At 35.7% G+C, this 121,003-nt stretch overlaps 1 protein-coding gene across 1 annotated transcript; it reads left to right on the forward strand.

The window, feature by feature from the left end:
- Positions 1 to 10,638: 10,638 nt before the first annotated feature.
- LOC128984097 (huntingtin-like) lies at positions 10,639 to 118,679 on the forward strand. The gene is made up of 71 exons (XM_054403379.1): positions 10,639 to 11,023; positions 12,884 to 13,067; positions 16,697 to 16,821; positions 19,107 to 19,260; positions 24,180 to 24,321; positions 25,692 to 25,831; positions 27,312 to 27,507; positions 27,723 to 27,854; positions 28,892 to 29,061; positions 29,235 to 29,454; positions 35,873 to 36,069; positions 36,738 to 36,893; positions 37,493 to 37,653; positions 38,307 to 38,419; positions 39,533 to 39,627; positions 47,241 to 47,356; positions 50,141 to 50,250; positions 51,263 to 51,348; positions 52,443 to 52,605; positions 53,049 to 53,158; positions 55,202 to 55,381; positions 55,853 to 56,043; positions 57,998 to 58,127; positions 58,599 to 58,759; positions 61,411 to 61,559; positions 62,102 to 62,229; positions 63,349 to 63,579; positions 64,211 to 64,401; positions 65,085 to 65,227; positions 66,306 to 66,507; positions 66,888 to 66,975; positions 68,226 to 68,402; positions 69,015 to 69,154; positions 69,518 to 69,634; positions 70,649 to 70,798; positions 71,420 to 71,567; positions 72,397 to 72,513; positions 73,964 to 74,173; positions 74,475 to 74,597; positions 74,743 to 74,865; positions 75,011 to 75,209; positions 78,407 to 78,493; positions 79,081 to 79,222; positions 79,736 to 79,897; positions 80,272 to 80,395; positions 86,428 to 86,558; positions 87,318 to 87,455; positions 87,859 to 87,938; positions 88,590 to 88,699; positions 89,331 to 89,531; positions 94,972 to 95,120; positions 95,242 to 95,334; positions 95,376 to 95,468; positions 95,510 to 95,602; positions 95,644 to 95,736; positions 95,778 to 95,870; positions 95,912 to 96,004; positions 96,046 to 96,138; positions 96,180 to 96,272; positions 96,314 to 96,440; positions 96,584 to 96,664; positions 96,720 to 96,845; positions 100,509 to 100,621; positions 100,904 to 101,063; positions 106,602 to 106,740; positions 107,027 to 107,117; positions 107,466 to 107,628; positions 110,251 to 110,411; positions 113,217 to 113,304; positions 113,512 to 113,649; positions 116,546 to 118,679. Exons 1-70 carry the CDS (start codon positions 10,932 to 10,934, stop codon positions 113,608 to 113,610), a joined length of 9,576 nt encoding a protein of 3,191 aa, XP_054259354.1. The 5' UTR covers positions 10,639 to 10,931; the 3' UTR covers positions 113,611 to 113,649; positions 116,546 to 118,679.
- The last annotated feature ends 2,324 nt before the right edge of the window (positions 118,680 to 121,003 follow it).

A 121,003-nucleotide genomic window follows, 5' to 3' on the forward strand; every position in this document is an offset into this window, starting at 1 on the left:
TTTTTTACCATAAATTCGCAACAGAATAAAACTTTTCCCATTAAAACAACATGGGGTTTAATTTGTTTACATCTTTTGAAATTAAAACAGCTGTGCCACAGATTTGAAAACAGTGATCAATACACGCATTTGGTTTACTTTTAGCCAGTCAACTATAAAATGTATACTATAATAAAACTGAAATATTGAAGATTAGTCGGAAAAACGTCTGCATTCTTTGTTTATATTTAAATCATATACTCAAGTTTCATTTTTTCATGCTTTTACGTTATTGTCGTGTTAAAGGAATAAACGACATAGAATAAAGATTCTGTATAAATAATCAAAGAGTCGAAATTAAATCTAACTTCTGTTTTGTTTTTATTTTTAAATCATATGTTCAAGTTTATATTAAATGATGTTGTTTTCTTTATATTTCTATTTGTACACATTTTAAGGTTAAGGTTGTGTAAATATATACAACTAAAATAACCTATAAATGTTATTGGTTCTAAAATGGTGTATTTGCATTCCTTCGTTAGCTGAAATTCTATTAGAAAATCCATTTGCACAAATTTACAAAAGAGCTTCGGAAGAAATGGTTGTACAAGGTGACAGTGAATTAGAACTTAGGTTTGTAGACAGGATAAATATGGATCGTCGTAGGTATAATAAGCCTACTGCAGATGAAATTGCAGGCGTCTTCAATTCATCTGAAGGCGAACCTCCAATGAATTTTTAAAATTCCAAACAGGGAAGCTTTTATTTATCCTCATTAACCACAAGACCAAAGCTACCTTAGTAAACCAGTATTTATTCACAAGCAATGATATGTTTGCTGCCTTTTCATGTTAAACCACTGGAGTGATTCAAATTATTTATTGAAAATGACATCAACAAAAGCAAACAAAGAAGAACAACAAACTGGTTTTTACACAAAATATATGGTGTAGGGATGCCTATTCTGACACATAGATAATGTTATTCTGAGTTTGTTTAAATACCGGTATTGCAAAAGTTGTTTTACATTTGAGCTTTTTAGGGACTTATGTCCCTACAAGCCACTAGTAGAAACATTATTTCTATACCGTTTGACGGACGCGAACAACAGTTATCTCCCATATTGCAGCCATTTTAGGCGCATAGTAAGTTATTGTTAAAATTTTTATGATTGCAGCCATTCTAGGCGCAGAAAATATTATTATTATGATTGCAGCCATTATAGGCGCAGAACAAATTGTAAAACGATTTGTATAAATTATGATTGCTGCCATTGTAGGCGCATAACAAATTGAAACCAATTTGTATCATTATGGTTGCAGCCATTGTAGGCGCAGAACAAGTTGTAAAACAATTTGTATTAATTATGATTGCTGCCATTGTAGGCGCATAACAAATTGAAACCAATCTGTAATCATTATGGTTGCAGCCATTGTAGGCGCAGAACAAATTGAAAAACAATTTGTAATTATTATGATTGCAGCCATTATAGGCGCAGAACAAATTGAAAAACAATTTGTAATTATTATGATTGCAGCCATTGTAGGCGCAGAACCGATTGAAAAACAAATCGTAATTATAATAATTGCAGCCATAGGAGGCGCAGAAAAAATTGCAAAAACAATATGTTATTATTATGATTGCGGCCATTGTAGGCGCAGAACAAATTGGGTGCATAATTAAATTAAACACTTTTAAGAATACATTAAGTTTACAATATGAATTTGGGAATACTATTTTACCCACATAAACTATAGAGAACAATTAAGTTGCTTTATATAAAGTACAAAGTAAACATCGAAATGAAATGCTTCTTCTTTTAAGACATTCGTAGGATTGCTGTGTTTCCATGCAGAGGTAATGTAGCCATCTTTTGCATGTTTGACACTGGCACCACTGATGACGACGTTGATCAGACCCTTTTCCGCATACTAAGCAAATGTCTACCATACGCTCGGATAATCGTAGACACCGTAGTTGAAGTTTCTCTCTAAATTCCGTGCTGTCAAATATCATGTCTATATTGTCAATCATGTTCTTTTCGCTTAATACTGATATGTAATAAATTACGTAAACACCACAGCTGTTGCCATCAGTTTGCAGGGGATAGTTTATTTTAATGAAGTTTAATTCGTCAACATTTATTGATTCCTTTGTAGATAAACGGTTTCTAATTTTTAGGAATTCCTTGATTTTCTCACATTTTCTTTCATTTGTTGTTGGACTATCATTCATTGGGTCTAGATGGGCCAACAATTTATTCTTCAGATCTACAACATACAAACAAAAGTGACTGCATTCGTTGTATGGGACAAAGACTAAACTTAGTTTCTTGAATTCAGTTGAAATTGGTTTGAAAACCTGGGTGTAGCGAGGTCTTCCCTCTTTGAGAGCAAATGTAGCCTCCCCAATGGCGAAACAGAACTGTCCATCTTTTACATATGTAGCATTGCAGTAATCAACTATGATAGAAGTCAGCCAGTGTCCTTTTGTGAGTGATGCAAAATCATTTTGTGAAATATGTTCCAAGTATCTTCCCATGTTCTTGTTTTTCATCTGTGCTACGGTTAATCGCTGGACTATTTCCTTTTCTTTTGAGTTCATCTGTAATGTTTCTGGAGTGTAATACTTTGATAATGCAATCAAGCCGTTTGCCATCGATGGAAGAATCAAACTTTGTGTTGGATCTTCTAATATCCTTAAGCATATTATTCTAAACTCGTGTGTATCAAATTCTTCAAATGGCTTATTACTCTCTAATCCCATTTCAACAGTTTTCATCATGTAATATATGACAAAGATTCCACAGTTGTAATCGTCATTTTGTTTTGGGTATGTTATTGTATCAGATTTGTCAGTCCAGTCTATCAGATCGATTTTTGCACCCACTTCAGACATAAGATTCACACTGTCCAGAAACTTAAGTACTCTTCCAAGAATGTTATTATTATTTCGTCATTTTTAGTCCAACGAATCGAAATTATAAACAAACTTGTTTTTTAAGTCAACTACAACCAAGCACCAATGTGAGTCCATCATTGCTGTGGAGTACGGAAGCAGCACATACTGACTGTGATTGAAGTCGTCAATGTTAATGCAAGAGGCGTCGTATATTTTCTCTCCATGAAATATTCTTGTCGCTATATCAAAACTGACGTAAACGTATGTGCAATTCGCCTTGAAACGTAATAAAGTTTCTGCCACTGCGTCTATTGCTGCGCCTGTCACCCAGTTGCTTCCTCGGAGAGACTCGTAGTCATTGGGTTCAAGTTCAAGTTGCAGCGGACCATACTTGACAATTCTATTGGATTTTCTAACGTCTGAGTCGCAATCTCTCACATTTTCCCATCCTTGCTTAGTTTGATTCAGATTATCTTTTACATGTATTTGGCATTTCTCATATATTTCATTACAATACGTTTCCATGCGTTGTCCTTCCTGTATTTCATCCTTAACCAATAATCTTTGGGCCATCTGTTCAGTTTGATCTTCTATAAGCTCAATAGCTGTGCTTTCCATTATATTTCTCGCATAAATATTTTTCTTTTCCGTCTGTTTAACTGCAACTTCATTCCGCGCGGTTTCTGGGAATTTCATTGTGAAGTATGTGGCTGGTTTTTTTACAGGTCGTTTTACCCATTTTTCTTCAACTTCTTCATCATTCCCACTAATGATAGAACACATACCGGTATCAAAACTATTACTTTTCAGTTTAGTCATCTTTCTAGTTTTATTTCCCTTCTTCTTATTTTTTATTCGAAGCTTTTTTGATAGGGAGTCTGATTGTATCATTTTCAAGCGATTAAAAATAGGCATAAAATCGCTTGGCGCGGTGTTGGCGCTAGGAGCTCGGCCGGCTCCTAGCGCCGGCTATGTTGCAAAGTAATCACTGTAGGTGATCTTTAGCTCTTTCTACGTTAAAACTCTCAATTCTTGCGTATACTATAGGACTTTTGGGCGCGAAATACGTTGGCAGCACTGGCTGTAAATGAGCTGGTCAGCTGTTGTACTGTTGTATCATTAGATGTCATATTAAAAGTGCACTTCTGTGTAAAAATATGTCACGTTCCTTTACCAATTTATTTGTTTTATGGTACCTGTTGAAAAAATATAATGTGCAACTCGAGTTGTGAGCATTATTAGTTATCCTATATCTTGATCAATTTATTAATGAATTATTAATTGGTATCTAATGTTTTATCAAGATTATTCAGTCTTAAAAAATAACGTAGCAGTCGCCAATGACTACAAGACTACGGCAGTATTGTTGTATTGTATACGTAATTTGTTGCTGAACAATGTTTGTTTGTGTAAACGTTTCAGTTGGCTATTATTTTAAATTATACATTGTTTAAAGCGGTGTTTACACTGCCGTATTACCACGTCCGTAAACAGGCGTGGTGTCCACGCCAATGGACAACGCAAATGCCTTGGCGCCACGGTACCGTACCACGGCCACAAGTAGTCGTGTAGTGTAAACAGTTTTCTGGTAGAAGCGTATTCATTAAAGGCGTGTTCATTTTTATTTACGGGTACGTTATAGATTGTGCCTAAAAATTAATTATTGAGGGTTTTGCAGCAATGAGTGTTATTTTAGCTCAAGAAATAGCGCGATTAACAAAAAGGAACCAAGCTGTAGCTTTCAATATTTATATGAAATAAACAAGGTTAACTTTGATACAGTTTAAGCATTCGATTTGTTTGACCTTCCGTTAATTTTAAAGGATGCTTTGTTTTCACCGTTTCAATTGATTCAACTTGTGGCCACGCCTCCAACTGAAGCCACCAAACACGTTTTGGTTAATTTAAAAGGCGTGGGGAACAGGCGTATTGTGTTGCCACGTCTGTTGCTCCCACGTCTCTACTGTTTACACAAGCCGTGGCCACGCGTCTCAAGAAATTGACACAACTTTTCACCGCCACGCCTGACTTTAGCCGTGGACCCACGACAGTGTAAACACCGCTTTACTGAACCAAGGTTAATAGCAACTTATCATGATTGCGCAGGTGTATTTGTATAATGTGGAGTTTATATGTTTTTATAGGCCAAATCCGTTATTGATCAATTGATGGATAAAAATGTCTCATTGAAAATCATTAGTCAATAATATTCATGGTGTAATATGAAATCTATCACTGTATTTAAACAACATTCTTATTGTTCTGTATTTAAACAACATATTCTTTTTTCTCAATACCGAATTGACGACCCTGGCCAAGATGGCTGCCACCGAAATCCATATCCGCCGGAATTCAGGAATAAATAGTACCTGCATAAAACACATTATTCTATAAATAAAAATGTATAATTAAATATATGTGTCGTCCATCTAAATTGTTTTCCTGTAATGATCCTATAATAATATAATATATTGAATGTTATACATTCAATTCTATAGTTTTATTTTAGTTTAAATACTATTTATAAATAGTTAGCTAGACTTTAAGCTAAAATTAACCTAAATATATATGTCTAGAATTAAATGATTTTTTAATATGTTGTACATTCAAGTGTATATTTTAATTTAAAATGATAAAATCTTGGGGAATATCGTCACAACATAGGTAAATGTTTGTCCGAACATTCTTAGTACGCTGAGCGCTAATTCGTTAGCTGGACTTTAAGCTAAAATTAACCTAAATATATATGTTTAGATTTTAATGATTTTTTAATATGTTGTACATCCAAGTGTATACTTTAATTTTAAATGATAAAATTTTAGGGAATATCCTCACAGCATAGGTAAATGTTCGTCCGAACATTATTAGTCCGCTGAGAACAAGTTCGTAAGCTGGACTTTAAGCTAAAATTAACCTAAATATATATGTTTAGATTTTAATGATTTTTTAATATGTTGTACATTCAAGTGTATACTTCAAATTAAAATGATAAAATTTTGGGGAATATCGTCACAACATAGGTAAATGTTTGTCCGAACATTCTTAGTACGCTGAGCGCAAATTCGTTAGCTAGACTTTAGGGTAAAATTAACCTAAATATATATGTTTAGATTTTAATGATTTTTTAATATGTTGTACATTCAAGTGTAAACTTCAATTTAAAATGATAAAATTTCGGGGAATATCGTATCAACATAGGTAAATGTTCGTCCGAACATTCTTAGTACGCTGAGCGCTAATTCGTTAGCTGAACTTTAAGCTAAAATTAACCTAAATATATATGTCAAGATTTTAATGATTTTTTAATATGTTGTACATCCAAGTGTATACTTTAATTTAAAATGATAAAATTTTGGGGAATACCGTCACAACATAGGTAAATGTTCGTTCGAAAATTCTTAGTACGCTGAGCGCTAATTCGTTAGCTGGACTTTAAGCTAAAATTAACCTAAATATATATGTCTAGAATTGAATGATTTTTTAATATGTTGTACATTCAAGTGTATACTTCAAAGTAAAATGATAAAATTTTGGGGAATATCGTCACAACATAGGTAAATGTTCGTCCGAACATTCTTAGTACGCTGAGCGCTAATTCGTTAGCTGGACTTTAAGCTAAAATTAACCTAAATATATATGTCTAGACTTGAATGATTTTTTAATATGTTGTACATTCAAGTGTATACTTTAATTTAAAATGATAAAATTTTGGGGAATACTGTCACAACATAGGTAAATGTTCGTCCGAACATTCTTAGTACGCTGAGCGCTAATTCGTTAGCTGGACTTTAAGCTAAAATTAACCTAAATATATATGTCTAGAATTGAATGATTTTTTTATATGTTGTACATTCAAGTGTATACTTCAAATTAAAATGATAAAATTTTGGGGAATATCGTCACAACATAGGTAAATGTTCGTCCGAACATTATTAGTACGCTGAGCGCTAATTCGTTAGCTGGACTTTAAGCTAAAATTAACCTAAATATATATGTCTAGATTTTAATGATTTTTAAATATGTTGTACATTCAATTGTATACTTTAATTTAAAATGATAAAATTTTGGGGAATACAATCACAACATAGGTAAATGTTTGTCCGAACATTCTTAGTACGCTGAGCGCTAATTCGTTAGCTGGACTTTAAGCTTAAATTAACCTAAATATTTATGTCTAGAATTGAATGATTTTTTAATATGTTGTACATTCAAGTGTATACTTTAATTTAAAATGATAAAATTTTGGGGAATACCGTCACAACATAGGTAAATGTTTGTCCGAACATTCTTAGTACGCTGAGCGCCAATTCGTTAGCTGGATTTTAAGCTAAAATTAACCTAAATATATATGTTTAGATTTTAATGATTTTTTAATATGTTGTACATCCAAGTGTATACTTTAATTTTAAATGATAAAATTTTGGGGAATATCCTCACAACATAGGTAAATGTTCGTCCGAACATTATTAGTACGCTGAGAACAAGTTCGTTAGCTGGACTTTAAGCAAAAATTAACCTAAATATATATGTTTAGATTTTAATAATTTTGTAATATGTTGTACATTCAAGTGTATACTTCAAATTAAAATGATAAAAGTTTGGGGAATATCGTCACAACATAGGTAAATGTTTTTCCGAACATTCTTAGTACGCTGAGCGCAAATTCGTTAGCTAGACTTTAGGCTAAAATTAACCTACATATATATGTTTAGATTTTAATGATTTTTTAATATGTTGTACATACAAATATATACTTCAATTTAAAATGATAAAAGTTTGGGGAATATCGTCACAACATAGGTAAATGTTCGTCCGAACATTATAAGTACGCTGAGAACAAGTTCGTTAGCTGCAATTTAAGCTAAAATTAACCTAAATATATATGTTTAGATTATAATGATTTTTTAATATGTGGTACATTCAAGTGTATACTTTAATTTAAAATGATAAAATCTTGGGGAATATCGTCACAACATAGGTAAATGTTTGTCCGAACTTTTTTATTACGCTGAGTGCTAATTCGTTAGCTGGACTTCAGGCTGAAATTAACTTAAATATATTATATATGGTTTTTAATAATTCTTTAACATGTATTTAAAGCAATAATATTTGGTCGAATATTGTTTCAACATAGTTTCAAGTACGTCAAAACACTCCTTGTATGCTGAGAACATATATAGGCTCTATATATATATATGTGTGTTTAATATATATGTTAAAATTTATATGTTTCGATTTATGTATACTTTTTGGTGCGTATATGTGCTATATTACATATGCACAGTTATTAGTTTTAGTTCGGAAAACTATTAATTATTATCCATAGAAGGTAAATTCAAATGCGAGGTCTTTTTTTTGTGCATCGACTGTACTGCTCAAACCTAGGCGGTATCTGATTGGTCGAGAGGGCGAAGAGGGGAAATCGTTGTGGGAGGGGGGGAAATGTAGGGTCGACCAACGATATAAACAACTCATGGATCGCTGGCTCAGTGTTGGCCGCGCGGTCGAGCTTCCCCCACCATCTACTGGCAGAAGCCGACGCAGCCCATACATTCGCCATTATAAAACACACTTTTTATTTGCTGCTCTGTTGAAATTTATAGGGATAGAATATTGCTAACGCTTGTCAAACTCTTTTTACTAGTTAAACCTTTTATGTCTGTTTTGTTTCTTGCAGAAAATAGCCCATCTGAATTCTTTAAAACTATAAATTCACTAAACCCGTTTTGTAGATGTTTTTAGACAACTGATATTGCTTGTTCCAAATTGTACATGGTAAAATAATAAGTGATTACAAAGGAGAAATAGAAAGTACAATATTTGTAATTGTAATTCTATTTTATTAATCGAAATATAGTACATAAACATTTAGAATAATTTTGCCAAGTTTTTGCCGCAGTGGTAACGTTATGTTTGACGTAAACGCGATATTTTTTCATTCAATGGTTAATGACAATGTATCTTACAAAATAGGTCATAAAAAAGTATGCCTATCACGTTAATGTCAAGCATAGATTTGCGGTAAAAACTGGACAAATGTAGTAGGGTTTTTAAGAGTTCAAATGTGTTATTTTCTGCAAGAAAAGAAGAGGACATAAAGTTTAGAACAGTAAAAAGTGTTTGGCATGCATTAGCAATATTTTATATCTATATATTTAAACAGAGCAGCAACTTAAAAAGGTGCGTTTTACAATGGTGAGTGTATGGGCTGCGTCGGCTACTGCCAGTAGAAGGTGGGGGGAGCTAGACCGAAAACAGCGCCCGCAGTGCTACTGAGAGCGCAATCCAGTAGTTTTTACATCGTTGGGGTCGACAGCTGGCGATAGCTGTCTTCACGATCGTACCGAACAGAACTAACAATAGAATTGGCTTCAGATGTTCCATGAGTATGAGAAATCTACTAAGAGAGCGTGTTTTATCATAGAAAAAAATAATTATTTTTTTTCTACGGTTTTATCTTTGGCCATAGATGAACCAATATAATACTTCATCCATGCTATGGTCTTAATCTATGGTTTCACCGTACTATGTTTTATCTATGGTTTCACTGTACTGAACACCGCGAACAAAAAAGGTGGCCGTGAGTCAATTTGGTACTTCTCAGTAATTTTAGGGTTACATGATACTATGTCATTTTGTTTCTGTGCCTGTATTTAAGTCTTGTCGTCATGTCAGTCATCATAGTCATACGTTCATACTCGAGTTGTGCCAAGCAGTTACTTGGGCGAAACAGCTGCAGCTAGTTCCAAGGTCGCCGTGGAACTCGTTCCAAAAGCAGTTCCAGCTGCAGCTGGTTTTGCCCGCTGCAGCTGGTTTTCCCGCTGCAGCGGGCTATGGCTGTAGTAAACGAGGCAAAAGGGCGGATGAATAACTCAGTTTATTGCCATAATAATTTGAGACGGATTAGTTTAAGCTGTTCTTGAATTAGAATATTGATTGAAATAATGCAAAATAGCAGCTGAAAAGAAATCAATATCGTGTTTTGGAAATGTTATACTAGTAATTAATTATTTTAGTTTGTCTATCTAGGGTCTAAAAATAATACGTGACAAGGCCGGTGTAAATTATTTTAGAGGTTCTTCATATTATGCATTTATTCTTATTATACATTTTTTTATTGTTAAAATAATATTATTCAAACACCACTTACACTAATTCTTAATATAAAATTCTAAAGTTAATAGCGAAAAAATCCTGAATTAAGTTAAACACAAACAATTATTACGGTACTGATTACTGAGGAAGAGATAATTAAATTTGTATATATTATGAGCACGACTTAACTGGGACTGATGTACTTTTATTTAATCCTGCCTAAAAAAATAGAAAATGATTCATTTCTTTTAAGGCATGTCAACCATATCCGCTAATCAAACCTTTGTTTACAATAGACCAAATAAGTCAAAACGCATCAGCTGCACAGGCTAGAACTTAATGTTTAGTGAGAGTATTAATAAACCAGCTGCAGCTGTTTTGTTGTAACTGTATGTGTTTACAAATCCAGTTACTCCGGAACTTATCTTTAAAAATTTACAAAAAGGCTGCAGCTGTTTGTGCGGAACTACATTCAAATCGTTCCACCGAGCTGCAGCTGAAAAAGTAGTTCCAGTGGAACTGGAACTGGATTGTGGTTCCGCTTGGAACGGTGGAACGAGTTCCACTCTCGGAACGGTGGATAAATGTAGTTCCAGCTGCAGCGACACATCTCTAGTTCATACGTTTGTTGTATAGTTTGTATGGTTGGTTTTGGTTATGCCATTTTAGTATGAGATGAGCTGTCTGCACTGCAGAGCAGAAGCAGTGTTGTTAATACTTTTACTCCTAGGCTAGTGGAATTTCTGTGCTAAACTGATGTTCACTTATCTGTCTCGCGATTTATACACCTGATAGGATTTCATTTATGTTCACTAAAAAATTTTGGCTCATTACATTGTTAAGATTTATTCATTTGATGGATAATGTTTAGGCCTAGGTAGTTAAAAATTTAAACCTCAGTAGGCCCTAGTCCTATTGAGTCTCTAAGAGTGAGTGTAGGTCCTTTACCTTCAACAATGGGAACTCTTGACAAACTTGTCAAAGCTTTGGAAGCTCTTAAAATAAGTAAAGAACCTCCATCAACTATAGAAGATGAAACACTTGTAAGGTAAGTCTTAACAGCAAGGAAAACCCTACTGTAAGGCCTTTAACATTACCAGAGAACACATTTGAAAGATGTGGGTTTGTATTTTATTTTGTTGGGATGAGATAAAACTCAGGAATTGTTACTGTCAAACGTTGACCTTTTGTCAGATAGCATCATTCATCAGGAGCCATAGCCTCCACTAAAACAAGGCCGCAGTGATACGAAATAAGTTATAAACAAATAGATAGATGAATAGCTTATTACAGTAGAACCTTGATAACAAGACTCTCATAGTTATTTTTAAATGAGACTTGTTATCAAGCTAGACTCGTTATTGAGGTTTGCAATAACATGTGATTTGGGGTAAAATAAATTCAAGGGGATTTGAAAATGACAAGGATGACTTATATAGGCTTACCTCCGTCAGTAGTCCAAAATTGTGTCTTTTTCAACTAATGTTGTTCAAAGCTTACATGTTTCGTTGCACTGCAACATCGTCAGAGCTTTTTGTCAAAAACATCAAATGATTTATACATAAAACAAAACACGGAACACGAAACATTTAAACACGTAATAACACGATAGCGCTATCGACACGGCACGGCAGCGGTTGTAGGTAGACTGAACACGGGATAAGTAACTTCGTCCCGTCCTTCTATAATAATATGACAAGGATGACTTGTTAATAGAGGGCCTTCTTATCAAGGTTCCACTGTATAAACAATGATATCGTCATTCTGGATACAGTTGTTGCACTAATTTATATTGGAGCATATGAGCAATGTTTATGTTTACATGTTTGTTATTTCCATTTCTAAAAGCGTCTCATTTTTCTGGTCCGGACCCGATAAGAACCTTTTCTGCAAAGAAGTGGGGGATTATGGAAGAGCCCCTCACGTCGATTTAAGAAAAGTTTTTTGGTTAGGCTATAATCATATAAATAACAATTAAAAATAGTTGAGGGCAATAAATTAAACTTCTAGGTAATTTAGGCCTAACTTTCAATAAAATATTTATCTTAACACGTTCGCTACTGAGCGTCGCACCGCGGTCATTGCCATAGACCGAGGTATACATTTGAATCTTACACATAGACCAGCTGTCACTTGGTTAACAGTGCACTACACATAGACCACAGGCGAAAACCTGTAAAACAGTGATCATTTACATTGTAATACGCTGCAATCGTGTTTATAAATAATTTATTCTTTTTTTTTTTCATAACCTTTGGCAATGTCACATATTTGCGACGCCCGGTCTTCAGCGAAGACAATAGTGAAAATTATCATAGTTTTCTTGAAATAGCCTAAACGCCACATATATGCAACAGTTCATTTTTGTTTGTGTTTTGAAGTGAAAGTAAGTAAAAAAACAGATTATTCAAGAACAGATTAGCCTATAACTGAGCAAATATAAAAGCAACAGGATAATGTTGGTATAGGCCTAATGTTGGTACAGTAGGATTGGATACATACTGCATACCTACATACAGTGATACAGAAAAGTAAAGACCAGTTTTTCCAACTATCATATGACGTCACCAATCATAATATCCACAGACCAAGCGACACAGTTGTGCGTCAGACATCTCTGTAGACCACTGAAGGGAATTCAGTGCCTTCTAATAGACTGTTACAAAGATATAAGCATTTTAATAACATTAGAACCCCGACGCAAATATGCGACGGCAGTCCATTTTAATGTGACTAGCCCTTGCATATGCGACGTCGGTCTATGGGTAGAAACCAGCCGTCGTATATGTGTGTCGCTGGTCCATGTAAATGAAAAATGTTGTAGCCTACTATTGCAGTAGCGAACATGTTAAAATAATGTTTTCTAAGCATAAACAATCTCTAAACCCCGTGTGCAATTTTGTTACAGAAGGAAGAAGAAAGTAGAATTATGCAATTTTGTAGCAGATACCATGTGTTCTCCAAATGTCAAAGGGGCTGCAAACTTTCCGTCGTTACTGTCATTCTCCATGGAGACGCTGTTGCAACTCTGTGATGATTCAGATTCTAACATTCGTTTGGTGGCTGATGAAAGCCTCAATAGGATCATCAGGGTGAGTAAACTTTGCTGTTAAATCATCACCAATAATATCTGTACTAAAAGGTGATAGAAGTAGCATAATATTATAGATTTAACAAAGTTGAGCTTCCATTGTACCAATTGAATTTTTACATTGTATGAGATTGTATTTTGGACAACCTTGGATTTATCGGGGCAATGATTGATAACTTAGCCCATAGGCCTACAGTAAATTCACTTCTAATAGGTACAACATTTGTTGTGTCCTCAAATAGGCCTTGTTACTGGTGTTGTCACACAATATTAATTTATAGACCTCAAACTCATTTGTAAAATTGTCTTGATATTTGTCTCACTCAATGAACCTTACTCAAAATAAAAGTACCAGGGAACCGAGCATTGCTCGGTGGTCTTTAATTTTTGTAGGAGGTTAACAAAATAACGCATACATTTTTATGATTTCAAAATGATTTTGGTTTTCTTTCAAACAATAATATTATTATAAAATACTGTCTAAAATATGTAATAAAACAAATGTTATGAAACATTTGATCATACTGTGTTGGTGCTGTCTGGATTTAATAGTTCACAATTTTCTCATCTCCTAAGTCCCCAAAAAAAATATTTTCAATCAATTCGCATTAATAATTTCTGAGTCATTAAAAAAATACTAAAATAAACCATAAGAAATCAATGTGACGTTCGCCTGTGCTATGCAAAAGAAACATTTAAAAGTAATTAGTGTATCTAAGAAATGTGTTTTAGATGCACCAGAAAAAGCTTTTCACAAAAATAAGGGTTTAGGCTATATGTTGTTAAATAACGAGTAGTTCAAATTTCCTGGTGTAACAAGAGAGTAGATGTTACGGTTGAAGAAGTTCTCGCTTAGTTTAACTTGGGTAGTCATGTTTGTTTAGGTACTTAACTTTGGTAATTATACAGGTTGCGGAAAACCGATCTATTTTTTTTTTGCAGCGCACTGTTCAGCGACAATTCGTCTGAGAGTGGTGGAGTTAGGCTTGTTGGAAAGTCTACACGATGCCATTATCTTAGATCATAGAGCATTGGTCACCTGAGCAACGTTGGTTTGTTATCAAGTTGAATTAAAAAGTAATGATTCAGTCATTGCAACTCAGCGGCAGTTCCGTGCATTCTTTTAATCTGGACAACCAAATTCTGTCAAGTAGCACTATCATGTGGGTGGGTTAATAACTTTAGAACAATGGCTTCTGCGTTCAAAAAGAAGTTGACAGGCCGTCCAAAGTCAGATCGGACTCAAGACAACTAACTAGAGCTCGGGCTGCTGTGGAAAACAGTCCTCGTAGGCCCGCCTGAAAACAAACATCTGCTCTGAACATGGCTGACCACTCGGTTACACTAACTTTGAGGTCCGATCTTAATTCCTATCCATACAGATAATCGGGACGGAACCTCTCCAAGTCTCCATGTCAACTTAGTTTACAGAATGCATGGAAATGCCGCTGAGTTGCAATGACTGAATCATTACTATTTTAAAATGACTCGATAAAAATTGCACGTTGCTAGGTGACCAATGCTCTATGACTACAAATAATGGCATCGTGTAGAATCGCCAACGAGCCTACCCCCACCACCCTCAGACCTGTCTCTAAACAATGCGCTGCAGAAAATAGATCATTTTTTCATCCTGTATATAAATGGATTTAATTCTTATAACTCTTATTAGATAGAAAATTAATACAAAAGGTCATGTTAGCCTGTAGTGAAGTCAGGGCTTCAGTGGGTTCATTGTAGTTAATAAAACACGAAATTATGTTGAGCAATGCCGATGGAGAACGGCTAGTGAATAATTTAAATCAATTGTCAACTATCAACTATAAAATAAGTGATATAAAGATTTGTGACTTTTCTCTGGGTCTCCCCAAAGCAGAATGGTTCCTACGTGTCTGCAACGGCCTGTGAAAACCTCAAAATGTGTCCGCAAGCGCTAAAACTAAAAAGCTAAATAATGACTTATATACCGGTATAGGCCTATATATATATATATATATATATTCACTCTTTAGGGCTACTAGTAATATAGTTAAATAAAATAAGTAAATTTCAATAACTTGTATAGCCTACTTTTAAAACAAAAAACTAAAAAACTATTAAGGGGTAGGCATAATCAGGTTATTTAAATTTACTTTTTTTTAAATACGTATATATATATATACACATACCTTAACAAGTGTTAACAAGGTCTTCAGAAGTAAAACTTTAAATGTACTATAGTTTCTTTATATAAACACACTAGGGATGGACGGGATTGAAATTTTAGTTCGGGACGGGACGGGATTTTTATTTCCTTCCCGATTTTCGGGACGGGATGGGACAGGATTTTTTTCTGTGCATAAAAAAAGTACTGTATTGCAGTTACCAAAAAAGACATACGAAATCAATTTTTACCATTTGTGGCACTGATCTATAAAAACAAAAAAATGGGTAACAATTTACAAGTACCTATAGAAACTTGTGACTCGCGGGTCACGGGGTGATCGTCTGTAGAACTCACGGTCACGGCGCGATCGTCGTCATGACTCGCGGTCACGGTGCGATCGTCGGTATGACTCCGCGGTCAAGGGGTTATCGTCGGTATGACTCCACGGTCACGGCGCGATCGTCGGTATGACTCCGCGGTCACGGGGTTATCGTCGGTATGACTCCGCGGTCACGGGGTTATCGTCGGTATGACTCCGCGGTCACGGGGTTATCGTCGGTATGACTCCGCGGTCACGGGGTTATCGTCGGTATGACTCCACGGTCACGGTGCGATCGTCGTCATGACTCGCGGTCACGGCGCGATCGTCGGTATGACTCGCGGTCACGGCTCGATCGTTAGCATGACTCCGCCATCACGGCATGATCGCCAGTATGACTCCGCGGTCACGGCGCGATCGTCGGTAGGACTCTGCGGTCACGGCGCGATCGTCGGTATGACTCGCGGTCACGGCTCGATCGTCAGCATGACTCCGCCATCACGGCATGATCGTCAGTATGACTCCGCGGTCACGGCGCGATCGTCGGTAGGACTCTGCGGTCACGGCGCGATCGTCGGTAGGACTCCGCGGTCACGGCGCGATCGTCGGTATGACTCGCGGTCACGGCGCGATCGTCGGTAGGACTCCGTGGTCACGTTGTGATCGTCGGTATGACTCGCCATCATGGCATGATCGTCAGAATGACTCCGCGGTAACGGCGCGATCGTCGGTAGGACTCCGCGGTCGTCGGTATGACTCGTGGTCACGGCGTGATCGTCGGTATGACTCGTGGTCACAGCGTGATCGTCGGTAGGACTTCGCGGTCACGGCGCGATCGTCGTTATGACTCCGCGGTCAGGCGTGACTGTCGGTATGACTCCGCAGTCACAGCCCGATCGTCGTTATGACTCGCGGTCACGGTGCGATCGTCGGTCCAATAATCGCGGCCACGGCGCGATCGTCGTTATGACTCCGTAAATGTGTCCGCAGGCCCGCGTTTCTTGGCGTTTCGTGTCCGCGACAATGTCGCAGCGTCGCTCGTTGTTCTGCTTTGGGGCTGGGTCTAATTGGCAACCTTCTGATGAGAATCCGAGCACTATGGTTACTCAGCAGCCCCACAACAAACAACCAAACAAAAATACGTATGTTGTATGTTGTTTCACAGGCTATGATGGACAACAACATAGTCAAGGTGCATGTTGAGCTACACAAGGAGATTAAGAAGAATGGAAGTGTTCGCTCCTTGCGTGCTGCACTTTGGAGATTTGCTCAGCTGGCTCATATGATAAGGTGAATCATTGTGATTTTGTTTGCAATGGATTACAAATACCCGTCTAGTGGTGAATCTGGTAATGTGATTGCAGTAGTGGATGGTTTTATTGCAATTGCAGTAAAAATAGTTTTGTTTTTTTGTCATTACTAAGATAAAAAATTGTTTAACTTCTATCAAAACATTTCCTTTTATATTCACCAATAAATTATATTCCGATTAATTTTATTTTGGTCAAATGAAGATGCATTGATTTTTACAAAGCATAAGGGAACACATAACACACTAACATTTTACATGTAGGCCTTCACTAAATACTAGGCCTAAGAAGACTGAAACGGGTGGCGTCGTCCTGTAATCCAGCTACTTGGAGGTCACGAATTGTGGATATTTATAGGCATGCACTGTGGATGGGATACTCCCTGGTGTGGATTAACGTCCGCACGGGTGAGTACTACGACTATCCGCAGTACTATCCTGATAATTAGACCAATTCGTATATACCAAAGGCAAAAATGTGGTTCGGATTCCACTATAAACTGTAGGTCCCTTAGTTGTCATTAGCTGTATGGGCAATTAATTAACAGCTGTTTCTATGGAATATGTCGGCCTTAGTCACTAACAAGACTACAAGATCGCGCCACTCATCCTACACTCATCTCCATTCATACTTGGCTTTAAATACCTACTTTGTATGGTCGCCATTTCACTAAAAAGTATAAAAAAAGTATTTTTAGTCTGGGCCAGTTAATGCATTTTAACTTTTGCTCTGTTTTTTTTTTACTTAATTTTTATAATTTAAATCATTTTGTCCCACATAGATGGAAGTTAAGTTGTCATTCAATATACCTTTACTATTTTCTAAAACATTCTTGAATGAATCAGTGTAATATTTTCTCAAGACTTTCATTCTTGTTTACTTTTTTTACATTTCTTAATGAAAACTATGTCGATTATGAGACGGTTAACAAAATAATTATTTATTTTGAAACTGCACTAAAGCATTGTTTGACAATAGTTATATAAAAATCACATTACAATTGTACCATCCAAGAATTATATTTTAGGTTGTGAATTAATTAGTTACTAAGAGGTGTTTATTAAGGGTGTTCGTTGCATTCATAACTTGTAATAATATTCACCATTTAGAATAATACAGGGTGTCCACAAAGTAATGCATCCCTGTAACCACAAATTTGGACGCAGAACACTGATAATAATTTTTTTGTTAAGAACTCCAAGTTTTGTTTTAGAAAAATTTTTGTTTATTGTGAAGCAGTTGGTGGCACTGTTTGTTATTACGTATTGTTAACAAATTTACACGTGTTTTTACGCAGAAGCGATGGCGACGCTTCAGCAGAAAGCACAATGTATAGTTTGGCTGGTTGAAAGTCGTTCAATTATTACTGTTCAACGTTATTTTCGCCATTTGTTTGGTGGCAGTGCACCGCTACCATTTGTCGTTGGTTAAAGAGATTTAAAGAAACAAGAAATGTTCAAAAGAAAACGGAAGGCCTTGGGTTTCCGAAGACACTGTTGAAGAAATTCACATCTTGTGTTTACGTAATTTGTGAGTTTGTTTTCGGGATACGTTAAAAACATTGTTTACTTTGAGAAAATCAGGGATGTCGTCCACCTAAGGCAGAGAGTGATCCAGGCTGTTGGGTCTGTGACTCCGGACATTAATGTTGTCAAAAGTGTGGGAAGAGATCGAATTTCAATTTGATCTATGCCGAGCAAGGAACGGAGCTCTCATCAAACTTTTCTTATGTGCAGAAATCTTGAGAAAATTCTCTGTCTTGAGATGTATTTGTATATAATGTAAGTATAACCATGAATAAAAAAATATTTGACTTTAAAATGGGAGCATTACTTTGTGGACACCCGGTACTTGTAACATTTAACCTTTTACTGACTCTATCTTTTATACTATATAAATAAAGTTTTTGACAAATGTTAGCTAGTAAACAAATTTTTTTAGCATAGAGTTTTTGTTTAGTGAAGCAATGTCCAATAAAGTGGCCTGACTGCAAAACTCAGAAGAAAGTAATATATTTCAGCAGTTGTGATGGAACTTAGTTGTCCTGTTCCAGTTAACAGCGGCTTCACAATTCATCAGTGGAGGAGATTACGTTCTAGATCTTCATGTCTTATAGTTGTCATGTTTTCTACATCTTCTATAAGCGTTCAGAATTTCACCTTTTAAAAATATCTGTCTAATCATTTTTCCGATCTAATATCTAATAACTAGGTACCAGCACAGTATCCAAACACCCAAAATGAAATATTTGTTTATCACTTACAGGCCCCAAAAAGGCAAGGCCTATATCCAGAACCTAGTGCCTAGCCTGATAGAGATTGCCAAACGTAGAGAGGAACCTGTGCTAGAGACTCTAGCTGCATCCCTGCCTAGAATACTGTCTGCTCTGGGCAACTTCACAACGGATAACAACATCAGGGTTAGTACAACATTACAGCATAGACCAACCAACACAAGTAGACTACTCATCCCATTTTAAATTTTGAAGCTTGTTTGTTCTTGTTTTGTCTAGTTCATGTACGTCGACACTGATTAGTGATTGCTAGTGTAGACAACATTTTGTTTCTAGTATTTTAGGGTTATTTTTATGATTTGTGCTCTACTGTTTGGTTATATAACTAGAAGACCAGTTATTGTTTATGATTAAACGGTTTTATTTGATTTTATTTGTTTTTTTTTAGTCATACAAAAGAAGTTAGTTAGAATCATATCTTGTGAACCCCTACAGGAACACTGTAAACCCCGGTTCATTTAGCTACAAATTCCAACAGTAATTAACATTTATGTATTTGATTTTGTATCATACATTCTAAAAAAATCCCAACCTTATCAAACAAAATTCTCATGTTCATAATACAAGGAATAAAAACATTGCTACCATAGATTTTGTTAACTGTCTAAAACTCAAGCCATATTGTAATCTCACTAAAAATATACAACAAGCTAATACATTTGATATCAAAATATTCTGAAAATACTTTTAAATCTAAACGAGGTGTTAGCCCGTCCTACGTACGGAAATTCAGTAGTCAGTTAAAACCGTGTACAATTCAGATCAGCTAGTTTACACATATAAAGACAAAGTTTCTTGCAGTTTTAATGTGAAAAATCATCTTGTAAACAAATGTTGTGTGACCAAATATGATTTTATTCCATCATAGGCTTATACGATATGCATTTTAAATCCGATAATTTTACAATAAAACAGCAATTCTCCAATTTTTACGGTGTGAAAAGCGTTGAAGTGAGATTTGCAGCCGATTCGCACAGACGCAGACTGATTAAGTAGCCTACAGTAGAGAGAGTTAATAGTCAATTGGGAAGTGTATAGACCTAGTCAACGATACCACCTTCCATAGCATACCTGCCTCTTCCATAATTATTATAGCCACAATACAACTACTATACACAATTTCCAGTAGGTCTGAATAGAAACGACCTAAAATAAAACAATAATATCCAATAAAATTCATAGTACACATAATTTAACTTTGGTGTCCTAACATCAAAACTAATCGTCACACCTATCCTTTATATCAATTTCACTGCATTAATTGCTGAATAAATAAGCGTAAATAAAAAAAAGTAAAAACAATAACAGTTTGTTTTGAAACAGCTGTTTGGTTCAAATAACATTCATTTGAAAAAAAGAACTGGTCACATGTAGCAGGAATATAAAAAGTAAACATGCTAGTAAAGCTAATGACGTAATTGTCAATGTTTATTATCCATACTGTTATCAGTTCTATCCTTGATAATTACCCACCCTCATTGAATAAATGTACATCGTAATTTCCCATATCAGTTAATTTAAACTACAATATATTCATAGCTGAAATAAAAGTGATATTTTCACGTTTGATTACGTCACAACTGAACACGATTTCATAAAAGGGTGGTTTGTCCAATGGGGTTTGTCTGAGGTTGTCTAATTGCAGTATCCTAGGTCAATGTTGACGTTGTGTTCAATCTATGTCATCCATCTGTTTATCTTTGTATAAAACCCGGCTGAGGTTATGGTGGTAATTTAAAAATCGTGATTCCTGATTATTCTTGATCTTCTTTTTATGACATCAATATTTCCAGGCCTAATCCAAACAAAGTTAACATTAATTGTAAACAAAAAGCTACCATGAAGAATTAAAACAATATGTAAACATTGTTATTTTTCTATTCCTTCCTTGAAAAGTGGAGTAGTAAAATAATTTGCATTTATCCTTTTTTATTAAGACTCGTGTACAGAGCCTCGATTTGTACTGTGGTTTAATTAATTTTGGTCTAAACTATTTTAAACTGTGGTCTAATTATCTCTACTAATCTTACTTATTTCCTATAATCAATGACAAAATAAGAGTAAATAAAATAACCTCATTGTTCCATAGTTTATATTTAACCAGCTGTTAGTTAAAACAAATAATTATATTGCTCTAAAACAAATCGAAGATTACAAAGATTGCTTTAAAAAATAATTTGAACATCCTAGTATTTTACTATGTATAATTTAATTAATCTGTCATCCTCTTACAGAAGAATTGAACGTATCAATGATTAGCATTACACATAATATAAATAAGTCAACCCTAAGTATGTCTTTACATTTTTATCCAAATGCTGAATTTGTGACACAAAAGCTGAATGTTTACAGCTGTTATGTTAAGCAAATTATTTTATGCCAAAAGCTAGTTTAGAATCTTAGCGTCGGCTGCTAGACTTTTTAAAAATTTAAACTTAATTTCTAAAAAACTGGGACCCTTAACTAAAATTATGGCTTCGACATTCCCTAGTTCTCAAAATTATCTTTCTTTCAACACAAAAATCATGAAAATCCGTCGAGTGGTTGATTCAGAATCGTGAAATAAAAAAACACTGTTTCGTTTTAATATTATAGATTCTACAAATAGCTTTTGAACAACCCTTTTTATTCTTTAAAAGATTCTTTTGAAATGCCTTTTATTAATTTCTAAGTAGAGTTAGTAAATTTACCAAATTACTGTTGGATTTACTTGGTTATGGGGTTTAATAACTTCTATTATTCAAAATGCCTTGAATTTTTCTTAAAAATAAGATTATTTGGTTGTAATATTTAAAATATGTAATGCACCATGCCTCTTTGTGTGTAGTTAGCTATATTGTATTCATTAAATGACTATGCTAATTTTAGCAGTTTTATGACATTGTCAATTAACAAGACAATAAACACATTTCATTTAATTTCATAAACAAGGTTTTAATTACAATACAATACAATACAATATTCTTTATTGTTAATTCATTAAGAATTACAATAGTGTCAATACAATAGTGAATTGTACATGTTAATTTCCATAATTTTCATAAAATTCCTTTATTGAGTAGAAGGGTCTTGCGATTAGCCACTTCTTCAACTCCTGGTGTAGCTTGTTGCCAGTCAGGTCTCTCAGGTAGTCAGGTAGATGGTTCCTCAGCTTGCAGCCGGTGTAGGAAGGTTTTTTCTCCCAAAGAGTTGTTCGGTGAACTGGTAGTTCAAATTTGGAGCCATGACGGGTGTTGTAGTGGTGCAGGTCTTGGTTTCTTGGGGGGTTTATTTCATTCACATACTTTATGGTTTCAAGTATGTAGAGAGACACCACTGTGAGGATTCCTAGGTTTGCGAATGCTAATCTGCAAGTCTGTGGTGGGACAAGGTTGGCGAGGGCTCTTATGGCTTTCTTTTGAAGGACAAGAATTCAATTCATATTTTTTGTTGAAGTTCCTCCCCACACTGTCAAGCCATATCTAAGATGCGACTCTACCAGTGCGAAGTAAGCTGTTTTGGCCACAGAGAGTCCGCCTATGTAGTTTATTCTTCTGACGACATATATTCCAGTACTGATTTTTTTGCTTAGGTGGTTGATGTGCTCTTTCCATGTTAGTTTGTTATCAAGGATAACACCGAGAAATTTTGTGTGGTTTTCTATTGTTACATCCTCTAATTGAGGGACTATGTCTTTTTTCTTACTGAAATTCAGAGTTGTAGTTTTTGTGGGGTTTATTGCTAAGTGATTGTGTGGTTGTTCTTTGAGTATAGGATAGCTTTATTTAAGATCGATTTTGAATTAAGGTCAAGGCTTTGGGCTGTGTTGTCCTTGATCAAAATGGTTGTGTCATCTGCATACATGATTGCAACAGCATTTTCACTCTCAATTTGTTTGGGGAAGTCATTAGTCAATAAGATGAATAGAATCGGGCCTAATACAGAGCCTTGTGGAACTCCTCTCGTCAGCTTGCTTTTTGAAGATTTGAAACTTTCTGTGACTTCATTTGATGAGTTTTTCAGTTCCGCGTCTTGTAAACGTCCCGTTAGGTAGCTTTTGAACCTTTCTAGCGCAGAGTTTCTTATACCGAGTCTTTCGAGTTTCTTGCATATCATATAATTGACTGGAATAACAAGAAACAAATTGTAAACAAAACACAACCTTTACAGAACTAACAATCACATTGGCTTCAGCCTTCAGCTGTTCCATAAGGATGAAAAATCTACTAAGGGAGTGTGTTTTATAATGGTTTTATCTATGATTACAGTCTCTACACAAGTGTTAGATCTATTAACACCTGACTGAAAACAGGAAAAAATAATAGTAGGCTATGAACTGGTGACATACCAGATTTTTTTTCAAAGTAGAATAATACTGTATAAAGTACCTTAATTTAATTGTGGCCATTAAATTACTAGACTGGCTTTCTACTAGACAAAATATGTGTATCTGGAGGACAAACACTATATAACTGAGTTACCTGACATCAAACCTCCACATTTAAATTTTTTGGCCTTGAGACTTATTTGTCTTTTGGAAAAACGAGCCTTGCCATGGTGTATCCACACCTTTATATCTTTGAACTAATTTAAAATTCCATCTGAAACAGTGAAATATTGTAACTATTGTGTACATTGTAAAGATTTTGTATTTCTTGGGCCAGGAGAAATACAACAGAGTGTTTCCCTTTCAGGTTAGGTTGCTATCTCAACAACAATGCTTTTAGTTGGTACATTGGCAAATTCCTTCTTGGTTTTGGGATGTCATAAAAATAGATAATGGGTGATGTTACAGCACCCCTGCCAGAATTATTGGGAATGAGTGGCTTAATCTCAGGTGGTGAATTAATTATAGTGAAAACTTTAATTGACATTACTTAACATTAAAACCCATAAAAGGGTAATAGAAGATCAAACGAATTTTCTGTGTAGTAACTTCTGGTTTTCTGTGTCCACTGATTTAGATTATCTGAGTAATACCTTCTCTATTGAACTTACGTTATAATTATTTTAAACTAAACAATAAATTTGAATAACAACTAACCTATATTCATTGTGTTGTACAGGATCTTTTGAAGAGTTTGTTGGTCAACCTGAGTAGTGATATCACGGTAGTTCGCCGAACTGCAGCTACTAGTATTGTCAGTGTTTGCCTCCACAGCCGCAAACCAAGTGTCTTCTTCTCATACACTCTCAATTCCTTGTTGGGTAAGACAGTAGGAGAATTAATTTAGTTAATTAAGTTAAATGTTTGTGAGTAATTTTTAGCAACCGAAGGACCATTTAAAAATACCTGTACAATTAAATCATGAGTAGAGAGTTCCATGCTGAGACGTCGCTGCGAAGTGAGGGCCCTCAATCAGTCTGGTAGTCTTCATGGTGTAGTGGAAGAGGTGTTGAGATGATCACAATAATTACACTGAATTTAGTGGCATTAACTATACAAGAGTAAAAGAGTAAAAAAGAGAATATTTTCCCGACACGAGCGGTGAGAGAAAGACGTGGTCACTACCATGTCCAAGGCACATCTAACCCGACGCTGCTCACTATCTTGTCAGTCAGGGGAGGGGAACAACCCGATCAAAGTCCAAATTCTACAGGTGAGCGGATTGAAAATGAAAACTCAAAGGATTGGATTGCTCACAATAAAATAAAATCTTGACCTCGATTCTAATAACTCTAGTAATAACTAAAAATATATAATTTGTTTGGTTACAGAAATATAAAATAAAATACCTTGTAATGTGCAAATAAAAACCTTTTAAATCTTACATATTGTACTTAAATATCCAACACATGTCAATCCCAACTAGATTGCCTGAGTTTAGGTTTTTTAGCAAATTTTAGTAACTTTTATACTGTACATTTTTAAAATTCGTAAACCATCACTCTCCTACAGGCAAAAGCCACATTTTCTTTCTGAGATGGTAGGTTTTTGTTAAAATTAAGTGTAATTACTTTATTGTTTGTTGTATATTAATGTAAAAAGGTTGGCGTGAATTATAAAAAGGTAAAATATAGGTCTACCTGGTACTGCCTTGTTATTCCTACGTGTTTCAATGCCGACACATAATCTTCAATTCACATGAAGATGAGACTTTAAAATTAAACCATCATTAGGATGGTCACTTCATAGTAAACAAAATTTACATCATTAAAACATGGCTGACAAATTGTAAGCTAACACTAATGTAGTGGGCACATGCCAAGTCACAATTCATGTAGGTCTACACTTTTTTCTGTGTTTTAATTTTTTGTGTTGTGTATTTTTTATGTAACATGAGCATCCTAATGATAGTTTTTAAAGTTCATTTTTTGTGATACCTGAAAATGATGTGTGAGCATAAAAACGCATAGTTTGTTCACGGCGGAGAAGGATCACAAGACAAGGATGTAACACGTATTGATTGATTGATTGAATCATGCAAACCTAGTCCCAGTGTTCCATAGGTACAATTTAGCCACCATATTGGAAAATGGTGGCCATTAAAAAAGTGCAATTAATATTATAAACTTCTCCTTTTAATGTTTAATCTAAATCTGATAGTTTCTGAGTTACCAATGTTCTGTGTTTCTAGATGGTATTGTACCAGTCAAGGAGGGGGAGGAGTTGACTGTACAGGGAACACTAAACTGTGTGAGACTGCTACTACCACATCTGACCCAGGCCACAGCTGGTGATCATGACTGTCTCTTTAGTGTTGATAGGTTCATACAAGTAAGTACAGCCTATACTTTGTTTACATTGTCCATTATATCCAAATTATCAACCATTAGGTTGGCCACAGATCGACAAAGTAGGATTTATGCAGGAATGTTGAAATTGAATTTATAAGTTTTGCATATTTACTTATTTTATGCATAAGCTATTAACATCTATACTTATTTAATAAGCAAGCAGATTTTTTGTGACAATTACTCCTCCGAAACTACTGAACCGATTGTCATGTTTTTGGTGTCATTGGAAAGAGCGTAACGTGAAGTTGTGCAGGAAACTTTCTTTTTAGGGAAATAATGAGAGAGTGAGGCCCTGGAGCCCTTTAAAGTTTCGTATTTTTCCATAAGATTAACATTGGAAACAAAAATTGTTATGAAACTCCAGCTGTTGTCAGAAATCAAAAGTGAGAAGAATAACATATAATGTTAATTGTAAACAGTCAATAAGTTTGTTAATTTAACAGTTTGCTACAAATATTTGCTTACTTGCTTACTTGGTTAATATTCGTTTTAAAATAACTCCTGCAATACTTAGCAATTGCTCGAATTCGAGCAACAGGGACACTAGTATATTTTAAAACACTACTTAACACATCCCTTGTGCCTGCCAACAAAGCTACTCTCATTTAACCTAAAGTTATTTAAATATATAATGATTCTGACATGTATAAAAACAAAGATGTATTTAAGTGAAAATTCAACCAGGCAAATATTATTTAGTTAGTTATTTTAGTTATTTTTTAGTTGTTTCTGAGACATTACATCAGTTGTTGTGTATGATGTTACAGATATACGAGTTGTGTCTACACCTGAGTAGTCACCCGGACCACAACATGGTGACTACAGCATTAGAGACATTACATCAGTTGTTGTGTATGATGTTGCAGATATACGAGTTGTGTCTACACCTGAGTAGTCACCCGGACCACAACATGGTGACTATAGCATTAGAGACATTACATCAGTTGTTGTGTATGATGTTGCAGATATACGAGTTGTGTCTACACCTGAGTAGTCACCCGGACCACAACATGGTGACTATAGCATTAGAGACATTACATCAGTTGTTGTGTATGATGTTGCAGATATACGAGTTGTGTCTACACCTGAGTAGTCACCCGGACCACAACATGGTGACTACAGCATTAGAGACATTACATCAGTTGTTGTGTATGATGTTGCAGATATACGAGTTGTGTCTACACCTGAGTAGTCACCCGGACCACAACATGGTGACTATAGCATTAGAGACATTACATCAGTTGTTGTGTATGATGTTGCAGATATACGAGTTGTGTCTACACCTGAGTAGTCACCCGGACCACAACATGGTGACTACAGCATTAGAGACATTACATCAGTTGTTGTGTATGATGTTGCAGATATACGAGTTGTGTCTACACCTGAGTAGTCACCCGGACCACAACATGGTGACTACAGCATTAGAGACATTACATCAGTTGTTGTGTATGATGTTGCAGATATACGAGTTGTGTCTACACCTGAGTAGTCACCCGGACCACAACATGGTGACTACAGCATTAGAGACATTACATCAGTTGTTGACATCAGCTCCTAGACAACTGTTGGACACTCTCCTGTCTCCTCAAGGCATCAGCAGATCCCACATACACACCCAGGCTGCTGATACTGAAAAACTGTCTCGCAGATCACTCAGTAAGATCCTAAACATTTCTCATATCATAGAAATTTAGCTAACATTAGTTTAGTTTTGTTTCATACTTTTTTTTGCAAATGCTCAGAGTGTAATTAATATTTGAGTGTAAGATTATTAATTTCTGCTGAATGTAATGTTAAGGATGTAATGTAGCATGCAATGCAAATATAATTGATGAAAAGAAACAAAATAAACTAAGCTATTGTGTGTCTAGGTGAGATGAGTGTGGCCTCAGTGACAGCAGATTCTCCTCTGCTGGATACACAAGAGGAGATAATACAAGATGGCAGACTGGTGCAATGGATACACTCCTCCTCCACCTCCTCCCAGATAGACTCAGCCTCAGGTGTGTTACAAACCTCTATAAAGTATAATCAATAATCATATCCATCCAAGGCCTTATGTCTTCAAACAAATTGTCTTACAAAAACATGATCTATAAGTATAAAAGAGGATGTTTGTATATTTGTTTGGCAGTGATAAACTCAGACACTGCTGAACCGATTACCACGAAACTTGGTACATACGTGTAGAATTTCATGGAATAGGTTTATACACCATCAATTTCGTGATCCGTCCAATCGGCTCCGCCCCAGTGGCTCTGGAGTATCCCATGTTAACCTTATGAGAAATGGAATTAATGAATCTTAACAGCTGTTTCAATTAAACAAGTTGGTTCTGTTCTATGATGTTCAATAGCATTAAAGTTACAAGGATTACCAACAGGGTGCAGCACTATTATTTCTTTTACATTTATGACAACAGCTAATTTGCAACCAAAAGGTGAGTGAGCGTAGCGAACGAACTTCAAACTGGAGGCGAGTTAGCGTAGCGAACGAGCTAACCTGAAGGCAAGTGAGCGTAGCGAACGAGCTAACCTGAAGGCAAGTGAGCGCAGCGAACGAGCTCCAACCTAAAGGTGAGTGAGCGTAGCAAACGAGCTCCAACCTAAAGGTGAGTGAGCGTAGTGAACGAACTTCAACCAGGACGTGATTGAGCCATGCGAACGAGATCATCTTGAAAATTAAGAAGTTAAACGGGGCAAAGCCCGCGGGTTACAGCTAGTACTATAACAAAACAACTAGCTTGAACTATTCATGTGCAGAATATTTAAAATTGGCTTTTTGTCCAATATACACATGAAGAACACAAAACAATTGCACTGTTACCAATCGTCGTGGATCATTCATGTTTGATTAATATTTTCTATAGTAAATCTTGGCCTATTTTTTGTATTATAACTTGCTGTTATGTGTTTTTGTATTAACTGTGATGAACAATTCAGGCTGTAAACAAACAACTCTTAACTCTTTGTTATTCCCGCTCTTCTTGGCCTTAGACTATTATGTTTAGTTACAATGATCATATCTGTTGTCATTGCAGAAGAAAGTGATACAGAGAATATAGGAAGTAGGAGAGAAGTTTTACCAATTCTAGTTGGACCTTCTATAGAGCGAGCTCCTAGTCTAGAAGCAGATATGTTGTTGGCTCGAGACACACCTTCGCCAGAAGCTACAGATAATCAACAAAGTCAATCAGTCGCTAATGTTCAGGTAACTGACATATTAAATACATCAACTTTAGGTATTCTTGGTAAAGGGCTCTAGGCCTAACCTAAATACATACAAAACTTTGTTACTTTGCTAATGATGATATCCAAATTAAACTAAATTATGTATACAATCTGGGCCAAATCAAAAAACTACCTATTGTTTGTTCATTACAGGTGTGGGAGGTAGGGTCTACACTAGATGCTGGCCAGCCAGCTCTATTACACTGTTGTCGTCGTCTAGTCACAGGGTTCCTGCTACCAGAGGGCAATTCAGGGCCCAGAATGCGTGTCAGTGTTAGAGCCTTGGCGTTACAATGTCTAACTCAGTTAGTCCGTGTACAACCGTCTTTCTTCTTCTGCACTATTGATGTCAACAGCCAAGCTACCGCTGATGGTAAGGTGTCTTATTTACTACAGCTAACTAAAACCACCAATAAATGTTTTTTTTTTGGGGGGGGGCTGTTATTTCGATTTGGGTTTTTTTCCAGTGGAGATTTGTTCCATTTGCCAGCGATTTTATTTAGGATTGCAGGAGAGGATGGTTTTGTCCCTGTAATCGTAGGAGAATAGTACAGAGCGACTGTGAGATTTTTTGCCCTTAGGTGTAAAAATTTGAGAAATATAGAGGTCTGGGTGGGGCCTTGGCTGGGTTTAATGGTTTTATTCAAGTGAACAAAATTCCAGGGGTCAATGTAGAAACAATCTCATTTAAAATTTAAGTTTAATTTGAGAGTAATTTTGAGTCGAGTAAGACGTGTTCTCATCTCATGAGAGCCAGTGTGAGAGCTATTCAAAGCTACGCTTACTAAACAGTATTACATACAGAACTAAGCAGACTTAGACTCAAGCTTACCATCATCATGGCAGACTGAGAGCGAGGGTTGAGCAGTGGCCGCTGACATCACACAAAATTAAGAATCCATAATTATCCTATTGAGTTAGTTCTCATGACAATCAATCAATCAATCAAATCACTTTATTTGTCCTTGTACATGTCATTACAAGAAATGGAATGGCGTCAAATATAAAACTAAAAAACAATACAATTATAAACTAAAAAAAAAAAAAAAAAAAAAAAAAAAAAAAAACTACCACTACTGCTTCATAATTTTGTTGTATACATAAAATTCCTCTATTGAGTAAATGTTTGTTGATCAAATATTTTTTCAATTTACATTTTAGTTTGTTATTATTTTTTTCTGATCTTAGTTCATTCGGAAGTGCTTTAAAGAATTTATTGCCAATGTATGTCGTCTTTTTTTTAAAAAAAATCCCAATCTATGTTTTTCAAAATGTTTTTCGGTCTGTCTTCTTGTATTATATTTATGACCTATTGGTTGTACATAAGTTTTTGTTATAAAAAATAAGATACATTCAAAAATATACAGACCATACACAGTTAAAATTTTAAGATTTTTGAAGTGTTCTCTTGCGGAGTCATCATCTTCAAGTTTGAGCATACATCTAATTGCTTTTTTCTGTAGGTTTAGAATTGTATTCAGATTATTTATTGTTGTTGCACCATACAAGCCAATTCCATAAGAAATATTAGAGTGAATCAGAGCAAAATATATTTGTTTTAGTACAGGCAATGAGCATAGGCTGGCCATACGCCTTAAGGCGAATAAACCGGAGTTAATTTTTCTCGATATATGTTCGACATGTTTGTCCCAGCATAAGTTTTCATCAATATATAGACCTAAAAATTTAGCCTCATCCACTTGTTCAATAATTTCCTCTTCGATCATTATATTTGGAGATATTTTTTTACGATTTTGCTTTGTGGAAAATGTAATAAATTTAGTTTTATTTGGATTTAACAAAAGACTATTATTATTGAAGTATTGCTTTAAATTAGCTAGTTCTATAAAACTTAAATATTCAATTTCATTTTGGTTCTTTGCTGAGATTTTTAAATTTGCGTCGTCTGCATATAAACATAAATTACTATGGGGAACAGTCTGTAGCACTTCAGGAAGTCCGGTTATGTAACATAAGAACAGCAAAGGACCCAGAATCGATCCCTGTGGGACGCCACTTGAGACCAAACATAAGTCCAATGCTGCGCCCGTGATCCTATTTGAAATGGTTTGGTTAATTTCAACATACTGATATTGGTCGGAAAGGTATGACTTAAACCAATTGTATGCAACTCCCTTGACACCAAAGTTCAATAATTTATCAAGTAATAGATGATGATTTACGCTTTCAAAAGCTTTTGTTAAATCCATAAATATGCCCACTACGTTCTCCCCTTTATCTATGGACTCTATGATGGATTCATAAAAGAAACGGCTGCAGTGAAAACCTATTTTCCGGGCCGAAAACCCTGCTGGGACATATCTAGAATGTTTGAATTTTCTAAGAATTGGGATAATCAACATGACTTAACACATACACATGACTTTTTCATAAATTTTTGAAAAGGATGGCAGAATCGAAATTGGACGATAATTGGACATGTCTTTTGTAGAATCTTTTTTATGTATAGGTACAACTTTGGATATTTTTAATTTTTTTTTGGAAAAATGCCAGATATTAAAGAAGAGTTAACCAGATGAACTAAGATTTTACATAGGTGTATTTTTGCAGATTTTATTATAGTTACAGGAATTTCATCAAACCCATATGATTGCTTATTTTTTAAAGAATCTAATATTTTAATAATTTCGTTTTCACCTGTGGGCTCACATCGAAAAGTCTGATTATGAGGAGTGAGACTACTTGAAAGACTATTTTTCTGTACACTAGGTTCTATATCTGATTTTGTTTGAAGATCTTTTATACAGTTTATAAAATAATTGTTTAACAAATTACTTATAACTAAAACATCAGATACAGTCAATTCTAGATTTTGTTTGTTTTCAAGTCACCAATATGAACTAGACACAAAAACTTTATAATTATTTGAGTTGAGATGCATTTATTTGAGTAGTTTACTTATCATACCTAGTTTATTATTTTCTGTACTTAGCAGGTTTCTTCGGTGATTGAATTACTTATCCGTATTACACAACTAGGAAATATTAGAGAAGAGAATATTAATTTATGGAAGTTTTCCCTTAAATTTGAATAATGGAATAAAAGCTTACCTTTTTCTAATTACTTTGAAATTATTAGGGAATTTAAAGTGGATAGAATAGTTTTATGTTTGATGTAATGGAACTGAATAGAGATTACCATGAATAATTAATTATATCTTACCAATCTTGAATTGAGTCTTGAGGTTAAGAATGAGAAAGTCCTTTATATAACTTTAAAATACAATTACATAATCTATAGAGAAAATCACCAACAAATAAATGCAAAATGAATTAGGTAAAAACTGTGATGTATTCCTTGACTATGTCACCAACAAATAAATGCAAAATGAATTAGGTAAAAACTGTGATGTATTCCTTGACTATGTCTAAACATTGATATTATCAAAACAATAATCACATGTAGTAAAATTGAAAACCTCCAAAACATGTGTTGAAGCCAGACTGAAATAATATAAACCATAGAATACTAAACATGCCGGGCCCCTTGAACCGCAGGTTCAATTAATTAATTTAACAAGTGAGTACAGAAACAGTAGGCCTAATTAAAACAGAGAAAGTTAAAGCAACAAAAGGGGCGGAACTGTAATAAAATTTAGTCTTCAAGTACAGGCAGTGGGAAAACCTTGATTGCCGGTCTAGTGAGAAGTCCATTCTTCGTACGCACAGTCACAACTCTTGTAATGTTATCTGAACCAGGGTGTGTTTCAACAATTCTAGCCAGTGGCCAACACATTGGAGGTGTAAGGATGTCTTGAATCACAACGAGATCTCCAACTTTCAAGTTTGGTGTTTGTTTGTTCCACTTGTTGCGCTCTTGTAAAGTGTGAAGGTAGTCTCCATCGATGCCATCTTTGGAGTTTATTCATCGTATGAGGTGTACTATGCAGGTCTGATGGATCTGTTGAATGAGGAGGTACACGACGAGGTTTTTGGCTTGCTTCTTTGAAATAAGGTTGAGTTTTAAATTTCTCTTCTGGTATAAATAATCTTGTTTTGGTGTTGTTACTAGAGTTGCCGAGATGATGGTGATTAGGTTTGAATGGCAGCCTAACGCAGTATTTGCCAGAGGGTTCTCTAGATTGTGTTTTCACTAAATGTTTTTTATTTGAAAGTTTGTATTCGATCTGTCTGGGAGGTTCTTCATGCTGCCAATACCGTTGTAAAGAGGAATGAAGATCAAAATCAGAGACATTTAACATAGTTGTGAGATGAGAAGAATCTTTGTTATATTTAGAATTACTCTCACATGGAGCATGTCCCATGAGAGTGTAACCAAACACTGTGTTCATGACAAATGGTAGGTTCGGTCCAAGTTGTTGTTTCTCTCCGGTGAAAATGAATGGGAATAAACCCCCACCTAGTAAAACGTCAACAGGCCCAGGGCGGTGGAAAGTAGGGTCAGCTAGGGTATACGGTTTCACTAGTTCCAATAGATTTGGATCAAGAGGAGATCTTGGCATGTCCGAGGTAATCTTATCCAAAATCAACATTGGATGATTTTCTGAAACTTTGTTCCCACTTAGTGTTTCGATGTCCACATAGCCCATTCCCTTTGGGGATGTAAGAGACTGATTGATTCCATTAATACGAAGAGTTGACTTTTGACGTTTAATTCCCAACAGTTGGGCTGCTCTTTCTGTTATGAAATCACATTGACTGCACGAGTCGATTAGAGCTCTGAAGACATGAGCAACACCTTGCCTAGACACCAACTTTACCAATACAGTTGCTAATAAAACAGTGGTGTTCTTTTGAGGTCGAGAAAAATTTGTTGATACTCCAGCAAATTCATTTTGACTTTGAGATGAAGATGAACATGATACAGCATTTCTTGATGTGAGGTCTTTCGATGGTTCTAAATGTAACAGGGTGTGGTGATTTTTATGACATTTAAAACAAGAGTTTTTCGATTTGCAGATACTGACTTTGTGATTTCCAAGACAAGAGAAACAACGTTGCTTGGATTTGATTAGTTCATGCCGTTCTTGAGGAGATTTTTCTTTGAATAAAGTACAGGAATATACTTTGTGTCCAGGTTTAGAGCAAACGAAGCAAGGGAAATCAGTGGAGCTTTGTGTTGATGCTAGGGTAAATGGTCTGGGATGAGTCATTTCATTTTTGCGGTTGAAGTTGGACAAAGGTGGGATATTTGAGTGAGGTTTGACCCATTTACTACTATTGGGTGAGTGCATGGACACATCTTCAGCATGTGCACAATGATTTGACAGAAAAGTTATTACCTCATTGACTGAGGGTAGAGATTCAGAGTCATTTCTTGAAGATTCATATTTATTTAACAATTTTGAGTCTAGTTTTCGTAAAAGCATTGATGCTAAGAGAGGATTGTTTTCCACTACATCACAGCCTAATGCTGTTAGAGCTTGGGAATTTTCATTAAAAGAGTTTAGCAAGTTTCTGAGATCCTTAGTAGAGGAAAAACTAACACTGGGCAAATCAATGATTTTATTGATGTGAAGAGATGAAAGCCTTCGCACTGAGTGGTAACGATCTCGCAACATGTTGTACGCGATGGTGTAGTTTGCTTCAGAGATGGGTAGGGATTTGACCAGATTGAGTGCTTCACCAGATAAAGTACTAAGTAGATATTGAAATTTAGCTACATTCGAGAGAGATGAATTTGAATGAATTGTGGTATCAAAGAGGTTGATGAAGGCTAACCAAGTTTGAGAGTCACCATTAAAGTTTTTTAATTCTATTTTCGGTAAGCGCACCACAGACATGTTAGAGTGTTCCCGTTCATTGAGATGAGAGGTAATAGATTGATTGTCATCATTGCCTTTACTTTCCAAAAGATAAGAATTTATTTTACTTTCTATGCTGATACAAAGTTCATTTATTTCCTCCTGTCGATCAATTAGATCTTGTTCATCATAGTCACCAGGCAGATTCGGCACGTCCAGTAATTTTCTAATGTGTTCATTAAATTCACAACGTTTTTCATTGACTTCACTTTTATAGGAATTAACTTTTTGTTGATCAACTAATTCAACATGATCATTTTCTGATATAGTGTCAATAAATGAAAGAATATTATTGAGACGAACTTTGATTAGGTTAGAAAATCTGACAAAGGTTTGATACTTCATTTTGTATATTAAAGGAATGTACTAATGAGCTGATTGGAAAAATGTGGTTGTAAAGGCAAAGATAGAAAGGGGTAGTAATATTGTTACTAAGGCAACAGAATCAAACATTCCAATTTTTCAGAGTACATTAGTAGATTTTTAAGATTGAATTTTAAATATCTTGATGAAATAACAAATAATAATGTACACTATTAGTAGTTTTGAATATCCATATTCTTGATTCTTTCATCCGATGTTCGAAGGACCAATGAAATTATTAGGGAATTTAAAGTGGATAGAATAGTTTTATGTTTGATGTAATGGAACTGAATAGAGATTACCATGAATAATTAATTATATCTTACCAATCTTGAATTGAGTCTTGAGGTTAAGAATGAGAAAGTCCTTTATATAACTTTAAAATACAATTACATAATCTATAGAGAAAATCACCAACAAATAAATGCAAAATGAATTAGGTAAAAACTGTGATGTATTCCTTGACTATGTCTAAACATTGATATTATCAAAACAATAATCACATGTAGTAAAATTGAAAACCTCCAAAACATGTGTTGAAGCCAGACTGAAATAATATAAACCATAGAATACTAAACATACTTAAAATGTTATTCAAACATTTTTTTTTCTTTTGTTGCTTTAATACATTTATTGATTGTAGGTTTTTCTCATGTGAGTGATGTGTTGTGCTTTGCGACCCACTCTGACCAGCAGTTGAGGGGTTTGTGTTGTGTTCTGGTTGGAACATTTATCTGCTCTTCAATCACCACTGCTGCTACAACGTTTGATCAGTGGGTCAACACTTGTCAACCGACCAAACCAGTCACCCTCCCCTCCCTAGTGTCACTTCTAACCACGGTCAGTCAAACAGTCAAATTCTCTAATAAATGCAATTATTTTACTATTTTTTGTTCGTCTTTATAAACAACATGAGAGGTTTTTAGAAGTCAAGTCAAATAGTTCATATAATCCAAGCAGCCTGTTTGCTATTGGGAAAAAATTTAGGCTCGCATGTTTTAGAAAGGGAAATTTTGATTTTTGGAAAGATAAGTTTTAAATATCCTCCTACGAACCATTGTAAATATAATGCAAACCAATTTTTCTTATGGAGGTTGATGAAGAATTAGCATCTAATGAAGTGATAGATTTTTATTGTTTGTGATGATTTAGTAAAATTAGATTAATTTAAATCTCGTGGCCCCAAACTTTACTTGATATAGATTATTAATATAGGCAATTAATGTTGCATAATAGAGTGAATGCATGAACATATAAAGCCACTAGGGCGGTGACGTTGTTCTGTAATCCAGCTACTAGGAGGTCACAAATTGTGGATATTTATAGGCATGCACTGTGGATGCGATACTCCCTGGTGTGGATTAACGTCGGCACTAGTGAGTACTACGACTATCCGCAGTGCTGTCCTGATAATTAGACCAATTCGTTAATTACAAGGCAAAAATGTGGTTCTAATTTTCAAGCTGTAACACGAATATAGTAATTTAACGTTTGATGTTACTGTGCAGGGTCTACAGGACGAGTCCTCCACATGTGTGAGGCATGCTCTGACCAGCCTCTGTGTCTGTCTAGGACCTCTGTTGTGTAGTCATGACCACCAGACTGCTCTACCTATACTGCCTGCACTACTGAGAGTGGCAGACAACTCTTACTGGCTGGTCAAGGTAAACCAAGCCTTTTGATTACAGGTGACTGGCTGCATACCAAACTCTCCTAATAACTCAACCCCTATCATGTGTCATTGTCTTTAACAGGAAGGTAGACAACTTAACCGAGCCTACCTGTTAAACTAACAACCTCAAGTTGAAAATTTAATTATTATAAATAACGATTTCCTAAACATTTGGTAATCAAACTTGATTTGTTGTGAGAGCCAACAATCACATTTATCACGGAAGTCATGCTGAATTGTGAATAAACTGAAAATATTTTAAATGGCCCATGGCTACCCGCTTGGTACTGTTCTGGTGCTCACTCGACCGTTCAGGTAGGGAAAAATTAAAAATTACAGGTCCATATAAAATTTGTTTAATGTTTGATCTCTTCCCGACCCATAAAAATTGCTCTCTCATCCATAGTTTGGGAAGCAATGTGTTAAGGTATTCATACTTTAAAATATAACTTCTATTTCCATACGTAAATATAACACATGTTAACATGCTCACATTTAAAACGTCAAACTGTAAATTGTCTTTGATTTTACATTCCAATCATAATCAGACACTATTGTTCAATGACATGCAAAATTGAATTGTGTTCTCAGGTGAAACTACTGGAACTGCTGGGATATTTGTCGTACCTGCATATCCACCATGTGACAGGCAACAGTGAGTTCCAGTCCCAGGTGCTGCACTCTGTCATGTTGGCACTGCTTGGGGACGAGGATGCTCGAGTCAGGAAAGCTGCCTCTGAAGCAATCACTAGGTGAGCAGTTACTGGCAGAAAGCAATATTACATCGTAGACTTGTAAGTTTAAAAAAAATTTGGTGATCTGATGAGGCATTTTATTGAGTAGTAAACCCACCGACTGACCCCTAGAACCAACTACAGTAGTGTTGTTCATAGGTCCTCATCAGCTTAGAATAGGACAGGAACATGACAGTGTATATTACAAATTAGAGATCTGTTGCAGCTACTGGAGTGTTGCAGGTGACTGGTCAGTATCTGTTCATTGTAGTTGGTGGAGCTTTTGGTGTGGCAAGTTGGTGAGGTGTTGTAGGGGAAATTCACACGGTTTTTGCAATAGGGATATAAAGAAGGTTTAAGCATTTAAACTATTTGGAGAAAAAGAGGTAAAACATCAACTTGACTGACAGAAACAAACCAATTGATACCTTCATCATACTGGTCAATGTGTCCATTAAATATTGCGCAAGAAGTGGATTGTGTGTCGAGTCAAATAAACACCAACAATTCAAGTATGAAAGTAATTAATAGAAAGTACAATTAATTATAATATATATAAAAAAAAAAACTATTTGTTTAACTTCTTCTCTTAGTAAAATGTAGATTATTTATTTATTTATTATCTAGTGACTACAATTTGTTTCACTTGCTCCTGTTGTGTTTGTACCCAGAGCATGTGAAAACATGTTTCACCCGGTGGACTGGAACAGACTGGACATTGTTAACTGTGCTGCGGCCTGTCTCAGAGACATCTACCTCACTGGGCTGTTTGATAGAGACTGTGGTGAGTTGACTAAACAGGGGCCTAAAAACTAACAAATTCCATGGATGAATCTACTCTTAGAAATATGTTTAAGTGTAAACATAAAATTAAAAACTGCAAAATAGTTAGTAAAAACTTCAAATAAACATTCTGAATACTCTAAGATGTGTTTTTTCTAAGCTGTATAATTTAGTTTCAAAGGCTGAATTTAAGGGTTTGCGAGTCAAAAATGTCATAGCCTTTACTTTATGAGTCTAGAGCATATTTATACGAGTGTGAAGAGGTAGATATGGTCTAAATTCTATATCAGTAATTGGCATAATGATTGGTGCAAGAGGGACTATAATTTTTTTTTTTGTTGAATTAACATAAAAATCTTTTATCAAAACTAAAAAATGAAATAGTCATTAAAGGGTTAAAAGAATCATGTAAAATCATTCAAAATCATTAGGAATAAAACTTCGGAAACAGGGGAATAATCGGACAAAATTGGGTTTTTGAACGTCCCGTCATTTTATTTACAAAGTAGTGAGGCCATATTTTAATTGAAAAGACACTCTCGCCAATCCCGTGAATACATTAAAATGATTTGAATCTTGATAGGTATTCTCGTTTTTCAGGAGAAGGCCGCATAAAATGCCTTCTGGGTCGTGACAGACGGACAGAAATTGAGATAAGCCTTGTTTCCGCTTCTTTAATGTATAAAACGTAAAAATAACCAAAAAATATATTATTCTACGCAAAGGACAGACAAAACTCTAATTTTATTTATATAGATAAAGTTAAAAAAAAACAAACTCATGATAATATTTAACATATTAACTGTTGATCAGCATTGTTGCGTATTGCAAAAATCATGCGCTCTCTGGTTGCGACATGTTATTATTGGATCGCAGAACATCGCAAAAATGGGATCGTCCACAGATATTAGAACAGAAACGGTATGGATCAAAAACATAAAAGAATGTCATTGGATGGAATCTTATACTAATAATGTCCACATGTGTTTCAGATATGTTTTGACAGTTGCATTGTGTTAAAAGCATTTAATTTTATCCCTTGGTCTGTAATTTTTTTTTGTCGTGTCTTTTTATAGTATTTTATTTCCTACTGAAAAGTTGTGTGTATTTTCAGAAAAGGCTGTGAGTTCTTCTGTAGAAGGTTCTTTATCACGTGTTATTTATCTTCTTTCAAGACAACTACTACAATCTTCCTCGAAACACCTAACGGTAACTATTATATTCAAAACATTAAAAACTACGCATAGATAAGTATATATAAAGTAAATATTTATACATCTTAAAAGATTCCAAACCAAATACAACTGCTAAAGAAATAATTTTCTACGTCTATTTTTGAGTTACCTTTTTTTGTGTTACCCTCTGCTTTTAAGTGTTCATCACATTTTGCCAAGGAGGGTGGGATGTTATTTTTTTACACTTTGTCCACTGGTTTTTTATTTTATTTTTTTATTATATATTTTAGTTATATTACATACTTGATACTAACACTTTTGATAGTACACTTGATACTAAGTTTGTGGCAAAGCAGTCTAAAGCTTTGCAAAGCAGCTTTTTAGCAAAGCTGAGCATAGTCGCCGATGCACCCAATGTTCTGGTCAATCACTGAGGTTTATAAATAATTATAATAAACAGTAGAGATGTGCAAGCAGCTCGATTTTTGAGCCAAGTTTAGCCTCGATTATTAGCTAGAGGGATCGAGCACCAAGTCAGAAAATCAAGCTCAAGTTGCGCAATGTTTACGCAATTGCAGAACGCGTCAGTGACTAAACTCATGATAGTTTAAACTAGTGGTTTGGTTGTTAAATAATCAGATCAGTTGCTTCAATTTGTAAACGTTAAACTTTCTATCCAAACTTTTTAGGCATTAATTAAGGTATTAAGAGGTACTGGCCTTTACATTTTTATAATAATAAAACTACTGTTCCTTTTCAAACAAATCTTTAAATATAAAATGTGTAACTCTCTTATTTTAACACTCCTAATAAGTTTAGGGCTTAAAGTTTGTGTGGTATGACTGTTCTCCATAGCATCTCCTAGATAAATAGAATCTCGTTTTTTTCATTGAGCGAAGCTCTTATACATCGACTCTTATGCATTTTGTAATACGCAAACTCCTCCTAGATGGCTGAATCAATCGTTTTCAAATTTTGCATGGTGATAAAGACCATGTCGAGTGCCAACATCTATATGGCGTTAAAAAAATCTCTCAGGAATCCGCCCCACTGGGTCTCAAAGTTTCAATGTAATCCTTATAGAAGCAGTATTTGACACATAAACAAAGACATACGATCAGCTGTTGACTTTTGAATGCAGTAGATAAAGAAATAGCTGATAGCATTATTCCACAGATATTAGAACAGAAACGGTATGGATCATAAATATAATCAAATGACGACACTAGCTTCAGGTCCGTGACGTAGGAAAGGGTGAAGGAAGTAGTAAAGGTGAGCAGTTTGGAGTGTGAAAACTGTTTATGACGATTAGATTTAGGTATCTGCAATCCTAAAATGTTATGGGAAGGGAAGGAAACAGGTCCGCGACGTAGGAAGTGGTGAAGGAAGTAGTAAAGGCGAGCTGTTCGGGGTATAGGATCTGTTTATGACCATTAGATTAAGGTATCTACAATCCTAAAATGATATGGAAAGGGATGGAAACAGGTCCGTGACGTAAGAAGTGGTGAAGGAAGTAGTAAAGGTGAGTTGTTCGGAGTGTGGGATCTGTTTATGACCAATAGATGAAGCTATATGCAATCCAACAATGCTAAGGGAAGGGAGGTAAACAAGTCCGTGACGTAGGAAGTGGTGAAGGAAATAGTAAAGGCGAGCAGTCCGGAGTGTGGGAACTTTTTGTGGTGATTATATTAAGGTAATTGCAATCCTAAAATGCTATGGGATGGGAAGGAAACAGGTCTGTGACGTAGGAAGTGGTGAACGAAGTAGTAAATGCGAGCAGTCCTTAGTGTGGGAACCGTTTATGACGATTAGATTAAGGTTTCTGCAATCCTAAAATGCTATGGGAAGGGAGGGAAACAGTTCCGTGACGTAGGAAGTGGTGAAGGAAGTAGTAAATGCGAGCAGTCCGGAGTGTGAGAACTGTTTATGACGATTATATTAACGTATGTGCAATCCTAAAATGCTATGGAAAGGGAGGGAAACAGGTCCGTGACGTAGGAAGTGGTGAAGGAAGTAGTAAAGGCAAGTTGTACGGAGTGTGGGAACTGTTAATGACCAATAGATGAAGGCATTTGTAATCCAATAATGCTAAGGGAAGGGAGGTAAAAAGGTCTCTGACATAGGAAGTGGTGAAGGAAGTAGTAAAAGTGACCAGTCCGGAGTAAGGGAACTTTTTGTGACGATTAGATTAAGGTATTTGTAATCCTAAAATGCTATGGGATGGGAAGGAAACAGGTCCGTGACGTAGGAAGTGGTGAACGAAGTAGTAAATGCGAGCAGTCCTTAGTGTGGGAACCGTTTATGACGATTAGATTAAGGTTTCTGCAATCCTAAATGCTATGGGAAGGGAGGGGAACAGGTTTGAGACGTAGGACATAGGTGGTAAAGGAAGTAGACAAGGCGAGCTGTTCAGAGTGTGGGAACTGTTTATGAAGATTATATTAAAGAATCTGCAATCCTAAATTGCTATGGGAAGGGAGGGAAGAGAGGGAGGGGAGAGAGGGAGGGGAGAGCGTTTATGACGGAAGAGAGGGAAACATGTCCGCGACGTAAGAAGAGGTGAAGGAAGTAGTAAGGTGAGCAGTGTGGAGTGTGGGAACTGGAAACCGTTTGTAGCAGTTAGATTAATGTATCTGCAATGCTGAAATGCTATGAGAAGGGATGGAAGCATGCCTACGACATAGAAAATGGTGAAAGAAGTAGTAGAGGCTAGCAGTGCAGAGTGTGGGGAATGTTTGTGGAAATTAGATTAACGTGTATCTAAAATACAAAAATTCTATGGAAAGTGATGAAAACAGGTCCACGATGTAGGAAGTGGCTTAGGAAGTAGTAAATTATGAGCATAGTGTGAGAACCGTCAGTGGCAGCTAGATTAATGTATCTTCAACCGTAAAATACTATGAAAAGGGAACGAAACAGGCCCCACAAAGTAGGAAGTGGTGAAGGAAGTAGCAAAGGCTGGCAGTATTGAGTGGGGGAACCGTTTGGGCAGTTAGATAAATGTAATCTAATACTTAAATGCTATGAGAAGGGAAGGAAACAGGTCTATGACGTAGGAAATGGTGAAGGAAGTAGTAAGGCTTACAGTGCAGATTGTGGGAACTGTCTTTGGCAATTACATTAATGTATCTGCAATCATAAAATGCTATGGGAAGAGAGGAAAACAGGTCCACAACGTAGGAGGTGGTGAAGGGAATAGTAAAGGTGAGCAATGTTGATTGTGGGAATGGATTAATGTATCTGCAATGCTAAAATGCTATGGGAAGAGACTGTAGACTGTAGGTTAAAATGATTACGAAGCACGAATCGATACATACTTTCGATACAATAGAAATTTACAACTGAGTTGACAACAGCTGATTTTTACTCCATAGAGGCTAAATACCCCCGCCGCATCAAACCTGCAGACTAAGCGAATTTCCATTTGCCTGATTGGATTTACACTAAAATGTCTACTTAAAAATATAACATTTATTTCCTATTTAAATGGAATTAGTGTGGGAAAATAAAACTCTTCAGAACTTTCTACAACTTAGTTATATTTTACACTTTAAAAAACAGGACAACAAAACGAACCTTCTCTAAACCCATGATAACCGAAATATCCAAAATCGTAAACATAAAGGACACTAGTCAGCTGATGCTAGTTCACAGCTACAATTAGTTTAACAAGTACTTATGTTTGCTAAATCAGGGAGGGTAAAACAGTTTTTTTTTTGTAAAATGTTAATAGTTTGTAAGAAATAAAAATATTTTCCAAATTTGATCAAAATATGTTCATAAACAAGCAAAATACAACAGTTTACTTGTTCTCCATAAGAATAACATGGGATTTTCCATTTTCACCTCAGGATTATTGCATTTTATTAAATTTATTTCAAAGCATATTTTAGCTATATAGTCCTGCATTAAGCCATGGTTGTCATTAGACTCAATTATTATTTCCTGTAGATTTGCCATCTCTAGATTCAACCGTTTGGCTTGCAAAAATCCCTCTAGCATTTAAAACAGTAGAAAATCTTAATCATTAAACACATTCGAGATCACAATCAATAATCAGACCACTGCATAATTAATTATCTTTAAGAATTTCACAAAGTGTGATGACAATTGGAGAAAAATTCTTATCAGGGATATCTAAGCATTAGTGGCAGATAAGTAAAGTCTGTTATCATATATAGTGGTCGAGCTGCAGTACAAGGTACCACTAATGCTCAACGGTCAGTGCATTTTCCTTAGTCTATGCTTCAGGATGGAGCTTGTTGACAAGTTTGATCAGTTATCTTGTAGGGTTATGTTTGTTTTTAATAACTTAGGCAATAAAATAGTTTGATTTTCAATTTTTAAATAAAATAATAAAATAAGTCTTTTGATTTTTGATATAATACACTAGTGCCCAATGATATTTGTAGGATATAATAAGTAAGTTTTTAAATGAACATTTTTGATAACCAACTTTAGGTAAGTTTAGAATGTAGCCATATGCTTTGTAGGAAGCAATGAGTTTATGTGTTTATAGCTATTTTAATTAACTTACACTGAAAACTTATAACTTCTTCACATAAAAAAAATGTTCTAAAACATTTAAACACTCTTTTACTGTATTTTTAACTGCACATATAAGAAAAATCCAAGATAAACTGGGAACTTAAAAACAGTGGTTTTATTTTAAGCGTAGTGATACACAGAATCACTGCTGACAAAACTCATATGCTGACAAAACTATTTTAAACATATAAACTTTCGCAAATACAGTATCTGACAGTTTCAAGCCAAAACCGCCAAAACTAATGCTTCGCAATTAAATGTCACCCGGATCTTGTTGGTCCATATGTTAAATCCAATTATTAAACTAAAAAATGCTTTATAGATCTATGAGGCATAGCCCTGAGGTAGGCCTATAATCAAAGAAAATAGAACCTAGGTGCTATATTCTGTGCTATAATTGAAAGTTACTTTCCACAATGGTTAAAAGTATTTAAAATACTACCTCAACCTCACAATTTAACACTTTATTCGGGTTGACATTTTCATTATCAAGGTGCTCTTGTCCTTTCCGTGAAACACTGAGAAATAAGGACATTTAATGCATATTTAACAGACATACACACAAAAATACATAAATTAATTAGGGAATTTGCTACACTTTAAGCATAACAAAGTAGGCCTACATATACAATTAGTATTTGATATCTTTATTAATGTTATAAAATTTTATCATAACAATTTATATTTGCTTGGACCGAAGATGACCCGAAATGCTGTTGAAATGCTATATGAATCGACTTGTTATATGAAATGAAGTAGGTACTATAGACGATTTAGATTGGTAATTTATAATAAAAATTACCAAAATAGGCCACGAACTATTGATACATAAACAACGTTTAAAGCGTTTGAACAATTCATAAATTTTTTACTAAAATGTGTTATCCTATTCTTAGCATAAACTAATATTTTGGAATCCAGACAGAAAAAGCAAAACCTATACAGTTAAGACATCAATTAAGTTGATTACGCCTGTAATAAATAAGGTGCAACACCAACGATAACTAATTTGTAAATTACAGTGATGTGTTGGTACGTAAAAATGATTCTTGCTGCTACCAGCGGTTCAAAGGAAAAGAACCAGTACCAAAAACCAACGTTTACAGTTAAGAACTATAGTACATCCTATACTATAGTAGTAGAACTATAGTAGTAGTAGTTAAGAATTATATGCGTTAATCAAGGTTATTGATCTCTTGGTTTTGGATTTTATAGTATAAAAAGTTATTGGCAATTAAAGTTATTTCCCATCAATTGCTTTATTTTGTAAACAACTTTTAATGTAAACTAACCGGTGTCAGTTTGAAATAAAACAACCTTATACGACAACTTTCTGTTATTTAATAGTTAACGTATTCCCTAAACAATGATTAGTATATCTATTAACATAAGAAGGAAATGTGACAAAAATCACACAACGTTGGGTTTTTGGACGTTTGTAATTTTATTTCTTAAGTAGGTAGGCCGTGTATTCTAGGGAAAAGTACCGGTATCAAGGATCGTAGTCGAAAAGGTTGTTATAATTGAGTAGGCGTACGTGCCAAGAGATGGGCTATGGGCCTATTGGCTGTATGGTCCAGCGATTGCATCACACGGTGAGTAGGAACTATGGACTATATATAGTCAATGGTAGGAACAGAAAGTGACACATTGGAAAATCGAGTTTAGCATCATCCGTAAACCTCTGTTACAATTACCCACTGCAGTTGTGTTTTTTTACTTTACACTTTACACAACCGCCATTGAAGCGCCGTCAATGAGTGGAACCTTGTTTCTAAGCTATTCTATTGGCGACGATTATTAATAAATTTAAGATTCCCAGCCGTATACAACACTGATTCAAGGTCGTCTTTCTGGTTATCAAAACTCAAAAACAATTTTATGCACAAAGAATCTCTGGTTCCTGACCTGGATGAAGCCTAGTTATTTAATTTAATTTACGGTTACACTATACTATATTATTCCACTTGCGATTAATTAAATCCTTCATGTAAGAAACACGTTTTTAATCTCACTTGGATGGGATTTGCCTTCAAAACGTGATCAAAAATGGTTGCGGTATTTGTAAACAACATTTGTAAACATATCGGTGACAGCTAGAAAAAATAATCTTGATCCGAACAGCTGTTCGTTATTTCATAGATGATTATGTGATAAAAATTGGACGAAAACTTGACAAAAATCGCACAAAACTGCATTTTTGAACGTCCGTAATTTTATTAACAAATTAGTGAGGCCATATTTTAATGGCTAAAGACACTCTCGCTAATCCAGTGAATACATTAAAATGACTTGGATCTTGATAGGTACTCTCGTTTTCCTGGAGAAGATTGCGTAAAATGCCATCTTGAGTGTTACAGACAGACAGAAAGACAGACAGACAGACAGAAATTTAGATGAGACGTGTTTCGGCTTTTTTAATGTATAAAACCTAAAAATAACCTAAAAATTTATTATTCTGAGCAATGTACAGACAAAACTCTAATTTTATTTATATAGATTTGTTTTTTTTTAGCTCTACAAAATGGTTTGGAAAGAAATGCTGAATGTTATGTTTTTTGGGTCAAAAATGGGAAAAACCTATTTTTACCCCATAAAACCCCCGTAAACCCCCGTTCCCATAGTCCGATCATGCTGGTTCGTTCAAGTTTATCCCGCCTTACACCTTCATACCAAGTTTTATCAAAATCGGACAAATATTACTCAAGTTATCGTGCGGATGGATACATATATATACTTATACTTATAAGTATATAAGTGAACGAATGGTGTTTTCGGCCTCTAGGAACATCAAAATGAGAAAGTAAATTGGTCCCGGGCCTAGGTCTTACCATGAGACCAACGGTAATAGCTACTTCCCTATAGGGAAATTCGCTAAAACGATTTTTACTCCCTTAAGAGTAAAAATGCCACTTAAGATCCACAACGCATGCATTAAAAACGCCTTTTTTTACTGCAGTATGACAAAAACAATTTAATATATACCCTTGATGACTCCGCTCAATTTTGTGGATGCCTCTGCGAACGCCACCTAGTTTAACATATTTGTGAAGGTGTTATAATAATATTTATAGCTGGTGTTTATGTCCTGGTTGCTAGGCGGGGTGTTGTGAAGCTCTTAGCTCATTGGCTGACAAGTTCCCCCCCTCCACCTACCCCAAGGCGTGGCACTGCTATCTGAAGCATCTCGCCTCTGATACCAAGTCCTCTGTAAGGTTAGTACTGTAGTACTACATTTAACTATAATCGCTGTTTCAAAATATTAGGTAAGTAGCCTACTGTGCGGTGTAGTTAAATGTACAAGAGAAGAATCTAGGGTTTTGATACAAATGAGGTTTATTTTACGAGAGAAAATGAGAACATGTTTTTATGAGAGGTGATTCGAAAGAATTAACGCAACAATGGAGATTTCCATATGGTCGTGTGATGGGAATTACAGATAGACTGTTAGGAACAAAGATATTTAAATTAATACAAAAACACAAAGACAACTTGCCTAAACATATAGCCTGCTTTGAAAGAGAATTTACCAGTGAGGGGATGTAAAATTGTTTAAATTTCTCACATGTTAAGGGAATAAAAACACTTTGACAGGCTTGTTTGAGCAAAATAAGGTCTTAACATTGAGGTTCCCTTCCTTGGACTTAACATTTGAGCAGTGTTGTTAAGAGATGTTTAAATTTTCATGACACCAACAGAATTTGTTCGCAGCATAAGTTTTGGGTAACAGCTTGAAGTAAATTATCAATAATGGGTGAGGTATTTATTGGTTCATGAGTAGATGTCAGAGAGGTGTTTTTGATCAGAAAATGGCCAGGAGTGATTGCTTCTTTTTGTACCGGGTTAACTAAAAACTTATTAGTTAACTGTAATATGAATGAATAAATGAATTTATTTCCCAACTGACAAAAAATAAATGAATCAAATATTATATTAACCCACTGTTCCACAAATGTATTAATTTCCAATCCAGCATGTCAAGCTTTTTTTCCTTATTTTTGTGTGTGTTTCTTTCAAGTTGCAGAGGCTTTAGGTATCACATTTCTAACTGTTGGGGTTGACTTTGACTTTTAAAGGAAACCTTTTGTATTACAGCATCAAAATGATTTAAATGTACAATCTGTTTAGTAACTTCACACAGGGGCGATGTCTACTTGTACCGGCGTCTAGTTGTACCTGCTGCATTTTGGTGACAGGCGTCTAGTTGTACCTCGTCCAAAGGTGTAGGTACAACTTGACGATGGTGCGGACGTCTAGTTGTACCTACGTCTAGTTGTCTCTACGTCTAGTTGTACCTCTTAAAAATCTACAGGTACAACTAGTCACGTACGCCACCGTCTACTTGTACCTCATACGTCTGCGTCTACTTGTACCTACGACTACTTGTACCTACGACTACTTGTACCTACGACTAGTTGTATCTACGGCTAGTTGTATCTCCCCTTCAACTTGTCACCAGTTTAAGGGATTTATTTTATTTCTTTAAAAATCATACAATCTTACAACAATTTTTTATAAACAACTTGCTACAAAAGCCAGGAAAATTTGGCTTGTCTGCAGCTCATTGAGAAACCCCTGTTCTTGATAACAATGTAGGCCTACTTGTATCCCTTGGTCAGTGCTTATCCATATTACACTTTAGTTTTCCTTATTTCTTGTCAAGATCTGCTATCATTGTTTTTTCCACTTAAACTCTACCTTTCTATCGTCCCCTACGAGCTGTTGGCCCGTCCTACGTACGGGAATCGAGCAGTCCATTAAAACTATATATAGTTATGTCTATTTCTAATTCAAGCTTAGTGTAAGCAGTTCAAAATTTATTGTAAAGAAAAAGCTGCCAATATTAATTAAAACTTGTGATCGTTGTTACTTTCCCAACCTTTCCTCAAAAAGTCGAGTAGTAAAAGATTTTACTACAGATCGGACGCCAGACAACTAACATTCGATAGAGTTTTCAACCGCTCGACCTCAACTTCATTGTACACTTCATTGTTCATTGTTCACTGGGAAATCCATTGTAAACTATAAGAAATGCACACTAATCAATGCAAATACTTTAAGGTTATGTGAAAAAAAATATTTAAAGGAAGCAGCAAAAATAGTAATACATAATTGCTAGGCAGCGGTCTATTGCAATTCATTAAGGATAATAAACTGCTTGTATATTTAATGATATTTATAAATGTTAAAGCGTTTTTCGGTACTAGGGCTGGACAATTTTAATTACAACTATAGCTGCCATTTCGACCCTGGACAGCAATGCGTAGCTTTCAGCCTCCAATTTACGTCTGTAAAACTACTAAAACATCATAGTGCGGTGAACAATATTTGCCAATCATAATCAATTGACTCGGAACACTGCAGTTCCTGATTTCATTAAGGGTATTATTAAAAAGTACTCGTGCAGTAATCAATTAACTACTAAAACATCGTAGTGCGGTGAAAAATATTTGCCAATCATACTCAGTTGACTCGGAACACTGCAGTTCCTGATTTCATTAAGGGTATTATTAAAAAGTACTCGTGCAGTAATCAATTAAACAGGGTAACGAATTGAAGGATAGATACAACTAGACTATAAGGACGCAAAATACGCGTAGGTACAACTAGTCGTAGGTACAACTAGATGTAGGGACTACTAGACGGAGGGACCACTAGTCGTAGGGACTACTAGTCGTAGGGACAAACTGGTCGCATCCGTACAAGCTAGGTGATACTACTTGTCGGTAGGATACACGTCTAGTTGTACCTACGTCTACTTGTACCTACGTCTAGTTGTACCTCCTAAAAATCTGCAGGTACAACTAGTTGGGTGTGCCACCGTCTACTTGTACCTACGTCTAGTTGTACCTACGACTAGTTGTCCCTAGGCCTCGAGGTACAAGTAGACGTAGGTACAACTAGACGGCGGGACAACGAGACGTGGTCCCCTCACACATGATTTTTAACTCAAAACTTGTACTCAATACTAATATCTAATATTTGGTTGTCTGTTTCAGTGCCTCAGGTCTTTTAGGTGTTCTAGTGGCAATGTTAACTGCCTCACCTCTCTCTCTTGACCTGGACGTCCACAACTGGCTGCTACTGCTGGCTGCCAGTATCTATACTGGTATGCAACTAAATACAAATTTAAACATAATTATTTGTACGATTTATTTATAATGATAAAGCATAATAATATTTTATTATGATCAGAGAATCTACTAATGCATTTGTGTGGTTCATGTCTTTCAAATAGTAACCAAATTATATGATTGACTGGTCGAATGGTTGTGAGATTTGTTTAGTGATACATCATTTTTCATTAACAATTTTCAAGTTGTTTTGAAATAATTTTAAAGATACATTTCTATTTTGTTGGAAAGTCTTCTTCTTCTTTGTGTTTTGCATTTAATATCTGCCTTACACAATGAGTTTAGTGATTAGATGTGAAAAAGGTCCTTCATATTTGAATTAATAATGACAACAAGAATAAAAAACAAACAACTAACACTATACAGCTGAACATCATATTTATAAGCGGTGTAATTGTTGGTTTAATTTATTTATAATTAGCTGGCCCGACAGACGTCGTCCTGTCCTAATATGGTTTTATGTCAAATTATCGTTCATTTTCAAGATGAGCTCGTTCGCATGGCTCAATCACGTCCTGGTTGAAGTTTGTTCGCTACGCTCACTCACCTTTTTGTTGCAAATTAGCCGTTGTCATAAATTTAGGAAAAAATAGTGCTGCACCCTGTTGGTAAACCTGTTAACTTTTTAATGCTATTGAACTTACATCACCTCATAAGGTTAACATGGGAAACTCCAGAGCCACTGGGGCAGAGCCCTTTTGACGAATCTGCACCAAAGTTCACACAAACCATCCTTGAATAATGCTTAATAATGCCTGAAAGTTTCATTACAATCTGTCGAGCGGTTTCCGAGTCCATAAAGGACAAACAAACATAGGCTACACACAATAATTATACATTGGATTTTATATATATAGACAAGTTACTTAGTTATTCATGTGGTTTTTTCCTGTTGATATTGACAAAATGCTGTCTGATGCTAATTTGAGCTACGAATCTATTGCTTTGTTTATCCAAAATGTATCTATTGTTTTGTTTATTCCACAGGATTAGCAACCATGGGATTAAAAGAAAAAGAATTAAATGAGAAAATGGAAAACAAACAGTTGTGGAGTCACTTTCAAGACCCAAAGGTAAACAAGACAGTTCTGAAAAATACAGCTTACAGCACTGTATAAATTTGGTTCTTCTTTTGATGATAGTTTCAAGTTGGTAAATAGTGAGCATTTTGATTTTCAGCCACACCATTAAAATTGTTCTGTTTATTTAGGTATAAGTCTAAATCCTGGTTGTTACCATCCTAAGGTGACATGCTGTTAGAAAGCAAAAAAATCCAATGACAAAATAATTGCAACGAGGTCCACAATTGTTTCTCCTTATGATCAAACCAGCAATCTTTGGATTTTATGATAAGCATCAGCCCTACCCACTCTAACTAGGCTGCCCAATCAGTTATTATAATACACATGTTGTGGTTATAAATACAAATACGGTGTTTGGCTAGCTTTTGTAAGCTGAAAAAGATTGTTAATCAGTCACTTGAACATTGCCTTTTATGATTGATTACAACCAATCTTTGATAAAAGTTTACCTGGATTTGATATGTCCAAAGTAAATATTATTCTGGTTAAACTTATTAGGTATTTTCGTCATGCAATATTATAGGAGATCATCCATAAACCAAAACACTTATGAACTGAAATGCTTATCAATACCAATAGAAATAAGAATATAAAACCACCTCAATGTGTCTTAGACAAAGAAAGAGAAAATAATTGACTGACAGACGAAGGGTGGATAATTGGGGTTGGGGATTTTTTGTTGACTGCTACACAATTCAAACTAACTACAAAGTGATTTACAACGTCTGACATGTTACCAATGAAGCGATGGCAAGATTTTGCTCCTAGAAAACATACTGTATTTCAAAATGAATAATTGCTCTTCATATAGGCCTACATATATAATAGGTAACAATAAGTGTATGTTGTTAGACTTTGGTTTGGATTGAAAGTGTAAACCGGTAACCTTAACATGTGCTTTAGAGTTATATTATTGTTATTATCTTATTCTTACCATTTTAAATCCTGAATAAACAGCCTTCATTTTTACCAAAATCTTGGTCATCAGAAACAAACCCCCCCCCTTTATTTTAAAGGTTCTTTTGTGTAAATAACCAAAATGTTGAAATGCTTCAATGTTTGGGAACGCAATTTGTTTGTTGTAGATGGCTGGCTTAAGTGAGTCACTTCTGCAACACCTTGTGCGTATGTTGTGTGTGTTTGTGAGAGTTCTGGAGGAAGCTCCTGGACCTAAGAACACCAACCCATCACCAGTCAAGCGGCGACCTACACGCTCCTCCTCCCCAGCCAAGCTCACCCCCTCTACAGGTACCTCAAGAACAAGCTACTATACCCATAGCGTTTGTTCAATGCATTAAATGTAGCAGGATCTGAATTTGGTTGTTTAGGTCCTGAATATGTTGTCTTTTTGTTAACATTTTTTTTTTGTTCCAGGTAGAGTTTAATATTAATATAAAGTATTTAGTTTCTGCACCCTTGTCTGCAATAAGTTTTAGTAAGACAAGACCAACATGGTATTAGACTTATTCACCTTGGATAGTTTTATCAAGTTTATTTAAAATCTTTAACAAAATTTAAAAAGTTTAAATTATTAAATCAACAAGTGTAACTTTTTTGAATATATCAGGAGTCTGTATTAATTAACTTATTATAACTCTATTTGTACATGACTGATAATGTAGTTTTTAAAGTGATATCACTGTATGACTGTTGTGGTATTTTTTACATGATTGTTCTCTTCACATTTGTAGGTGAGAAAGACGCTGGGAAGGAAGAGAAAGGAAAGTTTGGTAATTTCACCCATCTTCCTCACTACAGCAAACTTTTTGATAACCTACGATCTGCTTATACCAATCACAAGGTACCAATTACAAGTATCTTAATCATTGTATTCTTTAAATAGAATGGTAAAAATCATATAATGCTACAGCCACACAATGTGTGTCATCTCATAAAAACCTTAAAAAATACTGATGTGTCTTATGGCAATTGTACAATTTAGACCAATTTCTAAGAAAGGGTAAATTTGAGATTCAACCAACAAAATTGGTTAAGCAAATAAAACATTTCTTGTTAAGTTATGTCTACCATATTATGGAAATTGAGCCAACATCAAGTATTTCATAAGTTATGAAAAATAAGAATAAGAGTCAAGATAAGTTAATATTGTACTCAGGTACAATCCTGATAATGAGCGAGTTGGTCAAGTGGTAGAGTGTAGGACTTTCTGAGGTCCGGGTTCAAATCTTGCCAAATCACCAATGCATTTTATCTAAGTGGTTTATGTATCTATTAATTTCAACAGTCAAAAATCAATACCGTACATAGATATGATAATGCCGCAACGCCTAGGTAATGAAAAACTAATGATGTGAACGAGTAATGTAAAAAACGATTCTGGGATCGTGCCTAGCTTCCTAAGGGAAAAAATCCTGATAATGAACTTGTCCTCGATGTGCAAAGTAATAAGAGATTGCGAGGTGTGCAAACTTAAGCTTTTCTGAGTCTGGCCTCCAGCTTTTTTTGAGCCAAGCTATTGTATAAATAATGTATAAATAACAAACTTTTTTATAGCAAAACGTTTTTAAACGCACTAAAAAGTAGAAAATAATTTATAAATATGTAGAGAGTATAAATACCTGTAATATTTAAAACGAAAAACGTGGGGTGCATGCAATAGATAATTTACAATTACCTTCACCTATTGAACTAATGTATTATTATCAATTGCATGCATCCCACGTTTTTCGTTTTAAATCTTACAGGTATTTATACTCTCTACATATTTATAAATTACTTTCTACTTTTTAGTGTGTTTAAAAACGTTTTGCTATAAAAAAGTTTTTTATTTATACATTATTTTCTACTTTTTAATTTTTAATGTGTGTGGATGTTAAATATATGTCAAGCATCTATACCAGATTAAGACAGAGGCATGTGGGAAATCTAAGGTTTATTTGAGGTTCTCTTCATATAATTATGTATTAGATTGAATGTATGGCCTACCTACTAACTATAAATATATCAATCTATTTAATTTATTGTTTACTTAATAAAATAAATACATTGGTATCATACACCTTTAAATCTGCAATCAGATTTTTCATCTTTATTTTGAAATGTTTGTATGGGAGCATAACCTGTACCTCTTAACCTCTGCTCTTCGAACTGTCAAATTTAAGTATTTACATCTGACTTAAATTAATTGATATATTTACATTCTTTCAAAATGTAAACATGGAAAATTTGGAAGCCCATGGGGCGTAGCCCAAGGGAAATATGAAAATTAAATGCTATAATATTGCATTGTCATCCATTTGTGAGCTATGTTTCAAATTTCAAGTCTCTAGCTCATCGGGAACTTCGTTTAAAATTGATATCAAGATTTGTAGGAAAGCGAGCTAATAAAAACAAGCCCATGGGGCGTAGCCCAAGGGAAATATGAAAATTACATGATATAATATTGCGTTGTCATCTATTTGTGAGCTATGTTTCAAGTTTCAAGTCTCTAGCTCATCGGGAAGTATCAAAATTTGCAAGAAAGCGAGTTAATAAAAACACGCCCATGGGGCGTAGCCCAAGGGAAATATGAAAATTAAATGATATAATATTGCATTGTCTTCCATTTGTGAGCTACGTTTCAAGTTTCAAGTCTCTAGCTCATCGGAAAGTTAGTATAAAATTGATTGCAAAGTTTGTACCGGACAAGAAAGCGAGCTAATAAAAATGTTTTAATAAGCTATATGATAATCATCAACTCACACTATGTGGCTTATTTGTACATGTCTCTTGCGGTCGCGGGGACATCATCATCATCTCCCTTAATTGCTATAACATCGTGAGTTTTTTATCGTGCAATCTTCATTGCGACACTTTCAATTGTTGTTGTTGTTGTTGTGTGCAGACGCAGCTGGAATGTGGTGACAAGATGGCAGGACTGCTAGGCTCAGTACTACTTTGTATCAGTCAAGTCTTGGAATTCTCAACCCTGGCTGAGACAGGCAGGTGTGCTGAGGAACTCTTGCTATATTTACGAGTTGTTGTTTCATTGGAACCAACCGCAAGTGTTGCTACGGTGCAACAGGTAAATATTGCCCTTCTTGTATGCAAGGCCGGGAATGATAAAGTTATTTATTTTAAATGTAAATCTTTTTCAATTGTTATGTTCAAGATGCCAAGAAAAGCTTTATTGGATTTTCTGGTTTTAAAAACTCTTTTTAAATAATTTATAAACGGTATACTTTATTATGTATTTTAAGGCACACACTTATTTCCACCTTATAAATCACAACTTTCTGATTCGATCTAGTTGAGATTTGATGTACAGTATAGTCTACACTTTACAATGTCAGATTTTAGTCCCAATATCAGGATAGAGAGAAAAGTAAGATTAAGTAAAGAGAGTATCACAGGTTTGAAATTAATTGTGAGTCTGTTGTGATGACAGTGTAATCACGAATAGTCATGCTTGAGAAAACCCAATGTGAATATCCTCATTTTGATAATGTTTCCAGTTCCTATAGGTGATAAATATTTTATTTGTTGTATTTTGCAGCTGTTGAAGAGTCTGTTTGGGTCCAACCGTGTAGCAGCTTGGGAGGAGGAAGGGAAGATGTCCCTGCCTGAGCAACACTCTCCCTCCCATTGCAACACCACCACCAACACACTGGGCTTCTATGATCTCATACTTCACAGGTTTCTTCAACAAAACACATCACCTACAGAGTCTGACATCCTGCCTAACAAGTAAAGCAAGTCACCTTTTCCCTTGATTCTATTGATCTTCATGATCATAAATGTATCTACAAACTAATACTTAAAGTTTTCTTAGTTTTAGCGAATTTCCCTATAGGGAAGTAGCTATTACCGTAGGTCTCATGGTAAGACTTAGGCCCGGGACCGATTTACTTTTTCATTTTAATGTCCCCAGAGGCCAAAAACACCATTCGTTAAAATTTTTATATATGTATATATATATATATATATATATATATATATATATATAGATTTATATATATATATATGTGTCCGTGAACACGATAACTTGAGTAATTTTTATCCGATTTTGATGAAATTTGGTTTGAAGGTGTAAGGCGGGATAAACTTGAATGAGTTCGCGATCCAGCATGATCGGACCATGGGAACAGGGTTTTATGGGGTAAAAATTGGTTTTTCTCACTTTTTACCCTCAAAACACAAAATTTCCCAATTTTTCTCCAAACCTTCTTAAAGAGCTTAAAAAAACAAACAATTCAGTATATCAAAGTGTTTTTGTACGGTTATTGGTTACGGAGAAAACTAAAAAAATTGTAAATTTAAAATTCCCATGTTATTCTTATGGAGAATATTGTAAAATGTTGTAGTTTGCTTGTTTATGGATATATTTTGATCAAACTTGGCAAATTTATTTATTTTATAGTAAGCTATCAATATTTTACTAAAAACACACTACTTTATTAGTTTCCTTGTAGCAGCAAACCTAGGTACTCGTTAAACCTAATGTTATTTAAATAGATCAATTGAAAATCAATTCGGCCAAATGGAAATTCGCTTAGATGGCAGGTTTGCTGCGACGGGGGTATATTTATAATTACTTTCTTAATCAAACAAGTACATTAAAATAACCACTATATTTTCTAAGTTTGAAAATATACTGGTTCTGAGTTTTATTTTCTTCTACAGTATTTAGTTTCAGCAAATTCCCCATGTAAAAACAATAATAAGCTATTACCGTAGTACTCATAGTAAGACCTGGACCCAGGATCGATTTACTTTTTTGTTTTGAGATCCCTAGAGGACAAAAGCACCATCGGTGCAAATTCATATATATTTATATTTCATTTATATAATATATGTAAATATATGTGTTTGTCCGTTAGCAAGATAACTCAAGCAAAAATGATCCGATTTTGATTAAATTTTGTATAAACATGTAAACCTACATTTATTCTAATGAGTTCGCGAACGAGCATGATCGGACTATGGGAACGGGGGTTTTTATGGGGTAAAAATAGGTTTTTACCATTTTTGACCCTACAAACACAAAATTTCACAATTTCTTTCCAAACCATTTTGTAGAGCTTAAAAAAAACAAATAATTTAGTTTATTGAAGCGTTATTATGCGCCAAATGATAACTGAGAAAATTCAAAAAATTTAAAATGTCTATGTTATTTTTAAAGGGGAACAAGTCAACTGTTGTAGTTTTGCTTGTTTATGAACATATTTTGATCAAACTTGGAAAATACATTCATTTCTTACTAAACTATTAACATTTAAAACAAATGTTTGTTGTAATCTTTACCCTCCCTGTTGCAGCAAACCTAAGTACACACTCAATAACTAATTCTATTTAAATAGGTAATAAATTTGATATTTCTAAGGAGACATTTTAGTTTACATCCATGAAAATTCTGTTAGTCTGCAGGTTTGCTGCAGCGGGGGTATTATTTAACTTCAACAGTTTTTTGTGTGCCTTAGCTATATTTGATTTATCTGAGTGCATCCTGAAAGATTAAAGAAGATTTTGAAACTGTTATTAGTCCTCTTACAACGTCCCACGAGTAAAAACATGATTTTGATCTGTTTACCATGTTCCCATTTGTATTGTTGGTAATACCCTTTTTAAGCTAGCCCTAATGATCAATATTGACAGTATATAGATTTACTAATTGTTGATCACAACAACTTTTTAAACACAGCAACGAGAAAGAAGCTTGGAACCAAAGAAAGACAGTTTCCATCATCAAGGGTCTGATGAAGAGTTCTGATCGCCATGCACTAGCCTCTTACATCCGCCTGTTTGAGCCCATGGTCATACAAGCACTGAAGGTGAGACCAAACACAACACACCTTATTTATAGGATTGTGTCTGTTTTCTATTCTGTAGAGGTGATCGAAGACAATTTAGAACTTTTAAACTATACACACACATTTTTTTAGGAAATTGACTACCTTAACGAGTATAACAAAACATATAATAAAGTAAATCACAAGTATTTTTTTGCTAATTTTAAAGTGGTTGGTGGGTAATAGTTAAGTTAAGGAAAATTAAGTTTTTCACCAAATTAATTGTTGGCCTATATTTGTTTTCATTCAAACATTGATTATATTTGTAGGCCATGTTATCAAGTGATGTTCTTTGTTCTTCTCTTATGATACTTTGCCACCATCAAAGAAAATCCCATCCTAAAAAATTACATAAAAAAATCACACTTTTTAGACTGAATTTTCAGGTCTTGGATCAATTCTACAATAATAATTCAAAATGGTTAAACATGTAACTATATCTGTTTGTTTAAGCAATACACAGTAACCAACAATGTGAGGCTCCAGGTGGCTGTTCTATCTCTTCTGACTCAACTAGTCCAGCTGAGAGTCAACTATTGTCTTCTGGACTCTGACCAAATATTCATCGAGTTTGTGTTGAAACAGTTTGAGTTTTTGGAAGCTGGTCAAATCAAGTAAGTTTCTGACTAAATTATCTTGCATTTATTTTTGTAGTACCAGGAGACCGAGCTTTGGTCATTTTGAATTAAACATTAAATTTATTAGATAAGCTATTTAGCTAAATTAAAGATATTTATTATGTACGTTAATCAATTTGAACAAATGTTATATGATACAAAGAAAACATTATAATACACCTTTATAAATACATATATTGCTATAAAAATAACCTGTTTCAGCTGTTTTATTAACTGCAGCTACAAAAAGGTATTGACGATAACATGGGTACTTTAAGGGGCTTTAAAGTAGGGCAGAAACTGGATTTTTCCCAGCCTTGTGACGACAGGGTATTAAAAAATATTTATTTTGAAAATCTTGAATTTAAATTTCTTGCGGACATTTTTAAAGTTGGTCAAAACAACTTGCATGTTTTTTTGGCACTGTTCTATAAAAAAAGAAACAAAAAAGGGATGGGAATTTCATATTAAGTAATTTTGGACCGTGAAACATCAATCTAATCATAAAACACCACTAGCTAACTACAGAGGTATCTAAACTGAACATCACTGCATTTAAAAAAATGTGTATTGTTTTAAGGTTTATTACAGCTTACATTACATTAAAGCTTACATAATTTCAATTTGAATTCCATAGCAAAATTAGGAGAACAATTTAAATTTTCACCATGTTAAGTAATGCTTTTGGTTAATATGCATTTTAGGGTTTGCACGCGATTTTTGAAATTTTTTTCATTCTACTCAAAATTCAACGCTGATTCCGAAAATGAAGTTCTTTTTCCGCGGAAAACGACCATAACACGGAAAAACAACCAAAACTACCAAACATCTTTTTTTTATCAAAACACGTCATGTGGGTACTCAAATTAACCGGAATATTAAGCAGATCACGAATATGCAATTGTTTTTTTTTTGTCAAATAAGCGAGATTTTTACGAAAATGTGATACTACCAGCAATAACCCCAACTCACTAGGGGACAGGTGGGAATTCGGGGTTTTGGGTGGGGGAGACATCTAACGTGGTTTATCATTGGAAAATTAGGCGGGGGAAAGGGTAATTTAATGTGTAAAAAGGGTAATTTAACGGGAAATAATGGGTAATTAGTCGGGTGAATTATGGGAAATTTGCTTGGAATTAAGAAACTTTTCCGTACCAACCTATTCATTGGTTGTTGTAGAACTGCCATGTTGCTTGAAGTTCAATCACGCATTAACTACTGGTTGGATTGTGTTGAAATTTGGTATGATGATAGCTCACATTCCCGATTAACATATAGACATATTCTTACCTCAAAAATCCCTTCGGGCTCCGCCCCAACGGCTCTAGAGTTTCCCATGTTAACCTTATGAGTATTCATATTTAAAAAGAATTAAATAATTTTGCCAGCTGTTTCAACTAGACACAATTTGTTTCTATGATATTCAATAGCATTAAAAGGTTATACGGTTTACCAACAGGGTGCAGCACCATTAGTTCTTTATACATTTATGACAACAGCTAATTTGAACCAAGCAGCAACAAAAACCTGAGTGTGAGAACTTTACTTCTTTCTATTGTTTAGGTGAAGAGGTAGAACATTATGGCTATGGTAGATGTTCTATATACTATATACCGTAGATTATAGTAAACCAAATGTTCTCAAAACGTGTCCTCTCTCATTGCAAATGCAAAGCACGAGTATTTAACCACAATAAGTATTGTATACCAACCCGGTACGAAGGACGGGTACTCAGCTAGTAGTTCTATATATATGTATTTATAGGATTATTTGACTCTATTCAATACATGCTATTTGTGTATAGCAAATAAAAACTTAGAGGGATGGTCAAGTCTCAAAATTTCGGGAAATTTTACATCTCATTACACGAGACAAGATTTCTTTTTGGCCGAGATTTTTATCGAGACAAGAATAAAAAATAAAAAAATTAAAAAAAAATTAAAAACGCCTGCCGAAAGTAAATGCAATACCCGCAATACAGGAGCGTGTTGTAGTTGCGTTTCCTTTGCGAAGGCGTTCTTATTTAATTAATTCTTTAAATGTAAATATTACTTTAATTATTTTAATAATATTACTTTAATAACATTTGAGAAGTTTTGTTAAGTGTAAGCAGTGTGAGGAATGTTTTATTACTATAAAAAGTCAAAACAAGTAACTATTTTATAAAAATGAATAGGTATTGCTTTTATTTTATGATTTATTTTATTTTAGGATAAGTTGAACTCTATCCTAACTGATATCACTATGTTTCCTAATCGTAGGCATTTTTAATAAGTTAGGCGTGATCAATAAAAAAATGTTATGCTGATGTTTTTTAATAAAAGATTGTAAATATTCTTGCCTATTATCATTATTTATCATTTATTTAAACAGTCATCTAACAATGTTACAAAATCAGGTAAAAATTTTGAACGTGCATTTCCCGTTGTGTATGAGAAGGGAAATCCCGTCTCGACCTCGTCTCGAAATTTTATGAGAGATAAAAAATCTCGTCTCGTCTCGTCTCGAACTAAAAATCCAATCTCGTCCATCCCTACTTATTTGATTGGATTTGAATTGATTATGATAATGTTTCAGCCATTGTTGTGTGTATACTGATTTGTATGTAGGCTAAGTGATTGGTAGTACCAAAACATTTATTTTTGTAGCCAAGCTGAGGTTTTAACCCCCAAGATGTTTGAGTTTCTGGTGCATCTGTCTTATGAGAAGAATCACTCTAAGCCAGTGATTGGAGTGGCCAAGGTGATACAACTCTGTGATGGCCTCATGGCCAGTGGGCAGGACCCTCTCACCCACTGTAAGTAACCACCAAGCACTCTCTAAACAAATCTGCTGTCTAATGAACAAACACTAATGTAATGCAACATTAACATGTTAAGCGCGTGGGGCAGGAAATCTTGACCTACAGTAGACTGGGCAGGATATGTCGTTCTCCTAACTAGCAGTTTTGTTTACTGCTGCTTTCTGTTGGGCTTTTGTAAAACTATGTCCACAAATACTGGGATACAGTACATACTATAATATGCGTCTCATTTTGATGAAACTGAATTTAAACGTTTTTGCACAATCATCCGCAACCGCATTGAATGTGTTAAAGCTATTTTTTCAGCTATTTATTTTTTAAAGTTATTCGTGGAGCATTTATCTTAGCCAATAAACCATTGTTCATTATATCTTGGCCAAACAATGCAACCAACCTGATTGATGGCTCATGGGGGATTTTGTTGCACAATTGATTGCACATTTTGTAGTTAGGTGCCAAGAAATCTGTTAATGTTGACTATAGATGTATGAACTAGGATTATTTAAAAGGACATAATTAACTGTGTTGTGGTACAGGTATCCCAGCCCTGGCGCCCATAGTAGAGCATGTATTTACAGCTACAAGCTCCACTAGTGTCTGGCAAGTCAAAACTCAGAGGGACGTAGTAATTGCCATGCTGCTCAGACTAGCTGAATATCCTCAGGTATCTTAAATTATAATTCATATTTTTATATAGTATGTATTTTATTATTTTTTATATAAAATACATATCTATATTTTTAGATTTTTAATCCCTGAACCTTTCATCTCTTCTTGTGTTCATGGTGTGCCCAAAAGCTGGTAGGTTGCGTAAAATTTTCTCCGGGGTGATAAAATATGGTTTGGGTCCTGTAAAGTTGCAAATGACTCCTGGTTAGCCACCTGATATACCTTTTCATTATCTTCAAGCCCAGAATTTCCAGGAACCCAGCAGAATGTGATTTTTGAGCTCCCCAACCTGTAGGTGGCTTCAAACCATTCCCAAACTAACCTTGCCCTAAACTCGTAGAAAAAAGTTCTTTGAGGGAAGCTTGGATCTCTAAAAAAATGCAACACATTCCAAAATATGTAAATTATTTGCGACTGTAACATAGAGAGATTCTCAACTAAGATGTTGATCTCCCTTCTGGCTCTCAATTCCTGTATTCCTATCTCAGTTTCAGTGGTTGCTTTAGAGCCATCTGTTAACCAATTCAGCTTACCTTTTGGAAGTATTACTTTACCACTATTCATCTAGTTACGGAATCCTTACAGTAAAGAAAATGAGTTTCAAACCTTTATCTGATTGTAGTTCATCCTCAGAAGAGCTTCACCTCTCACTTCAAGGTAATGCTGGGTGGGTGAGCACACCCAGAGTCCCTCACATCTGACTCTCTCTCACCCTTGAAATGACAAAATACATAAAGTAGCAAAAGATCCAAAAGAACAGTCACTGATCAGCATACAAGCTTATGTACGCCCAGCAGTATTTCAGCAGCGCTTTTGACATTGACTGTGGGTCACCAGACCAGCGAACTATAGGTCATTGATACAAACAGATGATGATGCCAGGATGTCCCAGCAGTTCCCCACCATTCCCCTGCAGGTCATAGGACGCTGAAAGGTCATACAACCACCATGAACCTTACCTGTATCCGAATACACTCAGTATACAAAACTCTAACCTCACTGAGTTTGCTGAGTCAGATGTTGATAGCTAGCCAAAGTAAGGAGAGCAAGCGTTGGTCTCACCAGATTGCTGATGTGGTAATGTTGGTTATTTACAATGTAATGTTGTGTATAGGTGCTGAGTTTGCTGAGTCAGATCTTGATAGCTGAGCGAGGTGGGGAGGAGAGCAAGCGTTGGTCTCACCAGACTGCCGATGTGCTGATGCCACTTCTGGCGCAGGGAAGAGTCAGACTAGACTCAGCTGAAGCTATTGTTGCCTTGCTGAATCTTCTCAATAGTTTGCTACCTCGCACACTCAGTCCGCCTGATCCTGTATTGCGGGTTCTGTTTACCTCACAACTTTTTGTAAGTCCTCGAATATATGTCCTTTATTTATCAGTTAAAAAGATTTATTTTATTTTCTGTGTTGTCTACACTAATGGAATTCTTTACGTTTTTAAATAAAAGGCAACGGTCTGAATCCTAGACTTATTACTATCTAACGTCAACCTTTGTTAGATAGTATCCTTAACTCATAGCATAGTGACAAATGGCATCTGGGTCTGGAAACAATCTCTCTTCGAATTGAAAGAGCGACCTTAAGATTTGAAGGTAAGCATTGTTGCAGTAATTAACAATATTATTGTTTAGAATAGGCATTGTTCCATTAGAACATTGGTACAGTTAACCACATTAGTATGATAAATCAGTTGGGATGGATGCAGGGTGTCCAGCCAACCTTGGAACCGAGGAAACCGGGAATTGTACGTAAATTTTGATGACCGGGAAAAATCTGTGAATTTAACGTGAATTTTGTAAGGACTGGAAACTTAACATTTTTTTAATAATTGCCAAAAACAGCCTGAAATCACAGTATGATGACTGACCACAATCAATAATTTTACCTTCCGAAAAAATAATTTTATCTGTTGCTCTAGCTTTTTGAGAATAGATAGTCAAGAGCTCTCAAACTATTCCATGCTTTTTGTTATTCCAGGAGATAGAGTACAGCAGCCGCAGCCTAAGCACAATGTTGGCGATGCTGTTGTACATCATAGGTAGAGATGAGGAGGACAGTTTTTTGGCTAGACTGGAGGATCTGAAGCTGTGTGTGCGTGAACAGAGTGATGATCCTCTCAATGCTACAGCCGCTAACCTCAACGACCCACCTCAGACTGTCTTTGCCAGGTGTGTGTTATGTCAGACCTCATGAATTTAACATATAATCTAACAAAACCTAAGCAAGATTAACTGAACAAACACACAAACTGCGACAAGCCTTATCCACACTATGCTGGTTGTTTTACCAGTTCTATCAGTAAAATAAATCATTCTTTTTTAATGTTAATCCTCCATCTGGAAAAACACTAGTGACTATTAAAAGTAGTTCCTCTACTGGAAAATTACTAGATATAATCGGTATGGATCGATGATCGTCAAAGTCGCGGCAACACCCGTACGTATATGTTACTGTCTCGGTAGAGATGCGATCGTCATTTGGGATCGTGTCAACATTCCTAAAAAAAACAAAAAACACCTCAATATCTTCCCTGTAGCAGCAATCCTAAGTACTTCTTAAAATTAAAGTTATTTAAATAGGAAATAAATCTAACCATTTTAGGGTTTATTTTAGTATAAATCGAGCCAGGTCAATGGAAACTCGCTTACAGCAGGTTTGCTGTGGCGGGGGTATTAGTTATATTGTAAATGACTGTATTACTTGTGGAGGAACAAAGATTTATTAAATTATTTTAATACCTGATTTACCGCCCCATTAAACCTTTGTAAAGAATTGGTGTAGTTTAGTTATTCAGGATTTTTTACCCATTTGTAAATACTTAATATTTTAGTGAATCTTGCCTGTTGTATAGATTGCTGCTCAGAACATTGCTGTGCCTTACCACTCAGTTACACTCAGCCACCTTCTGTTCCTATGGAGACCCATCTTCAGCCTCCTACCTACAATACTTGCTGGCCCACTTCTTGCTCTGTTGCTGTCATTTGCTTAAATCAAGTTAGTATATTTTTAGCAATACAGTATATAAACTATTCAAATAATTGTGTGGAGAGCTTTAAATATTTAGGAGTTACTGTCAATAGTTTAAATTCTGAAGATCATGAGATACAAAGTAAACTAGCAAATGCCAATAAGAGCCTTGGGGCCTGTACAAAACTTTTGTCATCGAAACTTTTATCAAGATGCTCAAAATTAAGATTATACAAGACCATTATACAGCCAGTGTTATTGTATGGAAGTGAAACATGGGTCCTCTCCAAAAGAAATGAAGAATGTTTGATGGTGTTTGAAAATAAGGTACTTCGTAAAATATTCAGCCCAATTTATGAATAAGGAGTTTGGTGCATTAGGAAAAATAGAGAGCTGCGTGCCCTATATAAAGAGCCTGATATAATAGTGCTTATAAAAGCCAAAAGAATTAGTTGGCTAGGCCATGTACTTCGGAGACAGGATGGCACAAGACTGAAGGAGGTTTGTGTGGCCGTACCTACAGGTAGACGACCGTTGGGTAGGCCTAAATTAAGATGGTATGACCAAGTCAAAAAAGATGTGATCCATCCTTCCCCAACAACGGAAAGCTCTCTTTGAGAAAACTCCTTCATACATCGGATGCAAACTGAATAATCTGTTACCAAATAATCTCCAAACTCTGACTGGAAAAATCCTCAAGAAAGAACTTCAAAAGTATCTACAGGACCATCCAGTGTACACCTTAGATGAGTTCCTGGGCCTACTACAATGAAAAAATGCAGTTTCAACATGAACCCATTTCTTGATATTATCGGATTTGTAATGTACAAATAAACTCCATCCTCGCTGATATCGCTGCCTTCTGGTAGGCAGAACTCAAAGGCCGCTAATCGTAATCATGTCAAATTTGGATAGTAAGTCAATTAAAATATGTTCTTTATAATTATGTAGTTATTTTTGATCTCCGGTAAAAAAATCCATCTAAAATAAGTGGCTTTCGGATAATACCAAAGTACCTTATATTTCTTGTTCTCAAATAAGCTATGTTGACATTTCTTTTGGTAATCATAACCCTTCTAACTTTGTTGCTATAAATTTGTTGTAGGTAGTCATCAGGTTATTGCAGCAGGGTTAGTAGCACTAATGGCACAAACAGAGGCCGCCAACATAACTCAGCTGAGTAAGATGTTTGTCAGTCTGGCACCACGATGTCCTCTAGTAGTGGTACTTTGGTGTCGTCTACTAGCCTTCGCTGGTATTGGACATTGTGATAAAGCTTTCTGGTCTACGCTTGTTGGAATAAACAGGTATTTACGTTTCCTTTTTCAATATCAAAAAGAATCTGGTAAAAATAGTGCATTTAGTACAGAATATCATAATAAAAAAACCTTACCAGTTCATGACAGACTGTCAATGTTTTTGTAACAACACCTCCAAACATTCAATCTCTCACTACTGTAGTAAAAGTCCATACGGCCATTGTATTTCAATAGGTTTAAATGAGGTTCACAAGGCAGCCAGATAGCATTAAATATTCAATTGAAGGTTCTAATAATACTTACTCTCAGCAGGATTATAGATCAGTGATTTGTAAAACATCCAAAATTAAATCCGATTGTGGATGCTCATTACTATAATTTTCAACATTGTACACCATTTCTTAACTAATTTTCAATGGGTTTTTCAGTGTGGACATCAATAACTTCAAACATTCATGTTTGAATTTGGACGTGGTTCACAGAGGCAGCCTTATCGTGTTTTGCGATTTTATTGCAGTAAGTATAACCATCACTATAGAAAACATTTCTTAGAGACCTATAAAAATTACTTAAACTGAAAACCCCCCACCAGAAAAAACTTGCAAACTGAGAAAGTTGCAGTTTATTTATTTAATTTTTTTGCTGTAATCAAAGGAAATTTACTCTTTATATTACACCCACAAAAGTGATATTGGCTCAGTGAGTGCTTAAGAGGTGTGGTAAAAGCAGGTTTTGGTGTATAAAAAAAATAAAAATAAATTTAAATTGATCTTATATAGCCTAAACAATAAACAGAATTTTTCTAAAATATCTTTAATTGTCAATTATCATCTGATAATTGATTAATTGATCAATTAATCTTAATCACATAAATCACTTCACTGAAAAGGGCACTTCTGTGTTTCAGTGGACACTTAATAATCGAGCACGATTGTGACTTTGGCGGTGTCGAATTATTGAAAATGACGGATTACTGAACATCTTGTAAAATATCTGTGGAATTTTATAGTCTGCATCTTATAATGATGTATCTTATAGAATTTCATAGTGCTATAACACTATTCATTTGTGAGACTAGGATGAATACCTAAGTCTAGCGATTGCTCCAGACGTCTATGAATCACTACCGACGTCTACCAAATGCTCCTGACATCTACCAACTGCTCCTGATTTCTACCGATCACTACCAATGTCCACCGATTGCTCCTGATATCTCTCGATCAAGAGCCATTGCTCCTAACATCTACCAATCACTCTTGCCTCTCCTAATCGTACCAACTCTACCAAATGCTCCTGACATCTACCAACTGCTCCTGATGTCTACCGATCACTACCAATGTCTACCGATTGCTCCTGATATCTCTCGATCAAGAGCCATTGCTCCTAACATCTACCAATCACTCTTGCCTCTCCTAATCGTACCAACTCTACCAAATGCTCCTGACATCTACCAACTGCTCCTGATGTCTACCGATTGCTCCTGATATCTCTCGATCAAGAGCCATTGCTCCTAACATCTACCAATCACTCTTGCCTCTCCAACTCTACCAAAAGCTCCTGACATCTATCGATCGCTCCCAACGTCTGCCGATCGTTCCTGATGTCTATGATCACTTCCTACTCTGCCAATTTTTCCCACACTTATCTGTTTAAAAACAGCATGAAATATGTATTTAGACCTGTAGACCAATGATTGATTATCAAAAGTGCCGGACTATCAGATGCCAAACTAGCAGGCTTTTACTGTTATCTCCTGTTTGTTACAGAGCTCAGCTAGGCTTGTAGAGGACAGCGCCTGGCTGCTTGGACGTCATTTCCCTTCGTTGTTGTCTCTGTATACAGAGCCCCCCGTGTATGAGTTGCTTGAAGCCTGTAAGAACAATCCTGCCACTGCTGGACTACTGCTACCCCCACTGGCAACTGTCGCTGCCAACAACCCTACTGTAAGTAACCAACCTTTACCCATATAACACTAACAATAAGGACTGAAAATCCATTGTTTTGTTTTAGGTACCTGTTTTAAAATAGTATGATCTTTATCTGTTGTTTAGTTTTTTATTTTTTCCAATCTTGCCTCTTCCCTGTCATAAAAGCTGGTGATTCTCTAAAAGCCTATGCTTCTATGTAATTTAACTTTGAGTTAAAATATCTATTTATTTAGCTGTACTGAGGTTTGGAATACAAAATATTTTAACATTTAAAGAAAGAGATACATGACAGACCCTATTAAAAAAATATGCTCGAAATGATTTTTTTTACCTTCAGAGGATTTCTGATTATAAAAAGTAAGCAAGTTCTTAGATTGATGTGCATAAGATAGGGTACTGCAAAACATCACTACAACCACTGGTATTATGAAATAAACAACAAACTAAATAAAGTTTTTCCACCTTTTTTAAGCTTTCAAACTATTATTTATTTCTGCAGACACGCAGGTATAAAAAAATGCCTATTTTAAAAGAACTCAGTTTTACAAAAATAAAATAGTTTTATGGTAATTTCTTATAACTCTGGCTTGAATGGTGACATTTGACTGATTGATTGGTGGTGTTTAGCCATGGCTAGTCAGCAAGATCCTGGACCTACTGTTCTCTGTCAGTCTGGATGACTCAGGCTCCGTGCTGACTATACTCACCATGCTGCTGCAACATCCTCACCTAGTGCTGGCCCGGCGTGCTTCAGCACTCGCCTGCTCGTTAGTATAGTGTACAGCATGAGTGTAAAAATACTTTCAAAGCTTTTGAAGAACCTTTGTTAACATTTGCCAATAATTTATTTTTTATGTATTCCTCCCTATGCGTGGTATGTACACCACCATTTTGGCGAGGTGTAGTCTTAAGCTAGGACAACACAGTAAATTTATGGACTTCTACTGCCAACCAAACCTAATTACTTTACCTAATATGGTTATCAATAGTAATTAAAAATGAATCTTCTTAAATTTAATTTTATCATAATAATAAAACATAGTGGTTTAACTTTATATTCAATACTAACCTATGTTTGAGGTCTAGCATGAGCATGACCTAGCATGTGGTCTAATCTTGCCTGTTTTCAGGAGAGTAGAATATCTTCTGATCTTGGAGAGAGAAGAGGTTGTGAAAATGTTGGATCATGATGATCTGCTTAACTTATTGAGACTGATAACTACCAAAAACTCACGATTGGCTACCAAGTAAGTAGATGGCATCCCTTTAGGTACATAATAAAGTTTTAAAATCTATGAACTTAAGAAAGTTGTTAAAGAATAAGTTTGTACCTATTTTCAAAATGAGGACACAGACAAACATGATTTTAGTAAGTTCTTGTTAGGTCATCTGCACTGTTAGTGTTGAGCAAACCTGAAAAAACTATTATGCAATTCATTCTACTCAACTTTGAAAACCCCATTATTTAAACCACTATTGATTCAACCCTACATGAAACGCTATGCAAAGGTTTCCTCTGTGTATTTTATATTTTTTAGTACATAAATTAATATCTTCTTGGTCATGCCTCTGTTGCTGTACCTCATGTGCCTATTCCTATGAACTGGATTTAGTTTTCTGTCCATTCCTCTTGCTCCCCAGTGTGAGCCGTGGTTTGCTTCAGTACCGGTAGTGTATTGTTTTCCCAGAGGAATAACAATAACATATTTGCACTTAATTGCATTGCATTTCAGTGATGTACAAAGATAAGGATCATGATAAAAAGCAAATTGGTTTTGTTACATCAAAATGGAATACGAATATAAAAAAAAAAACTTATATAAATGCCAAAAGCACAATATTAAACCGTTACCAAACCAAGTGGGGTATTTGTTCTAGAGTTGTTTGCAAAAGAAGTGAGAAAAGGGAATGCAATGAAGAGGAACAAATATGGGGGGGGGGCTTAAAGGAGAGAGACGATGAGAAAGAAACAAACTTTTTTGTAGTAAAATAATAATAAAATAAATTATGATGGTATTAATGGCATTACAACTTTTTATTTGTGACAGAGGTCAGTACCTCTGTCACAAATTAACCAGGCCACAAAATCAGTATTTGTGCCCAAAATTACAAAAAAAAGTGTTCCGTTTGATGTAAATAGATCCCCCCCCCCCTGGAACCCTACTTGAGTGCCTTATGGTTTTTTTAAGTTCAAACGTCCAATGTAGGGTTAATAACGTTTGCCATCGAGCCTGGTGCTAATGTGTCCATGAATGCTGCAGACACAGTGGACTGGTCAGTTTGCTCAACAAGTTAGCGACCACTCACTACGACATGACTCTTCCATGTGAACAGGGCCGCAATGTCAACACTACCAACATCCAGTCCATCTGCCTGGACAAGGCTTGGTTCCTTACTCAAGTGCGACTGAGGTAGGCCATTCATACAAATAGTGTTGTTTCAAATATTGTGTCATTATATCTTTCAATATATAATTTGAAACTTTTATTTAGAAATGCATTTATAAAATGAAATGTATGCTGATCCAACTTTAAGGGTGTTTTAATTAATTGGGGGAGCGAGCTGGCGTAGTGGTTAGAGCGTGGGACTTCAGTCCGTGAGGTCCCGGGTTCGATCCCCGCCATGTCACCAATGGATTTTATCTAAGTGATAATGCCGCAACCCCTAGGTCTAGCCTGAAGTTAATGTGAAAAACAATCCCAGGCTCGTGCCTAGCGTCCTAGGACAAAAAAAAAGGTGTTTTAATACACTGACCTGACATGTAGCATCTCAAAATGTTCCTTGTGATCCTAAATTTATTAAAAAACACAAAAATTATCAAAAGTTATTTTCATAAGGCCCAATTTTGAGGTATAAATCAATAGGGAATAAGCTATTACCGTAGAGCGGATTTAGAAACTGCCAAGCATACAGTTGTGTCACCTGTTTTGGCTTACATTGTTGTACGCTGTTAATTTCTTATGTTTTACGATATGTATGGTTGTAATCTCGCGAGTGTAGCTGTGGGTACAAGCTAGTAACGCATGGTGCAGGTGTTGTCAGGTGGAGAGTGCTCAGCAATGCAGCCAACTGCTGAGTCAGCTGGACTATGACGACATTGTGTCTGTAATGAGATGCCAGCAATTTAACAACTGCATTTTGCAACACTGTTTCATCCTTGGAACTCAACTTACAATGCAGGTTTGTTAACATTTCTCATGTTGTAGGACTACATTATGTATGTAGACTATAAGGTATAAAGACATATATTTTTTTACAAGGTATAAAAGTCCTTATCATCTCCAGTTTTAGCAAATTTCCCATATAGGAAATAAGCTATTACCGTAGGTCTCATAGTAAGATCCAGACCTGGGACCGATTTATTTTTCTCTCTCGATATACCCAGAGGCCAAATGCACCATCTGTTCAAATTCATATGTAAATGTGTCTGTTAGCGCGATAACTCAAGTAAGAAAGATAGCATTTTATAAAAGATAATTTATGAAATTTGGTACAAACGAGTAAACTTACATGGGTTTTTCCCATTTTTGACCCTCAAAACATAAAATTTTCCAATTTCTTTACTAACAATTTTCTAGAGCTTAAAATAACAGAAGAAGAATTTAGAAGAATTTAGTAAGCTGAAGCATTGTTGTGTGCCTAACGGTTAAGGCATTCTTAAGACATGGGGGAGAATAAATTATCTGTTGTGGTTTTCTTATTTATGGACATATTTATTTCATACTAAGCTATCAACATTTTAATAAAAACAGACCTTGCCTGTAACAGCAAACCTAAGTACTCATTAAAACTTATAAGTAATGTTATTGAGATTTGAGCCGGGTATGTGGAAATGCAGGTGGCTTAGTCTGCAGGTTTTGTGCGCCCGGGTATTTTATTTTAGGAGATAAAACACAAGGTTGGACCCCATATAAATAATTGCTCCAGGTGCTGGGAACAAAAGTAAGAAATAAAAATGTTTGATAAACTACACTTGTCCTTTGATTGGTTCTTATATCTGTTGTGTTAGGAGCGCAAGACACCCAAGACATTGAGTGAGCATCTGTCTCCTCTACACCTTGCTGCCAGGACCACTCTACTGCAGCATCTACACCATCTACACACTCTCCTACCCAGGGTGCACCAGGTGTGTGGCAACAATCCTTCATCAACATTTCAACTTCAAACTAAGATAAATTGTACTCTTTCTTACAAACCAACCAGCCAATTATACAGGGTGGTAAAAAAGTCCCAGGACAGTTAAATATTTTAAAAAATAATGTAGATAGAGCTACAATACTTGGTACAAAGTTACAGGGCATTAAACTCTATTTTAACACATATTCAGTGATCCAATAACTCTTCAGGGGGACGGCCCACAAGGAGTCGGAAGAAAATCTTAAATGGAAGCATAGGTCAATATGCACATCAAATTAAAGGTATTTTTTAGTAGAATACAATGCCGCAAACCGCAGTTCAAAAGGTTGATCCTGCGCAAAATGGCAGATGTTCAAAGATTTCATGAATCCGCCATTTTGAATCTTTGAACGACTGCCATTTTTTACTCAGGCATTCTTTTGACCTTGAATTTACGGCATTGTAATCTACTAGTGAAGACCTTTAATTTGATGTGCATATCGACCTATGCTTACGTTAACAATTTTCTTCCGATTCCTAGGGATGTGCCCCCTGAGGAGTAAGCGTATAATAGCAATGTAAATTGAATGAATCTTTGAACAACTGTCATTTTGGCCAGGATCAACCTTTTGAAGTGTGGTTTGCAGCATTGAATTCTACTAAAAAAGACCTTTAATTTGATGTGCTGTGCATAATGACATATGCTTCCATTTAAGATTTTCTTCCGACTCTTTGTGGGCCGTCCCCCTGAAGAGTTGTTGGATCACTGAATATGTGTTAAAATAGAGTTTTATGCCCTGTAACTTTGTACCAAGTATTGTAGCTCTATCTGCATTATTTTTTAAAATATTTAACTGTCCTGGGACTTTTTTACCACCCTGTATAGAAAGCTAAGCAAAGTAAAGATATTAATTTTAATTTTATTTTGTGTGTTTTTCACACCAATGGCACTTTTTACGTTTTGAAAGGGATATTGATGTTATTATACGGTTTTCCTGTTCTATTATAGTTTTTCAATTCAAAAACAACTTGTATTGAATCCCAACTAGAGACTTACTATCCTAAGTTTTAAAAAGTATTCTGTTGCTAAAATGTTTATAGTGGTGGTACCAAATCAAGAGAATGTGAAAAATGACTTGCTGTGTAATCCAACCCTAAATAGTTGAACTATGAAAATTTATGTAAATTAGATGGTTTGGTTATCTATCATAAAATATGTTTGTAGGACTTTCCACATTTCGTTATGAAGCAAACGATACCAGATGATCCAACCTAACCTAATCGCCGCAGCGCGCTGTATAAGGGTGGCCTCTGTATAATACGAAAGTACCAATTAGATGAAACCTCAATAATCTGAGTGCATTATTCATTATTATCTGTTTGAAGTAATTATCTAACTTATATTAAATGTTATTAAAATACAAGTCTACATAGCGTTCTTTAAGCTTTGTTCATTGTAGGTGTACAGTCCAGTGGGAAGGCTGGCATTCCCCAAGGAGACCAAGTACACGGAGAGGCTGAATGAGCTGTTTGGTGACGCAAAGTTTGTGGACACTCTAGTGAAGTTGGTGCCAGCGGTAGTGGCATATCTGGCGTCCACCAGAACCACAGGCTGTGATCCCTCACCTGCAGCTCAAGACCTGGTTACCTTCGGTGTCCTCTGTACTGAGGTGGGTTCATTGGACCCAAGCTGCCTTTATTTGGCTTTTTAAAATATTATTTTAGTCAAAGAAACAGCTGATCGTAGTCAGTAACAAATCTGTTTTATGATCCTTCACCTTAATATTTTTTGGAAAGTAACTGAAAGAAACATCTTGTAACACTTCAAACAAATATTTACGCTTATACTGTTACTCACAAGACAGTAAATATACATAAAAGATGGTAAGTGGTGATTGATTTTGATTAGACACTCCAATCATCATCAGACCCAATAGGCAAATGACCATTTGAATCACATGTTTGCTACAGGTAGTACATTGGATGTTGAGAAAGTCATCTCAGTGCCCTAGCCTCATCAACAACTGCCTGGAATGTGCTGTAGATGTGCTGCAACTGGAGGAGGTGTCTGGATTGTTGTTTAAGTATTCACATGTTTGCTACAGGTAGTACATTGGATGTTGAGAAAGTCATCTCAGTGCCCTAGCCTCATCAACAACTGCCTGGAATGTGCTGTAGATGTGCTGCAACTGGAGGAGGTGTCTGGATTGTTGTTTAAGTATTCACATGTTTGCTACAGGTAGTACATTGGATGTTGAGAAAGTCATCTCAGTGCCCTAGCCTCATCAACAACTGCCTGGAATGTGCTGTAGATGTGCTGCAACTGGAGGAGGTGTCTGGATTGTTGTTTAAGTATTCACATGTTTGCTACAGGTAGTACATTGGATGTTGAGAAAGTCATCTCAGTGCCCTAGCCTCATCCATAACTGCCTGGAATGTGCTGTAGATGTGCTGCAACTGGATGAGGTGTTTGGATTGTTGTTTAAATATTCACATGTTTGCTACAGGTAGTACATTGGATGTTGAGAAAGTCATCTCAGTGCCCTAGCCTCATCCATAACTGCCTGGAATGTGCTGTAGATGTGCTGCAACTGGAAAAGGTTCCTGGATTGTTGTCTGTTACCCACTTGGGTTCTCTGACCTCTGCTTTGGCTCGCCTTGTCTATTTTTCTACTCGGAACAACCTTATCATGCCTAGGCAACAAGGTACAGCATTATTGTCTGTCTCTTAAAGATTATACCTCAGCATGCATTTATTATAGATCATACTCTGATATTATTTTGTACATAATGTTATGCTTATTCTTCTATTAAACTTTTGCAGCTGTTTTCTTTCTCCTGGTTTCAACTAGAATTGGTGGTGGATATTTAGCTGTGAATATTATAGTTTGCATTTCAGTTATTTTTATAAACTGTTTATATAGTTTTTTTCATTATTTGCAGCGAACAATCCTGTAGTTAGTTGAATAATTGTGCTATTAATAAATTTGGTTTGTAACGTTAAATTAATGTTGAATTAACCACTAGTAGGTCCAGTTGTGTAGTTTTTGTTAATGCATTGGATTTGTTGTACAGTAGAACCCTTCGTATCCGAACTCCTCGGGATATCCGACCTGGTGTCCGACATTCTACCTGTTTCCTGTCTGGGGTGATAACGCCTAGCACGATCGGTTGACCGAAAGACCAATTGTGGCAGACAATCACCACAGTCGCCGATAACGGGTGTTGTTGCAGTCATGGGAGACCATTACCGAAGTCACGGAGACAGCAAGTTAAGCCTAATCCACACTTGGAGCCGACTATCGGCCAACTGTTGGTGGACAGTCTGCCGACAGATTGTCTGCCGACAGTCTGTCAACATAGTTTTGGATACAAGTTTCCGATGTGTTTTGCGTCCACACTAGCCAGCCAGTGTTTGTTGGTATGGCGACTGAGGAGGACGTGTTTATATCCTTGTGGGCTTCATATTTTATCAGCTTTATGAGACAAATTTTATCAGCTTTATGAGACAAATTTTATCAGCTTTATGAGACAAATTTTATCAGCTTTATGAGACAAATTTTATCAGCTTTCAAACTCGAGAATCAGGGGACCAAAATAAATCAACCATCAAACTCAAAAACACAGAAATTCCAAGTAAGGACAACATTAAATTCTTAGGATTAGAAATAGATAAATCTCTGAAATGGGACTCTCACGTTGAAAAGTTACTTGTCAAAATCACATCAGGATTATATGCTTTATCTAGATTGAAACCTTAATGTGAAAAACAAACTCTACAAGTTATTTATTTTTCATACATCCATGCAAGTATATCTTTCAGGATTTCACTTTATGGTGCAACTAGTGATTACAATTTGAATTCTATTCTATATCTAAAATACCCCCGCCACAGCAAACCTGCAGACTAAGCGAATTTCCATTTGCCTGATTTGATTTATACTAAAATGTCTCCTTATAAATATCACATTTATTCCCTATTTAAATAGAATTAGTTTAATGACTACTTAGGTTTGCTGCAACAGGAAGGGTAAAAAAGGGATTTTATTTGTAAAATGTTAATAGTTTTGTAAAATAAAATCTTCCAGAATTGATCAGAATGTATTCATAAACAAGCAAACTACAACTGTTTACTTATTCTCCATAAAAATAACATGGGGATTTTTAATTTACATTTTTTTTTTAATTTTCTCGGTAACCATTAGACACATAATATACTAAATTATTTGTTTTTTAAGCTTTACAAAATGAAAGAAGGAAAGAAATTTCTACATTTGATGGTTTTTGTACCAAAAATTGGAAACCAATTTTTACCCCATAAAACCCCCGTTCTCATAGTTCGATCGTGCTGGTTTGCGACTCGTTCTAGTAAATGTAGATTTACACGTTTATACCAAATTTCATCGCAATCAGATCATTTTTGCTCGAGTTATCGTGCTAACGGACACACACATATATATATGAATTTGAACGGATGGTGTTTTTTTGGCCTCTAGGGACCTCAAAACGAAAAAGTAAATGGGTCCTTGGTCCAGGTCTTAGAGGTGTAAAAGCAAAAGAAAGCTGTTAGAATTATGTGCAATTTAGATTCTGAAACTTATGTTAAAAAAAACATTTTAATCAGAAAATATAATGAAAATTTATGGTTATCAGTAAAGGAAAAGACCACCATAGTCTGAAATTTTTTGAGAAAACCCCATGTATGCGGTATCAAAATTTTTTAATAACCACCCAAAAAAAATTAAGTCAGAGACTTTCAAAACAATATTTAAAAATAAATTTAAAAAAATTTTCATCAGCAAGGCTATTTATTCTTTTGAAGAGTTCAATAGTTGAGTGTTAAACATAAATAAACATACTATTTTTTTGTTTTATTGTGTTCAGTTTTAGTAATTTTGTTTGGCTTTACCTTTGTTTTGTTGTACAAAATATTTAGTATGTGAATTTTTTTATGTAATGTATAAAATAACTATTACATGCAACTGTTGACACTATTCAATGTATTTCTATGTACAAGAGATGATTAAAGTCGTACTATGGTCACAATCTTCTATCTGACACTTCGAGATGGTGCAGGATTTGGGAACTTCGCTAGGCTGACTCCTACCGGTTTTTGAAGTTTTGCTAGGCTTTGTTGGGCCTAAGATTTTCAAGCTTGAAGAGATGAACAATTCAATAAAATGTCATATAATAATATAAATTAACAAAAAATAATTCCAAAACTTTAAAGATACTAAATTCAGCTCTTTTAACACCACTCATAAATAGTAATATTACCGCGTTGCAGTCCAACTAAATGGGCTAAATGTTGAACACCTTCAGGTTGTATGCATTCTCCAGACACGTCCACACATGCAGACTTGAGACAAAAGTTGTGTCTCTTGTCTTGGTGTTTCCCATTTGTATGAGAAACAGAAAACACTATTTTTTGTCTCCATAAACACAAAAATCTGTCTGCCGACAGTTGGCAGACAGTTGGCTGACTATCTGGAGACATTGCTGGATACAAATGGCAACACTACAGGGACAGTTGGCCGACAATGTTTCCAGAGACAAATTGCCATGTGAGGACTAGACTTTACGCCCAAGGGTGTTGCCGCCGTCACGGGAGACGATTACCGAAGTCCTCTGGGACTGCAAATTAAACTCCTCCCGATATCCGACCTTTTGGCCGTCCCGACCATGGCCCGGTCCCATTATGGTCGAATATGAGGGTTCTACTGTAATTTTATTTTGTAGACTAAAACAGTTTGACACAAAAACTTCATAAACATTTCCAATAACGAAACACAGAAATAATATTAAAACTTCATAACTGGTCCAATAGGGGTTAGGAATTAAAATTAGCCTTTATCAACCTTAATCTGTATGATTTTTTTATTAGTTGTATAACCTTGTTTAAGGAAATTCACAACTTGATTTCATGGTAAGGATTGAAGATGGCAATAACTTTACTTTACCAAAGCCTAACCAAGGAAATTATTTAAACGGTGAGTTATGTTTGACTTTTATCATGTAATGTAACATTTTAAATATGAAATTCATCCGACGTTGACATTATGTTAAATTAAGTTAAACAGTTGTATCTATTTTAGTTTATTTATTTTTTAAATTTTAGTTTTGGTATTCATTACCTTGTAAAAGAGTCCTTATATGCACATGTTTTCTGTACTGCAAATGATCTGTCAGGCATGCTTATTCCCTTTTGCATGTATGTAATCTGTACAAACCTATGTAGTTCTAAATAAAGTTACAAATCAGGTTGAATGAAGCTAATGCAGATAAGCATTTATTAGTGTTGTTAAAAGCTATGCTGTAATGACGAAATACTATTTGGTTAAATACTTTTAATCTGTTCAATAAGGTGATATGTTAAATTGTAAATATGACGCTGTACTATTCTCAACAAATATGTTATTGTTAATAAAGAATATTGTCTATTATTGATAAGTAACAAGATCTCACAAGTTATTATTTAATAATTTAGGCCTACAGTTAATGGAACAATTATTCAGAATTTTGAGCATTTTAAGTAAGTGGAAATGACCTGCAATTATTTATCAGCTTGTGTTTGCAGGTGAAGATGAAGATAATTCCCCTGAAGTAGAGACTGTAGTCGTGTCTCACACGTGTCTCCAGGTAGCAGCTCTAGTCTCATGGCTGGAGAATGTTCCACAGCCACTGTCTCACATACCACCCTTCATCATCAACTCCATCAGGTACATAATAGGCTAATGGTGATGCAGTGCTTGCAGGAGATAATGACCAAGTTATTTTAGTTTGTTTTAAACATTAGTACAAAACCTAATATGTCACCACAAACGTTGTCAAATCTAGTTAGTAATGTTACAAATTTTGCAAATTTTGTTGCAAAATTTTGTGACAGTTTGTTTTTGTTGTTAATGTTGCAAATGTTGAAAAAGCTTGCAATGTTGCCACAAATTTAAAAAAAAAATTAATGTTACTGAACAATTTAAAAAAAGGGTAAAGTATTACCGCAAACACTGAAGGAGCTTTAGCTGAAGCTCGCAATACTGCTATTGCTAAAGTTAGCAATAACTATGTGCTATTTGCGATGTTAGCAAAATCCGTCTATTCCAAATTCTTGCTAATCCGAACAGGGTTTGGTCCCAGTTAGTTTGGAATAGCGGGAAAATTGTTAACCTGGGATTGTCATAGAATTTTATTTTCATGGCTTGTTAGATATTCTATATTTTGACTGTTTGTTACAGAGGCATGGTACAAAGTGTCAGTAGATGTCCCCCAGTGTTGTGGCACAGTGTGACCCCACCTGATGCTTGGCCTCCTACATCCACAGCTGCTACACCACCTGCTCCTCCACCTCCACCTCCACCTCTTCATGACATTGATTTGCTAAGACAGCAAGTGTTCAGGTTGGTGAAGAAACAGTACATTTGTTTAGATACAGTCTCATAACGTATTTAGTTATTTTGTGCTAAATATCAAGGTTTTCACCAACAACCAACTTATTCAGCAGACATAGGTGTGCCAACATTTAGAGGAGAGCTGGAAGTCTCTACTAACAGTGCCTGTCCTAACCGGATGAGATCCAAGCCATCATGTAGGTGTATTATTTAGCAATAGCATATGACATGTTGTTGTAGGATATCGATGGTAGGAGAATGAACCAGTTGTACACAGTTTAAGGAGACTTGGATATCTCTACTGACAGTGCCAGTACAAGCAGGGTGAGATCCTTTAAGCCATAAATTAGGTGTATGGTTTGACATGTGACATGTTGTTGTAGGATATCATTGGTAGGATGGACCAGTCGTACACAGTTTGAGGAAACTTGGATGTCTCTACTGACTGTGCTTAGTGCCAGTCCTAGCCCTGACTCTGACCAGGATGAGATACAAGCCATCATGCAGGTGTCTTATTTATTTTACTGTTCTTACTTATTACTCAGAGGTGTGTAAGCGGTTAGATTTTCGTTCTTAGCCTAGCCCAACAGTTTGATTGATCAAGCAATAGATCAGAAATTTAAGTTTCCGTTGACCTCTCACTTTGCAATATTATTTTGATGACAGACTGCGTTTGCAAAGGTTGCACATTAGAAAAATTCTTGCCCTTTCCGATTGCAGACAACATTAATAACGCTTCCACGATCAAAGGGGACGACAAAGATGTCTTCATGACTGCAAGAGTTGTTTACTATACTGTCATTATCACGGAAGACGAAGATGATGTCTACTCTAAAGCGGTAAGTGTCCAGGACTTTTTAAGTGATCGCAGAAGATGATGATGATGTCCACCCCAAGAGATGTCAAGGATTTTTCTATGATGGTGGGAGACGATGATTTTTTTTGCGATCACAGTGGACAATCATAATTTTGCTTTGATTACCAAAAACGATGACAATGTTCCCGTGACCGCAGGATATATTCAGGATTTAGCCATGTTCGCGGGTGACGATGATTATGTTTTTGCGATCTATGATCGCAGATGACGATGATGAAAAGTGTTTACAAAGAAATGTAAGCTATGACTTATGAAAAGTTCCTATTCAACATACTAGATATTTAAATTGTATATAAATATGTATAAAAGGCCAAATATATATTTCCTAGAGCCAAATAAATAAGGTGACAAAAAAGTCTGGAAACGGTTTAATATATTTTTAACTAAATACATTAGAAAATTCAAACCTTTCACATCAACATACATGTATAAAAACTACTTTTTCAAGAATTATAATTTTTTTACCTCTACAAGGGGACGACCCACAAGGAGTAGGTAGGCACATAATCTTTAATGTAAGCATAGGTTGATATGCACATCATTTTAAAGGTCTGGTCAAGTGGAGTTCATTGCCGGAAACCGCGTCAAAAAAGGTTCATCCGTTACAAGATGGGGGCTGTCCAAAGTTCTTGTTGAATATACCTGCACAGGCCCTTACTATTGGTAAATACTCTTATTAAACATTAGCTTGAGAGCTGAAACTGTATTTTAACCCTAGGAGTGGCGAGACCGATTTTCAGTATGTGCTTTGTGGAGTGGCACACTCATTTTGGTGAATTTGTAAGGGAGTTCTTCAAAAATCTGTATAAAATTAGTATGTAGAGATAAACTATTGAACCGTATATTCATTTTGTTCGTAATAGTCAGTAGAATTCATAAATGGTAATACAAACCAATTTTAGAAAGGTAGATTTTTAGAAAAAAGTAAAAAAAATAAAATTTATAAATTTATCAAGTTTTATTTCAAAAGCAAACACGTGTCACATGTAACGTAATTTTTTATTGCACAATTCAAAATATGCATTTTGTTCAGAATTTATTCCTCTACATAGACATATCATAATTTACACAAAATAATTATTTTTATAGATTTACTAGCAATAATACGGAAAAATTGGAAAACGTCAAATTCTTCAACTACACGTTGATAGATCCACAAATGCCCTCTACTAATATATCAATATGATAAAACCATAATTTTTTTGTAGCCAATAATATCATTCTATATAAGAATAACTAAATAAGATAAGTAATAGAATATTTGGTTTTCACAAAAGCAAAAATGTAAACAAAACAACTGATCAGCTGTTATAGCCCACAAAACTTCACTGACCTTTTATCCTATTTTGGATCACACTTGTATAAATATTTATGAAAAATAATGCATAAATATTTCGCCTAATACAAAATAATAAACTAAAACGAACATTACAATGTAAAATTAGGGATAAACCCACACTTCGTCTTTGTTATCGGACAAAAACTCACGACGACGCCGCCATTTTAGGTTAGACGATGACAAGTGTTCTGTTCCTTTAGCTTTGAAAAATCAAAAGCTTCTATTTGTGTGACCAGCCTAACAACATTGAATTCTACTGTCCTTCGTCTACAAGAGAGTATATAAAACAACGTTTTTGTACTTTTCACATTGTATATATATGCGATTTAGAAATCGACATTTTATGTCGATCCGCCACATGAACAATACGTAAAAATAGGCTATTTACAAAAATTGTTTATCAGCTGTTGGAATGTATAATGACGTTATACTTTATACAGAATAAAATATTTCTTTATGCTTGTTGCAGTGGTACCACTTGCTTTTGTCAGAGACAAAAATTACGTCTGCTATTTGTTTTTGAAATGACTCATCATTTACGATTGCGCAACAAAACATGGCGTTCGCGAGTTCGCGCGTATTTTTCGTTTAAATGTAACTCATTATAAGAACGATATATTTATGTTATAAGGTTCATTCTTATAATAAAATGAAACTACGGAATCTTATCTTTCCATTGGTATAAGAGTTATGTCATTTCACCGACTTTAAATGTGCTTAACATGCAACTGAAAAAAACGTTACATAAATCGACATATTCTGTCGCCCGCCACTCCAGCGGCACATTTTGAAATCGACATTTTCTGTCGATCTGCCACTCCTAGGGTTAAAGTCAACTAGCTCATAGACTAATATTATCCAATCTTCAAAACAAATTTAAACGGGTTTCAGATTTCCTGGCTAATGTTGAATTTGAGTATTTACCAATACTAATCCTCTGCAGGTATATTCCGCAAGAACTTTGGACTGCCGCCACTTTGTAACGGATGAACCTTTTTTGACGCGGTTTCCGGCAATGAACTCCACTTGACCAGGCCTTTAAAATGACATGCATATCAACTTATGCTTACATTAAAGATTATGTACCTACTCCTCATGGGCCGTCCCCTGGTGAAGGTAAAAAAATGGTAATGCTTGCAAAAAGTAGTTTTCATACATATAAGTTGATGTGAAAAGTTTGAATTTTCTAACGAATTTAGTTAAAAAGATATCAAGCCATTTCCAGACTTTTTTGTCACCCTGTATATCCAACTCTTCAAATAGTATTAAATAGCATTTTGAAAAGAAAATTCGTCAAATAAACTTATACTATGTCACTACGCCGAATTCGTTATGTAAAAAGTTCTATACAAAAAAAAGTTGAGGCTCAAGCAATTTTCCAAAAGCTGTATTCAAGTTCGGCTCGATCGAAAACCTCAGGTTTGCACACCTCTAATTGTTATTACATAATTATTTATGAACCAATACTATGGTCTAAGAGCTCTCATTGTACACATTTCTGTGTTAATTTTGATTGTTTGATCCTTGTATTCTATTGATATTTTAATTCTTGCGATTTCTATACTTTGTTAACCAGAATGTAATGCTATTTCTAAATTAAAAGTTGGACTGTCATATGTCCTTTAGGATTAAAGATAAAATGCTAGAGATATATGGCTTGTAAGTCATCATAGAATTGGAAATGTACAGAATGGCATTTATATTTTTTTACTCTCTGGGCTGAATGAAAAGCCTGCTCTTTGCTGAATTGTAAAGGGGGTTTTATCAGCAAAACTACTAAACAAGCTAATTCCATGAAAGTGCAATAGTGGCATCTTTTGATTGCCTTCTTCCCTGGGGTCTAGGTTCTTTGCAATACACTATAAATATGAAACACAAAGAGGCTCCATTTAAAGAGTATGCCAAGATGTTGTCCATTATACAGCTTCCTGTACTCAACATTCTCTCTTGACTCTCTCGTGAAATGCCTCTGGCATAGAAAAAAAAAAAAAAAACTACCCAGAAGCAGTTACATAGTTTAACCCTTTCAGTGCTATGCAACGATATATCGTTGTTTTTTAAATCTCTTAAGAAAAACCCCGTTTCCATTGTCGAATCATGCTGGTTCGTGAACTTATTCAAGTTTATTCCGCCTTAGGCCGGGGCCACACTCATCTTATCTCGCTAAATTTTTCCCACGGGTGTTACCGGTGGGTTTGAAAGATACATTAGGGTGTATGGGGCAGGCCAGACTAGAGTAAAAACGTCCGTTAACACGTTTGTCAGTGTATTCTCTACTAACATTCCACGGGCGTTGCACGTAAAACTAGTTGCAGCTTATGGGAGTGAACACACTCATCTTATCTCGCTGAATTTTTTCCAAGGACGTTTCTAGTTTTAACCTGACTGATTTACTGTACAGTGAGCGTGGAGGGGGGGAGTGCGGATCACGGACACAGACAATTTTTATTGCCAGTGTAGCATGCTCTATCAGTCTCTCTGGTTAGCCCGAAAAACCTATCTCCGAACCCAGTACTGGCCCAGTATAACCCAGTCTACTGGCCCAGGATAACCCAGTACCGCCCCAGTACTGGCCCAGTATAACCCAGTACCGGCCCAGTATAAACCAGTACTGGCCCAGGATAACCCAGTACTGGCCCAGTATAACTCAGTACCGGCCCAGTATAGCCCAGTACTGGCCCGGGATAACCCAGTACCGGCCCAGTTTAAGGCCCGGCGCATATTGAGACGCAGTCGAAGCAGCGCAGCACAGGGCAGTGTTTTGTAAGCCATGTGTTAGCTAGGCGCATATTATGGCGCAGCGCAAGGCAGGGCAGTGCAGTCCCGCACGTGGACTGCGCGCACTTGTGGTTGAGTCACGAGTGTCTGTGCCGCATTGCTCACCTGCGCCGGGTTGACTAGTGTTTTGCAACGGATCTAGAGGATAATTAATAGAAAATGTGCGTTTTTATCCAGTTTTTACATTACCAGTCATAGTAAGTATATAAAGAGTAATTACAAGAATAAAATCTGGGAGAAAATACGAAAATCACTAAACATTGCAAATTTTTTGGCCTTCCTTTCTTCTTCTCTGGTGAAGAAGTAATAATAAATCTAGATCAACACCTGAATCTGACTCGGAACTCAAATCCTATTTAACAACATGTCCACACAAGAAATTGTATCACTCCTATACAAGAACTGTACGACACTGCTTCCCAATATGCGATGTCAACTGTGCAACACAGACTTTTTACCCAATTCTGCCCTGTGCTGTGCTGCACTGTCCGGACCGTGCCGCACAGGTCAATATGTGCCTGGGCTAACCCAGTACCGGCCCAGTATAACCCAGTACCGGCCCAGTATAGCCCAGTACCCGCCCAGTATAACCCAGTACTAGCCCAGGATAACCCAGTACCGGCCCAGTATAACCTAGTACTGGCCCAGTATAACCCAGTACTGGCCCAGGATAACCCAGTACTGGCCCAGGAAAACCCAGTACTGGCCTAGTATAATCCAGTACTGGCCCAGTTACAGTTTGGATTGGGTGAATCTTTTATCTAAGTGGTTGTTAGTGTATCCTATGAACATGCAGGTCACCAAAGGCCGTTGTGCTACCCTTCGTTAAAATATCCTTCCTCTCTATATCCCTTAGAGATTTTTAAAAACAACGATATATCGTTGCATAGCACTGAAAGGGTTAAGGTTGCCTACTCTATAGTTGAACCTCTTAGTAATCCAGTTAAGTGGGGAAATCTTTCTTAGAAACTGGTAGTGTTGTGAAAAGTTGTCAAGTGGGGAAATCTTTCTTAGAAACTGGTAGTGTTGTGAAAAGTTGTCAAACTGTTAATGTAACGGTACCAAAAGCAATATCCTGTGCCCACCACTTCACTTTTTATATAACATTTAAAGTCATTCCTCAAAATTGAGTTTAACTTTGACTACACTTAAGAAGGTTAGGTTCGAGTTTTTATGGTTCAAGCAATTTTCATCAATCAAACAGCTGTTCAAAAATAAGTGTCAAAACTGCAACCCAGGAAACAAATGGGTAACAACTTTAAAAATAATATTTATAGGAAGCAAATTTGTAAAATGTTCAATATGCAGCCACTTTGTTTCTGTATATGTTAGGACGCTGAACTTTTCACAAAATATTTTTAAAGAAAGACTACATCATAAATCATTGTAAGCTTCAAAGCTATTGGTGAATAAATGGCCTAGTAATTTTATGTCAAATATCTTTACAATTCCGAGCATTGCTTACAAACCTCATTGTGGAGCATCCAAGATAAGATTTGATATTCAGTAGTGGCCAGACCACTGAATGGATTGTCTATGTGGTAGGGAAGCAGTGTAGCTGTACAGGCCATCACCTCACTCCTAGTACAGACTCTACTGCAGCCATCTGCAGGCAACCCCAACACTGGTAGATTGATGCACTCTTCCAGAGATCTGCCTCTAAATCTACCAGAACAGTAAGTTTCTACCTGAATCTATTGACAATGGACACGTCCCAAATACAGGATGGAGCCTGGTCAATTCCTTTTGATGAAATTGTCGCTGTTGAGATTGTGACCGTGGTTTATTGGAAACAGCAGTGAGATTTTACTAATTGTTTGTTCAGTTGCCATATTACAGTTGGATATGTGAGAGATGCTCGTGATGAGGTGAATTTTTCTATCTCTCACTCAATTATTTCTTATAAATTGGGTAAATTTATTCCTAACAACAGGGAATATGTTAACGAAGAAGATATAAAACAAATGTTAGAGGTTACAGCTTAGTACTGCATTCTGTGAAAAGTAGATTTTATTAATGTTCAATACTCCTGTGCTAAAAATTAATTGCTGAATGCTGACCCATGCAGATTTTGTTTGGGTAAATTTGAACCATTCTTAAGAGAGAATACAGCAAAGACAGCGTCTTGATATAGGCTACTTAAGGGCTGCTTAAGATTGTTTGTTTCCAATATGGTGGCTTTTGTAAAAGTTATTGCTGCTGCTTTAACTAATTTAAAATGATTTAATATAACAGTTTTACCTATTCCTCATCATACAAATGAAGATATTTAATTATTATTGGTAAGGGTTAAATATCATTGTACAGTCTTAGTGGTGTTCAAATTTTGTGTTTCTTACTTATCTCTGAAATAAGTACTAACCATATTGGAAGGAGCAAGTTTAGAAAACATGTATCAATTTTCTGAGATCAATCATTGATATACTGTGTTTTAGATGGGGAGGCAAGTTGGAGATAGTAACAGATGCTCTCTATTGGAAACTTAGAGAATGTCGGACACTTGTACCAACCAGTGTTAAAATAAGCTGCTTACATGATCGATGCAACATTGAGAGGCTTCACAATGTGCACAGGTATGTCTACAAAATATCAATAAATCCAGAACAATTTAGTTAATTACAAAAAGTTATGAAACATAAAAAAATTCACAAAAAGGTTTCTGATTTTTTAAAGTAAAGCCCATTGTTGTACAAAGTGTTTTCATGTGTTCTATCTATTATTGTGTGAAAATGTCGGTATTTTGGGCCCTAACTTAAAACACCTTTTTTAAACTATATGATTTATCTGTAAGGTATAATATAACAATTTTTATTTTTAGTTTAAATGAAAGTTACTGTTTATTACTAACAATCCTTTTAGCATTTCAAACTCAAGTATTCAAACAACCACTCAATTGTAATGAGCTTCAATGCTATATTGTTAGGTGCATCTGTGTGATAATTGCATTTTGTAGTCATGAATGGTCTATACTTTCAGGTATGGCTACAGTCAAGTCTCTGTTAATTTTTTGAAAACAGCAGTCATGTCAGCAGAAGAAAGAGCTGCCTATCCCTCAGGTAATGAAACGAATACTTTATTTTCAGTTAAAATCTTTCTTTTGAAACATTGAATTTATTTTCAGTCTTAGGGATTAGATAAGGTTTATAAGACCAAATTATTCTTAGATAGTCCTATTATTTTTGGAGCTTCAAAACGTAAATGTTTTTATGAACTCTTGTTGCTACAGTAGTCTGTATTGTCTAGTAATAAATTGGTTGGTTGGAGGTTGTTTGAGAATTGCAAGTAAATACTTTTGTTTTATATATTCAAGAGACATATTTAAATTACAGTCATGATGGTCCTTAATTTGGTGAGTCGGTGGCTCAGTTGGTAGCGTCGCGGACTTCGGGTCCAAGGCAGTAGTGTCATGGGTTCGGATACTGTTCACTGCCACAAACTTTTATCAGTACAGTTCACCTTTGTACTGTACCGGCTCACCCCTTGCTTTGCTGGGTATGTTCCACGCACAGATCTGTAGTCTATGTGAACGGGCAAATGCAAGGATAAAAGAGGCCGCCAACCTCTTTAAAAAAACTTAGCTAAAACCCCCAAAATGTTATAAAATATAATCAGAGAAATACACTAAAAAATAAAATTAGTGCTTACAAAATGAGACCATTAGGTGTCTTCAGTCCAGTACTAATGTACAAAAAATACTTTTTTTGTAGTAAACTCTGACTATGAAGAACATTTGAGGAGGATATCAGAGAGTGGGCTGGACTTACACTCTTGTCTCCAGTTCCTCTTAGATCTCTACTCACAGTGGACACAGCCCGAGGTATATTCATTGCCCATCCTCTTTAATATATATATATTATTTTATAGTAGATGTTAAAATCCTTGTAAGACATTGGTATTTTGCAATCATTATATTTTCCAGTTTTAACCTAATAATTTTATTTTCCTACAGTCACCCGACAAAGTTGGCTTCCCTGTACTGTGTACAGGAAACTGCTAATATCTGCATATTTATACTTTGTCGTACGGTTTATTTATTGTTTCACCTCATTCCCAGCAATGTATTAATGCCTAATAAGACTGATTAGTATATTAAGAACTTGTGAGGTTATGCAGTAGAACCTCCCTAACTGAAATAAAGGGGTAGGAGGTTGTTTCAGATAGCAAAGATGGTGGTTAAATTGGTATTTTCTATTTGTTAAGGTTAATAAGACTTTTATTACGGTATAATATATTATACATGTAGATTATGCTTTTTTTTTATATAATTCAAGATTTACCATATTTTTTAAATACCCATTTCTTTCTTGTAATATTCCACACACCACAGGCACTGACAGACTTCTATCTACTTACATCTTCTTCTAATTACATATTATTATTCTTCTAATTATATAAACGCGTGGATCACGATGGGAGTATCGGTTGTTAAGTGTGTGAATGTGTGTTAGGTGAGTGTTCCACTGAACCTGCTGGTGGAGGTGGTGAGGTCTACGGTGATCTTGTCAGATCTGTTCTCTGAGAGATCTCACTGGGCTTGGCTGCTGGACCTCAGTCTGGAGCTGTCTCGCTCACATACACCAGAAGACGAGATCCTACATCAGTACCTGCTTCTGGCTGCCTGCAAGTCTGCTGCTATCCTGCCTGCTCTGGTAAATATCCTTGTCAGTCACAAATAGTTACAAATTTTAAAGATGTTTGTGTTTTAAATCAAATCAATTGGTGAGTGATTGGAAATAGATTAGATTTGGATGCAGGTCCAGACAACTGTCTCTTGAAATGTTAGCTTGGGAACACTGAGATGTTCACAAATTCGCTGCGATCTCAGGAGATGTTGGCAATTTTGCTGATATGGTTGGTGAGGATGATGTCCTGTCCCAAACCAAAAGTGCAATGCTGTCCATCCCTAATATACCTATTAGGAAACCTAAAAAATAATTATTACACAGGGTGGGGCTGAACAGATTAAGCAATTTGACTTGTGTAGTACTACAGCTGTGTAGGTGTAAGGCGAAAACTTTTGGCTTTGTTTTCTGCAGTTCATACCATTTCAATAGCCAACGTTGGTTTGGACGAGAAACATCAAAATTACACAATGCAGGGTGGCGATCGACCGGGAAAACCGGGAAAAGTCAGGGATATTAAAAATTCTGGAAAAGTCAGGGAAAAGTCAGGGAAATTTGCAAACGGTCAGGGAAAAATATGCATTTTATGAATTGTGTTAAACAAGTAGATTGGCGATATATATTGATGATTACAATAGAAAAGTATAACCATAGAATATTTACATTACTTAAAGTAGAATGAATGTTGTTGCGTAGATACGTTTCCACCGTGAGTCCGCATTATCGTGTTGACAAGAGGTTTCGTCTGCTAGTAGCAGCGCGGGGAATAGTGGCCCACTCGCATGGCAACAGCTACGTCGCTACGTATGCCTCAAGGTCACTTTCGTTGCTATATCTTCTCTTTCCCTCCCTCCTGCCTCTCACTCTATTTTTTTTAAGTGAATTTCAATTAATAAATCTTTGTTACAGTGTTAGCTTTCATTATTGCAATCTGTCTTTGTTCTACCAATGATTTGTCTATCTAAATACAACTCAGTTTCATTCTAACGGCCTCTTAACAACAACTCAAACTCAACCCGTTCCACTTCAACTTGTGCCATTGAATATAAATTCCTATGTGCGTGTTATATTCGTGTCCGATGAAAAACTGAACTCGCATCTATTACATATCGATCCAATTCAAACTGAAGTCGTACCCTGCCTGCTCGATTTCAATTCAATTCATTTCAGAACGTTCCATTGCCTATATTTCCAAGGAGATTTTTAATCAATGGCCAATCTGAAAAAAAGCCTAGTCACTCCACTCCAGTCTTCGGTATTGGACATTGGCATTGGAGTGGAGTGGAATATCGGAATCGGAGTCGGACACAATTAATTTCTTCATCACTCATCATCAAACATTCTCCTCTTTTATTTTCAGTGGTGATAAAATTTACTATTTTTTCCTTGCGATGTGTTCTGAAATAGTCATCAATGTCTCCTAAAAGTGTTAAAACATCTTTTCAACTCAATTGGCTTAATGAGCCTCAATTTTCTCCCTGGTTAGAGAGAGTTGAAAATAATAATTCGGTAGCGAAGTGCAATGTCTGCAATAAAACGTTTAACCTTAGTAATATGGGTAAACGTGCGGTGTCTAGCCATATGAATGGCGAAAAACACAAAAAGTTTATGTCAGCATGTGCTAAATCTGCTTCATTGAGATGTTTTATTAGGTCTATTAATGATCAACCCACAGCGTCGTCGTCTGGTGAAATTTTACAGCAAGTCGCCACTAGGCCTACACCTGTTGAAGATAATATAGTGCAAGTTCAATGCAATAGGCCTCAACCTTACGTAGAAAACTCTACTTTCAAACCTCGAGGGATGGAAAAATTTGTGTTAATGGATAAGGTCATTACAAGTGAAATTTTGTGGTGTATTGAATCAGTAATGACTCATGCCTCCTTACGTTCTGCAGCACACAATGTGTCATTGTTCAAGCTCATGTTTACTGACAGCGATATTGCCTCGAAAATGCAGCTTCAAAGAGATAAAATAGGTTACACCATAGTCTATGGAATAGCTCCATATTTTCAAACCGAACTCCTGAAAAAAATTGATGAAAGTAACTACATGGTAATTGGCTTTGATGAAGCTCTCAATAAAGTTGCCCAAAAGAAACAAATGGACATTAATGTTCGTTTTTGGGACCCGGACAAAAATGAAGTGACCACAAGGTATTTGACATCAGTGTTCCTGGGTCGATCAAAAGCAGAAGACATCCTAGTGGCCTTCAATGATGGAACCAAAAACCTAAACATGAAGAAACTTGTACAAATTTCAATGGATGGTCCTTATGTGAACCTTAAGTTTTTGAAAGATTTGCAAGCTGAACTAAATGATCAAGGTTCTGATGAAGTTAACTCAAAGACACTCCTAGACATCGGGAGCTGTGGACTACATACCTTGTAAGTAGGCCTAAGCCCTTTTTAACTACAGGCTAAGATAGCCTTTACTCCTATAACTTAGCCTATTTTTAAAACAACTAATTAGAAACTTTAAACCAAACATTAGGCTCATCTGTACCGGTACCATATATAAAAAAAAACTAAATGTTGTTTTGTCTAGTTTGAATTGGAAGGCTTTCCATGCCTAAGCCTAAACTTAATCAACACAAAACTTCTACAATAAGTTAGTGGCTTATTAGGTCAGATTTGAACATAGCCTATTAATTATTACACTGTTAGTTGTTATTGATGTTAAATTATTTTTAGTTAGGCCTATTCTTGAGTAGGCAAAAAGTGTTTTATGGCACTAAAAACCTAATCTTATCTAACTGGATCTGACTTGGGAAAAATAAAATTAGGCCTAGGCCTATTCTTATTGCCTTTTAAAATTGAATCAACATACCGGTATTAACTCTCTTACCTTAAGCTAACTTTTATAATTGTCTTAAAGTAACTAAATTTAATATTTTCTGTTAACTGATTACTATTTTGGAATCATATTCGTTATTTTTAGGACTTAACTTAATTACCGTAGTAAAAAATATAGAAAACTTTTGAGCTCGTAAAATTATCCTTTGTTTTTGCATAACTCTTTGAAAAAAATTACCATAAATCTATAGGATTTTTATATTGTTTGCAGACACGGAGCATTTAAATCAGCAATGGTTGTGACAGGATGGGACATTGTTCAATTTTTGAGGTCTGTATATAATCTCTTTAAAGACTCGCCTGCCAGAAGAGCTTACTTCACTAGTGTTACAGGATCTTTAAAGACTCGCCTGCCAGAAGAGCTTACTTCACTAGTGTTACAGGATCTTTAAATTTCCCCAAGAAATTTTGTTCTGTTAGATGGCTACAAAATGTTGAGGTAGCAGAGAGAGCTCAAGAGATTATTCCTCACTTAAAAGAATTTGTTGAAGATGTGAAAAAAAATAAGGGAACTGGAATGGACACATATAGTTTTCAACAGGTTGCAAAAGCTGTTAGTGATCCTCTCATGCTTGCGAAGTTAGAGTTTTTTAAGAGTTTGGCCAGTGACATGGAACCTTTCTTAAAAGAGTTTCAATTTGATCACCCAATGTCGCCTTTTTTGTACACTGACCTATCGTCAATATTGTTGGATGAGATTAAAAGAGTTACAAAGCCAGATGTCATCAAGGAAACCAAATCAGTCACTGCCATCAAGTTAATTCCCTCCAATCTTCTACCAAGTAAAGAAATAAATGTTGGCATTGCTACAAATAGGGCCATCAGTAAGGCTAATGCCATGGAAGGAAACTAACTGATTTAGAAATACTCAAATTTAGAGATGACTGTAGGAAAGCAGTTGTAAAATTTGTTGAAAAAATGTTAGAAAGGTCTCCGCTCAAATTCAAGCTGACAAAAGCGCTTACTTGCATAGATCCCCAAGTAATCGCCAGGAACGAGAACACATCACAACTAAGGATGGAATCATTGCTAAATATTCTATTGGAGTTCAATTGGGTACCTAGTTCAAGAGTTGACAAAACCATGAGAGAATATTGCACCTTGATAGCGTTGCCAAATGTAAAGGATAAGATGAAGTCCTACACTAGAAAAATAAGATTAGACCATTTCTGGAATGAATTGGGACTATCCCCAGAATTTAGCAATCTAGAAAATATTGTAAAGCTAGTTCTGTGCCTTTCGCATGGAAACGCTAATGTCGAGAGAGGTTTTTCGGTCAATGCTGAATGCATTGTTGACAATATGAGGAACGAACTCCTAATTGCAAGAAGAGTGGTTTACGATTCAATGACAAATTTGGGCGGGATTGATCGTTTTATTGTAGAAAAACCTCTGATCAATTCCGCTAAGAATGCTCATTCAAAATATGTCGAAGCACTCAATGAAAAGAAAAAACAACAGGAAAAAGAAACAGAAAACAAAATGAAGAAAAGACTTGCAACGACTAAGTTAAAAGAGTTGGAGTTGAAAAAGAAAAAAATATTAGAGGAAGCTCAAAAAGAAGTGGAGCTTTTAAATGAAGAAATTAAATCCATAAAGTGAAAAAGTGTTATTGGTGGTTGGTGATCTATTCATTTGGTAGGGATGGGGTACTTCTGAACTTGAAATTTACCTTTACAGACATTTTAAAGTGTTTTTTTTATTTTTTATTGTGTATTAAGAGTAAATACACATTCAACATATGAACAGATTTTTGTATTTTTCGGATATTAGATTTTGTCAAACATTTATTTGACCAATAGCCTAACTCAAGAAATGAAGCTTGAATAAGCTTTGGAGATTGTAAATTAAAAGTACAAGGGAAAAATATTTGAATTTTATATTTTAGGCCTATAACATACATGACCTTAATAACAATGGTTGTGTAGCATCAGTTCATATCATCATTGTTGCTCATGATGGGTGAGTAAATCCTTAAATATTTTTAAGTTAGGCCCATTGAAAGCATTCTTTCTTATCAATAACCTATTTTTTCTTTTTACAAGCAATTTCAATTAAGTTATGTTTTTTACCACCAACAAAACAAACATATCTCTGTACATAACTCTGTTTTGTTGAGTTATGTATATTCAACAACTTATTCATGGTCGTCAAAAGTTAGTTGTTTTTCATATATGATTCGTAGGCTATACTAAGATCAGTCAGGGAAAAATACAGTTTTAACATTAAAAATCAGGGAATTATCAGGGAAATTTATTATCCTGGATGAGTAGCCACCCTGACAATGTTTATTTCAAAAACAACAAACCAGTCATTATGCTTTAAGAGGAGATTTTTGCCAGTGGCTTTTTAATCAGCTCAACCACACTATTCCTTGTTTTTTAAATACGCACTCATTGCATAACCTCGATGTTGGCCAGTCTATCCCATGATGGCTTTGAGAAAGGTACGAGTCACCCACATGGCTGGTAGCAGTCCATGGTCCTCCAGTGACAGAGTGTTGAGACTGCTAGAGGCTGGACTCAAGGCTAACTTCTCATCCACCAGGCTGGCGGCAGTCCATGGTCTTATATACCTCTTGGAGAGTTTCTCTAGTTATTACCATGTTGCAGGAGACAGAGGCCAGTGACAGAGTGTTGAGGCTGCTAGAGGCTGGACTCAAGGCTAACTTCTCATCCACCAGGCTGGCGGCAGTCCATGGTCTTCTGTACCTCTTGGAGAGCTTCTCTAGTTATTACGATGTTGCAGGAGACAGAGGCCAGTGACAGTGTTGAGGCTGCTAGAGGCTGGACTCAAGGCTAACTTCTCATCCACCAGGCTGGCAGCAGTTCATGGTCTTATGTACCTCTTGGAGAGTTTCTCTAGTTATTACGATGTTGCAGGAGACAGAGGCCAGTGACAGTGTTGAGGCTGCTAGAGGCTGGACTCAAGGCTAACTTCTCATCCACCAGGCTGGCAGCAGTTCATGGTCTTATGTACCTCTTGGAGAGTTTCTCTAGTTATTACGATGTTGCAGGAGACAGAGGCCAGTGACAGTGTTGAGGCTGCTAGAGGCTGGACTCAAGGCTAACTTCTCATCCACCAGGCTGGCAGCAGTTCATGGTCTTATGTACCTCTTGGAGAGCTTCTCTAGTTATTACGATGTTGCAGGAGACTGAGGCCAGTGACAGTGTTGAGGCTGCTAGAGGCTGGACTCAAGGCTAACTTCTCATCCACCAGGCTGGCAGCAGTTCATGGTCTTATGTACCTCTTGGAGAGTTTCTCTAGTTATTACGATGTTGCAGGAGACAGAGGCCAGTGACAGTGTTGAGGCTGCTAGAGGCTGGACTCAAGGCTAACTTCTCATCCACCAGGCTGGCGGCAGTCCATGGTCTTCTGTACCTCTTGGAGAGCTTCTCTAGTTATTACGATGTTGCAGGAGACAGAGGCCAGTGACAGTGTTGAGGCTGCTAGAGGCTGGACTCAAGGCTAACTTCTCATCCACCAGGCTGGCGGCAGTCCATGGTCTTCTGTACCTCTTGGAGAGCTTCTCTAGTTATTACGATGTTGCAGGAGACAGAGGCCAGTGACAGTGTTGAGGCTGCTAGAGGCTGGACTCAAGGCTAACTTCTCATCCACCAGGCTGGCGGCAGTCCATGGTCTTCTGTACCTCTTGGAGAGTTTCTCTAGTTATTACGATGTTGCAGGAGACAGAGGCCAGTGACAGTGTTGAGGCTGCTAGAGGCTGGACTCAAGGCTAACTTCTCATCCACCGGGCTGGCGGCAGTCCATGGTCTTCTGTACCTCTTGGAGAGTTTCTCTAGTTATTACGATGTTGCAGGAGACAGAGGCCAGTGACAGTGTTGAGGCTGCTAGAGGCTGGACTCAAGGCTAACTTCTCATCCACCAGGCTGGCGGCAGTCCATGGTCTTCTGTACCTCTTGGAGAGCTTCTCTAGTTATTACGATGTTGCAGGAGACAGAGGCCAGTGACAGTGTTGAGGCTGCTAGAGGCTGGACTCAAGGCTAACTTCTCATCCACCAGGCTGGCAGCAGTTCATGGTCTTATGTACCTCTTGGAGAGTTTCTCTAGTTATTACGATGTTGCAGGAGACAGAGGCCAGTGACAGAGTGTTGAGGCTGCTAGAGGCTGGACTCAAGGCTAACTTATCATCCACCGGGCTGGCAGCAGTTCATGGTCTTATGTACCTCTTGGAGAGCTTCTCTAGTTATTACCATGTTGCAGGAGACTGAGGCCAGTGACAGAGTGTTGAGGCTGCTAGAGGCTGGACTCAAGGCTAACTTCTCATCCACCGGGCTGGCAGCAGTTCATGGTCTTATGTACCTCTTGGAGAGCTTCTCTAGTTATTACCATGTTGCAGGAGACTGAGGCCAGTGACAGAGTGTTGAGGCTGCTAGAGGCTGGACTCAAGGCTAACTTCTCATCCACCAGGCTGGCAGCAGTTCATGGTCTTATGTACCTCTTGGAGAGCTTCATTCATGTAAAGGTACTCTACAATCAGTGTAGCAACCATTTTTGAAAACACTCAACATTGGATTCAATAATTATTTTGAATAGTTTCAACCTATCAAACACTCTTTGATAGATAAACTTCTTAATGTTAATGTACTTAATGTAGAATGAATAGCAAATTGATGATGTAGAGAATTTTAGTAAATATTTAAGTTGTGTTTTTTTTCTTTTTTTGATATTGTGAACTGCTTACCGTTCAAGTTTCTGATGGTATTTCTCACGAAGCTTTTCTTTGACAGAAATTGATTGAATGTAATGAACCAACTACAATTTGTGTCCATGTGAAGAAAAAGTACCCGTAGAAATATATTTAAGAGTGCTGCTATGAAATTTACATGGATATTTAACCCTCCCAGTGTTACTTGACGAAAATTCGGCAAGCACCACACTTTGTATAGTGTTACTTGCCGATTTTTCGGCAAGCAGACATCGTTTACGGCGAAGGCTCTATAACTGACTGAATCGGATTGAACTGGATCGAGTTAGGTATCGTTCTTTCCGTTACATTCTAAGCTGTCTCCAGATGTCTGTCTCAGCGCTGTATTTTTCTCCTAGCCGATCATAATTGATGCAGACAGCTGACGTTCGTGTTTCAGCCATCTTGGTTATTTTACGTCGGTGCCTTGTGTGTTTTAGTACGTTTATCGTCGTTTTTAGTGGTAAAAATGGACAGTAGTGATATTCGTAATGCACTAAGTGAAGATATAAGTGATGTAGAAGGATTTGTTGATGATCCCGAAGAAGTAGGCAGTGACATTGATGTGAATTATCCTTCAGATTCTGAACTATCTTTGCTAGACTTTTCGTCAGGGAGTGGAGAGGAATATGTGCCCGATTTGAACGATTTAGAGACGTCAGATATTGACGAAAATCTTGAAATTGAAAATGAACAAGACACTAATGCAGGTAGGCCTAGGCTAATACCGGTACAGCAAAACATAGAACCTTGGATTAGGGTGTATCCCCCCGAACCTCCGAAAGATGTCAGACCTCAGTTTCAAGTTAGGGCTACAGGACCCAAAGATTTACCCCCAAGAAATTCTTCCCCTATCAATTATTTGAACCTATTTTTGACTGCTGCCTTTTGGAGTATCATTACAAGAGAAACAAATGCCTATGCTCAAAGAACATTAGATGAAAAGAGAGATAATTTGAGTCCACATTCTAGGCTCAAAAGATGGTCCAATGTTTCCATACAGGAAATGAAAAAGTTTTTTGCTATTCTTATCAATATGGGAATGACTGTTAGAAAAAACATCAAATCATATTGGGACACTAGAAAAACAGAACATATAGCATTTTTTTCAAACACCATGGGGGTAAATAGGTTTTTACTCATAAGCAGTTTCTTGCATTTGACATCGGCCCGCGCTGTTGAGAGGGGTCAGCCTGGACATGACCATTGGATAAAAGTAAGGTGGTTGTTAGATCATCTCAATTCAAGTTTCAAAAAACACTTTGTACCAAATCAGGAACTCTCCATCGACGAAAGTGTAGTAGGAACAAAGAACCGATGCATATTTATTCAATATATGCCAAATAAGAAACATAAACAATACGGCATCAAGAAATTCGAACTTTGTGATAGTGCCACCAATTATGTTATGCACATGGAACTATACAGTGGACGTGATTACCTTGCTGAAGCTAATTACGATGAAGAGTTGTTTACCGAGAGGGTAGTAAAGAACTTGATTGAAAAATCTTCATTGTTTGACAAAGGATATCATGTCTTTACGGACAATTTTTATACAAAGATTCCGTTGGCTGAACACCTTCTTGAACGACAAACATTCATCACCGGAACCATAAACAAAAAGTCAAAATTTTTATCAAAAAGAATTAAAGACTATAACTTAGGAGAAAGGGAAACAGTATACTTTAGAAAGGGAAATCTGTTATTGGTTGGTTACCGTCAGAAACTGAGTAGAAAAATTGTGTATATGATTTCTACAGCATACCATGCGGAAGATCAAATTATTACAAGTAAAAAGGGACTGAGAGGCATGAAACCTGTTATGATACACCATTACAACCAGTTTATGGGTGGTGTAGATGTAAGCGACAAATCTGTGTACCATATGTCTTGCAACCGCACCACTTCCAAGTACTGGAAGAAGCTGTTCTTCAATTTTATTGATATTGCGCTCGTAAATGCTTACATTCTTTACAAAGAGAACACTGACAAACCTGTATCAAGAAGAGACTTCCACATATCTATTGTAGAATCCCTCGTAGGCGAAGAAATCTGCGATGCCTTACCTGGACCAGTTCCTGGACCTCGCGGGGATTGCGGTGACCACCGACTTGAAAAACTGCCTCGAAGAAGTGAAAGAAAGTGTATCGTTTGTAGTCACACCAAAACTAGAGGCAGGTCTTCATATTGGTGCCCCGGATGTAATGTGGGTGTTCACAAAGAGTGCTTCCACAAAATGCAGCACTTTTGGAGGCATAACAATGGCAGAAAAAGGGCCAGAGTGCCCCTAGACCAAGGTAGCGGAGAGGACTCTGATTAGGCCCATGTGTTAATTCTTCTGTATATAATATTTCTATTCATAAGTGTTAAGTTTTTATTTACAAGTGTTGAAAACTATTGACAGCAACAACTGTGCAAGTTTTTTGTCTGACTTTTGTGACTTTTTGTAAATATATTTTGGATACTTTGTAATTTATCAAGTTCAGCAAACGAATTCTTCAAGTTCGGCAAAGGATTCTGGCCCCAATCAAGGTAAAACCATGCTGTATTTTTCTCATTTACTAGTAGGCTGATTTTGTACTAACTGTAAATAAAATTTCATACAACATGAAATACTCTGGTTGGTTCAATATGTGTTTTTATGAAAGGTGTTGAGTCATTTGGCGATTTCGGTATTTTCTTTCAAACGCGCAAAACATGTTTTTCACTCATAACTTATTTATTTGATAACTTACCTCACTATATGATTATATATTTGTAATCCTCATTAAATTTAGAACAAAGTGGCTATTTTCAAATATTTATAGGCCTATAATTTATACAATTTCATTGAGCGGAAACTTTTTTTTTTTCAATTTTTCCAAAATAATTTTTTTTTTTTTACCTAAAAAATTTTTTTGAAACAAATATTCCATATGTTTTATGTATGATATTGAAGCCCATGATTTTCCAAACAAAATGGTATATAGAACATTAGAATTAACATTGTTATAAGCTTCTCAGATCCGTTTTAATAAAACCTTGCAAATGCGCCAAAAATAGGTGGACATTTCGGTATTTTCTTTCAAGCGCACAAAACATGTTTTTCACTCATAACTTATTTATTTGATAACTTACCTCACTAAATGATTATATATTTGTAATCCTCATTAAATTTAGAACAAAGTGGCTATTTTCAAATATTTATAGGCCTATAATTTATACAATTTCATTGAGCGCAAACTTTTTTTTTTTTTGAAAATTTTCAAAATTATATTTTTTTTACCTAAAATTTTTGGCCTAAACTATGGACACTCGGAGGGTTAATAAAAAATCCAAATTATGTTATGAATAATTTGACTAAATAAGAACTCCGAGATAAAAATTTTTTGACAGAGTAAATACATAATGTTTTCTAAAATAATCAAATTTTTACAACAAGGACTCATTAATCAATTACAGACTGAGGAAAACGTTAGTGAAACTCCCAGCAAAGTGCCAGATACAAGGCAAAGACTTCTATCCATGGCAAAAGAGTTTATCAACAAGCACTTTACTACCGAGTCTTCCACTCTGTAAGTACTTTCATAGCAATATTTGCCTAACTATTTCAGTTTTTCTCCAACTTAATGTTGTCCATTCATTTTTACAGAGAATACATTAAAGATAACAGAAAAAGTGCATTCCTAATAATTTGAAAATCAATTATAAAAAGTTTCAGTTTTCTTTTGAATTTAAAGTTTATATTTAGCGTACACAGATTGTGTGTATCACCAGCTGTATCTGTATATACAGTAATTTGTAATTGTCACCTCCATTCCTCCATACTCTATCTGACTGTTGTGTTACTTGTATAGACACAGTGAGGACAGCCAGCTAGTGGTGTATAGTCTGGTGTTTTATTTAATGGAACACTCACCAAATGATTTACCTTCAGAAGTACAGTCACATCTGCTACAACTGGTCATCTCCACATCCTCTGGAAGACAGATAGTTCTTTATCAGGCACTTATGCAGGTCAGTGTATGTCCAGTTTTAAATTCCCATCAGTTTTAATTCAAATGTTTTACTAAGAAATCTAGGAATTTTAGGACAAAAATATTGTCTTCAATTTAAAAATACATAGATTAAACTATCACTATCTCAGTCTCAGGTGCATAGTTAAGCAACCACTCCCCATTAGTGCAATATAGTCTTTTCATAGACAGTTCATACAGTAGACCTGGCTCAACCGAAATAATGATAACTGAAACCGCCTAATAAAAGAAAAACATTGAAATGCATCTTAGACAAAAGAAGTGAATGTGAAGTGACCTAACAAAGAGGGATGGCACAGGGTTTGGTGTTAAGGCCGTTGATTGCTTCACAGTGCAAACTACAAACACACTGGCCGCCTTACTATGAATTTGAAAAGTACATGCTTTAAGTAGGGTAATAAAAACATACTAATATTAATTTATTTTAAGAACAACTTCAGAAGTGAATTTGTAAACTTAAACAACCAGCAACATATCAACATAGCAACCAGAAAATCCACTGTCAATAGTATATTTCATGACAAGAGTAGAAAGTGAGTCATCACATATTTGAGACCATGTTAAGTGCGAGATTTATCGAGAACTTTAAAAGGTTGAGAATATGTATAGACCCACTTTCACTCGCGTTTTGAACGTTACTTTTCGCTACACTAAAAAGACTAATGGTTTTCTTGAAAATTAAAAAACTCATAGCATTTTCAGGTTAGGCCTATAGCTTCAATTTAAAGTTAACTAGTGGAACCCCGTCGAAATCGACGGTTAATCTTGAGGTTTTATGTAAATTCAGCTAACTGCAATAGATAGAGTGAAGTCATTAAAATCTTAGTTAAATGAAGGGAGGATAAGCAATAATAAGTATGACGATTGTGTTCCCTAAAAAACGTGATTGATGAATTCGTTTAACACAATATTTCCTACCTTTTTATCGGCTTTAGGTTGCCCAAAAGGTTTTTTAGGAGTCTTATAATTGTTTGTTCGTGAGTTTGTGAACAACATGTCTACTACATTGTTTTTAGTATAGTGAGGTTTAGATGCGTTGTTCGACCTAGCTACATGTGTACAGCAAAGTAAAAGACCCTACCCTATACACATTTTTTTAAATACCTGAATTGACATTAGTTCAACTACTTCACCAAAACCATAGATGAAACATACTCCGTAGTTAGTCTATTCCAAAACTTGAACACAGCTCTCATCCTCAACGTACTCATCTATGACACAATTTTCAACCCGATTATCGAAAACTTCTATACCAATAAATAATTTTCTGGTGTTCTTTCTTGAATTAAAAAATAAACGGTGATTGAAAGTAGGCAAAAAAGGCAAGTGCCAACCTTACAATATATATATGCTAACCCGATAAGGAATAATTATATATTCCTTCAAAATTGATATGTCACACTTATTTCATAATTTAAAATTTTCTAAGAGCAATAAAGCATAGATTTTTGAACAAAACATTTAAAACGTATAATAAATTCATCATTTTGTTGAAACTATAAAAAACTTGCCATGCAGTGGAGAATCAATTTCAAATAATGAATAATAATGTAAACATTTAATTTTGACAGTTTCAGTAGACCTTTGAAAACAATTTTAATATTAACAGCTGCGGGGGGCTAGTGACCTGGAAAACCTGGAAATGTCAGGGAATATTAAATATCTGGAAAAGTCAGGGAATTTTGTCATAAATCAGGGAAAATTGTAAAATGTTTAAAATAATTTTAATAATTGTTAGGAAAGGTCGATCTGGTGAGAGTACGTATGCCGTGTGGGTGAAAACTAAGAAATATGTCTGTACAAATAAATTTTGTATTTTTGTACAAATTAAATTTTGTTATAAACTGCAGATCATCTTATCAAACTCAGTTTAATTTTACTAAGGCAAGTTGCAAAGTTTGAATATAAGCTAGCCTGTATCTATAGATTTTATGTATTTTAGCGAATTTCCCCTATAGGGAATAAGCTATTACCGTAGTATTCATGGTAAGACCTGGACCCGGGACCGATTTGCTTTTACGTTTTAAGGTCCCTAGAGACCAAAAACACCATCCGTTCAAATTCATATATATATATATATATATATTTATATATGTGTCCGTTAGCGCGATAACTCAAGCATAAATCATCCGATTTTGATTAAATTTGGTACAAACGTGTAAACCTACGTTTATTTAAACGAGTTTGCGAACCAGCGTGATTGGACTATGGGAACAGGGGTTTATGGGGGGATTTATGGGGTAAAAATTGGTTTTTCCCTTGACCCAAACAAATTAAAATTTAGCAATTTCTTTCCAAACCGTTTTGTAGAGCTTAAAAAAACAAATAATTTAGTATATTGTAGCATTATAATGCGCCTAATGGTTACCGGGGAAAATTCCAAAAATCTGCAAATTTAAAATTCCCATGTTATTCTTATGGAGAATAAGTAAACTGTTGTAGTTTGCTTGTTTATGAACGTATTTTGATCAAATTTGGAAAATGCATTCACTTCATACTAAACTATTACATTTTACAAAATAATACCTTTTACCATCCCTGTTGCAGCAAAAAAAAAAAAAAAAAAAAAAAGAAATAATGAAAAACGGTCATTTATCCCAAGAATATAAACTAAAACAGAGAGTAGCTATACAACTAACAGTACAATATTTCTAAAATAAAATAAAATTGCCTTACTTATGGGATAGGCCTACATGGGCAGGTGCCTGTGCGTAGGCCTGGCTGTTATCAGTCTAGCAAATTGAGGGCACACACTAAAATTGGGAAGGTTTTTAAGCCTTGTTAATTAAACTTGATCGTTTAGCGGATAAGAGAATGTCGGCGACGACAACCAAAGCCAGTGCAATCTAAGACAGGAGACATTGTGAGGGCGAGGGGGGTCGAAGGGTCAAGGATTGTTTAGTCAGGGTCAAGTAAGGTTAGGTCTGATCAAAGTTTCGACCTCTTCATTGGTAATCGTGTGCAGTAAAACAAGCATCTGTTTTTTGAATTTCTGTATTGAGGGTAAACTAAAAATGTGTTGAATATTATATTTTTGAATTAGATTTCGATATAGAATCTGAGCAACATAAAAACAGTTGGTAGAACTGACTTATGTAGCTGAGGGACAGATATTCCAACATTGTGTGAATATCTTGTGTAGTGTTGATGTGTGACTGCTGTAAGGATCGTGTTTGAGTGTTTGAATGTGTGACTAAGAAGAAACTGAATGAAAATATGTCTGACTGGTAATACTCCCGTCTCACGGAATAGCGCATCAGTGGAGTACCTTTTATTTTTTCTAAAAGCTACTTTCAAAATTGATCTTTGGACCACATTCAAGGGTTCCAAGGTGGTGTGATAGCATGCTCCCCAGCAGATAATACCAAATGAAATCAATGATTGTACATAAGCGAAATAAGCTCTCTTTATGTCCTCCTCGTCCAAAATGACACTCAGTTGATTAAAAGCATATATGTATTTACGAATCTTTTTCTTTAAGAAATCTACTTGCTCTGACCACCTCATTCGGTAGTCAAAATAAACACCTAAATATTTGTAATAATCTACTTTTTCAATGTATTCACAATTACAAGATATACTGTTATGGTCGCCGCAACAATGAATCTTCAAATTGTCTAGACTATAATCAGTGCTTGTACTGAGTGATATCGGAAGAAATTTAGTCTTGTTCACATTAAGTGAGAGCACATTTTGATCTAGCCATTTTTTTAGAAGTGAGAGGTCACGGAGAGCTTTAGACCTGACATCCTCCCAAGAACGACCCTTTAACAAAACTAATGTGTCGTCAGCAAATAAAAATAGTTCACCATCCAGGTTCAGTTTTGAAATGTTATTTATATAGATTAGAAAAAGTATAGGCCCCAGAGTACTTCCCTGAATAACCCCATACTCAATTGAATTTGCATCACTATTCACACCACAAATGGAAACTACTTGATGTCTGTCAGATAAATAGTTTTTGAACCAGGCGAGAGCAGTGCCTCTGACACCGATCTGTTCCAATTTTGCTATCAACAAGTTTCTGTTAATTGAGTCGAATGCTTTTTTTAAATCTAAGAAAATTAACATAGAACGATTGTTATTTGCCATTGAGTTATTTATAGATTTACATACTTCAAAAAGTGCATCAGAGATGTTTTTATCTTTTCTAAACCCAAATTGTGAATTAGATAATATATTGTTATTATGAAGGTACTCCACCAACTGCTCCTTGACAATACGCTCTAAGACCTTGGAAAACACGCTTAACAATGAGATTGGTCTAAAGTTGTTACAGTCTTTTGGATCACCTGTTTTAAATAAAGGAATTACTTTTGCAGTTTTGAATTGAGCCGGGAATATACCAGTCAGGAGAGATAGATTAATTATGTGTAGCAGCGGAATGTAAATTATGAGTGCGTTTTGTTTAAGTAAATCAGCCGAAACTTCGTCCAGACCCGGAGCTGAGCCACCGCGCAGCTCGGAGATGTGTCGTAGTACGTCTTGTGCAGAAACAGTTTGCAATGTGAAAGTAGAGTCCAGTCTGTAGTCAGAGTCAACAACCACTGGGGTCCCACCCGCATCTATCTGCTTCGATAGATTTACTCCAACAGAAGCAAAGAATTTATTAAAATCATCTGCTATCTCGTGTTTTGCGGCTTGAGTATCATGAGACATGCTGGGAATAAATTTATCAATTGGAAATGAATTTTTATTACGTGGCCTGCCAGCAAGATCATTGATCAGTCCCCAAAACAATTTTGGGTTCCTATTGTTCTGGTACAATCTTTCTCTGTAAAAATCTCGTTTGGCTCTTTTTAATAGATAGCATAGGTTTTGTCTGTAATTCCTATAATAAGTTTGTAGATAATCATTAAAAACCTAAAGCACAATACAAACCTCAGCAACCTCAAGCAATCATCAGCAAACCTAAAGTACTCGTTAAACTAACCTACATCTCATTTTTGGTCTACCCAGTGTACAGTTTTGGTAGTTGAAAATTAAAACAGTTGACAAAACAATTACAAATCTTTGCTTGTTAACGTCAGCAAAGTAAAAAAGAAATAGTAAACATTACTTTCGCATAGTAACCATTTTTTGCCGTAGTAAAAAATGTAATGATGATTTTTTGCAGGTGATAAACCAGTAACAGAAACAGGTTTTTATTACACAATATTGTAGCGAAAAAGAATTTTATCATAATGGTTAAAATACAAAAATAGTAAAAAACACAACAGATTTACAATATCTGTGCTCTAGTACTAGATGGAATTTCACATCAGTCTGTCACTGACGTCTGAAGTGAAGTCTTTAAGAAAAAACAAAAATTAAAACTTGAACCTGGGAATTGCAGAAGATTTAAAAATTCATAAACAATCTACATAATATTTTAGACCTAAATTCTCAACAAAATTGTTTAATATCATGAACATGTTCTTCAGTTACTTTTTTGCATCACTTTAAAATTTGAAAACCCCTGGTAACCAGCTGAAGGGTTAATTTTTACTGTAGTCCAATAGTTTATTATGTTTTACAGGGAGTAAGTAGATTGGTGTTGGCCCAAGTGCCAGGGCTATTGGAGCCTGTTACGAGGCTAGCTATGGACAGACTCAACCAATCAGATCCTGCAGTGTCTCTGCTTGCTTTGAGGCTACTTCTCATCTGCATGTATAGTGGTATGTCTCCTCCTTTTTCTCATCTTTTTACAATGAGGATAGTATTTGTGTTGTCTTGTACTGTATTGTATTGTAATGTCGAAACGTAGTTATGCAAAACTTAACTGTTAAACTCTATTTAAACAGGTTTACACTAAATGCCACTAGAAAATTAATTTATTTAAATTTTTATGACGCTTTATTTGAGTAGGATGTCATAATGAAATTAGAGAAACTACCTGAATTTTATAAACTAGAAATAGTTAAATGAAACTAACAAAAATTTAGTATTTGAATTATGTTGTAGGAGATTACAGCAGAATGAGGGGACAAGAGGATTTTGTAGATCCTGAGCAGCTTGTGGCGACCATGGAGAAAACCTCTGCTTTGTTTGATAGGTAGGCTTACAGTAAACCTACATATCTTTCAAGCACAGGAGTAAGTTGACTTCTTGCATGGAAATAAACCTTAAAAAGTTTAAAAAATGCATGTAAAATCTAAAAATGTATAGTTGTATCCTCTTTCAATTCAATTAAATGAATTACATAGGTTATTAAATCATCTATTAAATCTACTGATATATCCTAACTCTCCTCTACTGTAAAGTACTTTACAACAGCGTCATCCAAAAACAAAACATATGTATTCATTTTCATTGTATATAATTGACAAAATCACTAATCTCTTTTCAATCAATTATTTTGTTTTAATGTAGTCAATCAAATTATGTGGGAAACAATTTTCAGAGTTAAAAAGGGAAGTCCTTCAGAGGTAGAATGTGTGTGTGCAGTTCTTCCGTACCTACTTGCTGACTTCTTCCCTGCTTCAGAAATGTTGACCAAAGTCATAGGAGAATTTCTTTCACCTCAGCAACCCAACCACAGACACCTATCTGCTGTTGTTTTTCAGGTTAGTATTTCAGTAACAAATGTATTGATAATTTTTATAATATCTATTCTCCTAAGAGGGTAGGTAAATTCTTGTACACTTTTGCATCATAGCAAAAAATCATTATTAGAAAGCAAAAATAAATTTTTTCATAACTTGATAATTTAAATAGGAGGAATAAGAGAGAATCAATATCTATATGGGCCCAAGTAAATTATATTATAGGTAAAAGCATAAAAGAAAGTATTGATTTTACAGTGATGAAATATTTAGGTAAAGAAAATACACCTCAGGAAATATGTAATAGTTTTGTTCAACATTATACTCAAGGTATAAATGAAGTAGTCCATGACTGTAATATAGTCACAAATTCAATGAAAAAATCCAGGAATAGACTGCATAAAAATAATCGATCTAATGAAAAAATCACAGGTGTTAACAGGTCCCTTGGTAAAATTTCCAATCCTGCAGTATCGGCAGTGGCATTACAACATATTAATTAAGGTGTTCTTGTTTCATTTAATCCCCGTAACACCTTTTTTTCAAACATTACAATTGCAAAGTGAATAAAAATAAAAAGTTCTAGTCTGATTGAGCAAAGCGAGGGAAGCTCTTATACTACACTCCTGCTTTTGATTTGCGAATTCCCCTCATGAACGGCTGAAGCAATCTACACAAAATTTAGCAGACATAGTAACCAACCATGGGAAGGTATTAATCTGAAATATAACAAATCAGACTTAATGGCTCTGTGGTCCGGTATTATTAACTTAAAAAAAAAATTTAATATGGGCCTTATGAGAAGATTGTTTGCCATTATGGTTTTGCAAAATACAAAAAAAGAAGTTTAAAACACAATAGTTGTTACATATGTTAATTAACAAGCCATTGAACTGTGCTCTCACAGGTATGCAGAGAGGACCAACTACCATTGCTACAGGCGTGGTTGGTCATGTCTCTACTGATACATTATGTTTTGTGTGTTGGCCAGGTGTTATCACAGGCATGCAGAGAGGACCAACTACCATTGCTACAGGTGTGGTTGGTCATGTCTCTACTGATACATTATGTTTTGTGTGTTGGCCAGGTGTTATCACAGGCATGCAGAGAGGACCAACTACCATTGCTACAGGCGTGGTTGGTCATGTCTCTACTGATACATTATGTTTTGTGTGTTGGCCAGGTGTTATCACAGGCATGCAGAGAGGACCAACTACCATTGCTACAGGCGTGGTTGGTCATGTCTCTACTGATACATTATGTTTTGTGTGTTGGCCAGGTGTTATCACAGGCATGCAGAGAGGACCAACTACCATTGCTACAGGTGTGGTTGGTCATGTCTCTACTGATACATTATGTTTTGTGTGTTGGCCAGGTGTTATCACAGGCATGCAGAGAGGACCAACTACCATTGCTACAGGCGTGGTTGGTCATGTCTCTATTGATACATTAAGTTTTCTGTGTTGGCCAGGTGTTATCACAGGCATGCAGAGAGGACCAACTACCATTGCTACAGGCGTGGTTGTCCATGTCTCTACTGATACATTATTTTTTCTTTGTTGGCCAGGTGTTATCACAGGCATGCAGAGAGGACCAACTACCATTGCTACAGGCGTGGTTGGTCATGTCTCTACTGATATATTATGTTTTCTGTGTTGGCCAGGTGATATCACAGGCATGCAGAGAGGACCAACTACCATTGCTACAGGCGTGGTTGGTCATGTCTCTACTGATACATTATGTTTTGTGTATTGGCCAGGTGTTATCACAGGCATGCAGAGAGGACCAACTACCATTGCTACAGGCGTGGTTGGTCATGTCTCTACTGATACATTATGTTTTCTGTGTTGGCCAGGTGATATCACAGGCATGCAGAGAGGACCAACTACCATTGCTACAGGCGTGGTTGGTCATGTCTCTACTGATACATTATGTTTTGTGTATTGGCCAGGTGTTATCACAGGCATGCAGAGAGGACCAACTACCATTGCTACAGGCGTGGTTGGTCATGTCTCTACTGATATATTATGTTTTCTGTGTTGTCCAGGTGTTATCACAGGCATGCAGAGAGGACCAACTACCATTGCTACAGGCGTGGTTGGTCATGTCTCTACTGATACATTATGTTTTCTGTGTTGGCCAGGTGATATCACAGGCATGCAGAGAGGACCAACTACCATTGCTACAGGCGTGGTTGGTCATGTCTCTACTGATACATTATGTTTTGTGTATTGGCCAGGTGTTATCACAGGCATGCAGAGAGGACCAACTACCATTGCTACAGGCGTGGTTGGTCATGTCTCTACTGATATATTATGTTTTCTGTGTTGTCCAGGTGTTATCACAGGCATGCAGAGAGGACCAACTACCATTGCTACAGGCGTGGTTGGTCATGTCTCTACTGATACATTATGTTTTGTGTAGATACATTATGTTTTGCGTATTGGCCAGGTGTTATCACAGGCATGCAGAGAGGACCAACTACCATTGCTACAGGCGTGGTTGGTCATGTCTCTACTGATACATTATGTTTTCTGTGTTGGCCAGGTGATATCACAGGCATGCAGAGAGGACCAACTACCATTGCTACAGGCGTGGTTGGTCATGTCTCTACTGATACATTATGTTTTGTGTATTGGCCAGGTGTTATCACAGGCATGCAGAGAGGACCAACTACCATTGCTACAGGCGTGGTTGGTCATGTCTCTTCATATCTTTACTCAGACTCTGCCTGTAGCCACATCCACTTGGTGCCTTGCCTGCTTCTTCATCAGTGCCTCCACTAACCCCTGGCTGAGAGCTATGTATCCTTTCTACAAGCCAGTTTTATGTTATTTTAGATTTCTAAAATCTCTTTAACCTTTTTTTGTAAGGTAAACTGCAAACTCAATTAGGCCTTTTTACCATCTCCACCTTTAACAACAAAACCAAGTAACCAGAAAAAGCCAAATAAAAACGATTAATACCAATCCAATTACGTGCCCCAGGTTCCCTAGTAATTATTATTATAACTTTTTTTCTAAATGGCATTTGTTTGGGCCCAAATTTGATGTTTGAGAACCTGTCATTTCAAACAACCGTTTCACAAAAGTAAGGACGACTTATTCGTTTTATTCAACTTCCAGTTTTGATTACATTTGGCATGAATATGAAAGGCTGGATCAGTGAATAGCTTAGATATTGACAAATCTTGTGCATTGTGCTTTGTAAGGACTACAAAGTGACAATGATGATGACCCTGTGATAGTGGGAGAAGTTCACGGGAGAGATATTCACAATTTTACCACGATGGCAGGTGACGACGATTATGTCCCTGTGATCGCTGGAGATGTGCAAGATTTTGTTGCGACTTACGGAGTGGGGACCAGGTAATTTGACCAAGGGCCGCATTATTTATTTTAACTCAAGCTATTAATATTTTAATAAAAAAACACACTTTTTTACCCTCGGGGTAGCAGCAAACCTAGGTACTAATGAAACCACATGTTATTGAAATAAATTGAATTTAAAATCAAATCAGGCAAACGGAAACTCACTTAATCTGCAGGTTTGCTGTGGCGGGGATATTTTGCCTATTCCATGAAATGCAGAGATGGCATCACAACCTGTAATTGCAAGGAAAATGAAAAGGTTGCTGCAGATCTCTGGAGAAAGTTGAGAAAACAAAACACTGAAAAGTTTTAATTATTTTATTTATTAAAGGCCGCCATTATAAAATGACCTTATCAAACTTAACCATTGACAACCTGGGCTGAGATATTGTGTTCAAGCACTTGTATGGCAAATTTCATTAAAATCGGTTCAGCACATATCCACAAAATATTGTCAAGCGTTCTTCCTTAATAGTATTTAATGAGGAAATTGTTTACAGAATACTTCACTTAACCCTAGCAGTGGCCAACCATCGTCTGGTGACGGTTTGACGTTGATGCTTAGAATGGCCAGCCGTCGTCTGGTGACGGTATGGGCCGAAATTATTTTAACGGTAAAAAAACACTTATAATCAACTCAGATGAGAATAATATATATACCATTCGAAAGATCACATTCTGAACTTTCGTTTTATTACATAAACGAACCCTGTAGCAGGTATATAACAATTCCACGACGATTAGAAATCAAATAAATTTTTGGAGCGGCACGACTTTAGCAGCTGACCCTTGGGAACTGGCAAAACACGTCTTGTTTGGCATTACCCTGCTCGGGTAATAATCGCCTTGGGATGTTGCGGGTGGTACCACTGGATAGCCATTGATTTTATCTTCATTGTGGTAGTGATATTTTAGAACTAAATATTGATTGGACAACCGGTACGATTTTATGAAAACAGCTGTTTTCGAAATTTATAACAAATGGCCAACCGTCGTCAGGTGACTGTATGGAAAATGCAAATTACATACAGTGTAAGTTATTATTACTAGTCATATAATATGTCATTTTGAAGAGGAAGAAATGTAGCTTGTTATAGTGGCAGCCCTGCGCTCAGGGTTATTTTTGGTTTCTCTCACTAAGACGACGAAAGTGTGTCACTACTGTCAAGATCTCACACACAAAGTGCCTTGTATTCGCCATTGCGTGTTGTTGCCGGTGAGTTTTCGCTCTCGTTTTATCCGCGATTGATTACTAAATTTGTTTTTATTTTGTATTTTTTGAGAAATGTGTATGTGTATATAACAGTAATCTTCATGTATTTTATTATGCATGAATATTTACTGAATGGTGTCAAGTTGTGTTAATAAAAGGTTGTATTTTTCTTTTGGTTGTATTTTGAGGTTTTCCGTTTATTTATATTATTATGCCCCTAGCACGTAAAAACAAAACTTTTTACCCAACATGTTATACATTTTTATGTACGTAATTGAATACACTACAAGATGTTTATGTTGGTTTGAAGTAAAAACATTTGGTACAAAAGTTTTATACTAAATACTATGATTTTTTCTCTCACAAAATCGCTAAAATACAAAAACATTATTTTATTTATAAATAAAAAATATTTTTACCATAAATTTATGACTTTTTTTGATTCCTTACTTCATTAGCTTTACACACATGTATATATCATTATTAGTATACACATATATTATATCACTTTTTACAACACAAACTAACACTGTACGGTTTTCAATTTTTTCGGTTCTCCGTTTGTTATTATATTTCGCCCCAAAAACTTATAAAAAAAAAATATTTTCCTAATATGTTATATTTTTCTATGTAGGGAATTAGATTGTCTACAAAATGTATATAATGAATTTCCCATAACAAATCCGCAGAAAAAAAATACCAAGGCCGCTTTTGAAATAAAAAAAAAATCAAATTCTTTTATTTTTTCACTTTACCGAAGAAATACACAATCATATTATATAAATCATAAATCATTATTATATTACTATTTCTAGATTCTCCTGTTCTTTCTGAACAAAATGAATATGAGGTTGGCTAGGTTTACTTGTACGGTTGAATTTTTACAAATTTTCAAAAAAAGGTCTGCAAAATCGCCCAAATGGGTTGGCCATTCCCCACTTCTAACATTGGCCACTGCTAGGGTTAAGCATGACCTGAGATTTTCACTTATAATGTTTCACTATACTTCTTTAACTGGCCACTAGATTCCCTCATGTTCAGTCACGGATGGGTAAGTTCACTTATGAAGACAGGAAGCTGCTTTGTATTGCTGCCTCAGACTTCTACAGACAGGTTTGTGGCGCTTCAAACAATTTGATTGCAAATTTCAATGTATTGTTTGTTTAGTCATATATGTAAATTATTTAAAGAAACATCTTGTAAATAATTTCCTTGTGGTGTTGATAGCAAACAAACATTTTTTTAATGTTTGTACTTTTGTGTTATTAGACTTTATTTAAATCGTTTTGGTGTTTGTTGACATATGATTGTATTTTCCAGCTGACTGATGATAAGCAAAAGGAAACATTCTATAGAACCTTTAAAGAAGCAGCATCAACTCCACGGAGCCCTTTTGCTGATGTGATTGCAAGTCTATAGTCAAAAAATTGCAACAGAGTCAAAATAACAGCTGAAAAAGTAAGTATACAATCTATATATATAAAGCTCAAATACCACTGACTCATTCACTCACTCATCACGAAACCTCAGAAACCATAAGACCTAGGAACCTGAAACTTGGCAGGCATCTTCCTTTTGGGTAGTAGACGCTCACTAAGAAAGGATTTTACCCTCCGACCTCTGGGCTCCGCCCCAGTGGCTCTGGAGTTTCCCATGTTAACCTTATGAGTACTTTTATTTAAATGGAATTAATGAATCTTAACAGCTGTTTCAATTAAACAAGTTGGTTCTGTTCCATGATGTTCAATAGCATTAAAGTTACAAGGATTACCAACAGGGTGCTGCACTATTATTTCTTTTACATTTATGACAACAGCTAATTTGCAACCAAAAGGTGAGTGAGCGTAGCGAACGAACTTCAACCTGGAGGCGAGTTAGCGTAGCGAGCGAGCTAACCTGAAGGCAAGTGAGCGCAGCGAACGAGCTCTAACCTAAAAGTGAGTGAGCCATACGAGCTCACTTATGAAGTTAAACGGCGCAAAGCCCGCGGGTACAGCTAGTTTATTATAAATTCAATCATATTTATGTTGGTTAAATTAAGTTGTAGTATCTTAAAACCTGTTATTACTTTAAAGTTATAATTCCTTAAAACGGATAATGAACTGGGAATTTTAACTGGCATAAAAACAATTTAATTGATTTTCAAACGGTTAACACCAGAATTGTAGCAACCTTTCTAAAAAACTGATATTCCTGAGAGCTGCCTTCAGGTAACAACCTGTCACCAGTTAACTTAAGTGTACATTGCCTACTATTTTGTATGATCAATATAGTAGCGGTGTCAATGCAGTCAATGTTAAAAAAACTACAGTCGTATCTATGTTTGTTCAAAGATATCTGACTTTGAATGAACATAGCTTTGAAATTTTAAAATTGAATAAACAAATTTGATATCTGAAAAGCCTTCTTCATTTCGGTTAACCAGGTTTTACTGTAGTATGTACAAAGAGTAAGAAATATGCAATTTTATTTGTAGCCTCAAAGAAGTTTTTACCCTTTTACCTCCAAATGCAGATATAAATGTTAAAAGAGTAACACAATCAAAATTCAATTTAGAAGTAACCTTGGAGTTAAATTAAAACTTTGCTTGGGCTTTTAGTTAAAGAGAGTTGTTATTGTGGTAGTTAGGTGTGGTCATTGGCCAAGCAGTCTGAGTGCTTGGACTGTTAGTTAACGAGTGTTGTTAGTAAGGTAGTTAGGCGTGGTCAGTGGCCAAGTAGTCTGAGTGACTGGGCTTTTAGTTAACAAGTGTTGTTAATGTGGTAGTTAGGTGTGGTCAGTGGCCAAGCAGTCTGAGTGCTTGGGCTTTTAGTTAACGAGTGTTAATAGTAAGGTAGTTAGGTGAGGTCAGTGGCCTAGCAGTCTGAGTGCTTTGGCTATTAGTTAACGAGTGTTGTTAGTGTGGTAGTTTGATGTGGTCAGTGGCCAAGCAGTCTGAGTGCTTGGGCTTTTAGTTAACGAGTGTTAATAGTAAGGTAGTTAGGTGAGGTCAGTGGCCTAGCAGTCTGAGTGCTTTGGCTATTAGTTAACGAGTGTTGTTAGTGTGGTAGTTTGATGTGGTCAGTGGCCAAGCAGTCTGAGTGCTTGGGCTATTAGTTAACGATTGTTGTTAGTGTGGTAGTTAGGCGTGGTCAGTGTGTGACGCATAGCGGCACGCTATATTTTATATATAGTAAGCGCATTTCGCAAAGCCGGGCTACATGGCCAGCTCGTAGCCTGCCGCGACTGCATCAACGCTCTATCCCCACCTTCCTACTCTTCTCCTCCTTCTTGTTCTTGATCTACGAGCCTTGGAAGAGAAAACTGTGAAATTGCTAACTCCGGCAACCGTAAACTGATAAGTTTATATTTAGTTATAATTATGTAGATATATAAGTTCCAATTATGGTTGGCTAAGTCAGGAAACAAGCGGGTAGCCCTTCTGGCTCACCCGACTATTGAAATGTAGGAAATCACAACTTAGTCGGTTGGCTGCAACGTTCTTAAACATGAAATATTAAACCACATGTTCCCAGAATGTAGCTTAGCAATTATCAATCAAATTCATACATATTTCACATTCAGTATTCAATTATATAGCATTTATTCACTCATCAATATTAGTAAGTAATTATCCATGTTCAGTTCATAGTTGGAAGGATAGGTCTACAGTTAAATATTTAGTTAAATTAGTGTAAATCAAAGCTGGCTAGGCAAGTGTTCTGATCTGGGTAAAAGGTCTCCGTCCCTCTGGTCCCCAGCAATCTTCCTAATTTTATTGGTAGCAGATTCAGCACGCTAATACTAAGTTTGGTCCAGACACAGATATTCCTAACCTATTAGCATTACCCTGTTTATTCCCTCCTGATTACCCGAATTCCAACAATGTACCCATCGCCCCCAGTTCATCCTTTGATTAATCCCCCCCCGGCTACAAGTGGCCAAGCAGTCTGAGTGCTTGGGCTTTTAGTTAACGAGTGTTGTTAGTGTGGTAGTTAGGTGTGGTCAGTGGCCAGGAGACGGCAATGAAGGTAGATTGATTTTATGAATTTCATCTCTGTCACCTGTCTGGCAGAGCTTGGTAGAAGAGACCTGTAGTAGTTGGGTGAATCCTTTGCGAGTTGTACCTCAAAAGAACCATTTTGTTACTTTTACTTTTCCTTACTGAGCGACACGCCAAAAACTTACTTTAAAATAATTTTAAATTTTCCTGTAGACATACTGTGATCAAATCATCAAATTACTAAAGAATCCAGGATTCAAATATGATAAAATAATATTTCGATACTAATTGGCAGTCAATGGGCCTTTTGGCCATCAGTTTTTTTGTTTTCAAACAACTGCTGATGTCTGTGTAATTTGTTTGATATTTCAGGGGTTGCAGCTTTAACACATTTTTAATGAAGACATACAAACCCAAGACTCACAGTGAAGAGTTAAATTCTCTTAATTTTACACTGGTAATGTTATGTAGAAATAATTTGTTATATTTTTATAAGTTATTATATACTGTTAATTAGTGTCAGGGTTAATTGTTGTATTGACTAGTGTGATACGTTAAACTACATTTGTTTTTATTAATGTATAAGTTGAATTTATCAGCCAGTACCTTAGTCATACGCTTTTTACAATCCAAGTCTAGCCAATGTATAGTTTTGTTTTATTTATATTTATATATAGTCATCAACAACCAAAGGTATATTACTTAAACTTGTCTACCTTAGACATTCCGATCTTTTTATCATTGCTTCCAGGAAAGTGTTAACTGCTAAGGTTGTATGGAAAGTGTTGATTAAGTGTTACTGTGGCTATTAATACAATCTGAATAGTTGGTTACCATCACGAATACTTGAACAGAACAAATATGTATCATAAACATAAACAAATGACTTTGCTGACCCGAATCCTATACTAATAGCATTAACATATGGTTTAGACAGTTCCATTTAAGCAATGTTAAATAATGTTTATTTTCGGGCCAGGAACGTCATTTGCTTATGTTTATGATCCATACCGGTTCTGTTCAATTATTCATGGTTACTGTAGAACACAGAAAAACCACCTCACTAAATATCAAATTGTTAGAGGAGTACAGTAAAAATTTAATTTTTCAATTAATTTTGTACTAAGAATTCATCTTTTAAATTAAGAAAATCCAAAATCTGTAATGTTAGGCCATAAAATAAAAATATTTTTCTAAAGGTTTTATTATCTGAACTCGGTGTGGTTTTCTCACAGAAATATATAATAATGGATATCACAAAAGCATTGAAAGAGTTTGTTATGGCATCTCCCTTAGTTATATTTCATGTCATTCTATGTAAATCCTAATGTTTAAAATTGTTGTCTAGCCTACAAGTTAAATATTTAGCTCTGTTCTTCCTTTAGTTAAGAAACAATCAATACAGACAGTGTTAGCACGATCTGTACATAACAAACAGAAACAAAGCCTACTATAATATAGCCTACAGGTAATGTAGGATTTGGTTTATGGTATAGGCCTAGTAAAAGGCCTAAAAAAATAGTCACTAGCCAATGAAACATGGTTGAATAAAAATTTAGATTTTAAGACATAATGAGGATTTTTGACTACAATACAAGGACTTAAATTTCTCATCGAAAAATCAAACCACAGAACACATTTTGAAAACCTGATACAGTTGCCGATTTGTTTTTTTAATCTTTATGACAATGCAATTTCTTCATAATATCCCTGATATAAATATATAACTTTTTCAGATTGATCCTTCTCCTTCCATGTTTGAAGTTCTTATGTAGGTATTTCCCCAAAATACCTATATTTAATAAATAAATACCTTTTAGAAAGTATTGGCTCAATATAATTAAACCATATTTTTGCTTTGAAAAAGTACATCCTCAGATATCCTGATAGTAAGAGAAAACCATTTAAAGTGTAACACAATTTTGTAATGTAACATGAGTATATCCAAGGCCGCACTAGATATGCAGGCCGTCCTGCTAATTGTGTGACGTCACAACTGTAGGCGGTCCCGCTGCCGCTACACACACAGGGGCTTATAAAGATTTATTGCAAAGAAATAAACCTACCACCACTTCTTTATTGTTCGATATTTACAATTTTATCATAAACGTTTGAATGGTTGTGGACGATTTTGTTAGTATACCACCGCGTTATGCCTACTGACCACACCGCATAGCGGGGAAGCGACCGCCTTCAGTTGTGACGTAGCGCCTGAAGTGGTGGGGGAGCAGCACGGCCCCTATATCTAAAGGAACCTTGGTATATCACATAATCTTTTTATTATATATTAGTTTTTCTTTCGATTACTTAAAGTAATATCCGTTACCTTATTACGATTTCTCGTACAATTTGTTACTCTGTTATGATTTTTTCAGTAACCTACAGTTATTATGTTATGTATGCTATCATGTTTGTAACATATTTAATATATTGAAAATAAAAGTGAGATGTAAGATAGTATTTTGACAAAATCACAGTTGTACCTAAATAAATTTTATCTAGTAAATTGGTGGATTCTCATTATTTCTTTCATATTCTCTTGTGTTTGAACCCTATCACATTTACTTTAGCCCCACATGTACAATTGTACATCTCCAAAACATTGCTTGGGAATGTTGTAATCGTTACCACAGAATGCGAGCTTTATTCTGGTGTAGGTTGGTACTAAAATTGCCCGTAAAATCCCGTCTGGCAATGCTTTTGTCCCGTTTTTGGAGATTTTCTCTATTCGAGCCATATTACAAAGACTCTGGTTATTGATCCAGGCAGTGCTGCTACCTTTGGGTGTTTCAGTGAATTACGTCCACTTTCGGGGTAACGCAGAACCATCACCACTGCTCTTTTGTGATTCGTCTTACTGAGATATTTCAATACCAATAGCGATCGCTGATTCAGTTAGCGCGTTGGGGCCTCACCGCCATTGGCGAGCGCCTGTTTAAAGGTTTTCAGCAGCGAACGTGTTAACTTACAAAACAAAAACACATACAATTCCAAGCCACAAAAGCCAATATGGCTTGTCTGCAGCAATTATTATAATTTTGTTATTTCACAGTGCTTATTTACAATCAGTCTTTGTTACACAATCAGTCTTTTGTTTCCCTTGTTTTTCTGTAAGAATTCAATAATATACCAAACCAATCATAGAATTTAAAGTAGTCAGATTTTAACAATTATTAATAAACAATGAATTAAGTAACAGTAATAAACAAATTTAAAGCTATTAAAAAAGTAACAATAATAAACATTTGAAACATTGAACAGTGAATAATCTATTAAAAAAGTAACAATAATAAACATTTGGAACAGTGAACAACAATGATGACTGTTATGACAACTATGTATGTAATGACAACTAGTTTTGTTATCTCCAAAACAAAAATGATATTCTCTCATTCTTTCTTACACTACAGTCAAACCATCTCAATCTCATAATGCCTAAGACTAGTAGAATGTCTCATTAAGTTCAAAGAGCAATCATGGCCGACACAAGTATACCTTGCTCAGTCTTCAAGCGCTCTACTCCGTGATGTGTGATCTATTTGATCCATGGTCTGTTTGCATCAGCAAAGACTGATCTCTAAACATTATGAAACAGTACTAACATTTTGCAACATGTTTTCTTCGCCTTTATATGTTAGATTTTGGTAAATAAATTGATTCTCCAACTCATCTAAACGGGCATAAAATGGCCTTTCACTATGCTAAAAATTTTTGTTCCGAAACAAATATATTTCCCATGTCCAAGGACCCAGAACTATGATCTGTTTCACAAGAAGAGGCAATTGACACTATAAATACTCCTAAAGTAAAATAAAACAAAGTACCATAGTGCTGATAAAATAGTTATTTGTGCAACTGGTGAGAAAAAGTGAGCAATTGACTCACTCGAGAGAAATCCTTACTCACGAGCCGTAGGCGAGTGAGGAATGGTTTCTCGAGTGAGGCAATTGTACTTTGAACTCGAGTTGCACATTATACTTTTCCTACAGTTACCATAAAACCATAATTTGTTACCATAATTTATGAAGAAACATAACCTATTTTTGCACAGTGAACTTTTAATATAACATTTAATGTGAAGTGACAAATACAACAGTACAACAGCTGACCAGCTGATTTACAGCCAGTGCTGCCAACGTATTCCCAATAAAAAAAAAGTAATCCCAATATTCAAAAAAGGTGATAAAAAAATGGTTTAAAATTATCGGCCTATTTCACTTGTTCCTATTTTTTCCAAAATATTTGAAGCAGTAATGTATAATCAATTAAATAATTACTTTGAAACAAATAACCTATTGTCAAACTCCCAATTCGGCTTTCGTCGAGGTAAATCCACGACCTCAGCAATTCTCACTTTAGTTGACCATTCTCTCGAAACTTTAGAAAAGAAGGAATCTGTGTCATTAGTTTTATGTGATTTAAGTAAAGCTTTTGACACGGTTCCTTTTGATATCCTAACTAACAAACTACGTTTTTATGGCATCACTAATGATGCCATGCTTCTAATTTCTTCGTATTTATGTAATAGACTTCAATTGGTATCAATTAAAAATAAATGTTCTAAAACTGAAAAAGTTGAAACCGGTGTTCCTCAGGGCTCTGTACTAGGGCCATTTTTCTTTAACGTCTACATTAATGATCTTCCTATAAATATAAATACACAATCTGTTATATATGCGGATGATACAACTTTACTCGCTAACCATTCTAATTTAACAACCCTGCGCTTAATTAGTCAAGAGGCTGAACATAGAGCATATGATTGGTTTTCTGCAAACAGACTATCTTGTAATTCTGACAAATCACAATATATAACAATCAGTCTTAAAA

This window comes from Macrosteles quadrilineatus, unplaced genomic scaffold (assembly GCF_028750875.1).
Source record: "Macrosteles quadrilineatus isolate MER2022 unplaced genomic scaffold, UCM_ALF_1.0 Scaffold_2__2_contigs__length_208266976, whole genome shotgun sequence".
NCBI classification, from domain to species: domain Eukaryota; kingdom Metazoa; phylum Arthropoda; class Insecta; order Hemiptera; family Cicadellidae; genus Macrosteles; species Macrosteles quadrilineatus.

What these genes read in the sequence shown, in the direction of transcription:
- LOC128984097 (XM_054403379.1), top strand. Translation starts at nt 10,932, where the DNA reads ATGGGAACTCTTGACAAACTTGTCAAAGCTTTGGAAGCTCTTAAAATA. An exon ending in GTTGCAGGAGACAGAGGCCA is followed by an intron (nt 95,121 to 95,241) that starts GTGACAGTGTTG and finishes ACGATGTTGCAG; the next exon opens with GAGACAGAGGCCAGTGACAG. An exon ending in GCAGCAGTTCATGGTCTTAT is followed by an intron (nt 95,335 to 95,375) that starts GTACCTCTTGGA and finishes ACGATGTTGCAG; the next exon opens with GAGACAGAGGCCAGTGACAG.